At 43.9% G+C, this 132,570-nt stretch overlaps 1 protein-coding gene across 5 annotated transcripts; it reads right to left on the bottom strand.

The window, feature by feature from the left end:
• Positions 1–20,242: 20,242 nt before the first annotated feature.
• On the bottom strand, positions 20,243–122,919 carry TNRC6A (trinucleotide repeat containing adaptor 6A). 5 transcript variants are annotated; one of them, XM_028090453.2, is made up of 24 exons: positions 122,511–122,916; positions 122,077–122,124; positions 98,097–98,184; positions 89,473–89,494; positions 69,002–69,433; positions 56,770–59,352; positions 55,030–55,206; positions 53,684–53,859; positions 52,473–52,505; positions 50,838–50,918; positions 50,437–50,488; positions 46,331–46,473; positions 45,508–45,645; positions 44,962–45,090; positions 44,477–44,554; positions 44,019–44,229; positions 40,727–40,858; positions 31,286–31,444; positions 29,949–30,089; positions 28,340–28,447; positions 26,804–27,025; positions 24,453–24,523; positions 23,581–23,720; positions 20,243–23,129 (listed from the first exon to the last, which is right to left on the bottom strand). In XM_028090453.2, exons 1-24 carry the CDS (start codon positions 122,513–122,515, stop codon positions 22,754–22,756), a joined length of 5,745 nt encoding a protein of 1,914 aa, XP_027946254.2. In that variant the 5' UTR covers positions 122,516–122,916; the 3' UTR covers positions 20,243–22,753. The 5 variants fall into 5 exon arrangements, with proteins under 5 accessions (XP_027946254.2, XP_027946255.2, XP_087885166.1 ...); XM_028090454.2 differs by having other exon boundaries at positions 44,962–45,021; XM_088029040.1 differs by lacking the exon at positions 122,511–122,916 and adding an exon at positions 103,995–104,146 and having other exon boundaries at positions 122,077–122,092.
• Positions 122,920–132,570: the final 9,651 nt, after the last annotated feature.

Here is a 132,570-nt window from a genome sequence, read left to right as displayed (position 1 = left end):
GAGAATGATCTCCCCAGGCAGAGGAGCGGCTAGGCCTAGCCCTGAACCCTTGAACTTGAACTCCACGCAGGCCCGTGTGGGGAGGAGGGCATGCCCTGAGCTCCGCCCCTCCGCAGCCTCCATGGGGGGCCTTCACCTGGAGGGGGGCCCATGGCAGGGAGGGGCAGGGGAGCTGGAGCCCCGCACTGTCCTGCTTCACTCACCCACTCCTCCACGGCCCGCCTCCACGCTGGGGACAGGCGGGCTTGGGACGGGCTGGGGGGAGGGGGAGGAGGGATGCTGCCGAGGGAGGCCGGGGACAGCGGAAAAATCCCAGGAGGGCCCTTGCAGCCAGGGCCCCACCACCGCGGCCTCAGGGACAGTGCCCAAGCTTTGTTCAGCCCCTTTTCCCTGGGTGTGCTCCAGACCAAGGCAGGGCAAAAAAAAGACAAGGCATCTGGAGCCCCGGGGAGCTGTCAGGAGTGACCCAGCCACGGCCAGGGGCCCATGACACCAGGACAGGCAGGTAATGGAGGACAGCAGAAGGCTTTCATGGGGAAAAAAAAATAGGTACTAGCATGTACAAACCAGGAGACTGGAAACAAGGCTCTGATTTCCCACGTTCACAGGACATTCTGAAGATCTGGCCACACCAGGTCCACATGGTCACAGGACAGCAACTGGCCAGAGCAGAGTCATGGCCACCCTTTGTTGCCACAGACCCCCACCTCAAGCCCACCTGTCTCCCTCAGTAGCCCCAGCTGGGCCCTGGGTGCACAGGGCCCAGCACAGCATGATTCTGAAAGGCCAGTGATGGTGACTACGCACCAGGCTTCGTTCCTTCCAAGGGCTTGCTTTCCATGTCTTTGCTCACTTGGTCTTTCCAACGACCCTCTAAGACAAATTGTCTGACTATCTCCCTTTCACTGATGAGGAAGGAGAGGTAAAGGCAGTAACGGAGGAGAGTGGGAAGACAGGCAGGCAGGGACTAGGGTTCCCATCCTAAAAGGAAACTACCCTTAAAAGGAAAAAGCCCCCTATCCAGTTCTAGGCTTTCCAGAAAGGAAGGGAATGGCCTTGGGTGGCCTAACCCAAGCCCCGCGGCGCCAGCTCAACAGCCACTGGGTTATTTAAACAGAGCTTGATCCGTGGCCTAAGGCTGGCTGGCATACCTTAGGGCAGGGGTGGCCTCCGCCCTTTTGGTCCCAGAGGCTAGGTCACCCCAGAAGAAGCCCTCCCCTCTTTCCCATGTGAACAACTACCTGATATGTAGATGAACACGTGGACAAAAACGTGATTGGGTGACAGGTGCATGAAGGGTGAAGCAGATTAAACAGCTCGCCCATAACCTCCTAAAAACCCTAGACTGAGAAACTTTGATCAATAAACTTTGCTTTGCTGCCCACCACTCTTCGTCTGGTCTACCTCTTCGCTCTTCAAAGAGGACTGACCAAGAACCCCGGGCACCGAAGGAAAAGAAATACTGAAACAGCAAGCCAGTAACAGGGTGCCTGGGTGGCTCAGTCGGTTAAGCGTCTGACTCTGATTTCAGCTCGGGTCATGATCTCGGGGTCGTGAGATCGAGCCCCGGGTCAGGCTCTGCACTCAGCGTGGAATGTGCTTGAGGTTCTCTGTCTCCCTCTGCCTCTGCCCCTCCCCACCTCATTCACAAGTGAACGCACATGCTCTGTCTCAAAATAAAATATTTTTTTAAAAAGAGGCCAGTAACTTGCCTGAGGCCACCCAGCTGTGAACAGCAGGATTCGCATCTGAACCCAGAGTCCTACAGGAGCAGGGGAGAAGGGGTAGTCTGCCTTGGAAGGACGGGCATACAGAGGAGACCGCTGGGCCTGGAAGAGGGGAGCAGACAGAAGGCCAGGGAATGGCCAGCCTGCGCCTGTGGTCTGGGGCCATAGGCCACAACACCAGGAAGGCAGTGGGTGCTACAGAAGCTACATTGCTCCCCTAGCCCGGGGGGCCCAGCCCTGACCGCTTGGGCGTGCGTGAGGGGCCACAGGCATGTTTGGGGGTCACAGCACTTACAGAGGAGGCATGTGGGTGAGCCAGGCCGGCCAGGTGGACGTGCACTGGAGAGCATGTGTCCCAGCCAAAGGGGAGAGTCATGACCCAGCTCTAATGTGGGGAACCCAGGCCCAATGGGGCCACACCTTCCACTTGTTCTAGAAACATAAGTCCAAAATTTTGTATAGTCACATGACTGTTCATCTGTGCGTGCCAGGCGTGGCTCCCTGGCCACGGGCTCATCCCCTTTGACCGTTTCCCTGATTTTCTACCCTCTCTTGGGGCTGTGAAGAACAGGAGAGGACAATGGCACAACCAGCTGGGAGAAATTCCGGAAGTTTCTTACTACCCAGGTGAACACACCCCCCTACTCTGTGGCTCAGCAATTACGCTCTCAGGTGTTTATCTGGAGAAATGAAAAGAGGCGTTCCCACTTGTACACAAACCTACCCTGTGGTCTTGCTCACGACAGGCCCAGGATTCATCCATGGGCGAAGGGATGGGGAAGACCCTGCTGGTGTTCAGCAGGAACAAGCCACTGCAGGCACCACCACAGATGGACCTCAGAAGCTGAGGCAGACATGAAGGAGGAAACATACCTTATGATTCTGGAGCCGGAGCGCGGGGGTGTGGCTCCAGGGTCCCCGCACAGACCAGGTCCAGCCGCTGGCCGCCAACAAAATCTTTCCAAAGGCAGAGAAACTTTGTCCAGAGTGTGGAAAATACTTCCAGGTTTACATAAGGAACACGTGAATCAAAGGTAGGCAGTGAAGGTCAGGTCATCAGTGTCTTTGGGTCAATCATGGGTGGGGTCTTGCTGGCTCAGGGCTGTCCTTACTGCTGGAGGGGGTAGCTTCAGGTCCGACGCAGGATGCTTTCCCTGCCCAGCCTTCTGCCTGAGTTCTGAGATGAGCTGGAAAGAACTTAATCCGTTATTTTTTTTAAAAGATTTTATTTTTTTGGCAGAGAGAGAGAGAGAGCACAAGCAGGGGGAGCGGCAGAGGGAGAGGGTGATGCAGGCTGAGCCACCCAGATGCCCAAGAACTTAATCAAATTAGAAAAGTTAAGGTCAAAGTGGAGGTTGCTGAAGTCCTCTTCCAATTCCATTTCTATGAGATTCAAGAACAGGAAAGGTGGGGGCACCTGGGTGGGTGGCTCAGTCGGTTAAGCACCTGCCTTCGGCTCAGGTCATGATCCCAGGGTCCTGGGATCGAATCCCGCCCTTGTCGGACTCCCTGCTCAGCGGGGAGCCTGCTTCTCCTTCTGTCCCCCGCCCCTCCGTGCTTGCATGGTCGCTCTCCCTCTCAGATAATAAAATCTTAAAAAACAAAAACAGGAGAGAATGTACCAACAAGGAGTTGTGCAAATTCAGTCCGTGCTTCTCTGGTGGTAGAGGCTGTGGTCCTTGCCCAACTATTACTTCCCAGGAGCTAGTCCCAGCCTCCTGTCTCCACTGGAGAATGCAGTCCCAATGTTGCCAAAGTTAAGTCTGGGTTTTACGTGAACCCTCCTGATTTATAAGGTTTGGCAAGTAATTTGATATTAACAAAAAGAAGTTAAAACATTGTCATTTGTAACCCTGTGTGATACTGATGTTGTGATTTATAATAACAGATACTTGGTCTTCGTCTCCATTTCTGGCACGGAGCTCCTAAAACCCTCGGAATTTTTTGAGCAGATAAGAGAGATCAAGGTGACTTTTGTTATGTTAATGAGGTGACTTTGGGACCCACCCAAAAGGGTGGGGGCAGGACCCTGCGCCTAAAAGGGTTGGAACCTTCCGTCCCACGCACTGATCTCTGGGGACAGCGGCAACTGGAGGTTGAATAAATGGCCAGTGGCAATGATTTAATCAATCGTGGCTGTGTAATAAAGCCTCGATAAAAAACCAAAAAGGACAGGGTTTGGAGAGCTTTGGGGTTGTTGAACACTTGGGGGTTGGGGAAGAGTGGGGTCCCTGGAGAGAGAGGGTGTGGAAATTCCACCCCTCTTTCCCCCTTGCCTTGCCTATGGATCCTTACGTGATAGACAGCTAATCCAGTAAGTAAAATGTTTCTCTGAGTTCTGTGAGCCACTCTAGCAACCTCCATCTAGAGCGAGTGGGTCAGAAGCACAGGAGACGACTGGGACTTCCAAAGTGGGGGAGGGGGCAGTCTCGTGGGACCGAGCCCGGCACCTGTGAGTTCACACACTGTCTCCAAGTAGATCGGTGTCAAAACTGAGCCGAATTGTAGGACACCCGCTGATGTCACGGAATTGCGTGGTGGTGTGGGGGAAAGACCCACACGGTCGTGGGCTTGGGGTCACAATCTTAGTATCTGGAACCCAGGCTGACCTCAACTCCAGGTAGGGATTCCTCCCTGAGGTTTTCCACAGTCTTTTAGAGACACTGACACCCACCCAGACACTTACCCCTGGATAAGGCAAGCTTTTCTAGCGCACGGCCTGGGGTGGTTCCGAGGAAACCTGGTAAGTCCAGTAAAACCAAGCCCATAAGTAAACGCAAGAGTAAAACGAGACACATTTTTTGACTTAGTAACTTTGAGACCTGGAGCAAGTCTCTGTGCCTCCCAGGAGCCTTCAGCTCCCTCCCGGTGCAAAGGGATGTTCCTAATGCCCACTTCACAGGGGAATAAACGAAGATTAAACAAGATCCCCTGAGAAGCATCTCCCCTGGGACGGTGCTCAGTCCACGGTCCACGTTGGTTCCTTCCTTCCCTTCCTCACCTAACCCCGGAGTTAAACCATGAGCTGCCTGCCTTGCATTTAGTTGAGAATCTCAAAGCCTTTTTCTTTTTGATGGATCCAATGAGGAAAAATTGTACATTTTTCATTTTTTCTCCTCTCTCTCTCTCTTTTTTTTTTTTTTTTTTGTTGTTGTTGTTGTTGTTCCTCAGGTCAGGGTTCTCACAAACCTGGGTGGACTTCCATTTGCCAGTAGCTGCAGGACCATGGGGTGGGGGGCTGGCAGGGGACAGGGCAGGCAGACCCTGGTCCTCATTCCAGCTTCTCTGCTCCTAGCTGTGTGTTCTGGTATAAATGAATCAAGTGCTCTGAGCCCACATTCTCTCCTCTGAAAAATGAAGATGTCATCATAGTGCTGAGCTATTTTATCAGAAAGCCTCAATGAGATAATACCTATAATGTTCTTTGTATTTTTTTTTTTAGATTTTATTTATTTATTTGACAGAGAGAGACACGGTGAGAGAGGGAACACAAGTAGGGGGAGTGGGAGAGGGAGCAGCACGCTTCCCACCGAGCAAGGAGCCCGATGTGGGGCTCGATCCCAGGACCCTGGGACCATGACCCAAGCCGAAGGCAGACGCTTAATGACTGAGCCACCCAGGTGCCTCATCTTTGTATTTATTTTTAAGATTTATTTATTTATTTGTCAGAGAGAGAGAGAGAGAGAGAGTTCATGAGCAGTGGGGGCTGGGGAGAGCAGAGAGAGGGAGAAGCAGACTCCCCGCTGAGCGCGGAGCCCATCCTGGGACCCTGAGATCACGACCAGAGCTGAAACCAAGAGTCAGACCCTTAACCGACTGAGCCACCCCGGCGCTCCTATAATGTTCTTTATACTGCTAAGATGCTACTTTTCTCTTTTTCCTCTCATTATTTCCCGAATGTCCGGTGGAGTTTTCCAGAAGCTGCACGAAATGAGATGTCACCACGGACAGAATGCTGGAGCAGATGTGAGAATCTAGCTGTCTCCTATTAAACCAGACATTCAAGAGCTTTGTAAATATGTGGAACAATGCCACCCATCTCACTAAATCTTTCAGGAAAAGATGGTTGCTTTTCATTAAAACAAAAAAAAAGTTATTTATTTAACATGCAATGGGTTTGTTATTGTTACTTTTTAAATAATTAATGCATGTTTTAAATTGCTTCCTCATTTAAATGTCTAATTCCGTAAGTTGCTGGAGATAGAACCCCGCATAGACAGGAGCTCTTTGGGGTTCTTGTAAAAAGTCCTAGACCAGAAAGTCTGAGAACTGCTGGTAGGAATCTGTGCATGGGGGGAAACTCTTGTGAACTCTTCTCTTGAAACCCAAACCCATGCAAGGTGTGAAAAGGTGTATTCTGCGGCAAGTAAGCCCTCCTTAGAAAGCCTGTTTGTGGTGTGAGGGTCCATGTGGGAGAGATGTTTGCAACTGCAGAGACCTAGCTGGTCAGTGTGGAGTGGATCGTTAATGAATGAACAAGAACTCTACAACTTAATTGCTAAATGCTTTAACAGCGGGTCATTCACAGCAGAGAGGCTGGTATTTGAAATGTCACTTCTACACATTTGGAGATTATCAGAGTAGAACAGGGCCCTGTGGAAGCCAGCCTGACTGAAACTGCCACCAGCCCAAGCCTGGGTTCGAAGAGACAGTTGTGTGGTCAACCCATTGTCACAGGCGCCGTGAGTGCCAGAGCTGGGTGCACCCGGGTGCCTGGGCTCTGCCTTCTGTGTTTGGTTAAATTCCGGCCCTACTAACTGTGGTTTATGGCAACTTCCTCCCCCGCCCGTGCCTCTCAGGCTCTCCGCTTGTCAAATGGGGTTGTTGTTAAGGATTAAATAAGAGAATGATCCGGGGTGGGGTCTGGCCAGCAAAATCTGCCCTTCTTCCTTCTCGGACCCCACTGGCCAACCCAGTGCGGTGGGGTGCGGCCGATGGAACCAGGGCAATGCCTCCCTTGCTTAAGAGGGAGCCCCAGGCCGGGAACGTCCACTCTTTCCCACCTTCCCACTGGACAGGATGGTGACTTGGAGGCCAGCAGTCTGGGCTCTCGACAAAGCAGAGAAGCCACTGACTTGGAGCCTCCCACGCACTAAATGGGTCTGGGTTAGGACAGCCCAGCCTTTTACCCTGCAAAATGGAGGAAGCACTGGGTAAGTGCACTTTGCAGTTAGGACCCTGCTGTCTGTCTCCAGAAGGACACACCTAGTTTTGTCTCGTTACAGAAAACCTATGAGTGACACATTCTTACTCCTGTGCAAAGTCCCCAACGTTGCTTTTAGACTCCACTGAGTGAGTGACCCCTACCCTATTTACTTCTGGTCTCATCATCTGTTAAGGGAGGGAGAAGTCAGAGTACCTCCCACACAGGATAGTGGTAAGCCTCCAATGAGATAATCCATGTGAGCTGTTGAGTTTTATTGTGTAAATGCTAAAGAAGTGAGTGTTCTTATTTTAGTGACTGTTTTCGAATTTTCTGGTAGAGATTGCCTCATAAACTCCCACCTGTTGCAGTCGTTCTGAATCTTTACTTGATCGCCAAATCTAGCAGGTGTTTTGTCCAGCGGGTGATCACCGAGACATCTGGTTTCCAGTCCCAGGTCCCTCCCTGTCCCCACATAGCCACAGACCATGGGGACAGGGATTAAAATAAAGAAGGTAGACAATGGGACCCAGTGGCTGTGCCTTAGGAAATGTCACTGTGCTCACAGTACCTGTTGCCATCACTGCTAGTGTATACCTTGATACTATATAATAGGTGACTCAGGTCACCTATTATATCATTGTCTCTAATGTCCTTTACATTCTGCAACACCCATCATCATAATAAGGCCATCCCATCATGAGCAGCAGAAGGGGAGGCGTTCCGCAATATGCCATTACCTACAGAGGTCAGAAAACTATGCTTCCTTCCTCCTCCCCACCTCCCCACTGGTTATGGCCCCCTGCTTGTTTTTGTAAATAAAATTTTATTGGAACACAGCCATGCTCATTGGTTTGCATATTGTTTCTGGCAGCTTGTGTGCTACGGTGACTAGTGTTGAGTACTTGTAACAGAGACCTGCACAGCCTACACATATTTACTATCTGACCCTTTGCTGAAAACGTTTGCTGCCCTCCTGCCTACAGCATCACCTGGTGGATTAGTGTCCCCAGAGTACAAGGCACTGACAGCAAAGACTTTTGTCCCCATCTTTTCCTCTCAGAACACAGTAAAACCCTCGGGGTAGAAATGTGAGTGGAAGGGAACATAGTCCAAAGCGACTGTCTTGGAACAAAATAAGCCATTCTTGGAAGCCTCTGGTTTGACTAAGAGGCCATTACAAACATTTTATTTTGTACAAAATAAAATTTATTTTGTACAAAACCTTATTTTGAGGATTTTTTTAAAAAGATCTTACTATCTATCTATTTATTTATTTATTTATCTATTTTAGAGAGCGGAGGGGGTGGGGAGCAGAGGGGGAGGGAAAGGAAGGAGGAAAGAATCTCAAGCGGACTCCGTGCTGAGTGCAGAGCCTGAGGTGAGGCTCAACGTGGGGCTGGACACGGGGCTTGATCTCAGGACCCTGAGATCATGACCTGAGCCAAAACTGAGTTGGACACTCAACCGACTGAGACACACGGGCTCCCTTATTTTGAGGATTTTAATGTAAACATTATTCTTCTAAGGCCGCCTGGGTGGCTCAGTCGGTGAAGTGTCTGCCCTCAGCACAGGTCAGGATCTCAGCGTTCTGGGATCGAGCCCCGTGTCATCAGGCTCCCTGCTCAGCGGGGAGTCTGCTTCTCTCCCTCTGCCCCTCCCCCCTATTCGTGCACAAGCATTCTCTCAAATAAATAAAATCTTAAAAAAAAAAAAAAGCATAGGGCGCCTGGGTGGCTCAGTTGGTTAAGCGACTGCCTTCGGCTCAGGTCATGATCCTGGAGTCCCGGGATCGAGTCCCACATCGGACTTCCTGCTCGGCAGGGAGTCTGCTTCTCCCTCTGACCCTCTTCCCTCTCATGCTCTCTATCTCTCATTCTCTCTCTCTCTCAAATAAATAAATAAAATCTTTAAAAAAATAAAAAAATAAAAAAGCATAAAAGTTTTTCCACAACCATATTCTTACAGAGAAACGTAAACCATCACAGCATGAAAGACAAGGGCAAGGATGCAAGCCCAGAAAGAGCATCAGGGCTGGGGGAACTGCCTGGCTTCTAGGAGCGTCCACGGAGTCGTGTGCACACCACCAGGCATGGTAATGAAGATGGAGAGGATCTGGATGTCCTGGTGCCTCTTTTCAGTACATTTCTACATTTAAACGGCATATGCATTGGTGCTCTGTTTCCTCCCTTCAGTGTTAAAATGTCCCGAATGGATTCAGTCATGGATTCAATCATGTGGTAAGTGCAGCTCTGTGGCAGGCCACGTTCTGAGCTCCGGGGATGAAGCAGAGCTCCGGGCAGACCTGCGCTCATGGGCCCCACTGCATCATTATTCTCCCTTCGTTCTGTAGGCTCACCTTCTCCAGGGGCTCCTCCTTCCAGCCGAAAACCACACTCGAGTGTTTCAAATCCAGAAACGCAGGGAAACTTTTCTGGCCCTCTTTCTCCCTCTAGGGGCTGCTCAGTCTGTCCCTCTTTCTCTCTGTAGACCAGTTCCCTGAGAGGCTCGTCTGCACTGGCCACTTGTCTGTCCACCCCCCAGGTTCTGAGATTCCATTTTCTTTTTTTTTTTTTAAAGATTTTATTTATTTATTTGAGAGAGAGAGAATGAGAGATAGAGAGCACGAGAGGGAAGAGGGTCAGAGGGAGAAGCAGACTCCCTGCTGAGCAGGAAGCCCGATGTGGGACTCGATCCTGGGACTCCAGGAACATGACCTGAGCCGAAGGCAGTCGCCCAACCAACTGAGCCACCCAGGCGCCCTTGAGATTCCATTTTCTCCTGCCATCCCTCCACCCATGCCTCTTTTAGTTTTTGGTTCTCCCTTCTCCGGCATCTAGGCTCCTTTCTGTTTCTCAGATGATGGTGTTACCTGAACCCTCACTCTACATCCTTTGCCATTTCCACAGCATCAGCCCTTACCCCAACTGATATCTCTACTTGTGACTTCTTTCTTTTTTTTTTTTTAAAGATTTTATTTATTTATTTGAGAGAGAGAATGAGATAGATAGAGAGAGAGAGCATGAGAGGGGGGAGGGTCCGAGGGAGAAGCAGACTCCCCGCTGAGCAGGGAGCCCGATGTGGGACTCGATCCCGGGACTCCAGGATCATGACCTGAGCAGAAGGCAGTCGCTTAACCAACTGAGCCACCCAGGTGTCCTTGTGACTTCTTTCTTATACATACATATAATCTATCCATCCCTCCACCCACTCTTCCACTCATCCATCCATCCTCCATCCGTCCATCCACCCACACATCCATCCACCAGTCCATCCATCCACCTGTCCTTCCTTCCCTCCTTCCCTTCCTTCTTCCTTTCTTCCTTCCAGCTTTCCTTCCTTCCTTCCTTCTTTCCAACAAATATTTTCTGAGTACCTACTATGTGCCAGGCCGTGGGCTAGGAGCTAAGGGTACAGCGATGAGGAAATACAGTGTCCACATATAGCGTCCACCCAGCTGCCAACTAGATAGCTCCATTGGGCTGTTCGCCAGGCTCTTTGACTCATCAAGACCCAAACCAAACTCTCTGCTACCCCCTCCACCAGGAAACCCACTCTTAAACTCTAGGACCCCTGCCCAGATAGTAGCAGTTGGCGAAGTAAAAAATTCGGGGGCCGTCCTAGATTCCTCTCCTTCACTCTTCACAGAGCCAAGTCAATTTCACGGGTTCTCCCCTGCTGCATTTAGCTTCTCCGCCACCTCTACACCACAGTCCTTGTTCAGACTGCTCTAATGTCTTGCCTTAATTCCACTCCAGTTTCCCTGCTAACCTCAACTCCCATCCCAGTTCCTCCTCCACAACCATCCAGGGGGAAATGGTTAATCTCCACGGTTCAACCACATCGCCCATCCTAGATCATTTTTCTGCTCTGCCTGCTGGGCTCTGTGCCCCGGGAGGCTGAGTCCCATGGGCTGTGTCACCTGGTCTTGCTTTGCTATCCGGCATCCAGTTAAATTTGGCCAATGGGAGGCACCAGCAGGAGATCAGAGGGTGGAGGAGGGTGGCTGAGGATTTTGTGCTTCCCTTTGCCCCACACCAGCCCTGCTCCCTCACTGGCCCCCTGGGGTTTGGGGGTGGCTTCATTCCTCCAGGCCATGGCTCTGCAGGTTATTCCTGAACCCTCTTCAGCCCAGGAATAACTGCTCCCACGAGAGCCTGACTACAGGTGCTTCACCAGCCCTCGTTGGTGCTACTAATGCTGCATAAATCTCAATAAACAGTTTCTTTATGAAATTATCTTTACTTAAGTTCTTTTGAGCGTGATCTCTCTTTCATGCCAGAATCTTGACTCCCAAGGCTTCCCACTGTCAGCAGGACAAATTCCCTATGACACATTCTACTGGGATTTTATTCTCCCACATGTTTACCTTCCCTCCTCTGTTCCTGGAACTTTGGGTGCGTAAGTATACTTTTATTTTTTGACAAAAGTTCAGTAGGGTTTTCCAGGAGAGGGTCTTCCCTGGGTCTAGCTGTCTGTTGTTTCAAGCAGTAATTTAAAAAATTCTTTTTTCCTGGGGCACCTGGCTGCCTCAGTGGGTAGAATAGGTGACTCTTGATCTTGGGTCCAAGTTCGAGCCCCATGCTGGGGGTAGAGTTGATTTAAAAAAAAAATCTTGGGGTGCTTGGGTAGCTCTACTGGTTAAGTGATTTTCAGCTCAGGTGATGATCTCAGGGTCGTGAGATCGAGCCCCGAGTTGGGCTCTGCACTGAATGCAGAGTCTGCTTAAGATTCTCTGGGGCACCTGGGTGGCTCAGTCGTTCAGTGTCTGCCTTCGGCTCAAGTCAAGGTCCCAGGGTCCTGGGATCAAGCCCCGCATCAGGCTCCCTGCTCCTCGGGAAGCCTGCTTCTCCCTCTCCCACTCCCCCTGCTTCTGTTCCCTCTCTCGCTGTGTCTCTGTCAAATAAATAAATTAAAAATCTTAAAAAAAATTGATTCTCTCTCTCTGCCTCTCCCCCCTCGCGCTCTCTCTCTTTCTTGAAATAAATAAATAAAATCTTTTTAAAAAATCCTTTTTTCCTACAGGCAATGGGGAGTTGCATCATTAAATTTTCTTTGGGGTCCAAGCTACAGAAACCCAACTCAAAGGAGTTTAAGCAAAAATACTGGCTCACACAGCGGGACCATCCAAAGCTTCAGGTCCGGCAAGATCCAGTGTCTCAGATCATGTCAGCAGGACTTGATTTCTCCAGCTGTGCTTTCTTGTCTTATCTTTGTCCTCAAGCAGCCTTTTTCTTCATCATGGTCTTGAGAAGCCCCAGCTAACAGCCACTCAGTTTCAAATCCTGTAGGAAACAAAGCTTCCTCAACAGACTTGACAATCACCCTTCTAGTCCTTGGCCTGACTCTTACTGGTCCACCCTGGTCACATGCCTATTCCTGAACCAATTCCTGGGGCCACGGCAGGCAAGCTCTTTGTCCCTGAGATCTTTGGGGTGTTCCCAAGGAATTTCTAGAAGGGGGAAGGTATGCTGGACAGACAAAACCAATGCATATCTATCTACTGCCTTTGCTCAGGACTCATTAGGAGGATAGAATGAAAAACGTCTGGCTGGGACACGGCTTGTGATGGGTTCTCCCACAAATGTGTGGCCACATCCTTCCCCTCTCGGAAATCGGATGTCCTTCTGGGAGAGGATGGATGTGCCTGATAGATACAGGCCTTTATCTTCTTACTGTAACTCCTTTCCTAGCACACAACCCCCTGGGGATCCCTACGCACCTGTGAACCATTCCAGACTCTTTCTACACTAAGCACTATAGGCTTAGGATGCATGTGCAACCCACTGGTTTTATTTTCCCTCCAGTAAAAACGAGATGAAACTTAGAGGGTCTTCTGTAACGACCTTTTTCACTTACGAATGTGAGAGACCCCTTCCGTAGTGGTTGACGTAGCTTCATCTCGTTGACTTAGTGGCCCAACATTCCAGCTTCTAGATGAACAATATAGCTCATATTTGACCAGCCCTTTCTTGAAGCAAATACTGCTGGTTATTGGCAAATATCCAGTTCCCCTTTCTTCTCTAATAACAGAACACTCACATTTTCGAGCAGGGCATGACATTCAGAATAAAGATCGCAAGTCACAGCCTCCCAGGTGGGCGCCATAAACTTCTGCCTCATGGGACGTGAGCATTGGGGTCCTGCCCTCCCCGGGCCACTGTCTCTCTTCTCACTAGCTAGCACGTGACTGTGGGAGGGAGATATCGCAGTCCCTGCTGATGAAGGAAACCAAGGAGAGAGGGAGCATGGGTACCAGCCATGGACTCCTTACAGCCAGACCGCTGAGTGACAGAGAGGCCTCAGTTCTCTGTTGCCGAAGCCACTGCATTTGGGGTCTCCAGTCCAGCTGGTGGAGCACGTGGCCCTCAGCACGTGGCCTTCCAACCAGCAGCATCGGCGTCGCCTGAGCCACACCCCACATCTGAGAAATCCGACTTTGCATTTTTTTTAAAGAGGGAGAAATTTTGTTTCTAGCATGACTTTTTTTTTTAAGTCATCTCTATACCCAACATGAGGCTTGAACTCATGCCCCGGAGATCAAGAGTCCCCTGCTCCTCGGACTGAACTAGCCAGGTGACCCCAGACTCTGCATTTTAACAAAATCCCCAGGCGATCCCATGCACGTTAAAGTCTGAGAAGAAGTGCTCTGATCATTTAATGAAGGGCGTTTCCCTTGTTTGCAGGTTTCCATTCTTGCAGTGAATACTGTGCTCTAGAGATTGCATCCCTCTCTAGGTCAGATCCTCCACATGGGGTTGCTGGTCCATGGAAGACGGCCCTTTATGAAAGTTTTTTTTTTTTTTTTAAGATTTTATTTGTTTATTTGTCAGAGAGAGAGCGCGCGCATGCAGGCGCACAAGCAGGCGGAGCAGCAGGCAGAGGGAGAATCAGGACCCCGGGATCATGAGCTGAGCCGAAGGCAGACGCTTAACGGTCTGAGCCACCCAGGCGTCTTCCTTTACAAAAGTTTTTGACTGTGGTTTGCTTGGCCGTTTTTGATTTTGTCTTTTCAAAGGTTTAAGTAGGATCGCGTGGGAAAGCCTGCTTGCTAATCTCCTAGTTAGCGTCTCAAGGCTTCTTCCAGAAAAAGGGAGTCACAGTGCGCCTCCTGGTGGCCGCCTTCTCCACTTACAGGCAAGTGGGTCTTGGGTTAAAAGACCTTGCAATCCCAGACCTAAGAGCTGGAAAACCCACAGCAACGGAGGGTTATGCTCTCGTTGAGGCTGGCTGGGGGGCTTCAAGGCCACGCCCCGCCAGAACAGCTACAGCATTAGGTCACGTAAGTGTTGCTCAGTACTTTTAACACTATAATGCCAGACTGACCAAAGAGAGCCTTTTCTTTTTTTTCTTTTGTCTTTAAAAAAATATGGCGGGCGCCTGGGTGGCTCAGTTGGTTAAGCAACTGCCTTCGGCTCAGGTCATGATCCTGGAGTCCCGGAATCGAGTCCCACATCGGGCTCCCTCTGACCCTACCCCCTCTTGGGCTCTCTCTCTCTCTCTCTCACTCTCTCAAATAAATAAAATCTTTAAAAAAAATAAAAATAAAAATAAAAAAATATGGCTATGTGGAAGCATAATAGATGCATCGCAAACCATGCATTAAAAATGTCCAGCGCCGGGAGGGGGTTTCCTGGAGGGCACATTCGGTTAAGTGTCGGACTCTTGGGTTTGGGCTCACGTTGTGATCTCGGGGTCATGACCTCAGGGTCTTGGGATGGAGCCCTGCTCTGCGCTCAGCAGAGTCTGCTCGAAGATTCTCTCCCTCTGCCCCCCCAGCCTGCACGCGTGTGCTCTCTCTAATAAATAAATAAATCTTAAAAAAAAAGTCCAATGGATGAGTCTTGACATATGCGTGCACGTATGAAACCGTCACAAGATATGATCCTTTGTCCCCCAAAGCATTATACAATATGCACTCTTTTCTTCTGGCTCTTTTCACTTGACGTAATTATTTTGAGATTCATCCATATCGTGTTTATCAATAGTTTCACTGTATGGAGATAACACAATTTGTTTATCCATGTTGACAGATGTGTGGGCTCTTTTCAGTTTCAGATGAATGTAAATAAAGGGCTACGAACAGCACAAGTCTCCGAGTAGAACACCTCCTCCTTTCTCTTGAGTAACTACCTAAGCGGGAAAAGGCTGGATCACGTGGTCAGTGTATATTTAACTATTTAAGAAACTGCCAAACCATTTTTCAGACTGGTCGTGCCCTTTTACATTCTCACCGGCGGGTAACAGAGCTCCTGTGGCTCAGGGGGCTTCTCTGACCTTCTCCCCAAGACCGCTGCTCTGAAGTCGGGAGGATGTAGGTTCAAATCCCTGGGCTCCATTGCTCACCAGCCACGTGACTTGGGACCAGGCACATAAACATCTGAAAGCCTCAGTTTACTCACCTTATCTGTTGCTTGGCATTCTGGACTCAGTTGTAAAACTCCTGCCATGTGCCTCCCCCACCCTCCCCAGCAGACTGTGAACTTCCTCAGAACGGGAGCTTCTGCCCACCTGACGCCACACTCCATGATGGCGACAATGCCGTTCTTTTTTTTTTTTTTTAAGATTTTATTTTTATTTATTTGACACAGAGAGAGAGAGAGAGAGAGAGAGAGCTCACAAGCAGGGAGAGCTGCAGGCAGAGGGAGAGGGAGAAGCAGGCTCCCCACCGAGCAGGGAGCCTGACATGGGACTCGATCCCAGGACCCTGGGATCATGACCTGAGCCGAAGGCAGACGCCCAACTGACGGAACCACCCAGGTGCCCCCGACAATGGCTACTCTTGACACGGTGCTCCTCTAATCCCCGCACCGTCACCCCGGAGGTGGGCTTTATCCTCATTCCAAACTCTTGGGGCTGGATCTGGGAGACTCCGTTTCATCTCAGTTCTGTACAGATAACACCTTTATTATTATTGGGAGTGGTGGTGATGTTGCCACTGTTGTTGTTCTTCCTGTCTTTTACAGAACACTCGATAAGGACTCGGGCAGTCAGCCATCATCAAGCACATCTCCATTTCTGCAGTGAGACCTAGAACCTTTCACGCTATCAATAAGACCAGTGAAGAGCCTCCAGTCTTGCCCCAAACGGTTTGCGACAAACTTACCAAAGAACCTCTGGCTTCCAGCATTTTCTGGATTTCAGATAGACTCAGCTCATATGCCTATAGCTGAAGAAGCGGACTCAGAAATACTAGGGACCGTGGACAAGCATTCGTGCCCTGCATGGTGGCTGTGCGCTCGCCATGAACCACATGGTCGAGAAGCAGACAATCACATTCTCTGCGGAAGCTACTGCGCTCACACACTGTGAATGTTCAGCGTGGCCTTATCCACGACGGCCAAAAAGTGGAAACAGCCCAAACGGTCCGTCGACCGATGAATGGATAAACACAATGTGGTCCATCCGTACAGTGGAATACTGCTCAGCAATCGGAGGAAGGACATGCGGGCCCATGGCACAACATGGAGGAAGCTGGAAAACACGATGCTCCGTGGAACCTGTGCTCACCAGACGCAGATACACAATGTAGGCCCTAGAGGGTTTATACGAAGTGTCCAGGAGAGGCAGAGTTCTAGGGACAGAGTGGATTAGTAGTTGCCTGGGGCTGGGTGGTTGGAGAGAAAATATGTAATCAGTGCTCTAGTGAGGACTCAATGATGGAAAGGTCCTAAACTCGACTGAAGCCACGAGGGCACAAACTTTGTGACTGGTGTATACATTCTCAGTGGGTGAGTTGTATGGCAGGCGAATTGTATCTCAATAAAGCTGTTATTAACAAAGGAGAAGTAGGGGCGTCTGGCTGGCTCAGTTGGCAGAGTATGCAGCTCTTGATCTCAGGGTTGTGAGTTCGAGCCCCACGTTGGACATAGAGATTACTTAAAAATAAAAAATCTTAAAAAAAAAAAGAGAGAAGGAGGGGCACCTGGCTGGCTCAGTAGGCTAAGTGTCCGACTCTTAGTTTCAGCTCAGGTCATTATCTCAGGATTGTGGGATCGAACCCCGGGTTGGGCTCTGCACAGAGTCTGCTTGAGATGCTCTCTTTCTCCCCCCGCCCCCACTGCTTATGCTCTCTCTCTCTCAAATAAATCTTAAAAAGAAAAAAAACAAGTAAATGCTCTTGGAGTGGGAGCAGAAGTCACAACCTACTGGAGACATACGCTTGAAATAATTTCAGTTTTGCTAAGTACTGTTTTCCTAACTACTCCACATCCAGTAACTCACGAGCGGTTCTGACCCAGCTTCCACACACTCAACAGCTTTCTGAGAACGGTCTCACTCTGTGATTCATTCATCAAGGTTCTCCAGAAATTCAGAAACAATAGGATGTGTACATAGAGAGAGAAGGAGATCTATTTTAAGGTATTGGCTCACATGATTATAAAAGCTGGCAAGTCCAGAACTTGCAGGGTAGTCCAAGGGCGGGAGCACCAGGAAGATGGTGCAGTTCAAGTCCAAAGGCTGTCTGCTGCCCAATTTCCTCTTGCTCAGGGGACGGCAGCCTTTTTTGTTCTAGTCAAGCCTTCAACTGATTGGAGGACAATTTGCTCTACTCAAGTCTACTCAAAGTCTACTGATTTAAATGTCAATCTCATCCAAAAGCGCCATCATAGAAACCTCCAGAACAATACTGGGCCATGGCCCGGCCAAGCTGACACATAAAATTAACCATCCCAGATTCCGTCTTGTTTATTCTGAAACTCTACTCTCAATCTGGATTTGGAACTTCCCCTGCCTACCCTCCCTCCGCTTCTGGTTTCCGGAAACCCTGTTTCCTGCCTCTTCCAAAGCCTGGCTCCTCTGGGCAGCTTGCACTCCCCTCACCTGGCCGTGCTCACCTGGCCGTGCTCTGCCGGGGTCTGTCAGGCTCTCACTGCAAGCCCCTCTCCGGCTCGACCTCTTCCCCCACCACCATTCGCACACACCGCCCAGATGGCCGCCTTTCTAGGACAGCGGGACGGCTCAGACCCAGTTTTCTTCCCCGGGTTCCTACAACCTTCCCCCACCCCCGACACTCTGCCCGCTGAAGCTCCAGAGCAGGAGCTCGCGCTGGTCCTTGCATCGCTGGGGAAACTGCATCTCTCCCATCCCTGAATATGGACCGATTCCGTTTTCCTCAGCAAGTCTTGCAGGGAGGGGCTGCTCCCGAAGGCTGTGACCGGAGGAGGAGGAGGAGGTCCCCAGGCCCCTTGTGAGGAGCAGCCAGCCCTCACCAACGGAGCCACCACAGTTTACAGGACAGCAAGAGTCAGGAGTGCTGGAGGATGGGCGGGAAGCCAGAGGGCCCAGGGCACTGAGCTAGTGGAGGGCAGCGGGGGAGGGCAGGGCACGCAGGGCCTGTGCAGGCCGAGGGAAGCAGCTTGGGGTTTCTGCTGAGTGCAGGGGAACCACCCCCGGGGCTGAGGGTAACCTGAGAGCTTTTTAGTCGAAGGAGGTAACACTGCATCACGCACAAATACCGATTTGCCCTGGCCGTGCGTCTGGCCACGTTGGGCAGGACGTCTCTCTCTCTCTCTCCCCAACTTTCTAATTTCCCCCTTTAACTTTGACCGAATTGGATTGAATATAGAACTGAGGACATTTTTGTGTGCCTGAGTTTTTGACAGCCCCCGTTTTTGTATGGCAAGCGGCACTGATTTTCCACACGGTAAGGACATGGCCAATTTTCAACTTTGTCAAGAAATTGATTTTAAAAAGTTGGTTAAAAAACCAAGTAAGTCAGTGGAACCCTGGGTGGTCCAGTGGTGGGGTAATGTCGTAATGGAGGTCCATGAGTTGGATTCAGCCTACGGACTGCTCAGGTCCCAGGGTCACCTGAAGTTTGTCTTTTCCTGTAAGTTGGCTGGACCTCAGATGCAGCTCCCCTCACTGTCCAGAGCTGAGTCCTGCTCTACCAGCATGTTGGGGTGCTTCCCTACCTAGTGGGTCAACAGCCAGCCAGGACAGGAGCATCTCCAAGGCTTGGACGGGGCTCCGAGACTCGGGGAAGTCACTCTCTTGCCCCTTTGCTGGAGCTCAGTCTCTGCTACTCAAGCCGACCAGAACCAAGGGTTGAGCCTGCTTCTCAAAGTGGGGCTCCTGGGCCTCACCATGGCCTGTCGCTCCCACGCATCAGAGCAATGTAACTGGCTACCCGAAAACACTTATTTCTAGATGAAAACAGATACCACGGAGAATGCAACATTCCTACGTGGTGTTGTTTTAACTCTAAAATGCAGAGCTTAAAACTCTGCCCCCAATCCCAAGATGCACTTCCTCCATTCTCTACTGAACTTTAGGGGTGTGTTGGCGGGCGACCTGAGAGCCACTGCGCTAAGACTTCGTTTCCCGTTCCAGGGCCGGGCTGGGTGCTCTGAAGGCCGGGGGAGAAAGAGGAGTTTGAAGCACCGGGCATGCGGAAGACCCTTAACTTAACCACCACAGTCGTTCCCCTTTCCCATGACCTTGTGAATGCCTGCTCGGAGGAAGCCCTGCCAGGGCCCGGGGCTGGGTGTCTGGAAGGGGCCCCCAAAGCTCATTGGGGTTGCGATTCTGGCTCTGGCTCAGTGACCCCGCTGCCTGCATCTGGCACCAAAGGCTCCACAGGAATTGGTCTAAGTTTTGGAGAAGGGGGAGACCAGTGCTCCCATGCTCGGAAATGGTCTTTTAACCCAACAGCGAGCCAACTTGCTCAGTGCGACCTCCATTTGTGTGTGATCCAAACACACAATCTGCCCCCTTCACCCCCCACCCTTCTTCACGCTCTTCTCTCCGTACCCTTGAACCCAGATTTGACTCACCGCCCACCTGTCAAGAACTTCACCTCAACTGTCCCCGCTGCACCCAGTTCGACTAGTGGCACTACGGCGATTTTCGGTTCTCAAATGTCAAGGGGGGATGGGCTGTCATTCCTTCCAGTATTTACTTGGCACCTACCACGCGTCTGAGCACGTGGCCTACCCAGATGAGCAAGAGCGCAGTCACCAGCCGGTGGCCTGGCCCAGTGCCTCAAGATACTGACCGGAGGGGGGAATGACGCTCCCGTATCAAGCGACTGTGACTGGGGGTGGGACAGAGGTGCCTGCTCGTGCTGGGGACAGCACGTGCACGCGGGTGAGCCGGGCCAGGCACGCTCCCGGGGCTGCGGGAACCTCGTGGCTGCTGTGAGCTGTACGTGGGAATAATGCATGACCGGATGTGCGAAGGCGTTTAGAGCGCCTCCTACAGGCGGGCCGTGACTCGAGGGATCTGGCCAGGGGAATGTCGAGGGCAGAATAAGGGCCTGGACTAAGGCCCCAGCAGCTGAGAGAGGTTACAGTGGACTTCGGAGTCACACGGCCGCTCAGGGAATAGAGCTGTAATGATTTAAGGACTAGGCAAAAACCAAAACCACTTTTTAATTTTTTAAATCAAACACTTTATTTCCACATAACAAGCGCAAAAAACTCCCAAACACTTTAACAATACAATTAACGCAGTTATGAATTCAATTATATACTACTCAAAGCCCCAAAAGGTCAATCAGCTTAACGTTCCAAACATTTCCAAACGTGGTTTTTCAAAGCTACCTTTGGTTTTTGGAAAAACCAGTATGGAAGTCAATATACATTGAATGCATTGAACAACATTTACTTATAGGAAGGTGTCCAACATTAGCTCACACCTGGCAAGCCGGAGCAGGATTTGAAGTCATACGCTGGGATACACACACAGGTTTTGCCCCAGAGCTCCCGCGGTCAGGAGAGAGGGCCATGAAGGGGGAAGAAAAAGGCCAGTCCAGGTTGTGGCATTTCTCATTTTGTAACAGAGGTATGAGAGTTTAACACTAGAACACTGGCAAGTCATTAAGCTTCATGTTCCAAATGGTCTCTTGCTGAGGCTTGAGATGGGCACAAATGGTGGGGAAGATGAAGTCACAGGAGAGCTTTGAGCAACAAGATCCCAAAGATGCTCAGAGAGGGTAGGAAGGAGCAAGCTACAGTTTCCCATTGTCCTCACATTATTTCAGGGTGAAATTGTGGAGAAGTTCGGATAGAATGTTCAAATATTTGCTTAGATTTGTACTCGGTTGCTCTATGAGGACCCTCATATACAGCAACGCTGAAACGTTCATTGTAAAAAAGAGCGTACAAAGAAATTCACAAAAAAGAGACAATTAATGTTGAGCAGCCAAAAAGTCATGGTTTATTATATCGGGAAGGATTTCATAATTCAAACACAACCAAACTGTACATTTTACAATCACATTCTATTTGTAAACAGTTAAAAGCCACTGACTTCTTTTGCATCTTAGGACACAAACAGTTAGATCAAGGCAATGAAATGATGGCAAATTCTGCGCTGTTAAAATGTTTACCCTTGTTTGGCCCGTCTTCTTTGACTAAGCAAGCATTATAATACCATTTGTGGGCAAAAAAAGGGGGCGAGGAGAAAGTAAGTTTAAAAATGGTATAACTCGTTAAGTTTGCAACAACATTTAAAATTTTCTTTATACAACGAACAATTCTGTAAGCCCAATACCGGCTACAGTATGCATAGTTACTGATTTCGGCTTTAAGGTACAACAGTTCAACATTAACACAGTCACAGGAGAGCAGAAACAGAGAGAGCCACTTGATGGGGTTACAAAAAATTATCACCTATTGATTATTAGCAAACCATCATCACTCACTAATAAAAAGCATCTGAAAGCAGAATGTCAACTCCAGCTTTAAGCGTTTTTTTATTTTTTTTCTTTTTTTTGGCAGAGAAAATTCTTTAACAGAGCAATACGTAGTATCAGTGCTAAAAGTTGGGATTTTCGTGTTTTTTTTTTTCCTATAAGAAACTACAAGGAGATATTTTTTTATTTTTTTATTTTTAAAATTTTTTTTTTCCTAACTGGGTAACTGGTTTTCCTGAGAACCATGCTCTTGGATTTAGGACAGGAATAGAAAACAAAAGAACATGGCCAAATGCTGCTCCTTTTTCCCAGAGATAGAAAGCATCTTGTAAATCATCCTCCATTGTTTTTTATTTTTTTTTGTCTTTTAAATTTTTTTTAAATGATGGAAGAGTAAACATTTTTTTTTCTCAAAAAACAAACAAAAAAATCTGTAAACAAGAAGGTTCACCGTGGGAACCTTCAAAACAAAATGGAAAGCCTATTCAAAGTGCAGGGCCCGTCCTGGGTGGCAGGGGGGCTGCAAGTCACAGCTGTGGCCACAGTTTTTCAAACTGCAGAGCGAAATTCTTTAGTTTTAGAACATGAAAACACTGGTGCAATACTTTCATTTATAGTCCTACGTCAGCATCAGAACTCGGGTCTTTTAAACTCCACGACACCACAGTAAGGTAGGCAAACATCAAGGCATAGTAGAGAGCGCACACCTTTAAGAACATCCTTGAGTAAACATTTACACCGGAACAGCTGCCCCCCCATATTGCCGATTAGACGAGAGAACATCATTCAGTGCAAAGTTAAAAGCTCATACATTATCAGCCCAAAAAAATGGTTTTGCAAAAAAAAAAAAAAAAGAGCGAAAAAGAAAAAGAGAGAGAGAGGAAAACGGGGGGTGAGGGATGGGGAAGGAAATTGGGAAGGGAAGGAGAGACGGGGTGGGGAGGGGAAAAAAAAGAACCCAAAGGCTAAACATGATGAATATACACAAGTGAGCTCATTCTATACGGTTTAGCATGTATGGCGCTATTTGGGAGTGTAAATAGATAGATACCTTTTCACATTATAATATTGGCCTGCATGATTCAAGTATTCAAACTGATATGTTTCAGGGAAAACAAAGTGGAAAATGTGCAGAGAAGAGCTGTTCCCACAGGTGGCCCCTGGCTGCAGGCGGCGAGCCCAACTTAGTGCTCCTTTCTTTACGCTTCTTGAGGTCACAGTTCGTGAGTCTACATTGACACGTTACATGGACTCTCCACCCCCACCCAGGTGGTCAACAGAAAGAAAAGCGTTAATGGGGGATGGGCTGCTAATTCCCCGGGGGTCGCTGCTGCTGGGAGGACCCCACAGGCTTGTGGAATAATGTGGGGTCCCCCAGAGTGAAGTGCCGTGAAGGTCTCCACAGTGAGTTCCCGACAGCCCAGCACCATTCCAGTGATTGAGATCGGTCCGGCTGGAGAACGAGTGGGAACAGTCGAGGGAGCCCAGCCGGCTCTGGCTGGACCCGAGAGACTGCCAGCCGGGAGAAGGGGTCAGAGACTGACTTTGTGCAAAGAAACGGCTGATCTCCTCTTCACTGGCAAACTCAGCAAGAATAGTAGTGTTCCCCAATACACACCTGGAGGGAAGAGACAGAGGGGATGCGGTGAAGACTCGGGGCGTCTCAAGGGTCTGATTCGAAGTGAGGGGAGCACTCAGCCTCTGCTCAAAAGGTGAGGGGAGGAGGGGCGGAGGGGGGTGGTGGCGCCAGGCCTGGCCCAGGGCTCTTCAGGGCCCACGGCAAAACCTGACCCACTCGTGTGGTTGTGGTATCTAGACAGATCAAGGCTTTTTTTGTCTCCTATAAGTGATTTAAGAGATTTGTCTAGGGCCATTTTGAGGGGTGATGCTTCCCCTTAGGCGTACTGACCTTGGAACCCAAGACAGAGCGAGGCTGCCGCCTTACGAAGCACTCTTACTGCAGGGCCCCACATGCTGGCCCGGAGATGACACACAGTGTCATCAGCTGTTTCCACACACAAGGGAACTCAAACTCTTCCAATCATGAGGGCACCAGACAGCCAACTTACATGTGCAGAGACTTTTGTGCCTTCACTACCTCTTCTTTTGAACTGTAACGGACCAAAGCATTTCCATGTGGGAGGTTCAGGTGGAATGTTATCAGTGGGCCATGCTGCATGCACAGAGTACGCAGAGTTGAGCCATCGATCTAGGAGACAGAGTGTGGGGAGCCGCCAATTAGATGATCCGTCACGAGGACCATCCAGGGAGGTTGTCCCAGGCTGGGACTCTGCTCCTCTCTTTCCTGCCCGAGGTTCTGTGCTCCTGCTGACACTCTTCACTGGAACTCACTGCTGTGCCCCCCTCCCCACCTCCACTGGTCCCAGAGCCATACCTCTGTGGCCTCTAGATTCCTGGACACTCCCCAGATCCCCACTTCCTTAGTTAGCCATGCCCCTGCTGTGGCTTCATGTCTTCTCTCTTCCCTGCCCTGAGGACAGGATTCATCAAGGCACTGCTCCCTGGGAGAGGAGGGGGTGGGCTCTTAACATCCAGCCTCCAGAGGAGGGGTGGTCCAGGGCCTAAGGAGATGTTCTCATCTACGAGGGCAGGCCAGGGTTTCTCGACTGCAGTACAAGGACCACCTGCATGAAAGTACAGACCCCGATTCTAGCCCGGACCTACTCCTACTCCAGCAGCATCTCTGGAGCGAGACTGAGGATCAATTTTGGTCCGCTCCGTGCACATTTTGTAGTGTAAACAAACTGGGGCAGACCACAGCCTGCCTGAGCCATCCAAAGATCATCCTCTGTTACTTCCTCGGCCTGGTCTACTCAGTAGCCTGTGGGAGGCCTGGGTAGGACCTCCTCTCAAGCCTGGAACCCTCTGTTCCCGTGCTACCTGGCCTGTGCCTATTGGCCAGGATGCCTGATATTCTTACCTGAGGTGTAAGGTTCTTTAGAACAAGCCAATTTGTTATTCTCCCTGAGCTGCTCTCACCCCAGCTGGAACCTAAGGACAAAGAAGGGCAAGTCAGTTTTCCACAGCTGGGGCCCGAATGACACTGAGGACAAACACATTCCAGTCAAGTGATGGCTGCTTGGGAGGAGCACCTGGGCCCCTGGCACCCTGCCCTGCCCGCCCAGCCGCCTGCACTTCTACTGCGGCAATTTCCCCGTGGCTCTGGGGGCCGCTCACACCAGCTCTGACCAGGCCTTACTTCCCCAGGCCAGGTGGCTCTGCCTCTGGGGAGAGTGAGCTCAGACAGCCCCCAGCTCATCACACAGCAGGCAAGGGAGCACAAAGGGCCGTATCCCTTTGCCATCCTTTGGTTTATAAAGCTAAAACGATCTCAAAATAGAACTTCTGGGGAAAGGCCTCGGTTGTGATGATCTAAGGTATGGTCTGATGACTATGCAGGCATATGTCACAGGGTGTCAATCTCTAAGGGGATTTAAAAACCTTCAATCAGTGTCCCTCAATAGACAAATGAATAAGGAAAATGTGGCATAAATACACAATGGAGTATTACTCAGGCACAAACAAGGATGAGATCTCGCCTCATGTGACAACATGGATGGCCCTAGAAGGTATTATGCTAACTGAAATACGTCCGAGAAAGGCAAATACCACACGATCTCACTTGTATGTGGAACTTAAAAAAACAAACAAACAAACAAACAAAGCTGGATCAGACCTATAAATACAGAGAGCAAACTGAAGGTTCCTGGGGCAAGGGTGGTGGGGGTTGGGGTGGGTAAAATGGGAGGGGGAGAGGGAGGTCCAGGCTTCCAGTTAGGGAATGAAGAAGATACAGGAAAAGGTTCAGCATGGGGAATACAGTCGATGGTACTGGAATAGTGTGTGGGGACAGATGGTAGCTACACTTGAGGTGAGCACAGCGTCACGTAGAGACCTGCTGAATCACTGAGTCGTACGTCTGAAACTACCGCATGCTGTGTGTCCACTGGACTTCAATCGGAAAGAGTGAGCTTGCAATCGCCCAGATGTTTCTGTGTCTGGCTGGCTCCCGAGGAGCTCCCAGACTGACCTTCCTGCTCAGCCCCAGGGCGCCCGAGCTCCCAGCAGCATGACTTTTGGATCCAGTCGTTCCTGAGTGTCTGAGGTACCTCAGCAACACGTCGGCGTGCCTGAGGAAGACTGCGCTGTGACATGGCGCCTGCCTACTCATCTCTCCCTGCACTGGCTCACCCCAACCCCAAGTCTCTGGCAACTCCCACAGGACTGCTAGCGCTTTCCTGGCCTGCTTGCCTTGGCATACGTGTCCTCTCTGCTTTGCCTGGTCAACCCTTACTCGGTTCCACCAGCCCCCCTGAGTGCGGGGCCCCGGGCACCGTATCCTCTCCCGTCACCGTGCCACCACCGGCCATGCAGCTGGTGCCCAGAAGCGCCTGCGGCCCGAAAGAACCGCTCACACAGGACACCGACTACATTCATGTGCATTCAGTAGCTGTATCCTTTCATGGAATCAAAACTCCACTCCCCGTCCCTTAGAACTTTTTCCCAAAGGAAACACTGGCAAGCTTTCTTTCAGCCAATCACCTATCTAAAGCTCGGACATCGCTATGAAGTTTTTACTATTTTCAGCCTAGAGATGAGAAGGTCTGCTACAGTTCTGGGATGGAGGAGAATGAAGACCAAGACTGTGTTTACTGGTACAACTGGTAGACAGCTAGTTCAATCTGTGTGTGTGAGTGTCAGGGTGGGGACACAATGCCAGTCCGAATGCAGTGCGAGTCATGTGCAGGAAGAGCAGGAAGGGGACGCCGGGGGGCGGTTTTCCTGGGACTGCTGGCCCCGCATGGTTAACTCCCAGTACCTCCTTCCACTCTCACATGTCCCTGCTGAAATCATACACGGTCAGGCCCAGCTGCCACCCAAACAGGCCCAGCCGGGCTGCTCCCCCTTCCCCAGCCTCTCTGCCCAGCACGCTGCGACCCTGCGTGCCTGCCACGAGCAGGACGTGAGCAGATGTTCTCAGGCTCCGGGGAACTTCTGAAAGAGACGTGACGTCCATTCTGTTAACCTGACCACTGACTAGTGTGGCTTTGGCCACGTGTTCTTAAGTAAACCAGGTACATTTTCAAGTAAAATTTAAGACTCACAAAGACCTAAAAATTGCGGAAGATGGCAATGTGCGGGGAGTCGCACGTCTAAGTTTGAATCCTACTTTATAGCGGGTAACGCACAGGTCTCTGTTAGACTCAACTGTGCATTCCTGTTCAGCAAAGAAACAGCAAGAAACCATCCCGAGCATCATGTTCGTCTCACCTGGGGTGTACCTGGCGTCAGAATTCCCCCATCCTCCACCTACACGAAGGGGAGAGTTATCCCACGTAGACAAGGGTGGCTTCTGACCAGTCAGTCCCGGAGGTGGGCGGGACGGAGCAGTGATGTTTTTAGGTGGTAAAGGGACCTTCCACAGCTCATGAGCCAGAGAGGTGTTTGTAACTGAACCAGGAGACCATGTCAATTTGGAATCACTATTTCTGGCTACTCACAGGGAAAAAACACAGCGGGGGGGTGGGGGGGAGATAATGCTTTTAGCAAAGAGAAAATTTAAATAACGACAGCACCCAATTCTCCCCCCAAAAGAAGCTCTATTAAAAGTCCCCAACTCAAACTGCCAAAAAAACCCCACAAAAGCCAAAAGGAAGCTGCTCCCTTGACTCAAAACACTCAAACCATTGGTCTATTAAAAATTTCAAGACTTATGAAATTCTTAGCCCAGTGTACAAAACTATACTGCAACCAAAATCAAAACAAAACAAAAAACACTGCTTTCAACCGCTCTAAAACAGCAACTGGGAACTCCTTACCTTTATGACCATAACTGAGTCACTTGAGAGCGTCACATAGGTCATTAAATACATTTTAGAACTCTGATTTACACATGGGAAAAAGGACCACAAAAGTGGCCCCAACTCAGGGAGAGTCCTCACAGCCGACGTCCACCGGGCACCTCTCCGTGCCGAGCAGCACTTGGTGCAGACTAGCTCTAGTCCTGACACACAGCCTACCGAGGTCAGGGAGGTTAACAACTTGCCTATGGGTCCTGTGCACAGCCAAGATTCAACCCCAGGCCTGTGTAGCTTTAAAAAAAAAGAGGAGGAGGAGAAGAAAGCTCACTTCCTGATGTGTGCTGCCTCATGGCCATGGGGGTGTGCAACTCGTTCAACATAATCCTACAAAACCACAAGGGGGCAGAAGTGGATGGAAAATTCTGTAACTTCTGTCACTGTTCACTATGTTTCTACTTGATTCATAAAGTGAACATCCTTTAAGTCAGCGAGACTCGAAGTGTGGTGGGAAGCTTGGTCACCACACGGGCTCTCACTGGTCTCTGACAGAACAAGCACAGAAATGCAGAGCGAGCGTCCAAAAGCAGACAGCAACCAGACATGGCCCCGGCTCTCAAGTATGATTGCTTTTCCAGCAATTCCAAGGTCACGTTTGCTATACGTTACAGAAATATCAGTCTGCCAAGGATTGGAAATTACAAAAATAAAAGCTGCCTCATTTGAGAATTGCTTCGAATGAAACTGCATTTAACGAATTGGCTCTCAGACGAGAGAGCGAGAGCGGCTCAGGGAAAGGGGACTGTTTTAGAAATGACTGCTGGGTCCAGTCAATCTCAGAAAGGGACAAATAGTGCTACAAGTCTCTTCTCAGGTTCCAAAATATACTCTCCTACCTCCCCGAGAAGACTTCAGGTAAAGAGCAGACTGCCCCACAGCAGCCCCAGCCCCAGGTGCTGAGTACCCCGCTCCTCTGACAGGGCATCGGCAAGCCCAGGATAAGGCCCACCTGAAGTGCTTTGTGCTGTACTGCTGAGGGGAACGTTGTAGTTGGAGGCACGAATGGATGACCAGGCACTAGTTGAAGGCAGCGTGGTGTTCAAGGATGAGGATGACCCTATGTAGGGGAAGAGCCCGGTTAGTTATCCCCAGAGCAAGGGGCATGGCGCTTGAAGAATGAGCAGAAGCTTCCGGTGAGGGAAACGGATGCTGGGGTCCCAGGACGGTGCCCATGACTGCACCTTCCTTCCTGCCTTCACGACAGCACGCCCAGGGGGCTGGCTCACTGTTCTGACTGTGGCTCAGCGAGGTAGCTTCCCTCCTCTGCCTGACACTGAGACCACACTGGCTCTGCGTCCCACTTTGGGCTCCAGAAGACGGGCTAGGTCCTCCTGCCCCCAAACCCCTGACTGAACTCCAGCGACTTCTCACCAGACCACCCCCTCCCCCCGGGGCACCCTGGCACCAGCAGGCCCTCACCCTCCATCATGCCCCACAGCAGCCTCCCAAACCTAGGCTTTCCCCCTATGTTCGAAACCCCCTCGACTACTAGGCCCCGCTCCAGCCTGGACTGTCGTCTGGATCTGTAATAACTCCAACCTAGCCTCCCACTCCATCCCTTCTGCTCGCCACTGTCAGACTACCTGCCTTCAATGGCAAGACTTCCACTCAAAACCTTCAATGGTTCATGTCTTCTAACATCAATCTAAACTCCTCTCCTGACTAACAATCTTCCACAAAGAAAACTGTTTCTGCAAGCTGCCAGATTCTTCTATTAACTACATACAAGGCCATGAGGCTCTCCCCTTGGCTCTGTCCCTGTTCTGCTGGGACAGCGATAGGTACTTTAACTATTTCTATACAGTGGTCTGTTCAGCCATTTTAGAATGAGGATTCTTTCCTTACCATTGTGATACGGCAAACACCTCTTAACAAAATCATATACTTAACGTAAAATGCAGTTTTATGTGTCATAAACTGTTTAGAGGAATAGGAGGATGTAGGTTTCGAACGGAAACAAAGGATTTTCTCTCACTCCCTTCGCCTTCCTTCAGGTGCATGCAGAGAATACTTTAAATGACTGCGGTGAGGGAAAACTATACAGTAGGTGGTAGGATGACTGTGTTTGATAACCCATTAAAAAGTGCATCTGAACTGGAGGGACCCTTCAATTGGTCTTAATTTACACTTTTGGAGAGACAAAGAAAGCTAAATTGCTTCCTCACACAAAAGTTCCTTAATAAGAATGTATAAATGAATGATAATATAACATCTTTTATATGAAACACCCATTTCTTAATCACAACACTGAAACTTGTTATAAAGTAGGTAACAACCTTTCAGTTGCTACTGTAATTCATGGAAAGCAAATTTTGTTGGTCCTTTGTGTTAGGTGAATGTATATGTTTACTATATCAAATTATAATAAATCCTCATCATTTTTAAAGTGGCAAAGAACCACCTATGGGAAAATTGAGAATTCACTTTTTATTTTCATGACTCCCTCGGATGTCAGATGCTGTGATGGACTGAAAGTATCACATCCTCTGTGAACCATCCTTAAACTTTAGCGTCATCCGGCATCATTCAGAAATTCTGTCTTGTACCCGCCTACGTACCACTGTTCCTGTCCCTGAGGTGGTCAACTTCCCGCACAGTATTAATTGAAAGATTGTTTATGACACTGCCAGGAGTGACGTAAGGGTCAGTTTCAGGGTCAATGTTTGGATAACCTTTCCATGGTTCACCAGGGCGAAATTCTGGAAATGAAAACTTAAAATTAGTTCAGGCTTAATCATCACTTAGAGATCCATTATTAAAAAAGCAAAACTTGTATTCCTAAAGCCTATGCAATTATCAAATATTTTCCAGTTAATGCCAGCACTCTGAGAGACTGATTCAGTACTACTATTAGTGTAGCATAAGCTGCTGTTTATGAATAACTTGCGTATTTCTGCAACTGGAATCATTTCTCGGGGTTTATATATTTTTTAAACAGTAACATTTTACTTTTTGAATTTATTTTATTTTTAAAAGATTTTATTTATTTGACAGAGAGAGAGAGAGAGAGCAAGCACATGAGGATGAGCAGGAGGAAAAGCAAGGGGAGAGGGAGAAGCAGACTCCCCACCGAGCAGAGAGCCCGATGCGGGGCTTGATCCCAGGACCCCGAGATCATGACCTGAGCCGAAGGCAGATGCTCAAGCGACTGAGCCACCCAGGCACCCCAAAAGCAGAATCTTTAAAATAATAATAATAAGGGCACCTAGGTGGCTCAGTCGGTTGAGTGCCTGCCTTCGGCTCAGGTTATGATCTTGGATATCAGGGTCCTGGGCTCAAACCCTACATTGTGCTTCCTGCTCGGCAGGGAGTCAGCTTCTCTCTCTCCGTCTTTCCCCCTGCTTGTGCTCTCTCTCTCACACTCTCTCAAATAAATAAAATCTTAAAAAAAAAAAAAAAAAAAGATTTTATTTTTAAGCTCTATACCCAATGTGAGGCTCAAACTTATAACCCCGAGATCAAGAGTTGTGTGCTCTACCGGCTGAGCCAGCCAGGCGCCCCTAACGGTAACATTTTAAATGCTTTATTAAATCACAAGCCATAGCAAAGCAAACAGAAAAAAAAGCTGTAAGTCCATTCCTGGTAATGCTTCAGTCCAGACCCCTGGTGCTGATGAAGAGGAACCCGGAACAAAGGTTTTATTTTATTCCTCATGCCGGCCGGCGGGACTCCTTCCCCCTTCACTGCCTGGAGCATAAAGGCACTGGTAACAGGCCAGACTGGCTCCTCTGCCTGAGCCCTGATGCTCAGCTTTCCGTGCGTCCTGTGTGCATCCTTCCCACCCGTGGCAGAGCTCAGGCCGGCCCGCCCGAACGGGCCTATATCACTAGCACATCTAGCGGTAATGACAAGTAAGGGAAGCAGAGTCTCGTGAAAGAAGCGGTCAGCACTTTACCTGGTGGCCAGTTAACACTGCTAGAGCCGTTAGGCGATTTGGCACGTGGCCAGCCATCTCCTATTGAACCTGGAGGGCTGGCTGGAGAAGTACTGCTGTTCATAAAGTCATAGGGAACAAATGGAGACTCTTCCAGCCTGAAACCACTTGAAATAGCACCTAAAGAGAGAAAAAATGATAGTGAATGTGAGGCAAAATACATGAGTGAATTTATTTCTTGTAGTTTTTCAAATATCACCAGGATACCCTGTATGAGATCTGTGGGTTCCAAACTGCATTCTGTAGACAGTGTGAAAAGTCAAGGAGGAAAGCAAGCTCCGAACTCTTCCAGACGTCAATCACTTTTAACTCTCTTATGTCCTGAGATCTAAACATTATCATAGTGAATTTTATTTCAAGGAGGATAAGAAGGATCATAATCATCAATAAGTGACCAGAGTATGGGTCCCAGTTTATTTCCAAATCATTAAAACACCCGTATTTTGCGTGTGTTGTTGGTGAATGAGGAGCACCAGGGGGAAGAAATACAACGGTAAAGAAAGAATTGTGGTGGAAAACATTCTAAGTGGCAGAGAGGTGTACCCGAGAATCCAGGAACTGGCTCTCACCCCTGTATATAATGAAAACAAGTATCCTTTTCGATGAGGAGGTTTACATTTCTACCTATACACACTCCCTTACGATTATACACAGCATCAGTAAAGATACCTGTTACCCAAATGAGTGTGAAATCCCACAAAAAGACAACTTATTTTTGCTTAGAAATGGTCATTTGTTTTCCAGCGATTTATTCTCCACACTCATCTTTGAGCACATCTTAAAATGACTAATGCTTGACACACGCAGCAAGCACACCCCTCCCTCAGTGGACCAGCTCCGGCAGCCACGCTAAGTGCTGGCCCCGGGGAGGCGGGCGGACGCTGGGGCAGGTCCTCCCCACAGCCCGGGGAGTGGGCCGAGCACAGATAGGGCAACGGGAGGGGTGGGGGGGGGCCGCGCTGGCGTGAAGAAAGGGTCCAGGGAGGAGATGCCAGGCAGTGGGCACAGCCTGCACAAAGACCCGAGGACAAAAGCAGCTTGGCCTGTGTGAGGAACGGAAAGGCTGTTTTTTCGAAAACCAGGCAGCGGGAGAGTGAAGAACATGAGGGCGTTGCAGAGATGACCCGGTAGGTCCTGAGGTGAGGAGTGCCTGCTCCCGCTGCCCTTGGCCCTGCCTGTCCCCTGAAGGCATCAGATTTTGCAACACCCTCATGCGGGGCTTTGCAGGACACAGCAAGGGCTGTAAGGAGAGAAGTTAGACAACCTGATCCATCTGAGGTCCCTGCTGCTGGCGTGTGGAGAACGGAAGCAGGGGAGCCAAGACCGTGAGGTGGCTGCTGAGGTGGTGAGGTGCTACGGATGCTCGGACTGTGCATTTTGGAAGGAGAATGGGCACTATTCACAGATGGACTGATGTGGAAGTCGGAGAAAGGAAGAAATCGAGAACATCTTTTTTTTTAAAGATTTTTTATTTATTTGACAGAGAGAGAGAGACAGCGAGAGAGGGAACACAAACAGGGGGAGTGAGAGAGGGAGGAGCAGGCTTCCTGCCCAGCAGGGAGCCCGATGCGGGATTCGATCCCAGGACCCTGAGATCATGACCTGAGCCGAAGGCAGTCGCTTAACCAACTGAGCCACCCCAGGTGCCCCTTGAGAACATCTCTTACACCCAGATAGGCAGCACAGGATGGCTGGATAAACCAAATGCGGCATCATCCAACACAACTGTAAAAGGAACGAGCGCTAATGCATATTTCAACACAGATGACCCTTGAAAACATTACGCCCCCAAAAGGCCAGTCACAAAGGACCAGATAATACATGCTTCCAGCGACGCGAGCAGTCCAGTGAGGCAAAGCCACCGAAAACAGACTTGTGTTTCTGCATGGCTGGGAGGGAAGGGAAGTCCGGGAGGTGCGGGGAGCAACTCCTCAGGGACTCTTCTGGGACCAGGGAAACGTTCGACTCCCACGACTCAGAGTATACCAAAATCCACCGAATGGAACACTTTATCAAGAGAATTGTATTATATTTAAATTATATGTATTATAAGTAAATAAACTTACGAGAGAGAGAGACAGAGAGGATCTCTCTCAAGCTTCTAGCTTCAATAACCCGATAGAAGGAGGCACACCTGTTAGCTGAGGAGGAGCAAGGGTTGAGGAGGAAAACCAAACACCCGCCCATTCGTGCCAGCTCTGAGGCAGGTCTGAGGAAAAGCCCTGGTCACAGATGCTGTGAGCTCCCGGAGAAACACAGCAGAGCCCTGAATGTTGCTTTAGCCTCGTTTACTCAGTGACCAACGTTCCCCTGGAAGCAGTCACAACACCCAAGCTTCTGTATCAGTGACTCGGGGGCAGAGACGGCCTGATGAGACCTCAAGGCACCATCCCTGGTGGGCGCTAACCCATCCGTGACTAGGGCCTAGTTAGTCCACCAATTCCAACCGCTCTCTTCTCTGACTTCCCTATCTAGTTACTTTTATCTGAATGAACTGTGTATCTTTTCTGTAAAGTGAATTAAAACCACTTGGGAGCTCAGTGGTATGAATAAAGTAGCAGTTGCAAGCAATACAGTAAGCGAACAGAGATGCCACATTTTAAGTGATTAATTCTACTCTAAGAATCTGAGCTGATAAAAGTATTCCTCCCTTTCAGTACAAAAAATCCATTTCTACTTATTAAAACTTCATTTTATTAAAAAGGAAAATAGGCTTGACCCAGAGGCAGCTATGATCCAATCATATTCTATTAACCGCTACATGGGAGAAGGTGCAGAAAATGGAAGGTATGTTTGTCCAGGTGGCAGGTGCAGCTGGATGCAAGCAGGCTGGATTCGCATGGACACACGCTGTTCTTAGAGGCAGGCGTGGGGGTAGCCAACAGTGGAGGCAGCAACAATAAGGAAGCCCCCACCGACGGGCCACTTAAGTGTCTTACCCTGTCCTGGTGCGTCAGTGCGTCACAGGTGTTGCCTCATTCATCCTCGAACACCACAGGAGGTACTATATTATATTCCCATTTAGCAGATAAAGGTTAAATTACTTGACCGTAGCTAATAAGCAACACAGCAAGCTCTCAAATCCAGGGTCTGTATTAATCTGCCATTTTGTCACCCGAGTCAACTACCATTCCCACTTTTTTTTTTTTTTTTTAAGATTTTATTTATTTATCAGAGAGAAAGAGAGAGAGCGAGCAAGCACAAGCAGGGGGTGGAGCAGAGGGAGAGGCAGGCAGGCTCCCCAGTGAGCAGGGAGCCCAATGCGGGACTTGATCCCAGGGGCCTGGGATCATGATCTGAGCCAAAGGCAGACGCCCAACCAACTGAACCACCCAGGTGTCCCTACAATTCCCACTCTTAAGAAAAAATCCAGGGGCGCCTGGGTGGCTCAGTCGTTAAGCATCTGCCTTCAGCTCGGGTCATGATCCCGGGGTCCTGGGATCGAGCCCCACATCAGGCTCCCTGCTCCACAGAAAACCTGCTTCTCCCTCTCCCGCTCCCCCTGCTTGTGTTCCCTCCCTCACTGTGTCTCTCTCTGTCAAAAAAAAAAAAAAAAAGAAAAAAAAGAAAAATTCCAAATGTGATGTGCCACCGAGTGGCAAATTCAACTTAGAATTCAGGTCTGTTTGATTTAGGGTCCAATGTTCTTTCTACCACATGTCAATTTCACCTTCAATTTCCGATAATCATCAGTCCAATGTTTACAAACCAGCAAACTGACCTTTAAGCCAAGTTTAGTCAAATAAAGTTTCAGGATAAAATCCAACAGAAAGGAATGAATGTCACAAAAATGTCCTTTTGGTATTAATCAGAGGAACAGATGTCGCTTAAGCTTGAAAGTAGAGAGGCTCTTTCTGGCTCCCCTCCCATTATCTTAAATCACTAAGTCCTATCAATTCTGCTTCCTACAGTTGTTTTGTTTTGTTTTTTGGCACAACTGTAAAGATTTCTAAATTATTTTGTTTTCGGTCCCTTGTATGCAGCCAAGATTTGGATTCTGCTTTATGATTCAATGTGAATTTCTTTTTTTAAATAAATTAGTTCGGCCCATGTATATTTATCAATTTGGCGTATATTTGGTCCCAGTTTCTCATTATTTTATATGATGCCTTTTATTTCTTTGTAGATTCTTTAAAAACTCTTTGAAAACGTGGTATCTATCTTTTCTGAAAATGTGGAGGGCTTCTATTTTTGTTTTAGTGGGTGTCTTTTTAACTTGTTTAATCTTGTCTTCAAAAAATTTTTACTGAAATATAGCTGACATAGAACACTGTATTAGTTTCAAGTGTACAACATGATGATTCGGTATCTGTATATACTGTGAAATGAAGGCACAGTTCTTGATGGCAGAGCACTGCTACACTGGGTCAGGCTACAGCCGTCCCCCTCCACTCCCCAGGTGGCCACACTGCAGCCAGAATAATCTCCAAACACACATCATGCCACTTCCGGCCTAACACACTGCAACAGTGAGCCCTCCAGGACAGAGGGGCTAGCACTCTAAGTCTTCATATATAAGGCCTCCACACCACCCCTGGGGTCCCCTCCCATCACCTCTGCTTGGTTAACTCCTGTTATCTTTCGTATCTCAGCTTAAGAGATCACAGGCCTTCCGGAATCCATGCCCTCAACCCGAAGACTGAAATATTCTTCTATATATGCGCCCCCTCCCCAGAACACTGTGCTGGGTGCTGGCTTACAAGGGAAAAGGTTTTATAAACTGCCTTCTAGTCACAGGATCTTAGGACCAAAAAGCATGGCAAATAACAGTCCAAGCCTTCTGTGACGCACAATTTCCTGGTCAGATGTCCTTGCCTCCATTCCACCTTACTTTCCTTAACAAATCTGGCTTTTCTTACTCTGGAGGGTGCACAGTAAAGGGCTAGCACAGTAGGCCTGGCATACATACTGTGAAGCGCTTCAGGCCTGGCCCTCAACCACTCCTGGGTTTCTCTCTAAGCCCGCAAACATCCCACAGGTATAAGAGCACCTTTGCAGACCCTGGGCCTCAGCCAGGCCAGACAGTTTACGGCAACATGACTTCTGGTGAACACCTGTTTTTGTTTGCTTGAGGCCTGGGTCATACTGTGTTTATGTCTGACCTCTGAGAGGTCTGCAGGGGCTTGGAGATCGAGTCATGCAGGTGTCTGATGCCTATGTGACTGCCCCCGGTAAAAACCCTGGACACCAAGGCTTGGGGGAGCTTCTCTGGCTGGCAATACTTTGTATGTGGTTTCATACATCGTTTCTGGAGAAATTAGGTCTGTGAAACTCCACTGGGAGAGGACAATAGGAAACTTCTCCTGGACTGTGCCCTATGTGCCTTTTTCCACTGCTGATTTTCATCTGATTCTTTTGCTGTAATAAACCATAACCATGAGTATTACAGCTTTTCTGAGTTCTGTCAATTCTTCTGGCAAATCACTGAACTTGAAAGTGGTCTTGGGAACCTCTGACACAGAAGGTCTCCTGCATTTGCCCTTTCTTCTCTGCTCCACAATTAACTTACTAGCTCTCTAAGCTTCACTAAATGGTGATAAAAAGAGAACCCACCTAAGACTGTGCTGCAAGTGGTCAGTGCCAGCCCGAGGCCTTCCCCGTAGTCCTCTCCCCTCCCTGGGCTCAGCTTAGGTCTGATGTGAGCCTGAAGAGCACTATCACACTGCCCCTCCTGACAATGACCTCTACACTGCTCCACGCTGGAGGACAACAGATCCTCTTCTCTACAACAGGGAAATGCAAATGCCAACAAGGCCGCTTGGGGTTTATAAAGAAGTGAAGGAGGCTGGCTACAGGCAAAATCCCATGGTCCTTCCCCAAATAGAAGCATGACTATAGGCAAATATTTCTCTGGTTAGGGACTATAAGAAAATCTCTCTCCACCAGTGCAGGGGAGGGAATGGGTGTGAGGGGAGTGAGAAGAGAAATGAAACAAAACAAACCACACTCCCCAGTAAGTGCAGAGGCAAATGGCAAATGACACCACCACTGAGTTGAGTAGAGAAGACAACGGGGAGGGGCAACGAGCCACAAGCACACGGGCCGCAGCTGCTCCGCTCTGGGTGCTTACTGCTTCGGAGCTCGGTGCTGCTAGACCTCCGCATTTCCAAGGAGATGCCAGAAGTCTGAATCTGTACATGAAAGTTCCTCAATGTTTACATAGATGTTGGTTCAGAAAGATGACTTTCAAAATAGTGAGGGTCTAACAAAACATCAGTCTGTGGGCTGGCAGCTTTGGGAGCTCTCCTGAATACAGCTAAATGTGAATTTTATTTTTGTAAGGGAAACTATGCTAAAGTATAAGGGACAGGATGATCAACATTTCTCTCTCTCTTTTTAATGTAAGGAAAAGGGAAAACAAAGCCAACAAATAAAAAGAATGTGCCTGAGAAGATTCTAAGTCTCTGCCAGGAGAGAGAGAGAATAAGAGAAGGAGGAGCTACTGATCAAGGAGCATTTCTGGGAGGAAGTGAGAGTATGAGCAGCAAGCAAGCAAGCACAAGCAGGGGGAAGGACAGTGGGAGAGAGGATCTCATGCAGACCCCACGCTGAGTGCAAAGACTGACGTGGGGCCTAATCCCACGACCCTGAGATCATGACCTGAGCCGAAAATCAGGAGTTGGACACTTAAACTGAGTCACCCAGGTGTCCCAGAAAAATAATTTTAAAAAACAAAGAGAGGGGCACCTGGGTGCAGTCATTAAGCGTCTGCCTTCAGCTCAGGTCATGATCCCGGGGTCCTGGGATCGAGCCCCGCGTCGGGCTCCGCAGGAAGCCTGCTTCGCCCTCTCCCACTCCCCGTGCTTGTGTTCCCTCTCTCGCTGTGTCTCTGTCAAATAAGTAAATAAAATCTTTAAAAACAAACAAAAAAACCAAAGAGAAAAAACGACTAAGTTTCTTTCGTTTTTTTATTTATATTTATTTATTTGGCAGAGAGAGCGAGCGAGCGAGCATGCGCGCACAAGCAGTGGGGAGCAGCAGAGGGAGAGGGAGAAGCAGGCTCCCAGGCTGAGCAGGGAGCTGGATGCGGGACTCGATCCCAGAACCCCGGGATCATGACCTGAGCTGAAGGCAGACACTTAACCGACTTGAGCCGCCCAGGCGCCCAAGAATGACTAAGTTTCAAGTGTCAAATTAAGTACATGAAGAATAGTAGAGGGGGAAAAAAAAGAATGGGAGGGATCTAGACTGAAATAAAAAAAAAGTATTGACCTCTTCCTTCCTATTCTGAAGAGAAGAACATTCCTAGAATATTCATTGGATTGCTATGTATATAAGAATAAAGACATTTAATGTCTAAGCTAATTACTAAAAACAATTTACTGCTCACACTACAGATCTGTGCAAAAGAAAACAGTGTATGCAATAAAACGCAGTGAAAAAATGATCGATATTAAGTTTAAAAAAGACTTTTTTAAGTGGGGATGGGGATGTTATCTGACTTCAAAACCTACGCTGCCCGAGAACCCCTTGTGTATGACACACATCATCTGCCAGGACGCCAAACACCAGAGAACGTATGAGGGACGGTCCACCTGCCACAGCAGTGCAAGGAAGGGAAGAGGTAGGTCATTTTTACAAAGAAACTGAGGCTCAGATAAGCAAGGCAGACACAGAAACATCCATTTTAACTCAAGCAGACAGAAAACCACATGGTAGAAGCATTTTCTTAGCTCTCCACATCTGACCTCTCCAGACACTCTTTCACCACTAGCAGCTCCGGGATGCGGTCCTTCTTCTTTTCCAGGCTCTGTCCCTCTGGGCAACCTCACCTATGTCCATGACCTCAACATTCTGATGAATACCAAACCTTATTCTACGCTCAGCTTTTTCTTCTGAGTGCTGGCCTCTATTCCTAATGTCTTACTGGTCTTTTCCATGTTGTGCCATCCCCAAAATACTTCACTCAACAAGCCTAAAACCAATTCAGTATCTGTCCCGCCACACCTGCTTTGATTCCCCTATTTCTACCACCATTACCTGCACTCCCGAGCTCGCACACTCCCCGCCCCGAGAATGCTCACAGTGCCACAGTGTGCTCAATGGAGTGACCACGTGAGCGCAGGTACATCACGAATGATGTGTTCACCCAAAGAGTTAGATTACTTACCCAGCCCTCCTGTCCTTAATCCTAAGACTCTTTCTGATGCACTCCCTCCATGTCCACTGCCTTCTGTCCCACACTGCTTTGAGTCTTTTGTGCCTCTGGATAACCACCACTTTCAAATTTTAAATGATTTATGGCATAAAGTTGTCTGCGATTTGCTCCACACCTACTATGGTAGCTTTGCCTTCCTCCTCCTTCCTCTTTGCCCCTTCACCTCCGTGACAGGCCCACACAACAGAACCCACCAGGCTGTCCTGTTTTTGAACTTTTCAAATGCTATATACTCTTTTGTTATTCTTTCTCTACTTCTTTGTGTGGTAAAGGCTTCCACACCCACCACACCCACAGTTCCTCATTTCCTGACTCAATCTTCCAATGCACTGCGCATTATCATACTACTTGTACCATTATATGGATTCACATTTATAGCACCTATCACAGCATACCTAAAGCTGTTCACATGCTTATTTTTGCGACCAAAAGATGAGTTCCTTCAGGGTATTGTTCCTGGCTTACATATGCTCGACTGTGTGCATGCATGCCCATATGTATCTGTGTATTCCAGGTGGCCCAGCACAGTCCTTGGAAAGCAAGACGATATTCCACTAACATCTGCTAGATGAACTGATAATATTAAATAAGATGAAAAGGTTTCTAAAAAAATTAACGTATGAGAAAACAATAATATTGAACCTACATGATTTATACACAGCAACAAAATGTATGAAGAAAATGTGCCATTATACAAAAAACTGGCAGAAATCAAATTATGCTTGGAGTTTTTAATGCCCTCCCCATCATACTAAATTGAGTAAATGTTAAGCAGAACATCAGAACAATAAAATCAACTGCAAAAACCTAAATGACCATCAAAGGGGGAATAATTTTTAAAATACAAATGTATATTCAATCTCTACTTTGTGCAGTAGTGTAATAAAGGTTAATTTTGCTTTTTCATTTTAACTAAGATTTAATAACTAATAAAGCATTTTTTAATAATGAGGAAAGGTTCTAAGGATTTGGCTATGAAAAGACATTTAAAATAAAATAAAGGCCTAGGGGCGCCAGGGTGGCTCAGTCGGTTAAGGATCCGACTCATGATTTCAGAGTCATGAGATTGAGCCGGGCTCTGCACGGGGTGTGGAGCCTGCTTAAAATTCTCTCTCCTGCCCCTCCCCACCACGCCCTCCAAAACCAAATGAATAAATAATAAATAAAATAAAACAAAGGCCTAAATTTAGTATTCTACAGGGTTTTTTTTTTTTAAGTGCAATATACAAGAATGTATTTCCTACCATGTTTGCTGGAGTTTTGATCCAAAGATGTGTTCACAGAAATGCTGTCCACTGTAGTCCACTTCCTTAGTCTTGACTGTGGCTCTTTAATACTGTTCATATCCATATTTACATTCAAGTTAGAGTTCAAGCCTAAAAATAAAACAATACTTTAACAGAAAAACCAGTTTATAAACTATAGTTGTCTGCGATTTGCTCCACACCTACTATTATAGCTTTGCTTTCTTCCTCCTTCCTTCTGATACCACAACTTCCATCTTCTAGAAAAGTACATGTAACTAATGTGTTTTCAATCCTGTGAATGTTCCTTAATAAATACCACCCTGCATATGTGGCACAGCCAAATGATTACAGACAAAGGCAAGGCAGGCAGAACAGACACTCTGGGCCCCTGGCCAAGGCTGTGCAGAAATAACATCAAGAGAGAGCCATGGCTACATTATCAGAAAGAGCAACAAATAGAAATCCTAAACAACTATTCTAATATTCAGTAACCCAATGTTTTCAAACCATAAAACTGTTAAAACCATAATTGCATCAACTGTGGTAAACTATTTCTCCTTATAATTTTGATTATTTTTAAATTCCTTGGTAAGAGACAATTTTAAAGTTTATCTCCAATAAAACAGATCTTTTTTATTTAAAAAAAATACTTATTTATGTATTAGAGCAAGAGAGTGTGTGCATGGGGGAGGGCGGGTAGGTGGGGCGGGGGGGTGGGGGACAGGGGGAGAGGGAGAGAATCTCAAGCAGGCTCCATGCCTAGCGTGGAGACCGACACAGGGCCCAATCTCACAGCCCTGAGATCATGACCTGAGCCAAAACCAAGAGTCAGACACTCAACCAACTGAGCCAACCAGGTGCCCCTAAAATAGATCTCTTTAGCTTTCCCCCAAGAGCACCACGCATGAAGAAATATTAATAATCACTTTCAGTTGCTATCTTTTGCTTGTAAACAACAGTTTTCAACTGGCTGGCCAGACAAAAAACACTGTCATTTTAAAGTAAAAATGTCTTGGGCGCCTGGGTGGCTCAGTTGTTGGGCGTCTGCCTTTGGCTCAGGTCGTGATCCCAGGGTCCTGGGATCGAGTCCCGCATCAGGCTCCCTGCTCTGCGGGGAGCCTGCTTCTCCCTCTCCCACTCCCCCTGCTTGTGCTCCTGCTGTTGCTATCTCTCTGTCAAATAAATAAATAAAATCTTAAAAAAAAAAAAGGTAAAAATACCTTCCTCTAACAATTATACTTAACGGTGAGAAGACTCTCAAGGCACAATTTCCTTGAACTTTGCTGATGACACACATCAAATTCAGATATTCTCTTGGAACAAGGATGGAAATTTCCATCTTAGATATTCTGGTCAGAAAACTGACCGCTAAGCCAGGATAATCATCTGAGATGCTTGTTTAAAAAAAAAAAAGAGTTCAGTGGGAACCAGAATTTTTGTTTAACACACAGTCAGGTGGTTCTTGTTCTAAAATTTCAAAGCAAATGGTTTTAAATACTCGGGTTTCATGACAGTCCATGTGATATCAGGTCAGTCAAACTTAAAAACTTTAACAATGTGAATTCTCTAATATCATCCCCATTTTTGGGGAGAACAATTACATTTGCTGCTCTCTGCACTCCTCAACTAGACCCAAGACCTGGCAAATTTTTTTTCTGCGAACCTGGGAAGGTTCAGACAGTAACTATCTCAGGCTCTGTGGGCCACAAAGTCTCAGTGTCTCTATGCAACTCTGTTGTAGCAAAAAAGCTCCACAGAATAATACATTAACAAAAAAGCATGCCTGTGTACCAATAAAACTTTATTTACAAAACCAGGCAGCTGGCCAAATTTGGTCAACAGGCTCTAGTTTGCCAATGCCTGATTTAGACAACCATATGCGTTTGTGTGGGTTTGGCAGACTTCTTAACCAGGACGAAGTAGTTTTTTTTTTTTTGTAAGATAGATAGATATTGATTGATTTAGAGAGCAGGCACGTATGCATGCACATGTGAACACACGTAGGGAGGGTTGGGAAAGGGAGGGGGCAAGAATCCCAAGCAGACTCCGTGCTGAGCACAGAGCCTGACATGGGGCTCAATCTCACCACCCTGAGATCATGACCTGAGCCAAAACCAAGAGCTGGACTGAGCCACCCAGGTACCCCTGGAAGAAGTATCTCTTGCTATAAAGCCAGTCAGAACAGGAAATCCCATTAGTCAGAAACTTATCTCCTCACTGGCCTAATTTATATGTCTAGTATGCAAAAGGCAAGAGTCACTTCCCTTCACTGGTAAGATCACAATGTCTCAGTGTACTTGAGTATTCTTTCACCACTCTATTGTCTCTGGGATCATCAGGTCACCAACAAGTGGCTTCTAAGGTACTCACCTGCGGTGGTAACTGACAAGGGAACGCCTTCTAGAAACACAGAGAGACTGCTAACAATCCCAAGGACTCCAAGTGCAACCTATGTCCTAGCTGAGAGTCCACAGCAATACCAGGGAGAGCCAAATCATGTACAGTCCAGCCAGAGTGAAGCAAGAGCAGGCCCCAGGCCCTGCCCACAGCCCAGAACACGCGACCTAACTAACCATCTTAGACCCAGTTGAGCCAGTAACCAACCAAGCTGATTTACAAGAAAATACCATTAAGAGAAAAGACAGAAAGAAAAAGCAAAATGAAGAGGGTGTGAACAATCAAGGCTCAAAAGAGAATCAAAGGCACAAAGAGAAAAGAGACCCAAAGAAGGAGAAAACATCCAGCCCTGAAATTTCCAGAAGGAATAAAAGCCTGGGGACAGAACGAATAAAGGGAAGAGGGAGCAACTGCAGGGGCAACCAAGGCAATCCTTCTCTCGCTTCAATTTTCTACACTCAAACCAAGACCATCCCTAAGTATGTAGGCGAGAATCACAATTCCAGGTTCCGAAAGCACAGAAGTGACTGTTCCCAGCTGCTCCTGCAGAGCAGTGTGGCTCAGGGTGTCTCTGGCACGTGGTTTCTGATAACCCTCCCCCTTCTACCCGACGATGAAGCTACCTGGGGCTTAAGAGCAACTTCACCTTTATTCTAACCCACTGTGAAAGAGTTTTAGAAACAGCGTCATTTTCTTGCATGGAGAGAGGCCTTCCCCTAAGCAAGAAGATGGGCTGAACCTGCAGGAGGCAAGGCAGCTCTCGGGAGAGGAACGGGTCCTGGGGCCAGCGTGGTTTTCCCGAGGCGACGGAACTGTGCCGCTCCGGGAGAAGACCCAGCAAGCCTGTGGCCCCTGAGCATCAGCTGAATGCTCAGGGCAACGAGAAACCCACCTATTGGGAAGTTGCTGAAAGCATTTATTGGTGATGGCCCTTTTTGCAGCTCAGGTGTAGTGTGGGGCATGACGTTCTCGAGGAAAGATTTCATGGCTGGCTGATGGAGCGGCTGCTGCTGAGATGGCGGGGTCTGCTGCTTCACCAACAGGCTGGGATCGAGTTGCCGGGACTGCTGCATCATTTGCTGTTGCACGCTAAGAGGTCGACCCTGGAAACAGTGAGATGATTGGGAAACCTGGAGGACAGCAAGGCTTCCCAGACAGCCACATATTCCCCCTCACCGCCGAATTCACCCCCTCCTCCTCAGCAGGAAGGCGCACGGTCACCGTATACCAGTTAATACGACTTCTGGGCAAACAGGAGACTTAACAAACCACGTATTTCATTCTATTTTAATAAAGGCATCTCGCGTTACAATTCCACTGCACTGAGTTCCGGTTAAGGATGTCATCTACCTGCTGGTCTTGCTGCTGCCGGTTCCCAGAAGGCACGCTTCTCTGACTTTGGGCCCTTTGCTGCTGCGCTAACAATCGCTGGAGGGAAGAGGGCGAAAAGGCTGTCAGTGTCGCGGCGTCAGAGCTGCGCGCTTCAGGTGACTGCAGCGGACGCACGCACCCACCGCGCAACCTCATCTGGCATCCCCTCTTCCTGGGCCTCCCTGGCCTCAAGCCCTTGTCCAATTCGGTCTCTCGTTCAATCTAAACTTGCACTTCATCAGGGACATTTTCCCCGATCACCCTCCCCCCGCCCTCCCCAACCCGGCTAGGGGTGCTTTGGGGGTGCTCGCAGAGCATCCTGCCATTCGAGCTCACCATCTGTCCTCACCCACAGACCGTAAGCTCCCTGGGGGTGACTGCACCGGCTTTGTTTGCTGCGACACTTCCTGCACACCGTAGGCACTCAATACACATACAGTGACTAAGGCTGTTACTCTACTTACCTGTAACTGGGAGATCTGAGAAAGCTGGTTTAGTTGGGATAGCTGGTTCAGCATGGCTACCTGTTGAGGGCCAAAGAGCGGATTCAGGCCACCGTTGTTTGGTGCATACTTCAGCAATGAAACTGGAACCTTAGGATCACAACGGCAAGTTAATAATGTTGATCAAATAACTCAAAACTAACTAAATGTACAGTGTATTCTGAACTGTCAATAGAGCAATTAAATCTTTGGACTAGTACTTGGAAGGCTGGTTATGTTCTTCCTCTGCTTTATTGTTCATGTATACTTTCCGGGGTTAACTGAAAGATGACGGGGTGAATCTTAAACCAGCCCATTTACTTTGCTACTGTCCTCCTCCCCTTAAGATGTTTTACGGAAGGTAATTTAACTTGGACTCATTTTCTTCACCCTACCCACATCCTTCCGTAAGGACAGCTGATCCTGAATTAGCTGCATCTCAAAGACACAAGGATGAGCAATTAGCCACCTCATTCAAATACCACATTTTTCCAGGTCAAGAGAAGAGAGCAGGGCGGGGGTGATTACCTGAGGGGAGAGTAATGGAGGAGGCACTTGAGCACGGAGATTAGGCTGAGATGAACTAAGAGGTTGTGCTGGAGGCTGCTGCATGCCCCGGGGTTGTGCTGCTGTGTTTCCAACACCAAACATACTGGGATTGCCATTCTACAAAACCAAGAAACAGCGACAGAATACCAGTGGGATTCTTTAGGGGTAGACATCGTAATACCACACTGTTTTATTGATTTAAACACGGCAACTACATGTAAGAGAGATTTCATTACTTATACAAATCATTCAACAGAGAGCCTAAAATACACACGTGGACTTACCTGTCTAACAGAATTCAAGTTTTGCATACCCAGCCCTGCTATGGAGCCAAGGGCCTGGTTAGGTAGTGCACTATTTGAAGGGGGAAGCTTCATGCTTTGACTGGACATAAACTGCATGTTTTGGGATTCATCTGCTACAATGCCATCCTGAGTGGACAGACAGAAAGATGTGCAACACCAGCCAAGCAAACAAGCAGAAGGGAGAAATCATTGCAGGAACAGAAGAGAAGTCACGTGACATTGCAGCACCAACAGGAAACGGGTAGAAAACAGAAGAGATTAGTGTTAATTCTAGAGTACATAAAAAGAACCAGACACATTTTGCGGGATTAAGAAGAAAATACAAATGCAATCCCTACGCTAAACTGAAACATAAAGAGGAGAATGAACTACAAATCCAGTAATAGCACCGGATTACAGTACCTTATATTAAATGCCCTAGACAACTAATGAGAAAATTATGCTATTAAGTGTACTGGTTTATCAGCCACAGGGGTAAAACAAAACAAATGACTTACCTTATCAAAGTAAGGGCTGCGCTCCATGGAAGACTCTTTGGAAATCTGAGGCCGAGAACCAGGGCCTTTCCCGACCGTTCGATTGTAATCACCAATATTTAGGCTATGTTTATCTATCTCCATTCGTTTGTCCTGTAACATTCCTAAGAAATGCAGGACACTATGTTATCATGTAGGAAGACAATCTCACTGGCTTCAGATAAATTTATAGCAGAAAGCAAAATATTCACTCCCCCTAGATGACTTCTGCCTTGACAAGAACAGGTGAAAAATGCATTCAATAAATCTTGCATTCCTCAGAAGTAAAGTTGGGTTTAGCAGATCCTGTTACTTTACTAAAACAATTAACTTGAAAACAGACCAGTAATAAAATGGTTAAGACTTCTTTGGTCATCTTTAATCTGCTTAACATAATAATAAAAACAGTTCCCAGTTACAAATAACAAAAACAGCCAAGACAAATCACCATCAGATAGATGCACACTATGTGCCAGGCACTGTTCAAAATGTGTGTTCGAATTTAATGCTGGTAATGCTACTATTATCACCTCCATCTGGCAGATGAGGAAACTGCAGACCAGACCGGTTCACATTTTCCCCTCTCTCGGGTCTTCCTCTGTCCATTACTCTCATTTTGATTTCTCTGCAACTTTAAACTCAATTTCTTGTCTACCGAACTTATTATTCCTATATATTTCTTATCTCTAATAACGGCCACTTATTGATTGCTTTAATGTCTCTCAGCTCCAAATTCACCCTTTTTGACTGCTCAGTGAAAGCACATGTGGACTCTTTACATTTTTCTTTTGCCACCTGGCACCAAGGCTTTGTCAGTAGAGGGCGCTGGAGGGCTGCTGCAGGAGGAAGCTCAATGTGCTCACTTGGCAGCTTCTCCACTACCCCACTCTGGCTGTGCAGAGTGCTCAGCAACACCCCCTGGCCAGGTCTCCCAGCATTCCCACATACCTCCAAACGGTGAGACACCTCTCTATGAACAGCTTTTCCCAGCACCCTAGAGGGCAGATTTCCAGCAAGTTCCACCAGGACAGCAACACAGCAACTTCTGCCATTCAGTGAGCCATGGAAGAGGCAGAGTGTTGTCCTCACAGGAATAGACCCATATTTTGGATATGAATTTGCTTTTCCTGCCTGTAAAGCTTCTGCCATCCATGGTCTCGCAGAAGGCCTTATTCTCACAGCAACTGTGTGTGAGCCAGGAACTCACTCCACAGCAAAAGGAGAACAGTAATGGGATCATGCCCATGGGATCAACTGGTCCGACCACATACATCATCACCCAAAAGTAGCTAGCCAAACTAATAGGTAGAACTGGTTATAAAGCAAGTCAGGGGACAACATCCTTAAAGGATGGGCACTTGGGTGGCACAGTTGGTTAGGCGTCCGACTCTTGGTTTTGGCTCAGGTCATGATCTCAGGTTTGTGAGATCGAGCCCCATGTTGGGTTCTGTGCTCATGTGGAGTCTGCTTTTGAGTTTTTCTCTCCCCTCATCCCTCCCTCCTGCTGTGCGCTCTCTCAAATAAACAAATCTTAAAAAAAGAGGGGGGTGGGCTAGGCTTCTGTCTCACAGGACACAGTGTCTCCCACATCACCAGAATAAAGAGGTCTAGGAATCAAATGGTGGGAGTTGGAGTGGCTTCTCTCACCATCATACCTCATAAGCCACTCAGAGAATTCTAGCTTCCTGGTCTGGCAACTCTGCAAGTTTGGAGATCTTAATCCTCAAGAGAGAAAATGCTTCTACCAGGACACACATCAGGCTGCTGAACTGTAAGATGCACACTGCACCTTGTCATTTTGCCTTCTTTTGTGCCACTGAACCACAAGGCAAAAAGGGGCTTGTCTACTGGCTGGAGTGATTGATTCTCATCCCAAGGGGACATGGGTTTTCTATTACAAAATGAAGGCCACGAGGACTCTGGAACCCAGGGGGATTCCTCCGGGGGCCGGAGGGGGGGCTCCTTAGTATTTCCAGGCCCACTAGTAAAGGTTAATGAAAAACTACAGCAATCAAGAAAAGGCAGATGAATAAAGGGCTCAGACCCTCTGGGAACAGAGGTTTGGGTCACTCCACCAGCAGAGGAACCCAGGATGCTGAGGTGTGGCTGAGAGTAGGGCACTAAGAATGGGTGCTGCAAGAAAGAAGCCATGGACACCAAGCACAGCTTGTGATCACGACAGAAATGAGGGCAGGACTCGCTCGGCATGCTTTCTAAGGCTCGTTACAGAAGCGTGGTTGTCTGTATAGGCTGACCACTTTCTTCCTTCTCTTTCCCATTTTTATTTTATTCACAAGCTGTTGAAAGTTAACTTTACGACTTAGTCTTTCGGTCTCAATTGTGACGGACTTTGAGCAGTAATAATATAGCCAATGATAAGTGCAATGACTGTTGGGACCATATCTGTCTCCTCAGTTTGGTGAGAGGGCAGACCTCCTCACTTGTAGGAAAGAAAGCTGTACCTCGCTAAGAAAAGAGATGGAGTCGCTTTGCCACTACAGTGGAACAAAAGTGCAGGCAGAAGATGGACAATCAGAGGGTGGCGTGAACTGTACCAATCATCGACCCACTGCCTCTCAGCTCTCACTGCCCTGAAAAAAAAACGGATCTGGATGCTTTACATATTTTTCCCTTTGCCAGCTGATGGTAGAGGGTGCAGGAGACACAGCCAGAAGACAGACAGTGTCTCCCAGGTGTGGGTGCTCTCTCCTGCAGCACAGGCAGCTGCCCCAGCCGCAGGTCCTGGCCGGGCTCACGGCTCCCCCCAGTAGCCGCTCTGGAGGTTTTGTACCAGAGCTCAAGTGAGACACCACCCCAGAAGGCGGATCTCCTGCGGTTCCATGCAGTGGCACCACAGTGACATGTCTGCCATGCGATGAGCAGAGGGCCAGGTCCAGGAGTCTGGATCTCAGCCCTGGCTCAGATGCCCTCCTCCATGGGCACACTAGCTCTGTCCTAAGGTTAGTGACTTCTCCTTACCTCTGCTACCCTATATTCTTTTGTGGTCTCTTTACCTCTTACTAGCCAAACCTTTATTATGCTAATAATTCTTTATATTTCTATCAATAAACCTTCCTGTTCAAATCACTGTGTAGTTCGCTCTCCTGCCTGGACTCAGACTAAAAGAATAACACTAACACCTACTAAAGCGTCCAGGCAAGAAAGCTGGAAATCTCTCCCTCTGCCCCTCCCCCTGCTCCTTCTAATAAATAAATAAAATCTTAAAAAAAAAGAAAAGAAAAAGCTGGAAATCAGCTTTTACCACGCCCACTCCCCTACCTCTATAATGAATTGGTACAGACTGGTTATCAACTTTCGTTGATTCTAATTCCCTCATCTCCACTGAATTAAGAATCTTCCCACTACTATCTTAGTTTAGAGCTCTGAAATCCTCACTGGCTACTGCAACAAATCTCGAACTGCTTTTGGTATGTTTAGTATCTTTTTGTCAGTCTTCTGCCACCAATCTTTTCTGTCCTAGGATCTTTTCAACCTGTAGCCATATTTTTTAAAAAAACATAAATCCCAATGTCATTCTCCTGCTTAAAATTACTTAATCCCGTACTTTCAGAATGAAGTTCAACCCCCCCCAAAGCTCCTCATGATTCAGCACCTGCCTCGTTTTCCAGCACCTTCCCCTAGTCAAAGCTTCTCTCCTCACCACACTCCCACCACCACAACCAATTTACATTTCTTCTCCTACTGCATGCAACGTCTTCCATTTCTCCAGCACGGTTCAAGCTGTCTCTGTCATATGATCTGGGCCTTCGCACCTACTACTGTTTCCGAAATTACTAAGACTCTTATCACCCAACCTGAATAACTCCTCCTTGACAGGACTAGATCCGAGGTAATCAAAGACTAAAATCACCATGACCTTAGATCTGCACAGTGATTTGTACTTCGAAGGCAGTCCACTCATACACCACCACACTCTAGTGTATGCTGAGAGCACAGGAATGCTGTGATAGGAACCCAGATCTCCCCTCTCCTGGTCCAGGTCAGTGCTCACTTAGAACCAACACGTCACAGATACATTTGTCCATCCATGAGGAATACGAACCCCAACTGATTTAACTTTTCCTTACCTCCGGAAAGATCCATCTTATTGCTCTGTACATTTTCTTCTGGTGAGTCTCTCTGAAGTAAGAAAACACAGTGTGTTAGCAGTCCTTAATTTATCAATGAAAATAAATTAAAAATGAAAAATTTTACTTTATTTCATTATTTGTCAAAAATCAAGTGGACTGCAAAACTCTTTTCACTGCCTAACAAGAAAAAGTTTTAAAAATAAGATACATGATCAATGTTTTTAGCTAAAACTATAAAAATAAAGAAGGCTTTGTGGCCAATTTTACTCTAACCTCCAGCATATTCATAAGGATTGAAAGATAATAATAATTTGTTAAGAAAATAAAAAACTGAACTTAGGGTAAATTTACAGACGACCATTAAAAGGGGAGGGGGCTGCTAGGAAGAATACACTTACCGAAAAACTGATATTTGAAAACTGTTTAACAAATGGATTTATCCATGCTTCTTCTTGTTTGTTTCCACCTTTCATGGTTCCCTTTGCAAAACAAAAGAGTAGAAAGCTACCATGGCCGCCTCTATTGATCTGGGCACAGTGATGGATTAATAATAAAACTTCAAGGCAATCCCCACTCTCATTTTTAGCCAATTAATTTCTCCTCCAACCAACTCTTAGCAGAGTTGTTAACAATTACAAATCAACTTATTTGATTTTCAGCTTCCTTTGCTCCAGTCCTCTGGTATAGCTGTAACGTACAGAGAAATCTCTAAAGGCAAGCAGTCAGAAGGAAAAGACGGAAGCAAAGGGCGGAGAACTGCTCATCACAGTCTCCAGTTTACAACTGGACTGTGTTCTAAGAGCTTAATTATAATCTGGATTTGTGGGGTTCTGACACCACACTAAAGTAAAAGCGGTTGTTAGGTTCCACAGGTTAGCCCAAAGAAACCAACATGACCCAGAATTTAATTATGCTATGTGCACTGTACTGAGAAAGCACCACGTTTCCAAATGAAAAGCTATTTTAAAATTTTAATTCGTGTTGCCGAGAACACAGTACCCCAGCGGCAGCTGAGGCTGGGGGTCCTCCAACTCCCCGCCTTGGTGCTGGCTGCCATGGCTGGCTGGGCATGGGCAGTAGAGAAACGACTTTGAGACACTCTTTGAGGGAATATGGTCCACGACGACGAGCCTGGCTGACAGGGAGGCTGGACACCGCAGGGACCAAGGTCTCCTGTGAATACGAAGACCACGGGGCCAGCCATTCTCGGTCTGTCGCCTTAATTCCCCTTTCCCGTTGCTACCGCCTGTTCCTTCTGACCGTGGGACAGAACACAGCTTCACACTGCCCGCTCCCACCCCCCAAAGTGCAGGTCTCTGAAGCAAGCACCTAACCCTTGCCAAGGTTTCTGAAGTCCTCCTTGATTCCTCTGGCCCCCACCCCGCCCCATGCCTATATGGCTGCCAAGGCCTTCTGTCCCTTCTATTCTGAAATGCCTCTCTGATCAGTCCCTTGCACTACATATCCACTCTGGCTTCCCAATTCAGGCCCTCACTTCTCACCAGAAGCTTCCTGACTGGGATCCCCCAACTCTGGTCTCTCCTCTGTGCCAATTATCTTTCATAGGATCACCGGTTAGCTTTCTTTAAAGAAAGTAACTTAAAAAACCCAACTCAAGTTGCGTTCTATGAAATTTCATTGGCTCCATATTTTATACAGAATAAAGTTCAAATTATCTTTGGCATGGTATTGAAAAGACTCTACTACCTGCCATTAATTTAACTATTGAGCCAGATCTCTTGTTACCTCTTTCCAGAAATTCTACACTTTAGTATATCAGACTACTATTTTCCCTGGCACATCCCACCCGCAGGCATCTTCCAAACTCAAGTGGCTACTCCTCAGTGCTCTCCTACAGCCCCACACTAGACTCCAAGCTCCTCGAGGGTACAGCTCATTTCCTAGTGTTTTTGAACCCCCAGCACCAAGCACAGTACCTGGCACACAGCAGAAGCTAAATAAATGTTTGCAGTCGCTTTCTAAAAGATTTTTACTAGCAGAAACAAAGGAGAAAGAGTAAAAAGGCTACACACCCTTTCCCTTCTCCTTTTTTTGCCACTCAGACCCTGTAAGGAAAGACAAAGTCACAAAACAGCATGGTCCAGTGGGAAGAACACAGGGTTTGGAATCAGAAGACCTAAACTTAAGTCCTTGCTCTGTCACTTACTAGTTATGCATCTTTGGGCAAGTCACCGCTTTTTCCGGTCTCAATTTCCTCATCGGTATTCTACCTCAGAAGGTCATGAGGACCAAATGGCTTATGTAAAATATGGGAAAGCACTTCATAAGCTATATGGAGAGGCAATAGGCAAATTCAGCCAAATGAAACATCTTTTTAAATGAAAATGGTAGGTCCTAGACTGAGAACCCAAGGATTAAAACGGGGGGATCCTGGTGGGCAGCTAGTGGAACTCCTGGATATTTGACCTCTAAGGTCTGGGGACAGGGGTGGGGGGTGGGGTGGAGATGGACTGGTTCTCAAATAGGGTGAGAGGGGAGAACCACCTAGGGGTCTGGGCACATATTTTGAAAATGGTCCCCAAGAGAATCTGACACCAGCATCCAATACCACCTCTTAAGAACCAGTGGTCTGCGTCAGTGCTTCTCAGCTCTGGCTCTACATCAGACACATTTGGGGTCCAATTTCCAAAACTATATAGTAGGCCTGGGGTACAGGAAGCTGTACTTGCAACAGATGCCATAGGATTCTGATGTACCAACAGGTTTGCGAATAAGATTTGTCCACATACAAGAAAGAGAAAAATCAAACTCTGCTCATTCCTAGGGATTTTTGTCATAGGACCTTTCGGGGCGGGGAGGCGGGGAAGGGCTACAGATGGGGGATGAAAAAGAAAGATGGTGATTCTGGGTGGAAGGGGAGGTCGGGGACTGCAGGTGAGGTGGAATGGGAGATGAACTGGCAGTGGGATGGAAAGCGTCAACAAGGAGATTTGCCCTTCTCTTCACCCCCACCACTGCAGGCACCACCCCGGGGTGACGGGTGTCCCAGCCAGCACTGGTGGAGGGGGAGGAGGAGAGAAATCCCAAGCTGTAGCAGTGGGGACAAAGAAGTTCCTGCGGTCTTATGGTTGTCTAGGTGGCCGCCCATACAAGAGGCTATAGCTAAGTTGGGGACTGCCTGGACTGTACTGACTGCCACAAATGGGCAGGAAGAACATTAATTTTCTGAGGGTGAACTATCTTTGGAATAAAGTTTCAAGGGCTTTGCCCTTGAAATGTTTACCTTCGATGACATTTTCTTTGTATATGGTGGCCAATTTAAAGATGAGTTAAGCTCTTGAGATGAATTACTATTCCACATTCCAATCTCTACATCCTCTTCCTCTTCCCAGCCGGTGGGGCGACTTCCAGGCAACGGCATATCATCACCACACCAGCCATCTTGCATAGATTTTGGCCCTGATCGTGGATTTGTGATATAAAGAGAAACATGCTTTAATCAAACAATTCTTTCTGGAAGATGAGCACTCATTAAGGGGGCCAGGTGGGGGTGGGACCCTAAGAAAACCCCTATTTCCCTTCCCAAATCTGCATGGTAGAAATGTATGTTTTATACTGAGTTGAAGGTTCCACTAAGCAAGATTTTTTTTTTTTTTTTTTTTAAGTAATCTCTGCACCCAACATGGGCCCTGAACCCACAACCCTGAGATCAAGAGTCGCTTGCTCTACCAACTGAGCTGGCCAGGCACGCCTAAGCAAGAAATTTTTTTAAATTAAAAATTTCAGAGGTGCCTGGGTGGCTCGGTGAGGTAAGTGTCCGACTCTTGATATCAGCTCAGGTCTTGATCTCAGGTCATGAGTTCAAGCCCTGCATTGGGCTCCACACTGGGTGTGAAGCCTACTTAAAAAAAAAAAAAAAAATCAATGAAACATTTCCCATGCTTTTTACAAACAGAAGTCTCCTAACATGGAACAATGGTGGCCTTCTTATTCATACTCATTTAATAATCTGCACAGCAACACACAGGGCAAAGAGGAATGAGGAAATTTCAAAGAATTCATTTTGATATATATTTTCAAAGAGGATGGCCACAAAGTACTGCAAGTCATAAGCAGAGAGTATCTCAACTCTAGACTCAGCCTTTGGAATAGGATCCTATGGGGTACCCCACACACAACTTATGGGATAGTGACAATGTTCACCCAAATGCTGAATCAGGTCCCTCCTGAACTTTGTTCATTTTCTGTATAATATTCAGGGAGTAATCTGGAACCTGAGCCAGACAGTTTGGATATGTGTCCACACGATTATATATCCAGTCTCTCATGCTAGGTAACATGAAAGTTGCTTGAATACGTAATCTTATTTGGTAAAATAATAACTTAGATTTGGTGAAGTACAGGCAAATCCCTATTAGTTAACACAATTCTAAGTAAAGACAAGAAAATTCAGAAAGCTAAAAGAACAAACCAAGTTACAAATTCAAAGAGGCAAATAGTGAAATCATCTAGTATGATGAGACACGGATACACTTATCAATGATATAAGCATTATCCAATTATTTAATTATAGACAATGAGAGACCACCACTGCGACAAAATAGCTACCAGGAATTATCAGTAACTTACCAGATTTGCTTAATGCTTGAGGACCAACAGAGCTGGAGCCCCACGTGGATGTGTTGGATGCCGTAGCAATGGGCTCCCCCCAGCTGGGACCACTGTCTATGGGTTTACCCCATGCTGAAGTACCATTATCCACAGTTGTGGCTGGAGTAGAAGGCTCCCCCCAGGGCTCACCCCAGCCTTTAGAAAGTGTGGGAAAAGAAGTCATCAGCACATGGTAGGGTGGTGCGGTGGAATAGGGGCAATAAGGAATACTTAGGGAACCAAAGATGAAGACCTTCACATTCACAGATCGAATAATGATGCTGCGATGGGCAAAAACAATGGCATCTGTTTTATGCAAAGAAGACAAATCATTTCCCATTATCATAATTTAACTACACGGTGTGAATTTTTTCCCCCACCTCTTCTTTCATAATTGCCCTCTGGGTGTAGAGCAGATTGTTTTGAATGACCTTAATTATAGCAAGTCATCCTCCTTTGAAGAATTTAATTCCTGGAAAAGTCAAGTCATTCTAAGCCAAACCTACTGATTCCAAGCAGGTAATCAAGCTGGGTAACGGTATGTGTATATAATTTTTACCATAAGTGCAACCTTTCAACATCACCGTTCTGGGGCAAAATAAAATAAAATAATAAAATAAATAAAATAAAATAAAATAAAATAAAATAAAATAAAATAATAAAATAAAATAAAATAAAATAAAATAAAATAAAAAATAAAATAAAATAAAATAAAATATAAAAATAAAATAAAATAAATAAAATAATAAAATAAAATAAAATAAAATAATAAAATAAAATATAAAATAAAATAAAATAAAATAAAATAAAATAACTACAAGACTAAAAATACCTAGGCATCCTATTTTTATACATGCTGGACAATGCTTCTTAAAAATTCTGAGGTATCAGGTTGTCCAAAGCAAAGCCATAAACATTGTTCAAAAGAACCAAAACAGCCTTTCCCTTAGATACGTAACCTGTTTCTTGTAAGAATTGAATCTAAATTAATAAACTATACTTGAGGGAAAAAAACTGGATGCTGAAAGGTTCGCTCATGAACACTCCTAACGCTACTTCTGAAGGGACTGATTATTACTCAATAAAACGTCCATTAACAAAGACAATGCGTTCCAATGACACTTAATGAAAATGTCATTGTCAAGATCATCTGCAGATAGGAATTAGCTCCTTGTTATGAGAGTGGGAATATGTCAGAAAGGTACTACCAAATGTTTTAAGTACACAAACATACACGCTGTATAACTTAACAGACTTGGATTTCATGCCTACTTAAATAAATCCCTTCTAAGGCCAAATATAGCACCTGGTATTTAAAGAGTATTATGCTTGGATGCTTGTTTTATTTCTGGGGACACTGTAATCAAATAACAAAACCAAAAAGTAACAGCCTGACTCAGAAGAACTGAGAAGTGTAGGGAATTCCTACTTGACATCAGTTTCCCAACTCTGCCTTCTGAAGTCTTCCTAGCAGAGAACAGAGCATGTGAGACCCGCAACCAATGCGGCTATAGGCAGAGCTCTGTTCCCTGATGTTAAACGCCCTATTATTTTCTTCCCTAGAAGCTCCTCCTGGATCAGAGGGGAAAAGCCCTTTGTGTGCCATATCCAAATACTCTGTTAAACAAATCTTACAGCAGCACCAGTACACTGAAGCGAGGCTAACAACACTGTGAAGTATCTTGTAACACTGTCGGACTCCGTTAAATGAAAACTTACCGGAGCCACTGCCCGCCTCTTTGTTTGAGATGGCACTTGCAGATGGTAGCAACTGGTGTACCTGTGCTTGCTGGTCTGAACGGCTGCTGCCATTTGGGACGTTTTTGTTCCACATGTTCACATTTTTGTAGTTGTATTTGCTCGGATCTCCCCAAGCTGAAGTTCCGTCATCAATCTCCATTTTGCGACGTATGGATTCTGGGGATGGTTCCTCCCAGCCTGTGGGCTCTTCTTCTTTTGCTGGGGCTGGTATAGGTCCTCCCAGCCAGCCTGTACCAGGGGGTTTGCCTGTAGCTGGTGGGATTCCCCAAGACCCGACAATGTCTTGTTGCTTGTTCCAGTCTGGAGAGCTGACTGGCTTTGACGAATCTCCCCAACCTAGAGACTGATTAGACTTTGGAGGATCTCCCCATCCCTGGGAAGGATTAGGTTTAGAAGATTCATCCCATCCTGATGAATTATTTGGATTTATGTTATTTCCCCAAGTAAAGGAACTAGTTTTACCAAGTTCATTCCAACCAGAAACGGACCTGTCACTGTCACTACCTCCTGAGCTAGATTTCTTATTAGCCTCACCCCAATGGTTACTCCTTGCAGTTTCCCCCCAGTTATCACCGGCAGAAACGGACCACCCTTGGTTTGATTTTTGTCCATCACCCCATCCCTGTTTGCTCTTTTGCGAATCATTCCACGCGGACTTCTCTTCTTTGCTGTTCCCCCACTGATTGCTCTTGACCATTCCTGTAGCAGCAGAGTCATCTTCCCATCCCCCCTGGCAGCTTGAGCCTTTGGAATCTCCCCACCTCAGAGCAGGTTTGGGATCTCCCCACCCCGATACAGATGAGGTATCATTACTAGTAGGGCTAGTCTTATCTATACATGCCCCTGAGTTAAAAGTCTGTGTTGCAGAGCTTCCCCAGGCCTCTGTCCCATTGTCAGTCTTTCTTTCCCCTCTAGGTGATGTTTCTGTATCCCAGGCAGTATTCTGCTTAATAGGAGTCTGTCCCCAACCAGAGTTGGAGAGGACACGTGGATCCAAGTCAGTTCTGTTTACGATGCTTTGGAGTAATGTGTGCTGATCAATTTTTCTCCTGTCTCTACTCTGATTTTCCCCAGTTGCTTTCTCCTCGAGGCGTCCAGTGCTTTCTGTACTACCTTCACTCTCCACTGTACCTCCTGTTTTGGCCCACACACTGTTCTGCTCATTTGTCTGAGATGCGGCAGAACCTTGATCCTCTTCCTCAGTAGACTTCCATCCGTTTGTAAACTTCTTACCATTGCCATTTGCACTATCATTGGAATGCTGATTGCTAGGCAGTTTGTTCCACTCCACGCTGGGTATATTAGTGCCAGTGTTTTGTGCAGGAGTTCCCCATCCTCGTCGACTTCCTCCAGAATTTGCGCCATTTCCACTTCCCCAGGATGCACTCTGGGAATTCGCTGCCCCAGACTCCCACACGCCTCCTCCTTTATTTGTGTTCACTTGAAAGTTAGTGCCCATAGGCCCATTTATGCCAGGCTGCATTAGAGTTGCATTCACAGTGTCACCATTAGCTTGGCCGTTAGGGCTCGAACATTTGTCTCCAGAGTAATTAGAACCATAGGCACCCCACGTAGTACCATAAGAGCCTCCACTTTTTGGCTCTCCATTGCTAAGGTGAGAAAGGGAAGTGCCATTCATAACCGACGGAGCCTGTATCTGAGGATGATTCATTGTGCTCACACGCCAGGCCCCTGTATTACTAGGCAGTTCATTATTCTGTACTGAACCGGAGTTTGGTAAACTAGAGGTCATAAAGTTAGTAGTGTTATTTGGTCCAGTCATCTCAGTGGTAATATTCTGAGGTTGACCACTGAATGAAACCTTCTGTGTACCACTTACTTCAGATTCACAAGTTTCCTGAAGGCTTCCCCAGGTACCATGGGTGGAAGAACCACCCACTTTAGAGTTAATACTCTGATTGTTAGGCATCTGGCCTAAGGTACTGCACTGAATATTGATGCCAGAACTACCGCTCCCTACAGGCCCTTTGAGGGCGAGTCCGTTGTTGTCTAATACTGGCCAGGCACCATGGTTGCTAGCTGAATTCAAAGTGCTTGGATTTAACCCTCCATTTGATGAAGAACTTACAGTGCCCCAAGCATTCATTCTATTGTTGCTACTTTCTGATTTGCTTTCAGGAGCATCCACAGAGACCTGACATGTGCTTATTATGGCTCCATGGGAAAAACCCCATGGCCCAGTACTACTTCCATGGCCCACATTATTGCTGCTGCTACCAACCACAAACTTGTTTTGGGAACCAAGTCCAGTGCTATTCCGAAGGCCATCTTTTTCACCACCGGTGCTTCCTGAAGCCATGATAGCGATGTTTCTCTCTGATTCAGAACTGGAGGCAGAATCAGCATCCATACATTCTGAAGCCAACTCTGGATCACTGCCAGGGACTGAGGGCCATGCTTCTTTTTCAGGGGAGTCGTTTACAACAGCATTCTTACAATTTGTGCTAGAGTCACTCGGAGAAGACACAGGTCCCCGCTGCGAATTTTCATAATGGGATCCTGAAGTATTGTGGTTTATATCTAGAATAAAGGAGAAGTACAAAAACTTATGAAGTGTTTGAAAAGGCAATAAATGTTATAAACGTATGTGGTTCCTCAACATTAACTTGGCAGTATGGTTACAAGGGCACTGGTTATATCCCAGCCACCAACTTTTCTTATCCAATTAGTAATTCCACTCAGGCAGGGTATTTTGCTGCTTTGTTCACTGATGCTATCCTATGAGCCTAGGGCAATACCTGGAACATAAGAGCTCCTCTCAGTAGATAACTGCTGAATGAACAAACTGGTATTTATCAGCAAGTAAAAGAATTTTGGTGTGAAGAAGAACTAGGTGGTAGTAATGTATTGGGATAATGAAGCAACCCAAGCCTAGAGGCCTGACATGGGACAGAAGGGGCTGGGAAGGAGATATGTGAGGACAAGTGAACAGGACGAACTTGACTACATGTATTAGAAACATACCAGAAATCCTTTCCCGTCTTCCCTTTCTCAGGGGAGCTTTTTCACGCAACTCTTTGGGTATTAGAACAAGTTTATAAAAACTACAAAGCCTTTTCCATTTTATTTCCATTTCATTAGTGTTTTTATTCAACCTGAAATATTGCACACAAGTATTTTTAGTTGCATTCTCCTTCACAGCCATGTATTATAAGAGATCAGAGAATTATGACAATTAAAAAATCAAGTGCTGACATTAAACACCATTAATGACCAATCACAGAATCCTATAATCTTGGACTCACCGCTATATATTATCATCTAGTTGTTTTCCTGCAGGTAGGAGGCAGGCAGTTCTCATGCTTCTAATACTTCCCCAGATTCATTCCTGTCATTCGATTTAAGGATCTGGTAGTTAAAAGTTCCTCAGAGATATTAACCTGCATAAGATGTCTGCATTTAGACTGTCTTTAGGGGGTGGCTTATATTGTAGTTCTTGATAAGAGTAGTACTCAGAATCCTATGTGGTGCTTTTAAGTAACACACACATTCAAGTCCCATCCCAGACCTAATGAACCAACTGCCAGGGATCGCAGGCCTAGAAAACAAATGTAACTCACTACTGGTATATTGCTAATATGGAAAATCAGGTTCATCTCGCATCATTTTCTCGCAAAGCACAATTGTCAAGCAGCAAAACACTATGAGCTAGAAAGAATAGCAGAAAAAAGGACTATAGAGAGACCAAAAGTGTATATATAATTCACCAAATACATGAATCTTAAAGTTCCATAAGAGACTCTGATCTCCACTCCCTGTTTGGGAATCATTGTTTTAAGCTGCCAAACGAAGTGTGTCATCTTTCAGTGCCCATGAGAAGGTTTTTCTCACGAAACACAGGATACCGAATAGTCTGTCTCACGGGGTCAAAACAAACAAATACACCAGCACCTGCACCACCAGCAACATCATTCAGCACAGATCATGGATCACATGTTTTCTATGGATTTTTGTCACTGACTCCTTGGAACAATCCTAGAGCACAGATGTACTACCTTCACTTTGTAGATGGGGAAATCGAGGCCCAGAGGTTAAGTTATAGCAAATCACATGAAGAAGGCAGGATTCAGCATTGGATAATAAAGCAAGGTGACTGAGAACATGGCTGGTACTCTCACAGACACCAAGATTCATGTCTGGTCTCTATGCAGCAGTTGTATGCCCAAATCTGCAAGACAGGGCTACAAACAGTACCTCTTTACCCAGCTGTTAACTATACTATCCTTTGTGAAGTATTTAGCTCAGTGCCAGCTTCAAAGAAGGGCTCTGCAAGCAAGGGGCAGTTTGGTACAGTGATTAATAGCCCAACTGTGCAGCCAGACTGCTTGCGTTTCAAAGCCACTCCGCCATTTCCTTGTGTGATCACAGGCAAGATCCTCAATCTGTCTGTACCTTAGTTTCCTCATCTATAAAGGCGGAGCAATAATAGCACCTGGCTGAAACAGTCGCTGGAAAACTAAGTGGTTAATAATTAAAAATGCTTTGAACCATATCTGATTCAAATTAGGTACTTAATAAATGAGGGCTGCTATTATCACTAATTAATACATACTGACGACTCTGCTGATTATTTCAGTCCTGTCTCCAAAGCACATTTTCCACTCCACCGTGTCTATCTCATGGAGAACAAAATTAGAAATCATACAACTTGCTTACATTAAGTCTCTACTTAAAGATCTCAAACAGAACACTAATTCCTGGATTATTCCCCCACAGATGCCTCTCCCCCCACAACCCAAAAAAATCCTTTCTTTATGGTTTTCTTCATCTAAGTTTCCTAAAACCTTACTGTGCATGGCAAATCCCAAACACCACCAAGCCCCAAATTCATCCACTTTTCTCCAGATCTAACAGTCAAGCCACCATCACCATTATCATCACCTCAAAGATGTGAGTAAAAGTACCTGTTGCCACAATTTTTTTCTCACACATGCCAGTGTTTCTTGCCACTTCCACCCAGCAGGAGTAAGAAAGCAAGATTGGGAACATCAGACAAAACGACCTAGGCTGAACACAAAACCCGGAATTTAACAGCGCAACAGCAGAAGCATTCTCATACCGACAGGGAAAAGGCAGGGTCCTTGTCCTCAACACTAATACTCAGCCTTCTGCTGGAAGTACTGACCGATGAAAGGGGACCCAGAAAAAAGGGAAGGATAGTGGAAAAGAAACACAACAGATTAACATGTAAAAAGCAGTAGTTTTCCTATATACCAGAAGTAGTCGACGAGAAAATGTGACCGAGAAAAGATCCCAACAGCCACAAAAACTATAAAGCAACTTGGAATAAAGCTAACAGAAATATGTAAAGTCATATATAATTAAGTTTTATTGCAGGCCACAGAAGACAACTTGATTAAGTACAGAAACTTGTTCCTGGATAGGAAGAAAGAATAATATTCTTTCTTAAAGTATAATTCAATTACAAGAAATCGCTAACAAGAGTCTGCAACTTGGTTAAAGTGATTTAAAAATTCACATAAAACATGACAGAATGAGAAAGAGAATCTCAGTAGCGGGATGGGGGGCAGGGGGCGCCGCAGGGTCACGCGACAGCTAACGAGCGCCACACCAGCTGAGCAGCTAAGCTTCAGCTGAACGGCACCAGGAAGCCAGGGACAGACCCAAGTGTTTGTCAAATGTTAGTATTTTAAATCAGGAGAAAAGGAATATTTGGTACTTTAAAAAGATTTCTTAAAATCAGACAATCAAAAATAATTTCGTCTGATTAATGTGTTAAAAGATGAAACCATGAAGTTACCAGTGAATGAGATTATTTTATACATAAAAGCAAAGACACCACAAGAGAAATGACACAGATTTGACTACTTACCCAAAATGTGAAGTCATTTTATGTCAGAATACATCAAAAGCAAGCAAGGAAACAAACAAAAAAACCCCCCAGCAAATAGCAGGATCCATTTTGCAAACCAAACTCTACCACCTTTAATGTTAGTAAAAATTTCTCTCAGAATCTGGTCATGACCTGGTTTGGATGGGGGCGGGGCATGGTCTAAATTTGTCTTTTGCTATATATCCTTACGTATTTTCAGAAAATGAGAGACACCATCAGCATTTACTAGCTAAAATTTCATTTTATAAAAAAAATTTTTTTAATTTCATTTTTAATCTAAAAACTACTTGCTACTTTCAAAAAACCCCAAATTAAAAGGCTATATCAAAAACTGCATTCACCAAGGATCTTTTGGTTATGAAAAACGTGTAGCTCAGACAGAAGTGGGGAGATCCCAGTCTAACTAAAGCTTTGAAAAAAAGACTCCTCAGCAATCTCAACTAAAATGTTTCACAGAGACTGAGACTCTTTCAGATTGGGGAGAGGTGAAAATTTTAGTGTTTCCTTTACAGACAGGAAGCCAAAACCCATCATCACAAATGATCCAGAGGATAAACACAGAGGAACATAATTAACAATCCTGTTAGGTTTTTCCAGGGAACAGTGAGAAACAGTAAGACTGTGAGGCCCCAAGCTGGTGGGAGGAAAGGGGGCAGCTGAGTTTTACTGAGCATGGTGCAAAATACAAATTTTCACACACTGCACTGATGTAGGCAAATGAAGATTTGGAAGATTATGCCTTACTAAAGAACACTGGAAATCCAAAATAATACCATCAGCTCCTATTCTCACACAAAATTACCTTATGAGAACTGGGGGCAACTCGAGCACCACACCTCCGAAAGAATAGTGCATCTCATAGCACCTATTCCCAAAGATCAAAGGGGATTATGTGGAGGCAGAGCAAAGACTGGCGATGATTCAAGTGATTTGTAAAAAAACAATAATCTGCTCAGGAAGAATTTAGGTCCAGAAAAAATAATTTATTTTTCTTATTAAATATACAGCATGTAACAAACAAAATAGTTAAACATGTGCCTTCTGCCTTAAAGACTTTTCATTCTCACCAGAAGGGCAAAGTCTTCAGAAGTAAATGTACTCTGGTTTTAGAGTATTTCTGGGAAGTATGACATAGTATCACTTGGGAATATGAGAGAACCTGGCAGGCACCATTTCAAACAGCACTCAGTGACAAAGGTCAAAATGTTTCTTTCAGTATTCTGGCCTCTAGTCCAGGGGCTGGCAAACTTTTTCTGTAAAGGCCCAATTAGTGAATACTTTCAGTTTTGCCAGCCAGAGTGGTGTCTGCGGCAACCACTCTGCCACTGCGGCCACGGCCACTCGGAGACAACATGTAAATGAGTGGGCATGGCAGCCTTCCAATAAAACCAGACCGAAATGGGCTGCAAGCCACCCTCTGTTCTAAAGACGACAAAAGCAATACTCCCAACCAAATGCAAGGCATGGATCAGGACTGGTCTCTGGTCTGAGAGATGAGGTGAGGGTGGTGGGGAGACAGCCATAAAAGACAATCTAGGGGCTGCCCCTCCAGACCGGATGGCGAGGCCCTCCACGGGGTCAGGTCCATTGTGACGGCCGTGCACACAAGAGAGGAGAGCGGAAAGGTGTTTTGGAGTTGGAATCGGCAGGACATGGGAAACCAGTGGCCTATGAGACACGGAGATGGCCAAACATGATTTTAAGATTTCTAGGTGGGTGGTGACTGGATGTGCCAACCTTCTGAGCAAGAGAACTCAGCAAATGACACTGGTATGCGGCAAGACAAGGAGTTCAATTTTGGATGTGTGGAGTTTGAGGGGCCCGGCATCAGCTGAAGACATCCGGAAGGCATGAATCTAACACTCAGAGATCTGAAGCAAAGTCATGGGAGGGAATAAAATCTGAAAACTGGTCGAAGAAGAGAGCAAGAATGAAAGAGCTTTAAGGAAGAGGAAGTGATCAACAATAAAAAAAAAATGTGTCTATTAAGATGAAAGTGGAAAAGGCTGTTTTTACCACAGCTCCAACTGAAAATCAGTAAGCCTGGATTTGACATTCAGAAAACCAATGGCCTTAGTAAGAGCTATTTTAGTCAAGTGGGAAGGAGCCAGACTACAGAGGACTGAAGTCATGTATTAGACTGCAAACATAGACTATTCTGTAAGAAGGGGGAGGAGAGAAAGTCTGTAACGTCCTCAAGAGACTGGGGGTTCAATTTTTTTAATGATACAAATGTAACTAAGGGGGAAGAGGTCCAAGTAGAGAGAAAGCAGCAGAAGTTCCAGGACAAGAAGGATGGAGGGCATCAGTGAAAAGACAGTGAAGAGCAGAGGCACATGGGCAGTATTTTCATCGTTACATGTCTCTGGGAACTTTAACATTTCTTTTCATTAAAACGGCCCCATTTCCTGGTCGCTCACCAATATAGCTCAAATGTCGAGGTTCTTTAAAAAGAAAAATTCAAACGTACTAAAGGCTATGAAGAGTGATACAGACAACACCCACATACTCCTCCCCTTACTACACTAACTTCTAAAGAAAACTCCTGTGTACTACCCCTTCTCTGACCACATTCCCGTCCTTCCCCAGTGGGTCACTGAATGGTAACCACTCAAAATCTGAACTCATCCCTAAGCAATATGAAAGCTTTGTATTTTATACAAATGGTATCATACTAGAAACAAACAATGACATTCTTGGGACAACCAGTGGAAACGTGAACACAAACTACCTATTACAGGATTTGCTGAATGTGTCTCCCCTTTTGCCTAAGGTGGATCGTGGTATCATGGTTGTATAGGAGACTATCCTTACTCTTAGGGAATTTCCTGTGGAAGTATTAAAGGTGAAGTATAATGAATGTGCATATGTATGTACATACGATGGGGAAGGTGCACACGTCCGGTCGACAAGGAAGATGAAGGAAGGAGGAGTGGGAAGGAGGTATGCATGTGAAAACATTAACTGCTGGATCTGGGTGCAGGGGACATGGGTATTTGCTTCTCTACTCTTTTAGCTTTACGGTACATGTCAGTTGAATGATAAAATGTGGGTTGGGCCACTCTGGACCATAAGTACAATTGCCACCAGCCCTGTTAGGTGTATGAGTCCCTCCCTCCCAGATCCTGTATTACATGAAGCCCTGTAAGTCCCCCCAGCTTGAAGAGTTATTTGGGCAGTAGCAGAGCCCAACATCCTAAGGCTCTAAGAAATCAACTGCCCAGGAGAAGTCTTGATGTTGACTGAAAGCATCACCAAGTGTCTGAGGTCTAGCCACAAACCAGCAGCTGAGCCCGCAGCGCTGTGTGGTTTGACCAGAGTAGGGCTCTAAAGGTGTGTAAAGGTATTCGGGTGGGGTACAAAGTCAGTGTCTTTACCCCTGTTCCCATCACTCTTTTTCATCTTCTACTTCACTTACCTGCTAGCCTGCGAAGGTGCTTAGCTTAGGACCTCAGATTGATTTATAAAGTACCTACTCCCACCTAAGGACTATCCCTGCTCTCTGACTGCATGGAATGAACAAGAACTGAATTATGTGAGGACAAGGAAGGTGTATCCAGCACTGCATCCCTCACTTTTATCACGAAAACTTAAGTAAATATCTGTGTATGTATTTATTGTATGTATTGACCTACCCATCAAACCTATTCCATTAACTGTATTTGCTCAGGAAACAGAAAAGTGAAACACAAATACAAAAACAAAAGCAGTTAAGATTATGTTTGCACAGTTCTGAACTACCTGTGATTCACAACACACAACTTTTGTGTTTCCGGACTATCACTGATGCTGTTTATAATGTGCACGACATTGCTCTTCACTGATCTCTAATCTGTAAGGTGAAGACTGAATGTTAACATAGTGTGTGTGCTGTAGCGAACACCCCATCAGGGTTAGTCACCGGGTCGGTATGATCCTTAGCATTGTAAATAACCTCAGAGGCCAGGGCAGACCTAACAGTCTAAGAAGCCCTCCCTAGTTCAGATACCCGACGGCCTCTTATGTGGCTCAGGTTGCTACTCCTCGTAGCACCTACACAGATATTTTAATGTAAATTAAAATGACATATGCTGGTAAGTGGGGATTCACAAATGCTTTTTAAAAAAGACAAAAGCACAAATCAGGTTTTCTTGCAGAGTGCTCTGCCTTCATCATCCACATCAATTCCAGACCTCAGCCAGAGACTGCTGCACCCTCCTGGCTTCTATCCCCACCTCCACATGAACGCAGTGCCCCCTCGTAAAGTCCTCTGCGAAACAAGAGAATTGTCCTTCTCAGCCTTTGTTGAAGACTTCTGCCTATGCTCACATAGGTCTTCCTTTCATTTGAATGCGTATCTGTAATACTTTTGGGATTCTGACCCATACCCGTTTGTGAGAAACCTTACACTCCTACTGTTTCCATTTCAAAAACAGCTTTGTTCTTTCATCTTCCAAATTTTGAAAATGGTACCCAACATACCATTTTCTAAATTTAAGCCCACTTCCTTGTTCATTTTGTTAAGTGTGATACCACCATTGTTTAGCTTGTTATAGGTACTCAAGCATTCGCTGTGCGAGTAACCTCTCCTCAGGCTTTGATCACATTTTTAAAAAACATACTGATGACCAACTGTATCTGCTTTCAATCTCATTTCTCAGATGAACGTCAAGCCAAATTAACTGCTTGGTGTTACATGTCATATGTCTAAATCAGACTCTTCCTGAAAAGTATGGGTCCTTCTGTAAAAGTTTGAGGGAAGAAATTCATTCAGTACCCAAATATCAGGTGCTAAGCTATGCGCTTAAACCCATCGCATAATTTAATACTCAAAAGACGATGGACTCTGAAAAACAAACTGAGGGTTCTAGAGGGGAGGGGGTGGGGGGATGGGTTAGCCTGGTGATGGGTATTAAGGAGGCCACGTTCTGCGTGGAGCACTGGGTGTTATGCACAAACAATGAATCATGGAACACTACATCAAGAACTAATGATGTAATGTATGGTGATTAACATAACAATAAAAATTAAAAAAAAAAATTTAATACTCAAAGCAACCATATAGGTTGGGCACTAATGTCCATACTTTACAGCTTAGGAGAGGATTGAGGTAAGTTAAGTGATTTGGCCAAGCCCACATAAGGCAGTAAGTGGCTATGGGGGTAGTACTAACTCAGGGTCATAGTCTAAGTTTGTATCCTTTCCAATAATAATGTGCTGCTCTAATTACCCATGCTGGAAAAATCACATTTGTGTCCTCTCCGTCCTTACCTACCACATCCAGTGTGCTGCCAAAGTACAGCAAGGCTGTTACAAGCACAGCTTTGGAGTCAGGCGGATCTTGATCAACGCCAGCTCTGCTGCTTAGCTGCTGTGCAGTACCATAACAGAATGGACAGAGGAGTTCCTGATACAGAGGAGAGAGCACAGAGATAGAGCGTAACTCCTGCTGGGACGGTGAGCAATGGCTGCTCAGATGAGACGCAGACCCATGGAGCAATGAAGCAATTAAGTTGTGACCAAGATCACAAACGCTGGTGTGTGTGAAGCTAGGATTTAAACACCTAGTCCATTTGGCTCTAGAGACTTTGTTCTTAACCAGTATATGCAAGTGTTTTCATGCGTGGGAACCTTGATTCTCCTCAATTCTCTATCTGGCTTGTAGTAAATGCTTCGAAACAGTTTGAGAAAGAACAGACAAAAAAACCGTCAGAGCCTTTCAGAACATACTGAAACAAACTGGCCTTTGAGAAAACCGTAATCACATACATTTTCTGCCTCCCCATCATTACGGAGCTCAGAAAGGCCCTTCTGTGGCCATCACTGAATGCACGTGCTGTCTGAATACCATTTCCACCTGCGGCAGTCTTTCTTGGGCACAGGGTAACCGAGCGATCATGGGGCAAATGATTGAAAGTCTTGGTGCCTCAGTTTCCTCTACTGAAAAGTGAGGATAAGAATAACTTAGGCCTCACAGGGCTGTTGAGGATTCATTGCAATGATATGTACCACCGCTTAGGACATATGCTTATGGGGGGGGTGGGTGGGGTGTGCTCAATTTTAGCTGTAGTCTTATCGATTTAAGCTATAAGCTGCTTATAAAAATGGGTAGAACCTGGAGAGAAGGTGATTAAAACAATCATTTAAAAAGTAGGATGGGCAGTCAGCTTACAGGGCACCTTTTAGGATTCCCCATTTGTAACTCCCTGCACGGAACTCTTATTTTGCAACGCAGATACTGACGGACAGACAGATCCCCGACAAGCCATGAATGTGTCACCCTGCTGCACTGCTAATGAGGACGGTTGGAGTCTGGTAAGAAAGGCCTTCTCTCACCTGACTGGTTTTTGCTGTTCTGCACCTCTCCGTTATTTTGTGGCTGTTGATTTGTTAAAGCACTGCTTTCTGACTGGCTGCTTAACACTTTAACAGCAGATCCCAGGTTTGCTGCTATGACAGGAAAATGCTGACCCCGCTTTAGAAGCTGTTTGTGTTCCTGGTGGCGAAATCGTGGTGGCACTTCTCGAGGATACCGAGGCAAGGCCTGTGCTGGCTGCGGCGGCTGCTGTGGCGGCTGTGGCTGTGGCGGCTGTGGCTGCGGCTGCTGTGGCTGCGGCTGCTGTGGCGGCTGTGGCTGCGGCTGTGGCTGCTGCGGATTGTTGGCTGTGGCTCGCTTGGCATTATTATTAGTGCTGGTTGCTGTGGAAGTGCCGTTATTAGAGTTGGCAGGCTGAGGCTGGCTTACACTGGGCTTTATCTGTTCTGGCACTAATCCCAACAAAAGAAAAGGGGTGGAAAAGATTAGCCAGTAAAGTGTACCTCCACAGTAAGCCATCTAAGTAAAAAGGCACTAAGAAAAACAACCCTAAAGGAACAGAAAGTTCAAGAGTGCGAGGATACCCTCATTCACAGGCTCAGATTGTCTCGGGAGAGTCCAATTTTACTTCGGCAACGACCCCTCCAACAAGGGCACGGATGCCAGTGGCATCCCCTGGCCTGGGTGGCACCTCCTGCTCACCAGCTCTGGCCCGTGTTATTCTAATCAGAGAACAAGCACTGGTTCTACAACTATGGAACTCACAACAGCTCAAAGAGCAAAAGTGGCGAATCAAGTTTTGGTCATCCTAAAAGAATCCTCAATTGCCTGGAAACTATTCTTAATCTGCCTCATTTTTAATGTGTTTGGTCTCTATTCTTCATCTTTGAAACGTAACACAAGAACAGATAGAAAGAGTAGAAAACAATCTGTTTCTTTACAAAAAAGCAAAGTTAGCAGCATTTTTTGTTGTTAAAATGTAACGTCTGGATCAAACAGGACAAACTCAGAAAGCAGGAGTCAACACAAATATTACAGAGCGAAATCTATGAAACTAATCAAAGCTGGAGAAATAACCTAGATACCCTGTCTTAAGCAAATCTGAAAGAGCCATTTGTCTACTTATGAACAATGTGAAGTTATAAAGTGGATTTCTAGACTCTTAAAAGAGATTAAATAAATAAACTGATAGAAATCCCTTAAACTGGTGAAGATATACCCAATCTCTGAAACTACAGAGAGGCAGCATGGTGTATGAACTTTTGGTGCCGGATGGACCCAGGTTTTAATCCCAGTGCTGCCTTTACTAAGCTTTGTGTCTTTGGGCAAGGTGTGTATACCTGACTGAGCCTATGGTCTCCTCTGTAGGATGGGGATAAAACCTATACCTTGCAGGGCTACCCTAAAGCTAAGTATGTTACCACTTACAGAGCACCAAATACAAGGCTATACAAATAGTGGGTATTTTTTAATGATTGGCACAATACCACCTTACACTTTTGTTAACAGTTGAACGTTTCTGTGAGTTTGATGCATCTTTACAGATGCCACTGTCAGATAAATAAGTGCAATGTCTCCATGTGACCAGTGAGGACACTCGGAGAAAGCACTGCTCAAGGGTTGAGAGCTCCAGGCCTGAAATTTGAATAGCCCACCCCAGAACTGGGTTATCTCTGCGTCCTTCTCCTTGCCTGCACAGTACAGGCAGGCCTGGTCTAGTACCCAGTACACTGTAAAAACTAAGTAAACAGAAGCTCTTCCGTGAACCAAATAAAGGCAATATTTGTCCAATGCCTACAATGTGCATGATGCTGAAGCAAAGAGGTCACCAGTATGGTTTCCAGTAAGCCACCCGAACCCCATGTCACCTCTCCTCTCCCCCCAGCCCCTCGCCCCCAGGGTCTCCTTCATTTAGCAGTCTGGCCTCACTATGGCCTTCTCTCTGAGCCACTGGTGGACTCAGCCTAGATCACTCATGCTAATATATTTTTTATACGTGATCTAGCCTTTTTCAAATATGACTGATTTTTCTGAAGTAATACAAGCAAACTGTCATTCAGAAGGACCTGCACTGAAAACTCACAAGCATTCTATCTGTGGCTTGGAGTCTTTTCATTCCTCCTGAAGGCAACTGAAAAGCCTCACATTAAGAATTTGAGTCAAGTACATTCTAGGTCTAATTACTTTATGTATGAAACTTTTGTCTCCCAGACAATTTAATGCTTCCAGAAAGTACCAATAATGTATATTCCTTTGTCACAAGGAAAGTAAGGTACTAGAATATTCTAAAGTACCTCTGAAACAAACAAAAAGATAAAGTACATGTAACTATGAAATCAAGGAGAACACAAAAACTCGAACTCAGCCTTTATGTGTTTAGTACCAGGCTCAGCTTGGTATTTTGCAACTGAATGTAACCTTGTAACACTTATAATACTATCCAGTACTAAAATACAGGCTTGCCTGCCACTTTATTACTAACAGGAAAAGATTTTAACAATTTAAAACCCAAACAAGATATTTATATGAGATGCAACAGGAACATGCTCTTTAATACATTCAAGGAACTAGAAGATAACCTACAGGCAAACACTGTGAAGGGCCTACACGAAGAATGTACAAGAACCTCAACACTCCATTAAAAATGACCACGAATTCAGAAGCAGGATTTACGTCTGTCATGTAGCAGCCCCATCCCTACCTCAAATTCAGAGAGCTGCTGTACTTATCGATGAAGTGTCACGGGGAAAGTAAGGCTGAGATAGGGCCTCATTTCTAGGGCCAGAAAATTTCACCAAAACCAGTAAAAACATTAAGACAATGTAACTATTGATTATAAAACTGAACTAAATAATCTGAAGTGAAATCTCAGATGTAAACATGAAACATACTAGAAGAATAAAGGAGAAGTTAACAGTGTGTGTATGTAGGTAGGGAGGTAAGGATGGGGTTGCTGGGTAACAGATATAATTACTGAGTAATTTTGGCTATTGTGTATGTGCAGTTAAAATTTACGTTAATTATGTCAGTAAATATCCAAACCACCGGAAAGAGGGAAAAAAATGAGAAACAAGAAAACCTGATCCATTCAACAGATACAGAAAAGGCAATAAAAGAATTATTCCAGAACTGAAGTTAATAAGAAATACAGAAGAAGATGCGCAGCATAGGGCCCCAAAGATCTGTAATCAAAATAAATATGAATGAGTTAAATTCACTTGTTAATAAAGGGTCTTTAGTTTGTTAAGAAAATAAAAACTTAAGGAATACTTTGCAAAAATCAGTCCTGAAATAAAACAATACAGGAAGTTGGGGGGGGGAGTACAAAGACAGATATAGGACCAAAAATGCTAACAAAATTTAAATAAAAGCAACATTAATGTCAGGTTTAAAAATTTCAATCAGAAAAGCATCATAAAGAATGAGATATCTCATACTGATAAAAGAAACCAACTAAAGAGATATAAACAGCTAAGAATCCTATGTACTGAACTTTAGTATCAAATGTAAATCAAATGGAGACAGAAAAACTGAAGGAAAAAAAAGCAAAACCACCTACCTTAAAAACAGGTAACACCTTTTTTGACAAATACCCATGGAATAGTCATAGAAAGTACGTATGTGTACACACACACACACACACACACACACACACACACACAACCATACAGCACTATAGAAAACATCACTAAATTACAAAAAGTACAAATAATACAGATGATATTTCTGAATTACAATGCAATCACATTAGAAACAACAAAACCAGCAAATAAAAATGCCTTAAGTATTGAGCTGAAGAAGAAATACCAGAACTGCAGGGTTATCAAGAAAGTCCCAGTGAAAACAATACACATAATAAGTTTTAAGATATGACTAAACCAGCAGTAAGGGAAAAATTCCTAGTCTTAATTATTTTCAACAAACAAGAATGAATATAAAGCATCTTACTCAAGTTAAAAAAATGAACTAAAGGAAGCAGAAGAAGGAATCAGTGAAGATAAAAGTAGCAATCAATGACTTTAGAGGTAAACTAATAACTCCAAGGCATGACTTTATGAAAAAAATTAACTAGTTAACCTAATTTTTAAAAAACAAAAATGGAAAAAAATGAGATGATTTTTTAAAATTAAGATATTTCTTTAGGTTCAACTCTATAAATAGTGTGAAAAGATGGAGGAAGGATTTAACACTGGCCCCAAAAGAGGCAAGAAAATAAAGATTAATTAGCATAGAAGAAATGGAGGAATTGATGAAATCACCCATCAGGATCAGACAGTTTGATCAATATTGCCATACGTTTTTTTTTTTACTAGCATACTTTTAAGAAACATGGAACTCTAAGTCTAATGCTATTTAAACTGTTGAGCACAGCAGAAGATGGAACACCAACACTGTTACAAGTAAGTCTGACAAAATTTTAGTAATCCCAAACAATGGAGAGAAAAAAGAAGAAATACAAGTAGTTCCAGGGATTAAAAAAAAAAAAAAAAAGACATAACTCCAAATGTAGAGATTCTGGAAATACAAGAAAATACTATGTATAACCTATACCTGTAAAACAGAAAACCAGCTAAATGGAACAGTGTTCCATAACATGGCTTGGCAAATCTTTCCTGTAAAGGGCCAGATAGTAAGCATTTTAGGCTTTACAGGCCATCCAGTCTCTCTTGCAACTACTCAGCTCTGCTGTTGTAGCACAAAAACCAGCCACAGACAACACATAAATGAATGGATGTGGCTCTGTTCCAGCAAAACCTGATATACAAAAATAGGCAATGGGCCAAATTTGCAAGCTATAGTTGTTCAGCGTCTGCTCTATAAAATATAATTTACCAAGATCAGCTTATAGAGGAGAAGATCCTATAATAACAGCAGAAGACACTGAAAAACTCCAAGATTTACCTCTCTAAAAAGCACGAGGCCCAGATGACTTTATAGGGAATGTGCATATAAAATCTTCAAGAAACGTTATATCAATCTATATAAACTGTTCCAGAACAAAGAAGTGCAGGTTCAAAAGACTGACTAGATTCAAATCCTGGCTCTGCATCTTAATAGATGCAAAACCGTGGGCCAGGTACTTAACAACCCTGTACCTCTGTTCTCTTATCTGTAAAACAGGGATAAGTATGAATACCTCTACCATGTAGGGTTGTTGTGAGGTTTTAACAAGATAATGGATGTAAAGAACTGAAGAATAGTACCAGGCACCTCAATAAATGTTAGTGACGACTATTTACCACCTAGGTTAAAAAAAAAAGGGGGTAAGGATGACCCTCAGGTTTCTGGCCTGGAAGGTGGGTAGTCAGTGGTACCATTTACCAAAACATGAAACAGAAGACAAAAACTGAGTTTGGGAAATGCATGAGAGAGAGTTTAGTTTTTCATGTGTTAGGTTGGTTGTTACTCCAGGACAGCAATTCTCAAAGATTTTGGTCTCAAGACCCCTTTGCATTTTTAAAAGTTACTGAGGGGCACCTGGGTGGCTCAGATGGTTAAGCGTCTGCCTTCAGCTCAGGTCATGATCCCAGGGTCACGGAATCGAGCCCCACATCGGGCTCCTGGCTCAGCGAGGAGCCTGCTTCTCCCTCTGCCTCTCTCCCTGCTCATGCTTTCTCTCTCTGTATCTCTGTGTCTCAAATGAATAAATAAAATCTTAAAAAATAAAGTTATTGAAAACACCAAAAATCATCTATGTGGGTTACAATTATATTTACCATATTTGACATTTAAACAGGGAAATTTTAAAAAATATTAATTCATTAAAAAATAAACTCTTACATGAATGAATATATATTTTCTGAAATAACTATTTTCCAAAACAAAAAGCCAGTTGAAAAGCATACACTGTTTTACATTCTTCCGAATTTCCTTAATATGTGGCTTAACAGAAAAGCAGGTAGTCTCACATCTGCTTCTGCATCCAATTTGTTGTAACATCCACATTATGGAACCTCTACAAAACACTATGTACTCATGAGAAAAAAAGTGAATAAGACAAAGTCTTCCTATCATTATGAAAATAGTTCGACCTTGTGGATCTCATGACAGTTTCAGGCAGCCTCTCAGAAATCTTCAGATAAACTCTGAAAACCACTGATATAGGATAGCCATGTGTAGAATGCAACTGAATATATGGTTCTAAAGCTCAGTAAAAATATGAACTAAAAATATAAATTTAGGATTCATCATACAGGTGGAAAAAAATCATGAGAGTAGAATGAGAAGAAATGGCAAGACCTAAAGGTTGGGTTCCCACAGCAGACAGAAGAGAAGTAAAGGCAAGATAAGTCAGGACTGCTAGAGAGGTAGGAGAGAACGGGTCATTTACTTTAGAAAATGGTCTATTTACTCAAGCAGGGATTTCTTCCTCAGATTCTCCCTATCCCCAGATTATCTCCTTGATAGAATTCAAATGCATCCTTATCATCTATGTCCCTGCTGTGATTTTGGCCCTCCATCAATTTACTCTTGCAAAAACCTCCTGATTGGTCTTCCTTGGCTTACATCTTGACACCCCCCCAATTTTCACCCTCTCCCCCAAATCTCTCATCTCTCTGCCCAAGTTATCTATATCACTAAAGTAACTTCAGAAATCATCTAAAGTCCTTGGCCTGGCCAGATTCATATCCTGTTACGTCCACACACGTTTCCTTCTCTCTCACACCAAGTGTGTACAACAGTCCAAAAGGTACCATTCTTTTTCATGATGTTCTTTGTGTCTAAAATGACTTGATGCATTTCTTGGAAATCTGTGTCCACCTTTCCCAGGAAACAACTAATCGCCACCCACCCCCACCTTATGTTCTGCTAATCTTAAAAGCATTTTATGACAAGCAATTTACCCTCCTCTATTCCCAAAAAACTCTTAATGCATCCCTTTCACTGCACGTGCTTACTTTAAGTGCTGGCTTTTCCTTCCCTTTATCACTGGCATTCCCAGCACCAAATACAGCAAATGGTCAAGAACTGCTAGCTGAATGAACCACTGAAGAACTACCAGCATATAAGATGAGTGAACCCACAGAACAGTACCGAATGACATTGCACGTTAACATTTAAGAGGTGAAATAATTGAGAACCAGTAAAGAAGAAAGAGAATGATAAAGAGAAGCAGAAAGAGTAAGGAAGATGATGGTAGCTGGTTAGTATGTTGCTGATAACTCAGTGGTTACAGATCTCTGCTCAAAAAACAAACAAACAAACAAACAAAAACCCCAAAGCCGGCACCCAGAGAACAAGTTAATATGACTGTTAATCTGGGAAGATACCCTTATCAGCCATAACATCATATTGTCCTTAACACCAGAAAAGTATTTTGAAGGAATTTCATTCAGTCAGTACAAAACACACATAGGCACTACAATTTTTTTATGTTACATTTTTTTGCCATACTGTGACCCAACTGGTCTTTCGCACGGTTTAAAGCAGATGGGCAAAATATGAATAGGCCCAGAAATAAACAATTAAAAAAAATTTTTTTAGAATGGAGAAATTACTCATGCAAAGAATTTAAACCAACATTTTCCTAAATCATGATCCAGATCAAGATTTCCCACTTTGCAAAACAATAAAAGAACCAATACTACAATTAAATTATTAATTTTTGCTTTCATGTATTTGATATTTCTTATGTATAAATATTCTATCATTCTGTAAACCTGAAGCTATTCGAAAAAACAGTCTGTTAATTGGGGGGGAACCCCACAGCAACCGTCTTACGTTCAGGTAAAAAAAAAAAACCAAGATCAGATAAGAGACAATTTAATATCCCAAATCCTAAATATACCAAGTTCTCAATTTGTAAAAATATTTTATTATTGTTATTAATAATTAAAATATTAATATTTACTTCTTTTAAGCTTTAAAATAACATTTAAAATGCCATTTATATAAATTTATTTCAGAAAAGAGTAAATGAGTGAACTTCCCTACTGGCTATCTACAAGTTTAATAGAAACAACAGTCTAAATATAAAGCAGCATCAACATCCTGAATTACCACCACTTAATACCTCAAGCCCTTCCCTTTTTTTTGTATCTTTCCACCAAAGTCTATAACTTAGCTTTGTGTAAGAGTTTTCATATTGGCTACATTGTAAATCTTCTAGAAATACTGGCTTAAGTAACAGCATAGTATACAAAAATGTCATTTTAAGACATGATTTCATTTTAACAGAATGAAACATTAAATTGCTCTCCAAAAAATAAAAACCATATACAGATTTGTGTTTGAATTCTTAAAAGAATTGAAATAGTTGAAATTAAAAGTTTAAAATAACACTTAATACACATCTATGGAATACACGGTGCTTTTTAAGACTGCTTTAGGTAAACTTTAAATTTACCTAAAGTAACTATTTCTAATCTCAAAATTTATCATTATACAGGAAAAACAAAACCATCATGTTAAGCTCTTTGAAGGCAAATTGTGAGTACCCATGAAAGCTCCTAGTTGGAAAATGTTATTCTCACATAAAAGCAAAAGTACAGGATTTTCCTAAGAATTTCTTATTTTTTTAAGAGAAAATTTCCTACCTTCTCAAATATCAGTAGGTGTAATCAACAAGATAAAAATGTACTAAAGCAACTTAGTAACAAGCCAGTGTTTCCAGAAAATAAAAGGCAACATTTCTAGCTGTCAATAATTAGGTTAAACTCCAAATGCTTGATACTTAGGAAAATCCTTACCATTGCTCAAATGGTATTTTAAAAAATAAAAGTCATCTATAAACATTCTTTAAAATCTTCATCACAGAGAATGATTTTATGCTCTTACAAGCCACAAAATAACTTCTGGGAAAAAAGGTAACATGCTACCAAGTAGTATATTTAAATTGTAACTGCATTATCAAGCAACACCACATATAAGATTTGTCTTTCTTCCCTACAGTTAATGTTTCCAATAAGTAATCAATCATCTTGTTAAGCCTAAACTCTCAAACCAATCATTCTAGCTGCCTGCAGTTTTCACTAGTCTTCACCTGACAGAATCTGCCTCAGGATCAGAGTCAGCGCAAACAAGCACAGGTGCAATCAGTTCTCCAGCTTTCCTGATGAACGGCAGTAGCAATGTCACATCGGGACACAGCTTCAAAAAGCACACACCTGATGAAAACTTCAAGCAGATGAGAAAATTCTCTATACCAACAAATTCCAAAGAAGGGGGGTTTCCAACTTCTGTTGCCTTCCAACTCCACTGCTTTCCACAGAAAATGGAGGAAAGGTACAGTGTCACTTTACTGCTACGGAGGTACTGGTCGCCAGCTTCCCCTGTATTTGAGGCCCAGTAACTCAAATTCCATTGCCTTGTATTTTAAGAGGGACAGGAGGGGAAACAAGAAGCCAGCTGGTTAAACAATGCGAAGTGCGTTCTGTTCGATTAAAATTGAGCCTATAAATCAAATTTATTTACAACTTGGCCAAACGCTGTATTACTATAAAAATCCTCTTCTTATTCATTAATAAGTATCCTGGATGATTTATAATTCCCCTGTATGATACACATTCCCTGTCCTATACTAACTTCAGTTCGTTCTGGAATGCTGAAGGGCACAGAGGGGGCAAGTCTGGCTTTTAAGTTGATACACACAGAGGTAATGCTAGAATTTTCATTGTGGACAAACGGCTGCAGTTTTAAGTGCCACTAGTCAGCCTGGAAAATACCTAAATGCTTGTCAATCCATTAACTTCTGCTAATCCTTAGCAAGTAGGTTGAACTAAATGGCTATTTTGACAACTTGAAAAATACAACTTACAACTTAAAAACTAATATGAAATATAACACACCATATTTATACTTTACACAGGTACAAAAAAATCTTAATATTTCGGTTAAAAAGTTCCTAAAGTAAGGAAAAATATCATGCAACAAGATATCATAAACAATTGATTCAAAATTAAATACTGAATTTAAAGTAAGTATTACACTGAATTCATTTAATTTTAATTCGCTTCACAAATCATCCAGAAACAGCAAGCATACCTTTTCCTGGGTCTTAGAGAAGCACCTACCTCCAATCCCTCCGGGAACTCAATCTTCCTACTCAAACATCTCCCACCTCAAATTACTAACACAAAGAGAAAACATAGCTGATTTGCCTCGATACAATCCTCTACTCTTCAGCAAAATGCCTGAGCAATCTGTTCTAAAGTACAGACCTTTTCTAACAGCTGGCGGATATCCACACAATATTCACAGCATGGTATTTCCAAGATCTGTAGTTAACCTATCCATCAAATCTTGTCCAAATATGTGAGATTCACAACAGTGGGATGATAAAAGATACAGTTTTCAGGAAGAGAGGCACATGCTTTAAAAGAAAAAAAGACTGCCCTGCAGTCTCTTTCATAACTTACAATTCTAGAAGTGATCCTTAAATTTGTTTAATTATAACTGCTATGGGATACTTGTTAAAAAAAAGATTCTTTAGCCTCACAGATTTACTAAGACAGAATCTGTATTTCTTAAAACAAGGGTCACACGTGGTTCTCATGTCTAAGTAAATTTGGAAAACTGTTCTGGCAGATACTGCAGCTACATCTAGAGAGCTTCTGACTTCCATTTGTGACTCAAAAAAAAAAAAAAAAAGATTAACACCTAACAATTCAACTAGAAGTCAGTAACAGGAGCAACAACCAAAGTCCCCAAAACACTGAAATTTGAAAAAAAAAATTAAGGACCACAAAGGTTATGCAATAAAGGAAATGTCCTAAATCACTGAAGATAACAAATTTATTTAGGAAATACAGGATGGTTAGTTGATTTTTTTTTTTTATTAGAAAAAAAAATAAAGTTCAGGGGGCGCCTGGGTGGCTCAGTTGGTTAAGCATCCGACTTTTGATTTCGGCTCAGGTCATGATCTTAGGGTCATGAGATCAAGCCCATATCAGACCCCAAGCTGCCCATGGAGCCTGCTTAGGATTCTCCGCACCCCCCCACTTGCATGCTCTCTCTTAAAAAAATGAAATAAAGTTCAGATAAATCAAACAGTTAATAATGCTATAAAATGCTGGCATTTTTAAAAGCTTTTAGAAAACACAGGCAAGGGGCGCCTGGGTGGCTCAGCCATTGGGTGTCTGCCTTTGGCTCAGGTCATGATCCCGGGGTCCTGGGATCGAGCCCCGCATCAGGCTCCTGCTTGGCAGGGGGCCTGCTTCTCCCTCTCCTGCTCCCCCTGCTTGTGTTCCCTCTCTAGGTGTGTCTCTCTCTGTCAAATAAATAAAGAAAATCTTAAAAAAAAAAAAAAACAAAGAAAACACGGGCAAAATTTTTTTCTAAATCTGGGTAAACGGTAGGTTTTCTCAGCATAAGTCAGTCAAGTAATTAATAAAAAATTGTTAAGTTTGACCAAATAAAATTATGCAGTATAGTTTATTTTTGCAAGGGTGTGTGTGTGTGTGTGTTTATTCCAAATGAAAAGGCAAACTGGAAAAATATTTGCCCTTTAGAACAAGTTAAAGGGACTCTCTCTCCCCTCCCACTGCCTACCCCAACATTCCCTAACAGAAGGAAAAGAGGTACTGCTTTGGGGTAAGGCCCCTAAAGCTAACACAAGGAAACATTCCACAGAATCACTAGAGTTTAGGGCCAGAGTTTAAGCTAAAAATATAAAGGTTATTTAATTTTGCTTTTCTTCTTCTGAAATATATATTTGCATCCTCTGCCTATATATTGCCTTGCAGGGTCTACTATTGAGCAAAATTTAGATATTTCTGCCTGGTATCTCATCCTCAGAACAACTTCAAACATATGATATAGTCCATAATGCTGGAAATATTTGCATCAAATATATGAGACAGAATGCTAATAAGTGTATTATACAAAGAGCTCGTGTAAACTGGTAACAAAAGCTCTAAGGTCCAGGAGGTAAATGGGCTAAGAACAAGAATGGGCAATTCATAAAATGAAAAAAGCACAAGTAATTAAACATATGATATTCCCTTTTACTAATAAAAACAAATATAAATCAAAGCAATGAAGTACCAATTTGGGCCTGCCGAATTTATAAAGATATATCCCATTCTCGTGTCGCAAGACCTATTCCTTGCACCATGGCAGAGACGCCGCACTGTGACTCACCCATGCTGGGCTGGACTCTAATGAGAGGGAAAACCAAATCATCATCTGGGTGAGGAGGAACTCTGAAGTGACTGGGGACACTGCTGGTATGCCCAGTCAAGAGGCTGAAAGGTTGCTAGGATACTGCGCAACCATAGGGGTGGGAATTAAAATTCACTAAGTATCAGCTGGATGCCAGGCACTATATCTGATATCGCTCTAGCCTCAGGATTCTGTAATTTTGAAATATTATTTCCATTTTACAGACGAGGCAATTAAGGCTTAGAAGAAGGCTGCCCATGATCAAACATCTAGTAAATGGCAGAGCTGAAATTTAAAACTAATTAGACCCCTAAACCAGTGTTCCTCCTAGTACAAATTAAGTTTCCCCTTACTTACAAGAGCAAAATCAAACTAACCAAAAATAGGAAAGTCACTAATTATAGCTTAGTCACTTTGAAAGCTGCAAATCAAAAATTTCTATAATAAGATGTCTATACTCAGCATTTACTAGCCTCCGGTCCTGTGATTTATGTTCTATATTATTTCATTCCCACATCATGTAGCCTGGATTACCTCCTTTCCACAGAGTCAAACTGAGGCATGGAGGTTAAGGAACTTGCCCAAGGTCAGAAAAACAAGAACCATAAAGACAATATTCAAATCCAATGCTATCTCACTCAGAAGCCTGGACTTTTAACACCATGTGGTATTTATGCTAGAATTCCATGATTATCATCTTCAGTAGAAGATTCAATACTTTTTGCTTCAGGCCAAATGCTGTCTTTGCAGCCAGTTTTATCAAGCGCATTTCCACTGAGGCTATAACAGAGCGAGCGCTCTCACTCGGTACACGTTCTGAAGCACAGCTACTGCTCTTACTAGAACTGAAGAACATAAAAGTGCAAATTAGGACATATACTGTGTTATTTCCTAGTCTGGAGCTTTCTCTTACCTGGTTATAGCTGATAAAGCTATTCTTGCTAATCTCTCCTGACTTCTCCAAAATTTAAACCAGAAGACTCCTGATTTGTAGTTTTTTTTTAAAGGTGTGTTTGTTCCTCCATAGTTTTATCTTTTTAAAGATTTTATTTATTTATTTGAGAGAGAGTGAGCCAGAGGAGAGCATGAGCAGGGTGGAGGGGCAGAGGGAGAGAGAGAAGCAGACTCCCTATGGAGCAGGGAGCCGGACATGGGGATCAATGCCAGAGCTCCGGGATCACGACCGGAGCTGAAGGCAGACGCTTAACTGACTGAGCCACCCAGGCGTCCCTGATTTGTTTTCTTTGAAACTGAAGACCTGACTGTTGTCAAGGCAGAATCTCAGGGCTTAGGACACAACCTTAGGATACTCCCACAAGCATCCAACAACTATGGGATCATTGGTCCCTGAATCTACTTTCCAACAACAGTTTGCTTTGTTGACTTCACTGATCTCTGCTTTTCTCCTATTTCCCTGTCTTTGCCCCACCCCAGGCTCATCACAAACATCTGAAGTTACAAAATCTTTCATGTTATTTAATAATCTGTTGGTATTTATAAGCAAACACACCTACATCTGCTAGAAATAAAATGGCCCTTATCTTACAAGCACAAAGGGGTCCTCAGCATCCTTCACTACCTCACTGAGTATATAAATTTAGATTTATATATAAATCTATACAAATCACTTTCCTTTCTCAATATAAGTAAAGGAAAAATGGTGACTTTGATATACCTAAACCTCTACCATTTCCCTTGGAAGCAGAGGCCATTTCCCCCCCTCCTGTTAGTGCAGAGCTACAAAGAGTTACAAAGCTCAAAGACATCTTCCATAGGAAGAAAGACGTTTGCCATTAGTAAATTCTTCACCAGCAAGAAACTCTGCTTCTCCTTGCCTTCACAATTTCTCGTAAAGTGAACGTACTTCGACAGCACATTTGGAATCAGAACCTGGTCTGCCCAATATTACTTAATACCTGCCTATAACACAGAAGTCATGTTTCTACTATTATGGAGAAAAACACTGCATGGAAGCCCCAATTCTAATAGAACTTCCTTACCTGTGTGACAGAAACGGTCATAGGTGTGCCGAGGGCAGGAGTGCCTGCCAGCGTTAGCTGGGGGCAGCCCCTTCTGTTTCCCTAACAGTCCCACAAATATCAATTTTCCATGTAAGCCACTATGTGAAAAGGTCAGGCAACACACTTCAAGTCACAGCTATTTAGGCCTCAGTTTCTCCTCTGAAAGATCTGTGTAGTATAGGAATTCTTTGCCAAGCCACCGAAGTTCCTGAATTTCATTATCAGAGGACTGCAACTGAGAGACTTAAGGCCTTATGAATACACTGAGACCACAGGTAAATATATTTACCTCTACTAAACTAAAACAAAGATCAGAACAGAAGCACAGTTGGGACAAGGAGTTGGTTTTGTTCATGCACAACAGTGACCACAACAGTACACGAAACAGGGTCGGCACACAATAAATATTTCACAAATGTTAAGCGAAAAAAAAAACAATGACATTTTATGGATCCTAACTTCGGAAGAACGGATTAACAGACAATTATTTTTCATTTATCTTTGTTTCCCAAGATGACCTCATGAGATTGCACAACACAGCTGATATTGGCAGTGACAATGAAAACGGAAAGAGTGCTTACTTATTAATGAGAAGGGAGCAAATTAAACACTTTCTTCCTTTGACTCAAACAGTCATCTCAATCATATTGCCACAGTTAAACTGTGTCCTATGCCTTTATGAGCTTTCTCGGTCAATAAGCATACTGAAAAGAAGAGACCTGTCTGTTGCCCAGCTCCTCAGAAGGTACTTCGTCTCTCCTTCTGAAGAATGCATGAAATGGAGGTGATGTGGGTTTTTTGGTGGGTTTTTTGTCAAAGTCTCTTTACATCTCTCCAAAAGAGGCAGAACAAGGCATTTCAAACTTAATTAGAAGTCAGGTTTTGTCCCAAAAAGGGACTGGTTTTCACTGTGTAGAGGTCTAACACAGGGAGGAAGCTTTTAGAAAATCAGCTTCTTGCTTGGTCCTCAAAACTCTTATGCTTTTTCATCAACAAAGATGAAGTACACAGTTTCAGAGCTTTCTCTAATAATTCCTGAAAAGCCAACCACTTTACACACTGCAGTTGTCAGATGCTCCCTGATTCACAAAATTATGTTGGTGATACAATTTTTTATTTATTTCTTTGTGCTCGGGGAAATATCATAAAACCTGTTAAAAGATCTTTCTGGGAATATTTTTAAAACATGCATTGTCTTAGCTCATTCACTGAATGTTATTAAAGCACTGGCGCAGCCTTCCTACTTTGTTTTCCGTGTAAATACAGGACTGTTTTCAAAGAGAAAGCAGCAGCAGAGCTCACTAGAGTTAGTCATCAAATCCTGGCTCAGACACTCACCGGCTGCATAACCAAAATGCAAGTCACTTTTCTTAGCCTCAATCTGACTTCTAAATGTGCTATGATCTACTTTCATAGGGCTGCTGAAGGGATTAAATGCAGATTTATATTGTTCTAGTACACACTGATGAAGCCCTGCTCCCATATTAGTTTTTAAATATCCTACTTCATGAAGCCTCAGACTTCCCAGCCTACTGCCTTGGCCCCCCCCTCTAAGTCCCAAACATTTCCCAAAATTCAATAGCTAAAAGATTACTCTTAGCATATGAAGGTTTTAGGACTCTGCTCCAGTATGTGTTCTGAATCACTGGTAACCATTCATTATTAGTGATTAAATATTTAGAATATTCCCCTTGATTAAATGAAGTAAATATAAAGCAGTGCCTGACACATAGTAGGTGCTCAAAGTTAGTTACCATGATGTCTCCAATATGATTGGACATGCCGTTGACTTAATAGCTCTTGAATATTTTGATCACTCCCCAGGAGCAATGGAGCTAAACAATAAAATCATGTTTGACTTAAAAAAAGAAATGTGGGGCACCTGGGTGGCACAGTCAGTTGGGTGTCCAACTCTTGATTTCAGCTCAGGTCACGATCTCAGGGTCATGGGATCGAGCCCTGTGTCTGGCTCCACGTTCAGCACAGAGTCTGCTTGGGATTCTCTCTCCCTCTCCCTCCTCCCACTGGTTCTCGTTCTCTCTCGCTCGCTCTCTCTCTCAAATAAATAAATCTTTGAAAAAAATTGTGAGGCTAGACCTAAGAATTAAAATAAAGAAGAACTGAGCAAGAATAATGGGTTCCAAATGTGGAAAGGAACAAAAATGTGTTTTAAATGTTGATTCAATTTTCATTAAGAGTTTTTAATTAGTCCAGAAAGAGAATAGCAGCAACAAACTATGCTTCCCTATGGGATCACCAGAAAACCAAAAAAAAGTCTTTATCCACTATTCTCCATTCCTGCTTCCATTCCAGCCTCCTCTCATCTCTCTTCAGAGCTCTGCAGTTTGTTATTGTTTGGAATATTAACTTGCTTATAAAATCACCTGAAGAAAGCACCGGCATGAGACAGAGGACGAGGGGGGTTGTGAGAGGGTGGGTGAGAGAGAGAGAGGTGTTAGCTGTCAAAATTAACAGCGCTATTCTTTTGCAAGGAATGTATCATGAGCATGCTTCCAAAACAAGCCAGTGTCAGAGCTGTGTTTTTGAAAAATTACTTTTCTTAATCAAGTTCCCAAAGGCATTCTGAAGAGGGAATATTAACTCCTTCCCTGCCTTTACATTATGTAGGCCACAGGGCATCTTAAAATGTTTCCATCTATTCCTATACCTCACCATAAATTTTTCAGCATTTCACTCCCCTGCTGTTTCAAGGAGATACTCATACATATTTTTAAAAGACATTTCACATATTCAAACATTCAAATATGCATGCTCCTTACGGTTTTTCAAAGTTCAAGTACAAGGTAAGAATAAAACTTTCAAGAATTTCATTATGTCTCACATTATGTTGGTCCACATTTTCATTAGATGAGTTATGAATCCGTTGCACCAAGAAATAAACACTGACGGGTCTTCATGTAAGAAAGCTGGTCAAGAATTTAATTTATGATACTTTACAAAAACCCCATTTTTATACAAACTGTCTTACCACTGGGTGGAAGCAACATTAGTGTTATTTAACCAGAAATGGCAGTAGCCTTAGAAGGAACAGCTCATTAAGGCAGAATTCATAGAGGGTGCTGCAGCCTAACTAGTCACGCTCAGTCTGAACACTAAGATCAGGACTCCTGACAATCACAAAGACTCTAATAAAATTAAAAAAATTCAGTTCCTCAGTCACAGCAGCCCCATTTCCTTCAAGTACTTGATAGCCAGAAGTTATTAGACCCGGGCCTGATACAGACTTTACTATAGAAGGACAAAAAATGATGCAGATCGTAAAAACTGCAAGAGAAACTGCAATTCTCAATTACACAGAGTCTCCTGATTTGTAAATGTTGGCAATCGGAAACATAAAGAATAACAAAAACACTGCGTGGAGACCCAAAGGAGACTGAGGAGGCAAGACAACTAGATGCATTTTTGTACCTGGCGCTGGATTTTAGAAATAAGTTAATGGGAGACAGAGGGAAATCTCAATAAAGTCTGCAGTTCCATTAATACCAGTATCAGTTTCTTAGTTTTGACAAAGGTGCCACAGAAATGCAAGATGTCAATCATGGGAAAACGGACTGAGGTGTATGTGGGAAAACCCTCTACTACCTTTTCAACTTTTCTGTAAGTCATAAATCATTCTGAAACCAGACATTTAGTAAACAGTAACAACTGTGTGTGCCAAACCTGTCCCACAAGTCTCCAGTTTGTAATCTCTAATCATCATGAACCCCAAATCACAAATACCATATAGATATTATACACGACACAAAAAATAAATAATACATTTTCATAAATCAGAATAATGTGACCAATCACGGAGCTGCCATCAAAAGAGGGATGGAGTAAAATAGCTGGCAAAACAACATAATACATTTTGAAGCGACTTTCATACACTTAGCCTAACATACTCAGAACTGTGGAAAGTCTAAAATCAAGAAGATTCAAATATATTCATATTTTATGTATGGATGTAAAAGGATGATTTTACATTTGGAAACAATATAAACAGTAGGCATTCAAAGATCATGCTGGAGAAACAAATACCCATGGGCCAGTCAAAACTCTAAGATGGACTATAATTCAAGTAGCCCAAATTTAAGATTCATCATAACATCCTGAGAAATCAGGAAGAGAGAAACAATGGCCATTGGAGCAAGCCATTAGAAGATGAGCTCTGTGAGGTCTGGAAACACTGAAAGGCCTCCTTGGCTGAGGAGTTGGATCAAAAAGAAAAATAAACAGGAATGAACATGAAAGAGATGAGAATGCTCTGAAAAGTATAAAGGAGTGAGGGGCAACAGGCTGGTTAGATCATGAGAGGTCAGGTTAAAGAGGGCCTTGAAAGCCAAGCAGGAGTTTGGTCTTGAAGCAGAGCAAAGGGACAACTTAACATCCCTATAGAGGGGAGTGGTGTGCAGAAAGTGGAGCTTGAAGAAGTTGAATTTGGTCATGTTCCTACTAAATTAATTTGGCAATGTTCCCCCCTACATCATTCCACACCCCTGTAACTTTCTTACACGTCCAGATTCAAAGCCACAATGTCACCTTCAATTCCCCCCTCTGATCTCACCAGTTGCAATCCTGTGAATTCTAGACCTCACACATCTTCCATCCATCTCCTACCCCTGCTGCCAAGACCTCAGTTCAAATCATTTTTACCCTCTCTACTCCCCCTCTTCCCTCTCTGGTACTGCCTCTGTTGGTGACGCTAGACATTACTGACAAAGAAACTCTCCTAAAGCACAGCTTATGACTGTGACCTTTGCTGGCTCTCCACTCTTTTTTTTAAGACTCAAATTGACAGTTTACTTATTTTGATTCCAGTAGAGTTAACATACAGTGTTATATGAGTTTCAGGTGTATAATATAGTGATTCACCAATTCCATGTATCACCCAGGCTGGCTCCCCTCTAATGAGCATGAAGCCCTACGATTTCCCCCTACCTCCAGGCCTATATTCTGTCCCTTCCCCCCAAAACTCCCACACTTATTCTCTGAATATTCCCTTTTCTTGTCCACCTGCTTCCTCTGCCCAGAGAGTGCCTTTCTTCTCTTCGCTCCATCTTTCAGCCAACACTTTCCATGCACAGTGACTGACAGCTTTTAAGAAAGAACAAAAACAAACAATGTCACTCTTCTGCTTAAACCCTTCAGTGGCTCCTGTCTACAAAACAGAAGTCCAAGTTCCTTAGTACACAGAGCATATAAGGCCTCCTCTGACCTAACCCCCACCTATCTCTTCAGAAAAACCCTTCTACCCTATCCACTTATTGCTGGATATTTAATGCTCTAGGAATATCTACTGCAAATATCACCAAATTATTTCTTGTCTTTGTACCTTCAATCACGCTGATTGATCCCTCTGCCATTTCATCCTTTCTTGGATTGGCTGTTTCATCTTTTACGATTCATAACCTCAAGGAGATTTTCCTTAACCCCCTGTGTCAAATAAGCTACTCATTACTCCTCTGTGCTCCAGGACAACATGGCATTTCTACCTGAAGCAAATCACATACTATGCTGTGTTTAGGTGTGTCCTTCTATTGCCACTCTCTCTGATAAAATATAAGCTAAGACTGTTCTTGTTCACTCTCACATACTTGCACCTAGCAAATGTTCCCTTAACAAATGCTGACCTCAAATAAAAATAGGCATTACTGAGCTCTATATCTCAAACAAATGCCGAGATCATACTTCTGATTCAGCTACACGTAAAAATTCAGAATCTTCAAGCCTAACAAGTTCAGCATCTGAGAGCCCTACACCTTTCATTACCAGGCGGTGAACTCCTGGGAGGGTGAAGAATTCCTATTCAGAATCTGAGAGGAATGATGTTCCTGTTTCTTTAGCAGCTGGAAAGCTCCTGCTTGATGTGTACTGGGAGCTGTTCAGCCTGGCAAAATGACCATCAGGTTAGCAATCTACTATTCTCAGTAATTAAATATAGAGTGGGTTATCACAGTCTGCCTCCAGGAAGGAGTGGGGAACAAGTGAATACAGAGACCAAGGAATAAAGCAAGGGATGAGGTGAGAGTCCCAGAGATAACCCCAGACAAGAAGACTTTTTTACATGGAAGACTGAAGGGAAGGTACATGTGCTCAAAGACTCAAATCAAGGGAGTATATCAGGAAATGGTGCCCATCCTAGGAGACAGCTGTAAGGTAGATATATTTTAAAAGTGGTAATATAGGAAACCATTAACCCCAAGGGATGACTCCAAGGTAATGTCACTGAAGAAGTCTGTCCCCACCCCTCTGTTCTTTCATGCTCCTTGCTCTCCCCCAATCCTGGAGGTGAATAAAATGCATATCAACAACCTTGCTTTCATGAAAAAAAAAAAAAAGGATAAAAATAGCTTTAAACAACGTACCTTTGATTTTTTGTTCAGTGGCCTAAAATAAAAACAAACAAACAAAAAACAATGTAAATATGAAACTGAAAGAAATGGATTGTTAATGATAAAATGTTCATATTTTACTATTATATAAGACATACACACTTTTATTAAATAAGGAATTTGTCATTTAGGTGAACTGCATAGGAAAAGATATGCAAAGAAAGCATGCTTTTCCCACAGATGTGCCCCATTGTCCCTGATACAATGTTTATTAATAAAGTTTGAAATGTTTCTTTAGATACAAAGCAGAAGAGACATCATTGTATGACAGTAAATTATAAAAAAAAATGGTACTGTACTTTTCTCATTATTTAGTTTTTAAAAGAATTTTCTATAACTGTCACCTTTAACATGTGATGGATCTACTCAGTTTTGCATAAGTTTAAAATGGCTTCAAAAATTCTTATTTCAAATGATAAAAAAAATGAATTAAGTTTTCTGGAAGAAAAGCTGAATATAACCATTTTGCCAAATCAGTAATAAATTTCACTCCTGGAGGTTAGGCTGCTCTTTCAGTTAAACACAGTTAACTTTTAAGTATTTTTGAGGGGGGAAAAAATTTCACACACACCTGTCACTTCTGACACATCTGATAATTCATTAAAATTACTGTGTTCAGAAGCTAAACTGACACCAACCCTGCTTTGCCATGCCTGCCCCGTTGTCCACTGTCTCTGACCTAACAAGGAACAGGGCTGCCTCAAGGTACCTCACTCAAACTTCAAGGGCCCCAAAAAGAAGGAACAGATTACAGACAGAGGCCACAAGCAAAAATCAACTTTTTAGTTAAGACCAATTACATGGGAGTCCTAAAAATAAAAGATACAAGGATAGGCAGGAAAAACTGAATAATTCATAGCCAAATAACCAGGAATTGTTCCTAAATAAAGATAAAGGTTTCCTTAAGTGCTATGGGACACAATAATTTTGGTTAGTCATATTAAATTACTGTTATTAAAAATAGCATTTTTTGAATTAGATCATTATAGAATTAGACGGTAAAGGACTACATGGCAATTATCCTAATCCTGAAGCCATGCCTAACAATCTTTCCCTGGAGAGCCAGTGAGTCAGTCTAGGCAGTGAGCTCCTTTACCAAGTTTTAGAGCACTACTGTTATGCTAAATAATGGAGGCCCATCTTTCACTTCATATGGATCAAAAACTAAAAAAAAAACAAAAAACTGATGGAAGGACAATGGCAAGACCAGTAAACTAGCTGGAACACTTAATTTACTTCTGGAGAAGTTGGTTTTAAAATCTGATGGTAGAAAAAACAGTCTTATTAGAGAGAACTTGGTATATGAATACTTTATGAGAAGTACCATGGCAAACAAAATACATAATTTTCTGAAGCTAAAACATTATAGCACAAAAATTGTTTTACATGCTGAAAATCTTTTTTAAAAACTCTCCTAGTCTCTTCCAGTTTACTTCAAAAGGAAACTAACTTACAATACACAGAAGCCATGATCACATTAACCCCAAGATAAACCGTGTTGCTCTTGCAGGCCTTAACATAAAGGCCAGAAAAACAACTCCAAAACAAGTCCACATTGCTTCAGAACAACAGTCAACCTCATTCGGTATTCTGTCATCTACAGAGAATGGAATCAAGAAAACATCCAAAGGTGTCAGCCCATCAGAATACTGACTCATATACTGAAGGAATGTGAGTAACAGAACCCAAGAGCTCCTAACAGATTAAGAGGAAACAGAACTCAGCAAGTGCCACTTCTTTAAAATAAGTCTTTGTGGGTTGGTCCAGGGACTTAGCATATTACTCAAACTGTTCAAAAGATAATTTTCCAAACGGGATCAGTGATTTTAAGAGTATCTGTCTCAAAAAAAAAAAAAAAAAAAAAAGAAAGAGAAAAAGAAAAAGAAAAACAAAGAGTATCTGTCTACACTGTTCAAAATGGCAGCCATGTCCACATGTGGCTACTGATCCCTGAGGTAAACTGAGTCCAACCTGCTACGTGTAAAATACCAGATTTTTACTTTTTATACTTAAAAATGGTATAATAGGGGCGCCTGGGTGGCTCAGTTGGTTAAGCGACTGCCTTCGGCTCAGGTCATGATCCTGGAGTCCCGGGATCGAGTCCCACATCGGGCTCCCTGCTTAGCTGGGAGTCTGCTTCTCCCTCTGACCCTCCCCCCTCTTGTGCTCTCTCTCTCTCATTCTCTCTCTCTCAAATAATAATAAAATAAAATCTTTAAAAAAAAATGGTATAATATCTCATTAATAATATTTGATACTGATTACATGTTAGAATATTTTGGATATATGTGGTTATATAAAATATGTTAAAACTAACTTCAAATTTCTTTTTTACTTTTACATGACCTTGTCATTTAAACCCTCTGGGTCTCATGGGGCACCTAGGTGGCTCAGTCAGTTAAGCGGCTGCCTTCGGCTCAGGTCATGATCCCAGGGTCCTGGGATTGAGTCCCGCATCAGGCTCCCTGCTGAGCAGGGAGCCTGCTTCTCCCTCTGCCTGCCTCTCTGCCTATTAGTGCTTCTCTCTGTCAAATAAATAAATAAAAAATCTTAAAAAAAAAAAAAAACAACCCTCTGGGTCTCAGTTTCCTAATTCCTCAAGAGGGGGGTTGGGGGGGGGACTGTACTGCTTACCTTTCAGGGCTATTATGAGGCTCAAGTACAACACAGAAAGACTTTTTACAACATTATTCAAATGTGAGGTATCACTGTAGAATCTCTTGTACAACAGAATTAAAGGATTCTGTCAACTCTAGAAGCAAAATTATTTCCATATTGAATACTTTTTTCTTAAAACAAAAACAAAAACAGGGGCACCTGGCTGGCACAGTCAGTGGAGCATGCAACTCTTAATCTCGGGGTCATGGGTCTGAGCCCCACGTCGGGCATAGAGCCTACTTAAAAAAAACCCTGAGCTGTGATTCCACAAGCAATTACTACAATTGCCTCAGTTCTTATAAGGAAGGTATCAGACAACTGGCAGACACACAGCATGCCACGCTGTTTCTGTCAGGCTCTGCACCACTTGTCCCAACCCCTGACCCCTAAGCTCCCTAAGCATACTTGAGTGGCTAAGAGCTCAGTGTCTGAAGCCAGACTCTGAATTCTGGCTCTACCACTTAACACTTGATGTGACCTTGGTTAAAATTAGTTCACTTCTCTAATGCTCAGTTTCCTCATCTGTAAGACTGGAACAAAAACACCTACCCCAGAGCAGTTGTGAGCCTAGAAGTATCTAAATCATGAAGAGTTGGGGGGGGGCGGGGGGCAGGCACATGCTTAAGGACCCTGCCTGGCACGCAGGAAGCATGCAAGAGCTGGTGCCCTGGCTCAGTCCTTTCACCCTGGGAAATGGCCCAACTCAAACACACTCCAGGTTCCCAAGTCCTTTTTTTTTTTTTTAAAGATTTTATTTATTTATTTGAGAACGAAAGAATGAGAGACAGAGAGCACAAGAGGGAAGAGGGTCAGAGGGAGAAGCAGACTCCCCGCTGAGCGGGGAGCCCGATACGGGACTCAATCCCGGGACTCCAGGACCATGACCTGAGCCCAAGGCAGTCGCCCAACCAACTGAGCCACCCAGGCGCCCCCAAGTCTCTTTTTTTTTCTTTTCCTAATCATCTACCGTATCTTCACAGTGCCAGGTATCCGAAACTAACATCAGGAATAAAGAATTGATGGCTAAATTCGCCTATTTTGAATGAGATAATTAGGGGTCAGAAAGCTTTTTAAGACTTAGCAAGCAGCATTCAGCCTAGACCTCAGGTCGGCTGCATACAGAGTTTGTTTTTATTTTTTTAAAAAAAAAAAAAAAAGGAACCGAGACCAGTGGAGACCAGTGAGCTGAAATCGGGGGCAGGACTGTAAGCCAACACTTGGCTGCCCTAGAGGGCTGCAGTGCTCCAGGCCTGATGATGTTACCACCCTGGCTCCTTGCACCGCTGAACAGGATCCGTAGCCTCAGACCAACACGGCCTTCGGGAGACATGATGATTGATACTAAAATTTCTGAAAAGGGGAACAAAAGTTCGAAGTTTTCTATAATGTAAGTCTTGCTTAAACCCAAACTGAGTACATTTAAATCCACAAAGCCTATAACAATCCCCTCAGCTCCTAACACAGTAACAAAAATAGTAATGAACGCTGGCTTTAAAACATTCTCAACACTAAAAGATCCCAGTTTGTATTGTTGCTTCCCTCTGGCCCCTCAACCATTATATGCTTTCTAGGAACAATTACATGCTTAAAGTAAAGGTTATACTAAATTATCCCTCTATAATTAACCTATTTCTCAACCTCCTTTTCCCTTCACTACATTTCTCTCAAGATTCCTTCTAGAATTCTTCTAAAAACAGAACCTGAAGATAAATCCATGGTAACAAGCTCCTGCTACCATTGTTGCCCTTTTTAAAGTGCAGAAGCTACATTCCCATATACTGTATCAAGTTATTTCCTAAGTCTTGGAATTACAAGAGATAAGTAAACAGCCCTGACTCTTAGATATGAAATAGAAAGCTTTTCAAAAAACAAAACTAAAAATAAAGTCATCCAGTCACTGATCTCATTGTGAGAGATGTACCGAGGCTGAAATATGATGAAAAGCGTGTCATTTTCACGTACAATTTCTTCAAAGAGGAATTTAGATACTTAAAATTTATATTTAAATAGACAAAATAAAAAACTATCATAGTAAAAACATTATCATCTACAGAAGCTGTGTTACCTGGCTTTTATTTAAAATAGAAAATAATCTGTGATCTGAATTTGAATTCCTTAAAAATACTACAGTGGCCACTGGGGACCAAGTTTCTGTACACACGGAATAAAGACTTGTTAAATGCTTTACAGAAATTACCTCGATATATTATTTGTGGCTTTAAAGTTCACCTTTAGGTTGTGAAAAATAAAGCAAAAAGTATAAAGGATAGAAGGGCACCCGGCTGGCTGTCAGTGGAGCACGCGACTCTGAATCTCGGGGTTGTGAGTTTGAGCCCTAGATGCAGGGTAGAGATTACTCAAAAATAAAATCTTAAGGGGCGCCTGGGTGGCTCAGTCGTTAAGCGTCTGCCTTCAGCTCAGGTCATGATCCCAGGGTCCTGGGATGGAGCCCCGCATCGCATCGGGCTTCCTGCTCAGCAGGGAGCCTGCTTCTCCCTCTCCCACTCCTCCTGCTGTGTTCCCTCTCTCGCTCTCTCTCTCTGTCAAATAAATAAAAATAAAATCTTAAAAAAAAAAAAGGACAAAGGACAACACCATGGCAACCTAATTTTGGAAAAGTGTCAGCTGGGGGTCTAAGGAGCTTCCCATCCTATTCCTAGTTCTGTTACCCTGACAAAACCATAGTTGGCCACTTTAACTCATTTTAATGCTTGACCTCTATCTTTAAAAAAAATTTTTCTTAATGAATAGATCAGAACAGTTATCTGAAGTCTTTTTCAGAAATAAAAATATATAGGTTTTTAACATGTGCATACATTACATAAAACAGGCAGACTGTTTTACTGTAGTGAATTTATGTTCCAACATTCATATAAATGGGCCTGCCTGTCTTATGTAGATGTCTGCCACCTACCTGCATACACCTGCTGGCTCCTTCTACAGACAAAAAAACAAGCTTGAGGAAACTTGTCTTAAAACTCTTGTGACTCACAATCTTTCATATGGGCTGTAAGCGTGCCAACTTGGGATTCTTTTTTGTTTTGTTTTTTTAATAGCTATTTGGTAACAGCCTATAGAAATACCAGCTGTCCTCGCTTCACCAATGTGTGTTATTCAAATTCTGTTGTAAACTGATTATTTGGAATTTGAAGAACAGTCTTATTTACAGTGGCAGTCTCCCCTACTATGCTTAACATTTATTAGAAATATTAAACTTTTCCTTTATATTGTGTTCAGTGGCCAGGGCGCCTGGGTGGCTCAGTCAATTAAGCATCTGCCTTCGGCTCAGGTCATGGTCTCAGGGTCCTGGGATGGAGTCCCCCATCAGGCTCCCTGCTCAGCGGGGAGTCTGCTTCTCCCTCTGTCCCCCCCACCCACTTGTGCTCTCTCTCTCTCTCTTAAATAAATAAAATCTTAAAAATATATATACATTGTTTTCGGTGGCTAGATATTACTGTGTCCACAGGATACACAAGCAATACCCTACCAATGCTGAAGATCTGGCAAAGGAAGAAAACACTCCCCATCATCGCTAAGGCTCGGTGATGATTCCAGTAGAATGTGGTTAGGGTGAGAGCCTGGAACGGGGTGAGGCAGGGATGGGGCGGGAAAGAGTGTGAAAAGCTGTCATTTCAGATCTGGTGAGAGGCCAAATGACACAAAAGTCATCATTCACATGTTAAAGACACTGACTTGGTGAGTCAGAGATTTAGTTATGAAAGAATATAAAGATGAACCTTAGCAATTAGAGCCATTCTAATTTGTTACAACCTTAAAAAATTTACTCACATCACACATTTTAAAATTGTAAATTTTAAAGAAATCATTCCAGTGACCTCCTCCCTTTCTCAGAATTTTCTCACTAAATAGGGTAAATCCTAAATAAACATGCTTTATTATATAGTTAGTACCTTAGGTTTCTTCTCTAGCCATTTCACAGACATCCTAACTTACCAGCTACATTCGGAATACCTCAGAAGCAGGAATCAACAGGGGCTAATACAACACTCAGATGCTTGCCAAACTACCAATTCTACATAAAGTACATCTAAGCATCTTCTTCAACAAGTCTCCGGAGTTTCTCAGAAGCTCTCTTCACTCAGTAAATGGCCTTCACAGCACAGACCAAGCGTCTCAAAAGCTTCCCCCAAACTTAACTCACAGAGGATACGTTTTCCACAACAAATCCTCAGCTAAAGACTGATCACATTGCAAAGACCAACCTGTATCAACAGGCCTCTGACAGGTCTATGGCATTTTTAATGCCAAAACTCTATACTAGAAACTGATTCTAAACCATGACTATGACAATTACAGACGCATCCCTCCCGGTCACTCCTGAGAGCAAGCAAAAGGCCAAATGCTAAGGCCACCTATCACCTCCTCACTCTCCATCGTCCAATGCTCTATGCTCTAACCCCCCCCCCACCCCAGTACTGGCTGATCACGCTGTCAACTCAGCACTCCAGAACGGAAATTCTCTCTCCCCCTTTCTATTCCCTAACCTGGTTAACTGCTCCCGAGATATACTCCCATCACTCAATCTGGAACCGGAGCATCAATCGAAGTCACTCTCCCTTCATATCCTTCCAACAAACTCTGTGGGTTCTTTCCACAGTCCCTCCACCAGCATCTGAGCCTCTAATTTCTACCTCCTCCAATCCAAGCCCACAGTTTGCTCAGGTAAACATTCTCAAGCACAAACTTTGACATCAGTCTACTGAAATGCCTTCAGTGTTTTCCCCAACACTTAGCAGCTGAAACCCGGGTAAGAGCCCACAGCTGACACCACCTTCTGCAGGCTCATCCTCTGACACCTCTGCCCTTGGCGTCCCACCCCCACCAATCAAAACCCATACTTCTGTAAGGCCGTGGGCCCTCACCACCGCTGAGTTTACTCTGCTTGGAATCCCTTTCTATTCCACTCCTTGTTCACTTGGCTAATTTCTACCCTAAGAAAATTTTCCCTTCTGTCGGCCCCATTCCAGGCTGAGTGAAGCGGTTCTCTGTGTTTCAACAGCTCCTTACCTACCACAGATTTGGTTGCTGTGTTTTTCCCTATTAAATAATATGAAGAGAAGTGTGCGGCTGTAACACCGTACCGGGCACAAAAGAGGTATAGGTCAGAAATTAGAACTGTCACTGAATACAGAAGTGGAACAGTAATTTCACGTGACCTTTTAGAACATTTTCAAGGTCCTTGAAACCTTGATACAGCAGGAGATGAGTGCCCAGCTGTCATCAGGATTCATATTAATTTGTAAAAAATCTTTATACTTATGAACATAATCTTTTCTTTTTCTATAATTTGTATTCTTTTGGTTCCAGTTTCTGACAACATATGGGTTAGAGATCTTCTGCAGCAAATGATGTCCTAGGGTTATTTTCAAATATCTTACTGTAAACAGCAAATTCCTGAAATCAGCCCAGGTACTAAACAAAAAGTGAAAATGAAACTGACACTTTATTTCCTATTACATGCATTATGTGTATTACATTATCTCATTTTATTAAACTCTCATCTTACAAAACGTAAGGAGACTAAGGCTCAGAGAGGCTAAACAAAGCTGAAGGACACACCGCGCAGCACGCCAAGTGGGAGAGCCAGATTTCAATGCAGCTACAAATTCGATGCTCTTCTCACGTACAGAGAGATGCATATATCATGAAAACCTAGGAACAGCTAATTGAAAGATAAAGACCTATAAAAAGCACTTACCTTTGAAAAAAAACTATTGGCAAGATTAAATAACTATGCATTAAATTGTACACACTTGGCAAGTTACTACATATGTATAATCAAAAACATTAAATATTAAAATGAATCTCCACTGAAATTAAAACATTCGATCAAATGCTTTAAAAAATCCAATAAGAGTAGTTTTCCTTTTAAATCTATTCAGACCGTTTAATATAGATAGTTGATACATATATACTACCTTCTTTTGAGCAGCTTCCTTCTTTTTCTTGTCGTCTTTTTTCTTTTTCTTTTCTTCCATCAACTGTTCTTCTTCTTGCACTAAATCCCTGAACCACACAGTTGCAATTAACTTTCCCAAAATGTATTAAGAGATAAAAATAATGTTGCATACAGATTCATTTTCACTCTTATTAGAAGACATGGAAATTACTCTTTTTATTATCATTCATTGAAATAAACCCCAGCTTGCAACCTCCATCTAACTCTGGAGCTACTATTTAGTACTCTGTTTTAGTAAGTCACAAGTAGCAGAGCTTTGATCTTCATGTCAAAGAAGACAACCTAAAATTAGCAAATTTTACTCTGGGAAACAAGCTACTCCCTCTGATTCTAGAACGTAAACACCATGTGAACCAGAGTTACCTTGCTTCTGGCCCCAATTATCAATTAGTAGCTAGTAGCAATGCCTCAGACCTCCCCACAATCCCCTCCCTGCCCAGGTATGTGGGGGTATCGTTGGCTTTCCTTGCTCTAAAAAGCTTTATTAACTATTTTTTAAACATAAGTTATTCATAAAAAAATCATGTAGTTCAGCTTTACAATAATTTCATATCCCATAAACATTCCAAACTATTCTGGGAATCAATAACACACTCATTATAGAAGTTTGTTTCAATTCTTAAAATCACAAATGCTGAAAGCTGTCGACAGAACCCCTGGTTCAGGATTTCAAAATGATAGAGAGACTGGGTAAATGGGTCCACTTCTTCCTTTCCACTCCACCTTATTGAAATGATAGGAAACAAGGTAATGTATCTCTTCTGAGCTGAGGCATACAGACAAAAGCAAAGAAAGCTACAGCGCAAGAATAAACAGGAGACAAGTCCTGTATGGATGCATGTGCCATCCTCCCGTGGAGTTCTAAAGAGGTTCCAACAGAGCTAAGGAGAGCAGAAACAGGCGTGGAGCAAAAAGACTGCCCAAGGATAGAAAGGCCAAAACTACTCAACCCCTCCTACCCACCTCCCACCCCTTGACGACATGGCCATGCACAGCAGCTACACTTGATCCAGCCTAAAACTGAAGAAACACTCTCTAAAGAAACAAAACCTAGGCAGGAGGCAGGCAGGGCTCCTGCAAGGGGTATGGTGCCCCAGATCAAAGTCTTCTTTATTGGAAACGACCACCACTCTCCTCCATCACACCCTACAGTGAAGCCTGCCAATCACCACACTTCTCAGACACAGAGCTCAGTACCAGCCATTCTGGTCAAGGCAGGCGCCACTAAGGAATGTGGAAAATTGGAGGAAAAGTTAAGAGGAGACTTACTCCAGTTACCTACATTAGTAACCCTAGATTCTAGAACCTAAACCTTCATCCATAATATCAACAGACAACCAAAAATCAGATACTTGAAGAAAATCAACAAAGAGAAAATACCTAACTCTGCCCTGAGGAAGGGAGGAAGCTTCCCAGAGGGAACATTATCAATAACAGACAGACAAGGCAAGGTTCAAGGAACATGAACTAGACATTTGGGGAACTGCAAATAATTTATCAAGGCTGAAATGCAGATGGCAGTGGGGATGCAGAAGAGAAAATGAGAAAGACAAGCAAATACAGAGGAAACTGCAAGGGCTGCCACAAGGGGAACACACTCAACTTAAGCTGGCTTGTTGACGGAGGAACTGAAGAGAAGCCACAGGTAGGCAGGCAGCGAAAAAAGAGTGACATCTTGGATGACTGCTGGTGATCCAGCAAGGTTGAGTATGTGACTGCTAAAATCAGTCAGAAGTTGAAAAGAGAGAACTGTTGCTATATTCCCTTGTCATTTTGTTCCCAGTAGAACTGCCATGTGGCTAACGGAGTAGCAAAACAGACTCACGCCAACCACAACCATGACTCATTCTCGCCTCTTCTGTGTGAAGGAGGCAAGGAGAGTGAGCAAGTGAGCTCACACTGTAATCCTGGGTAAGCCAGGGACCGACCTAGCCACAGCATATGATTAAAAGTAAAATCATTAAACAAATGAACTTACATCACTGTCATGTCATCCATCAAAAGCAGATTACTAGCTCTAATTACTTAACCTTCTACAGCCTCAGTGTCCTCCTTAAAATTGGAGATTAATTTCTGTACTTCTACTTCATAACATTTTTGTAAGGATTAAATGGAGAGCACTTTCTTAACACAGTGTCTCTAGTGAGCACTCAAATGCCTAGTTATGAACTCCACTCACCAGTTCTCAGCGGCACCCAGGACTGTCTTTACTTCTGTCAAGATTTTATGGGCACTTATGATGCAAAAACATCAGAATCTTCAGCATTTGTTCTCTGTGTCCTCCCGTGAATTAGACACAGGTCCTTGTCCAATCTTGTTTTCTGTCACTATAATTCTAGCCTATGGCTGCTCCCTTACGATTTACCTGGAATTTTTTCTCTCTTCTCAAATTTCATTTTGAAGGCTTTTTGATGAGGTTAGCAAGTGTTTTCCTGGCCCAAAATGGTGGCTTTAGTAGTTAAGAGATGTAGCACGTTAGCTCTCAAGGAACTATTACAGTATCAGCTGATACTGTAAGCACAGGGGAGAGTTCTGTTCTTCAGCACTGTCACTACAGCCAACTGACCACACCTGATCCACATCTCCTCCTTCAGAAAGTCCAGGGGAAATACATATAAATATAAATATACCACCTGTGCCCAAACACCTGTGCTCAAACACTTCGGCTTTCAGATTTAAATGCTAGTAGATTTACTTAAGACATCTGACTCCCTCATTTACATATCTATCAAAAGGAGCAAGGGTTGGATCTGATAGGTCAAAGTGGTCATCATATTTGACATATGCTCCACAAAGACAACATTCCGGTCAGCAATCATTCACTCCTTGAAGGTTAGTGGCAGGGTACCCCAAATCTGCAAGTCCTAGACCTAGGAATGAGAACAAGCCTCAGAGTGATTAAAATGTCAGTGACTAAGGGTGTATGGGTGGCTCAGTCAGTTAAGCGCTGGACTCTTGAGTTCAGCTCAGGTCATGATCTCAGGGTTGTGAAATCAAGCCCTGCACCGGGTTCTGTGCTGACCGTAGAGTGTGCTTAAGATTCTCTCTGCCCCTCCCCGCCCCCGCCCCTCTCTCTCCCTCTATAAATAAATAATTTAAGTAAATGTGAGTAACTATGTTGGGCACTTTATGTATATTTTCCCACTTCATTATTATTTTTTAAAAAATGATACATGTTACCCTTTTATTGATGAAAAGACTGAAGCGCAGCAAAGTGAAATGAATTGTCCAAGGTCATATAGCTAGTACAGGGTAGAGACAAGATTCAAATCAAGGCTCTCAATGTCCTGGTCTTTCCTCTACAGTATGAAACCTCCCACAGTAAAGTACTAGCTCCTTTTAGGAGCCACAGAGAATAAATCCTTTTGCCTTAGACAGATTAACTGCCAGATCTTCTTACTTACAATATATCTTTTCCCCAGGCTGTGTGCCTCCCCAATCCTTTCCTTATTTCCTTCCACCTTGTACAAGAACACTTATAACAGAATGTACTGCAGGAAAGACAAAGTATTACAGTTCCCAGAACCATGTGATCAGGAGCAAGAACAGGGGAAAAAAAAAAAATCAAAGACAAAGACTGAACAGCCACTGGTCTCAAGAGGGGACAAGGCACTGGTGATCTTTAAGAGAACAACTGCAGGGGCGCCTGGGTGGCTCAGTCATTAAACGTCTGCCTTCAGCTCAGGTCATGATCCCAGGGTCCTGGGATCGAGCCCCACGTTGGGCTTCCTGCTCTGCGGGGAAGCCTGCTTCTCCCTCTCTCGCTCCCCCTGCTTGTGTTTCTGCTCTTGCTGTCTCTATCAAATAAATAAAATATTAAAAAAAACACAACTGCAGCATTTATTTTGTGAATGTCTGTGGGAGGGCGATGTGGGAGAAACAACTAGATGCAACTAGTGAATGGCTGTAAGGTCCCACATCTGAGGAGTTCAATAACTTAAAGAGAGAGAAATAGGAAGGTAGCTAGAATGGTACCAGAAACGAGCAAAAAAAAATGTCCTTGAGGAAAAACTCATGGAAATGCCAAGTGCATGACAGAGTACACAGTACGCTATCATCTGTGTAAAAAGCAAGAGAGAGCATATGCACTCCCCTTTCCCTGTATGTGTACAAAATGACTGTGAAAGAACACCTAAGAAACAAACAGCGACTGTGGGGAGGAGGGAGGAACTGGGCAGGTGGGGGATGGGAGGAAGTCTCTCACTGTACAAACCTTTTCATATATTTTAATTTCTGATTCATCTGTGAATGACAGCATTAAACAAATTAAATATTAGGGTGGCTCAGTAGGTTAAGCGTCTGCCTTCAGCTCAGGTCATGATCTCAGGGTCCTGGGATTGAGCCCCGCATCGGGCTCCCCGCTGGGTGGGTAGTCTGCTTCTCCCTCTCCCTCTCCTCGCCCCACCCCCGACTTGTGCTCTCTCTCTCTCTCAAATAAGTAAAATCTTTTAAAAACTTAATTATTAAAAAATATCCAACCATTAATATTAAATGAGTAAATTTTAGTATTTAAAAAGTAAAAGACTGTTCTCGCTCGGTTTCTGGTTTGCTGGGAGATTCGGTCACGGGTGCACGCTATACTTTGTTAGATTTCTTTCTTGTATCTATTGAAATGGTTATATGATTTTCATCTTTTGATGGCTAGTATGATTAATTGTATTGATCGATTTTCTAGTAGTGAACCAAGCTTGCATTTGTTAGTATAAACCAAATTCTAAATACTATTTTTGGGGCGCCTGGGTGGCTCAGTCTGTTAAGCGACTGCCTTCAGCTCAGGTCATGATCCCAGGGTCCTGGGATCGAGTCCCACATCGGGTTCCCTGCTCAGCAAGGAGTCTGCTTCTCCCTCTGCCACTGCCCCCCCCTTGTGCGCTCTCTCTCTCTCTCTCTCTCTCTGTCAAATAAATAAATAAAATCTTTAAATAAATACTATTTTTTTAAAAACACATTGCTAGTTTTTCTTTTCGATAAATGCAAATTAAAAGATGAAACTCTAATGTTATACCTTTTTTCTTTTTTTTTTGTTTTAGTAATTTTATTGATAAAATGTTCAAGAGTAGTAATATCCAGTGCTGGCAAGAATGAGAGTTAAGAGGTTCTCTTACATTGCCAGTGGAAAACTACTACAATCTTCTGGGAAGTAATGTGGTAAGAATTTTAACAACTGAAGTTATATACATTCTAGCCAGCCACCCCATTCTGCAGAACGTATCTGATGGTAATAAACCCCTAGAATGCAAGGCCATGTGCACATCAAAGTTCACTGCAAGGTTCACAAAGGCTGAAAAGCAGAAAAACAGAATGTCCCTCAATAAAGAAATGGCTTTTCTATGGTATAGCATAGCATGTTGTACTGAAAAGGAGTTGATCTGTTTATTAAATCAAAGGAAATTTTTTAAAATTTTTTTAAAGATTTTATTATTTTTTTAAGTTACCACTACACTCAGCGTGGGGCTCAAACCCCAAACCCCAAGATCAAGAGTCACATGCTCCACCAACTGGGTCAGCCAGGTGCCCCAGGAATGTTCCATTTTTAAAATAAGATAAGCAAGTTGCAGAAATGTGAACATGTTATCCCGTACTTTATTCAAGCTGTATGTGTATGTGAACAACTTTATACAAATTTAGAGAAAGACACGAGGAAACACCCTCCTGAACTAGGAATATCAGAGTAACCTCACAACTGGACCAAGTATTTAAAGAAATTATTACGTTTTTTAAAAAGTGCATCTCAGCTCTGGCTGGCTCAGTCAGAAGAGCATCTGACTCTTGATCTCAGGGTAGGGAGTTCGAGTCCCACGTTGGGTGTAGAGATTATTTAATAAATAAACTTAAAAATATATATATATCGGGGCACCTGGGTGGCTCAGTTGTTAAGCATCTGCCTTCGGCTCAGGTCATGGCCCCAGGGTCCTGGGATCGAGCCCCGCGTCGGGCTCCCTGCTCAGCGGGAGGCCTGCTTCTCCCTCTCTCACTCCCTCTGCTTGTGTTCCCTCTCTCGCTGTGTCTCTGTCAAATAAATAAATAAAATCTTTTATATATATATATATATGTATCTCAATTTGAAATGTTGTGTTACGTGTACATTTTTGTAAATTAGTACCAAAGTAATGTTTAAAACACCATAATGTCCAGAATTTCCTTTCACTATCCAGGCCCCACCCCACTGCTCAAAAAAAACAGAAAAGAGAAAAATGCAAACTGGGTAATGGGTGCATGTATCTTCCTGATTCTGTTCTCTTCTAATCTGTGTATGTCTGAAATTTTCCATAATAAAAGAAAAAATTACAAGCCTCCACACAAATGATTAAAGGCAACAAGAAGGGAGATTAGAGACAAAGGAAGAAGCAGAAAGAGTGTCAGAACCAAGAGTCCCGGGAGCAGGAAGAGGTGGGTAAGGCGAGTGCCCGTGATGGCAGCAGGGCACAGTTGGGGTCTAGAACGTCCTTCCTTGTCCTGCTTTTCCTGATGCTTGATGGGTCAGTTTTTTCTACATCGCCAACATGACTACCATCGTAAGTGATCACTTCCAAAGGGTACTCTTAGAAACTGCTGTTGAAGTATGGACTAATAAAGCCCACTGGTGAAGAATTTGGAAGTATCTCATATCAGATTTTCAAATGTCACTACGTTATGACCCATCAATTCCAATCAAAACCCATAAAAAAAGAAATTGTAAAGAAACAGATACTGCAAAATAGCCTAACAGCCAGTCAGTAGAGAAAAGTTAACAAACCATAATGTACTCATACCATGGAATCCTACACAGTAGTTTAAGAAATGGAAGGGGTGGGGGGCACTGGGGGACTCAGGTCATTAAGTGTCTGCCTTCGGCTCAGGTCATGGTCCCAGGGTCCTGGGATCGAGCCCCGCGTCAGGCTCCCTGCTCCGCGGGAAGCCTGCTTCTCCCTCTCCCACTCCCCCTGTTTGTGTTCCCTCTCTCACTGTCTCTCTCTCTCTGTCAAATAAGTAAAATCTTAAAAAAGAGAGAGAGAGAGAAAGAAATGGAAGGAGGTTTGTAGATTTCCATGGTGTGCAAAAGAGTTGACACAGCAGGTCTGCGACTGTGATCCTTAGAAAGGCTGGCCGTTGGCTGGTGTCAAGGAAGCTGGATTTCAGAGAGGTTCCCACCATTCCCTAACTGATAAGAGTAAACTGTACAAGCAATACAGTTTATGCTGAAAACCTTTCCTTTTGGGAATCTGGAATTTTGGTACGTGTTAGACAGAGGATGCAAACGTGACTGGCCCCTATCAGAAACCTTGGGCACTGAATTTCTAATGAGCTTTCCTGGTAGACATTTCACACATGTTGTCATAATTCAATGCTAGACAAATTAAGCATGTCCTGTGTGACATGACAAGGAGAGAACTCTTGGCAACTTGCACCTAGTTTCCTCTGGAATTTGTCCAATGTGCCTTTTCCCTTTGCTGATACTTTTGATGTAATAAATCATGGCCATGAGTGTAATTGTGTGCTGAATCCCAGGGAATCATCAAACCTGAGGGTGGTCTTGGGGACCACCTGACAAATATGGCTTTACAGATAAATATCTCTAGGACACACTGCTGAGTCAAAAGAAGGTCAATATTCAGATCAATTTATCATTTGTTAGAAAAACAAGAGGAAAATCCCATTAAAAAGTACACATTTTCCACAGTACAGCAGGGAAGCAGACCCTCAAGGTACCTGGATGAGCTGACTCTGAATCCAAAATTATTTCGTGATAACCTATGCAATGTTTAGTCAATAAACCAATAAAACTGTGCTTAGGAATTCCTATAAGCCAAGCAGTCTCTGTGGACTGGGAGAACCTAAGCAGAAAACATGATTTTAAACAATAATTTTGTAGAAACAACTGGACACACCTGAAAGAAGGAAACAAGCAGTCTTTTGATAGAGGCTGTAAGCAAGTTTAGGAAAATAAGACATGCACATGAGCTGTTACAGCTATGGAAGGCTTCAAGGAGCAGTTAAGAAGTTGATCCTGAAGGATCTTGAAGAAGACTCTTCTAGAGACAGAGAGGTGGGCCTTTTCAGGCCAGGGAGCACAGAAGGGCACAGACACCAGCAAAGCAGGGAGACTTGTCAGCATGGTGATTTCAGGGAGCAGGACGGACAGGGAAAGAAAAAGGAAGGAAAAGCTGGGTAAAAGTAGGACATAAATTGCTAAACAGGGTGAGAAGGCCGCTGTAATTATTCGAGTAAATGTGCAATACCGAGCCACAATGGCAGACTGAACTGGAAATGAAAAGCAAAGAATAACACCAAGGTAATCATGAGAAGCTGGAATGGTTGACAGTATTAAGAACGACAGGAGAGCTAGGTTAATGACAACTCCAGATTTTAGAAAGCAAACATTTAGAAATGGAGGCTCTGCTGTTAAAACTGATCATACGGTAATGGGACGAGAGGTTAGATCTTGTTTTATGAAACAGAAGACCCGGGGCAGCGTTCCAGAGGGCCCAACTAGCCTATCAGTCAGCAAGTTGCCATAAGGCTGCTCGTCACCAAGCAGAAGCCAGCTCTAGGTGACAAGCTGGTTATGAAAATACCTTTCACATCTTCTGCCAAAAATGCTCTTCTCCCACTTTTCCCCTTACACTCTATTCTATTTTCTCCCAGCCTTCCTGCTTCCTCTTTTCTAGCTGCTTGCCAACCCTCCCTTCCCTTTTTGTCCTTCTTGCCCTCCTACACGTAAGCTAATCACCAAAGCCAGTCTAGCACCCCACAGTACAAAGCCACCGGGAACCGTCAAAACTATGATCTCGCCACATGGTAGAGATGGAAACCCAGCTGCAGCAAAAATAGGCAAGAATGAAATCAGAGGTTTGCAGTTTTCAAAACCCTTGGCAGTGATATGAAGAAAACAGAATAAAAATGAAGTTTTACAAATAAAGATGACTAATACTTATTTGTAGGTAGAAAAGGGGTCAGGGAATAAAAGTACTGGAGAAGTGGCGGCAGAGAGGGTGGCACAAGAGAGGCTAGTTTCCAGTCACAGCTAGTTTAATCTCCACAAATGCTGAAGGAGTTCAATAAAAGTGACGCGTCCATAAAATGGAATACTGTGCAACTATATAACAGAGAAGACCTCCACGTTCTGGTAGGAAAGGATCTGGAAGGCGTGCAGTTAACTGGAAGAAAGCTAAGGTGCAGTACACTGTGTTTTGTGTTAAGAGGAAGGAAGAGATAAAAATATATATCCCCATGTGTTCGTATTTGTATGAAGAAATTCTGGAAACACACACATAAATAATAATACCTATTCATGGCAGGAATATGGGGAGCAAAAGGACCAGAGAAAGGATGGCAACAATACTGTGTATTTCTAGATACTATGTGATTTTGAACCATAAAGCACAGACTGAAAGCTTAGCTTTGGAGGCACGGGTGGTAGTGAAGAGTCAGCAAACCTTCCCTTTAAGAAAAAAGGGGAAAATAGGAAAATAGGACAGAGACAGCAATGTCTTATCTGATGATACAGTCTGGATCTCTTCAAAAAGTAAGAGGTTGGGCATAAAGGGGGCTTCCACCGGCCCCATAATCTGAGCAACAAAATAAGGCAAATAAAGGATTACAACCCACTGAATAGAATAAAGTAAGAATCCATGAGTCCTTACTGATATTAACAAATGGATGGGTCGATGAACGAACAGGATAAAGGGAAAGACCCTGAGGCAGAACATCAACTAATATAGAAAGAATGACAACCCTGGAAAGTCACTATTTGGCGAGCCACTGACTCAGGCAAGAATCCTGATGAAAAACAAGGTATTTTACACAGTCTCAAAGTTCTCCCAACAATAATTATTAACTACAAAAGCACAAATCTGAACTTTATGGTTACAAACCTGACATATAGCACCTTAAGCAAGTAATTGCAGTTACCATCACTGGTAATGAGATAAATGAACACCACACACCTCCTGACAGGACGCACTAGCTAACACACAACATCAGTTCTGGACTACTCCTGCCACAAATGCATAACCCGAACCTGATCAAGAGGAAACATCACACAAATATGGACTGAGAGACATCCTATGGAATAACTAGCCTGGACTCTTCAAAAAGTATCAAGGTCTTCAAAAACAAAGAAACTTCCATGCAGGTGACTAAACGAACATGAAAACTAAATGCAACCTGTATTCCTGGGTTGAATCTCTGAGAAAAAAACAATTTTTTGATTTGCTCTAAAAGGCATTATTGAAACAACTAGCAAAATTTGAGTAAGGTCTACAGCTTTGCTATTAAGACTGAACCAATATTACTTTCCCCATTTTGATAATGGTACTGTAGTTACTAAGAAAATGTCTTTGGGGTGCCTGGGTGGCTCAATCGCTTAAGCATCTGACTTCAGGCCAGGTCTTGATCTCAGGGTTGTGAGTTCAAGCCCTGTGTTGGCAACCTACTTAATAAAAAGTCTTTGATTTTAGGAAGTGACTATTTAAAAGTTTTTAGGGCCACAGGAACATCATGCCTTCATGTCACTCTAAAAGGGTTCAGGAAAAAACAGTATGTATGTAACAAGAGAGAATGATAAGGCAAATGAGGTTAAATGTTAGCATTTGAGGAATACAGGTGAAGGCTATTCAGGAATTCTTTGCTCTATTCTTGCAGAATTTCTCTAAATCTGAAATTATTTTAAAATAATAAGCTTAGGGGGAGCCTGGGTGGCTCAGTCATTAAGTGTCTGCCTTCGGCTCAGGTCATGATCCCGGGGTCCTGGGATCAAGCCCCGCATCGGGCTCCCTGCTCAGCGGGAAGTCCGCTTCTCTCTCTCCCACTCCCCCGCTTGTGTTCCCCTCTCTTACTGTGTCTCTCTCTGTCAAATAAATAAATAAAATCTTTAAAAATAAATAAATAAATAAAATAAGAAACTTAGGTGGAGGACAATTAGGTGAGATTAGAAACAGGAAAACAGATACCCTCCACAATGACAGAAGCACTCTACAGTTTGCAAGCGCTCTGAGAGATTATCCATTGGAACCTACAATGCTGACATACAGAACTGATGTTCTTCCTATTTGACACTTAGAAACCAAGGATCAGAAAGTCGAAGTGACCTGTACAGTAGGTACAAGGTAGTGGTAAGGCTGACCCAAAACCTAGTTTGCTAAACTACCCTCCTAAACTCTAATCTTCTGGGCGCCTGGGTGGCTCAGTCGTTAAGTGTCTGCCTTCGGCTCAGGTCATGATCCCAGGGTCCTGGGATCGAGTCCCACATTGGGCTCCCTGCTCTGCAGGAAGCCTGCTTCTCCCTCTCCCACTCCCCCTGCTTGTGTTCCCTCTCTCGCTGTCTCTCTCTGTCAAATAAATAAAATCTTAAAAAAATAAAATAAACTCTAACCTTCTTTTGAGGCTTAAGTTAATTACTAGTTCCTTCTTGATTCTTTCCAACTCCCACAAACCTCACCCTTGACCTCTCATTAAACAATGCTCATTTTCTAATTATTTCAGATGTTAATCTCACTCTTCCAAATAGGACTAATTGCTGCTCTGAGGGCAAAAACCAGTTCTACTTGTATTGTACTCCCCAGCATTGGGCACTGCAATTAAATTCAGGCTTCCTTGCTTTTACTAATGCTCTAACCCTATCACCAACCACCAAAGAAGCATTTTTTTCACTCTTACTTCTACCCACATTCTGCTTAAGGACCATCCGACTTAAGGGCTTCAGTCTCCAATACCTACTTGTGTAAGCACTTTCTTTCTTTTCTCTTAAGCCTCCATCTCCTCATTTATGAGAAGTCTCAAACTGTACCTCCTCCCAAGGGCTGTTGTGAAAATTAAATTAGGTAATGCAGAGAAAGCACTTAAAAGACGCACAGTATGTTGTACACTCATTGTTAGCTACAAGACTTAGGTACAAAACACTGCACTAAAGCTAAGGTTAGGACACAAAGGTTCCAACTGAAGGGAGAACCTACAGTAGAAAACAGAACTGATGCAGCTCTTCGAGCGGCTGTCATCAAGAAGACAAAAGGTAACAAGTGCTGGTGAGGACACGGAAGAAAGGAACCCTGTGTGCACTGCTGGGAATGTACAATGGTGAACCCACTATGGAAAACAGTTTGCAGGTTCCTTGAAAAGTTAAAAATACAACTACCAATGACCCACTAAGCCCACTTCTGGGTATATATCCAAAGGAAATAATACCAACGTATCAAAAAGGTATCTGCCCTCCCATGTTTACTGCAGCATGATTCCCAATAGCCAAGATATGGAAACAGCCCAAGTGTCCATCAGTGAATGATGTAGATGTGGTGCACGCGTGTCTTGTGTTATGTGTCTCTACACACGATGAAATATTATTTAGCCACAAGAAAGAAGGAAATTCTACCATTTGCGATAACCTGGATGGGCCTTTAGGGCACTTTGCTAAGTGAAATAAGTCAGAGAAAGACAAATACTGTATATCACTTATACATGGAATCTAAAAAAAGTTGAACTTGCAGAAATAAAGCAGTACAGTGGTTACCAGGGGCTAGAGAATGGGGGAATTGGGGAGATGGCAAAGTATACAAACTTGCAACTAGAAGAGGAATAAGTTCTACAAATCTAATGAACAGAATAGTGATTATAGCCAACAATACTATATTATATACTTCAAGTTGCTCAAAGACTAGCTTTCAAATGTTCTCGCCAAAAAGGAATGCTAATTACATGACATGACAGACGTGTTAGCTAACACTATGGTGGTAATCATACCACAATACATAAACGTATCGTATCAGCACACTCTACACCTTCAACTTACACAGTTAGAGTCCAGTATCTTAAAAAAACAAAAACAAAAACAGCACACAAGGGCAATGCACTAACCACTGGGGGGGGGGGGGAATGAGTCATCAATCATATCCTTATAAAGCCAGAAAAAATTAAAAAGCAAAAATGAAAACAGAACTCAATACATAAAAACAAGTATTAAAGCACAACGAAGAATGAGGTAGATGCCAGAACAATTCAAGACCCCAGATTCCAAACCAGACCAAGTACCAGGTACCAAAAGAAGACAAAGATATCAAAACTCCAACACCAGTAACCCTTATGAATACAGACACAAAAATCTTCAACAGAAGACTAAGAAACTGAACCAGCAACATACAAAAAGGACTAAGCACCATGCTCAAGTGAGATTTACCCCTGGAATTCAAGGTTGGTTTGGCATATGAAAATCAATGTAATACAACATATTAACAGAACAAAGGACAGAAACTACAGGATGATCTCACTAGATACAGAAAAAGCATTTGATAAAATCCACCTTTAAAAAAAAAGATTTATTTATTTATTTATTTGACACAGAGACAGCACAAGCAGGAGGAGCAGCAGAGGGAGCGGGAGAAGCAGACTCCCTGCTGAGCAGGGAGCCCGATGCAGGGCTCGATCCCAGGATCATGACCTATGCCCAAGGCAGACGCTTAATGACTGAGCCACCCAGGTGCCCCAAAATCCACCCTTTCATGACAAGATAAAAACACTCAAAATAGAAATAGAAGGAAACTTCCTTAGCCTGATAAAGACCATCAACAAAAAGCCCACAGCTCACAACACACATAATGGTTAAAACTGAATGCTTTTCCTCCAAGATGAGAATTGAGACAAGAATGTCTGCTCTTGCCATTTCTAGTCAACACTGTACTGTAGGTTCCATTCAGAAACACTGGGCAAGAAAAATACACATATACTGTAGGTTCCATTCAAAAAACCGGGTAAGAAAAATACACAAAAGGCACGGAGATCAGAAAGGAAGTTATAAAACCATCTCTGTTCACTGATGTTGTAGAGAGAGAGTCCTAAAGAATACACACACACACACACACACACACACACTGACTACTAGAAATATTAAGTTTAGCACAGCTGCAGGATACAGATCAACATACAATAATCAATTGATTGGGGCACCTGGGTGGCTCAGTCAGTTAAGCATCCAACTCTCGATTTCAGTCCAGGTCATGATCTCAGGGTCGTGAGATCAAGCCAAGCACCAGGCTCCATGCTGGCTGTGGAGTCTGCTTAGGATTCTCTCTCCCTCTGCCATCCTCCCCACCTCCGCTGCTTGGCGTGTGTGAGTGCACACACACTCTCTCTTAAAAAAAAAAAAAAAAAAAAAACTGGGCGCCTGGGTGGCTCAGTTGGTTAAGCGACTGCCTTCGCCTCAGGTCATGATCCTGGAGTCCCGGGATTGAGTCCCGCATCGGGCTCCCTGCTCAGCAGGGAGTCTGCTTCTCCCTCTGACCCTCTTCCCTCTCATGCTATCTCATTCTCTCTCTCAAATAAATAAAATCTTTAAAAAAAAAAAAAACTGTCTGATGTACTACAACATGGATGAACCCGGAGGACATTATGCTAAGGGAAATAAGCTAGTCACAAAAGGACAAATATCACATGATTCCACTCACATGAGGCACCTAGAACCGTCAAATTCACAGAGACAGTATTGTGCTTGCCAGGAGCTGAGGGGACCGAAGAATGGGGAGTTACTGTTTAAATGGTGCAGAGTTTCAATTTTGCAAGATGAAAAGAGTTGTGGAGACGGATGGCGGTGACAGCTGCACAACACTGTGAAAATGTAGTTAAAGTCACTGCAATGCACAATCAAAATTGGTTAAGATGGTAAACTGGATATACCAAAATTTTAAACTTTTGTGCTTCAAGGCACAACATCAAGAAAAAAGGCAACCCATAGAATGGGAGAAAATATTTGTAAATCGTGTATCCAATAAAGGACTTGTATCTAGGGCGCCTGGGTGGCTCAGTTGGTTAAGCGACTGCCTTTGGCTCAGGTCATGATCCTGGAGTCCCGGGATGGAGTCCCGGGATGGAGTCCCGGGATCGAGTCCCGCATCAGGCTCCCTGCTCAGCGGGGAGTCTGCTTCTCCCTCTGACCCTCCCTCCTCTCATGTGCTCTCTCTCATTCTCTCCCTCTCAAATAAATAAATAAAATCTTTAAAAAAAAAAAAAAGGACTTGTATCTAGAACATATAAAGAACCCTTATAGTAGGGCACTGGCTGGCTAGTTTGTAGGGCATGAGACTTTTTTTTTTTTTTAAGATTTTATTTATTTATTCATGAGAGACAGAGGGAGAGAGAGAGGGAGAGGGAGAGAGAGAGAGAGAGAGAGAGGGAGAGGGAGAGGGAGAGGGAGAGGGAGAGGGAGAGGGAGAGGGAGGGAGGGAGGGAGAGAGAGAAGCAGGCTCCCAAGGAGCAGGGAGCCCGATGCGGGACTCGATCCCAGGATCCCGGGATCATGACCTGAGCCGAAGGCAGACGCTTAACCAACTGAGCCACCCAGGCACCCAGGCATGAGACTCTTGATCTCGCTTGATCTCAGGGTTGTAAATTCAAGTCCCATGTTGGGTGTAGAGATTAAAGATTTTTTTTTTTTAATTCGTTTGAGAGAGAAAGAGAGAGCAAGAGCGCAGGGAGGGAGGGTCATTGGGAGAGGGCAAAGCAGGCTCCTCGCTGAGCAGGGAGCCCAACATGGGGCTCAATCCCAGGACCCTGAGATCATGACCTGAGCTGAACACAGACATTTAACTGACTGAGCCACTCAGGCGTCCCTTGAGATTTCTTCAAATAAAATCTTAAAAAAAAAAAAGAATCCTTGTAACTCAACAACAGAAAATTGACCAAATTTTACAATGGACACAGGATCTGAATAGACATTTCCCCAAATCAGACACACAAGTGGCCAATAAACATGCAAAAAGATGCTCACATTATCAGTTATTAGGGAAATGCAAATCAAAACCACAATGAGATACCACTTCACACCAAGATGATGACAATAAAAACAAACAGTAACAAGTGTTGGTGAGGAGAAACCAGAGCCCTCATACATCACTGGTGGGAGAGTAAAATGGCTCAGATACTTTGAAAACAGTCTGGCAGTTCCTCACAAAGTTAAACACAATTACCATATGCCCCAGCAATTCCACTTCTAGGTATGTGGCCAAGAGAATTGAAAGCATATGTTCACAGCACCGTTTTTCATAATAGCCCTAAAGTAAAAACCCTAATAATGCCCATCAACTGATGAATGGATAAAGAAAATGTGGTATATTGGGGCGCCTGGCTGGCTCCATCAGAGAAGCATGGGACTCTTGATCTCGGGGTTGTGAGTTCAAGCCCCACACTGAGTGTATAAATAAACAAGGAAAAGCTTTAAAAAAAAACCTGGTGTGGGGTGCCTGGGTGGCTCAGTTGGTTAAGCATCTACCTTCAGCTCAGGTCGTGATCCCAGGGTCCTGAGATCAAGTCCCTTATCAGGCTCCCTGCTCAGCAGGAAGCCTACTTCTCCCTCTCGCTCTCACCACTCCCCCTGCTTATACTCTCCTGCTTTGCCACTCCCCCCTGCTTGTGCTCTCTTGCTTTCTCAAATAAATAAAATATTTTTTTTAAATGTGGTATAGGGGTGCCTGGGTGGCTCAGATGGTTAAGAGTCTGCCTTCGGCTCAGGTCATGATCCCAGGGTCCTGGGATCGAGCCCCGCGTCGGGCTCCCTGCTCAGCTGGGAGCCTGCTTCTCCCTCTGCCTCTGCCATTCCCTCTGCTTGTGCTCTCTGGCTCTCTCTGTCAAATAAATAAATAAAATCTTTAGAAAAAAAAATTTTGAGGGAGATGGGGGTGCCCAGGTGGCTCAGTCAGTTGAGCATAAGACTCTTGATCTCAGGGTCGTGAGGTCAAGCCCTGTGTTGGGGTCCATGCTGGGTGTGGAATCTACTTAAAAAAAAAAAAAAAGAGGGAGAAACTAAGACATTCAGAGGAAGAGTTGAGGATAGGGCAAGTGTAGAAGGGACAAAACTAAAGAGATAGATAAGCTGAGCACAGCAAGAGTTTGGGCTTAACTTCCAGTTAGTCACTGGGGAGCTAGCCAAGGTTTCGAAGAAATATCAAGGGACAAGCTCAGAACTGTGGCTTGAGGTTGATTAAGTTGCAGCAGTGTAGGGATGTCTGGGTGGCTCAGCCAGTTAAGCGTCTGCCTTCAGCTCAGGTCATGATCCCAGCGTCCTGGGACTGAGCCCCGCATCGGGCTCCCTGCTCAGCGGGGAGTCTGCTTCTCTCTCCCTCTGCCCCTCCCCCCTGCTCATGCTCTCTCTCTCTCTCTCTCTCTCTAATAAAATCTTAAAAAAAAAAAAAAGTTGCAGCAGTGTAGAGGATGCACATGATGCCCTTTCCTATCTTCACATGAAAGAGTCTCACATACACATGTGCCTCACATCACCTAGAGCTTCACAAGAATACTAAGCAAAACCTCTCTCTCTGACATCCTCTGTATGGTCAATTATCAAACAGTGAAGTAATGCCTAAAAACACATTTAAAAGCAGTGCATATGTGAGCACCACACAGTACTATTTCCTTGTGTTTTAGAGGGATACTTCAAAAGAATAAGAAAAGACCAAAGTCAACAAAACACAGATGTCAAAATTATAAAAATATTCAATTATCACTTCAGCAAGCTGCTCAGTAAATGCTAGCTGACTCAAAACCCCTAGTAAGAACAGCAAACAAGTGACTCGGTTTAATCTTGTTGGTTATTATACCAAATCCAATCAATCGCTGTTTGCAGAAAATATCTTGTAAGGTTCAAAGTATAAAATTCCTTAACCGGGTTTCAATCTGTCGTGCACATTCCATCTGAAGTGGGAAGTCGGCTGAGTCATCAGCATACAACATACTGCTGCAGATTCAAAATGCTCTTCCCTAGTTACAAGAGTAGAAAGGCTAGGATTTCTGCTTCATAGCCAACTCACACGCCCAGAGTATGCAAATCATTTTTAAAATAAGACCACCTTCATAGGAAATTTAAACTATATTTATTTCCATGGGTCTTTTTTTTTTCTTTAAGAAAGAAACTACGCCTTTGTCGAACATTACTTTCTCTCTTTCAATCTTAAAATCTCCCTTTTTGTTGCTACTATTCAGCTCCTCTGATATCCTCCCTGTAACAAGTTGTTTCTTACTCGTTGGGGAGCCATGACCCTTTGAAACCAGATAAATGCTAAGGACCATCTTTTTTTTTTAAAGCACACATTCAATTTTTCAAACTGCTTCATACCATCTGTATCCCTGTGTGGAATCCAGGATGAAAATCTCTGTTCAGTGGGGCATCCTTTCAGGATGCAGATCAGAAGCCCAAGCCCTATGTTTCATTTTCTTACCCAGGTTGTCAGTTTATCAGTGGTGAAAACTGAAAACAAGCAATTTTTATGTCTAACAATTAGGGAGCTACCTTCAGAATGACCCTTCAAAAAAGTGCAATCGTTACAAGCGATCAGTTTAAACACGAAGACCTGTAATTACTGTTACCTCAACTATTTAAAATTATATCTGTTTGACCTAATTGTTGGCATGTCTGAAAATGAAAGAAACAGAGTGAGCATGAAGGTAAAAGTAAAGTACTGGGTCCACTTTCAGCTAATTTGCTTAAAAATAGTGGGGGAAGGAGCCTGATGTGATGTCCTGAGAGCACATCACCTATGCACTATTCCTGCCAAAAAGGTTTCACTGAATCTAAACCTACAGAAACCATCAGAAAAATCCAAACTGAGGCCCGCAAAAACTAGTCGGGACCATTCCAAGATGTAACGTCATGAAAGGGGAAGAAAAGGGTAAGGAGCTGCTCCTGAGGTAGGGAAATACAGACAACTAAAAGCAATCCTGGGTGAGGGAATGAAGGGGGAAAAAACCCAACATGTTTAAAAAGATATTACTGGGATGGTTGGGAAAATCTGAATATGGACAGAAAGGCATTGTGACAAAGTTAAACTTACCCGTGCGTGATAATGTGATTGTTATATAGAATGCCCTTGTTCTCAGGAGACGGGTGTTGTCTTACTTAGGGATGAATTGGCATGATAAAACGATATGGCAAAATATTATAATTGGTAAACCTAGGGAGAGATACAGGTGTTCACCACCTTATTCTTGCTATTTTGCTGAAGGTCAGAATGATTTTTTAAAAATTTTAAATGGGAGGACATTTTCTTGACTTTGAGTGAGAGACTGTCATAAGTCTGAGCAGAAAACATACAGCACATTCTATTTTAGTCTCTTCAATCATGGGAAATGCTTCTGAGGTTGACAGAAAACAGAACTGTAAGGGACTTTAATTTATACTTGCAGACTTACTTCAGATGCCAAAAACACAAGAGGTTACAGAGTGGTACTCAGACTTTTTAATGATGTTCATATTTAAATTTTCCAGAGGGTTGTTATGCATTTTTAAATTAAGCTTACAGTTTGTGATTCATTTATTCTATCAATTGACTTACCACATAGCTGCCAAATTAAGCTAGAAAGAAACCTACCGATATGAATTTGTGGGCCTACAAGCCGTTATCACAGGAAGGCAACAGAAAAGCTTAACAAAATTGGAAGATATATATATATATTTCTTTTTTCAAATAAAGGTTGATGAATCCCAAGAGTAGGGTCCACCTTAAGTAGAGAGACCTAATGCTCTGGTTTATTCCTGTTGTCCCTGGTCTTTTCTTATTTAGCACCTGTCCCAGGCAAAAGTGCCTCAGACAACAATGTCCCAGTTTAGATGCTGCATTATGTGGCATTACAGCATCTTTAACAATTTTTCTTAAATGATGGTGTTCTAAGAGTTGGTCTGGGGGGAAAATCAGCTAACATGAAGTGCGTAACATTTTTGTTAGACAATTTACCCTACGTTATAGTAATAAATTAATTACTAAAATGGAACAAAATACATTGAGATAAATGTTCTTACATTTTCAGAAAGAAAGGAGAAACCAAAGTTGTTTTTCTATTGTGCGTATAAAATATTGCACATTTTTAAGACCTCAGTAGTTAGAGTCAAAAGGCCCACTGGAATCCCAACTCTGTCACTTGAGAGAACATTGACTAAGTTACTGGATCTGTCTTAACCATAGCTTTCTCATTTGTAAAATGGAAGAGATCAGAATACTGGTCAGTCTCTCTCTAAACACTGAATGATTCTATGGCTCTGGCCCCCAAAATAATTTTTTAAAATTATATCAGTTGCCTTAGATTTTTCTTACAACTAGAAAATGTAACTTACCATCTTCTCTCACCAAACTCCTATTTCTGTTCTGACCTCTCTTCTGTTCAGAGGCTGGGTCAATCTCCCATTCACCCAAGATGGTGTTTAGCCCCTTCTCACAACTAATCCCAGCTTAGTTAGCTGCCAAATCCCAGATTCCACTTCCTCAGTATCTCCCACTCTCAGCTCTTTTGTCCCACCACTGTAATTCAGGTCTTCAACAACACCTGCCTTATTCTATCATATCACACTACCCTACCCAACAGCATGTAATAAATAGCTCCATACTACCGAAAAGATCTATGCCAGAAGTCCCCAACTTAATAGTCAAGAACCTCTGCGTCTGCCCCTGCTCTTCGGCGCCAATCCAACCAAACCACCCACTGCTATTTCAAAACTCCCCGTACTTCCTGGATTTTGTGCCATTAGTTCTGTTGTTTTTACACTGCCCTTTTCTCTGCCTTTCAAAATTGACTTCATACTTTAAAAGTTCAGTTCTAGAGGCGGCTGGGTGGCTCAGTCGGTTAAGCGTCTGCCTTCGGCTCAGGTCATGATCCCAGGTCCTGGGATCGAGCCCCGCATCAGGCTCCCTGCTCAGTGGGGAACCTGCTTCTCCCTCTCCCTCTGCGCCCCCTAATGCTTGTGCGCTGTCTCAAATAAATAAATATTTTAAAAAATAATAATAAAGTTCAGTTCCAATGGTGACCACCCCCATCTAGACATTACAGTTCCCTCATTTGAATGCCCATGATACTGACATAAAGTGACAATTTTAATGGCCAACAGTGAATTAAGAAATATAGTTTACCCCAGGTAGTAAACTAAATTTCTCTTGTGCCGATTTTGTTTAACTGGCACCGGCTACCTGGCACACTGTCTTGAAGATTTGCCACTGGGGCACCTGGGTGGCTGAGTTGGTCAAGCGTCTGCCTTCGGCTCAGGTCATGATCTCAGAATCCTGGGATCGAGTCCCGCATCAGGCTCCCTGCTCAGCGGGGAATCTGCTTCTCCCTCTTCTCCTCCCTCTGCTTCATGCCCACTCGTGCTCTCTCTCACTTACTTTCTCTCTCTCAAATAAATAAAATCTTAAAAAAAAAAAAAATTTGCCACTTAGCAGAGAGAAAGGAGAATGGCAACACAACACTGACATTCAGAAGCTAGAGGGTTCAAACTAGGGGCCCACACAATAGGATTTGGACTTCCATGGTATTAAAGATGTAAAAATTAATTTAACATTTAAATATTTAACATTAAAAGTTCATACGTTTGGTTATCTTCAGGGAATATGAAGATCTAGAATGACAGTTCTCAACCCGGGGTGATTTTGCCCCCCAGAAAACATTTAGCAATATCTAAAGACATTTCTGAATGTCACGACTGGGCGGGGAGTGCTACAAGCAGATGCTGCTGACCATCCCACAAGGCACAGGGCAGACCTCACAATAATAAACTCTCTGGTCCAAAACGTCAACAGAGCCCAGGTTAAGAAACTCTGATCTAGCAGTACTGAATGTACCTGTGGGTTCTGCCTCCTCAAAGATATTTTCAAATTTTTCAAGATGAAGAACCATGGCTCTAGTAAGAGACGATACACTATGATCCGAAGCCTGACAGCTCCTCCCATACCAGTGATGTGGCTTCCTGAAAGTTACTTAACCTCTTTGTGCCTCAAAGTCATCATGTGTAAAACAGGAATAATAGTACCTACCTCACACAGTGATCCAGGGATCGGATGAGTCCATGCAAGTCTTCAGAAGAATGCGCCAGGCAGACAGTAAGCATTCAGTACATTTAGCTACTTCTGCTCTTCCCCTCCCAAGTGCCTAGCCTTGCATTTGGAACACAGAAGATGCTCAAGAAATATTTGCTAAAGGAATACAGAATAATGCCTTGATTTCCCGGGGAAAGCATAAATGCTTCAAGACATACACACTCTCCTTATTTGGAAAAAAGGAAGCAGAGAGCTAGAGACGGAGTAGAAGGAAAGCATTTGCCCACCTAATCACACCTCTCCCTTTTTGGAACCTTTTAACCTTTAGGCAACAATACCCTCTCACAGTCTTGATGTGCTGCCTTGTAACCTCCTAGTAATTATTCTTCCTTTTCATGCCTGATGACCTACTGTAGAGTCATCCTCAAATATGGAATGACATGGTAACTTAACCTCTACACCGTCTACCTTGTATTAGTTATTTATGGACATATGACAGTCTTCCTACCAGATTGTACATGCTCTCTGTGGCCAGAGATGACATTTAACTCCTTTTTATACAACCCAAGGGGGCTCACACACCTTAGGAACTGACTGGCCCAAACCTCTCGTTTTATAGATTACACACAAAGCAGCTAAGTGATTTGCCAAAAGTCAAGGTCATATTGTAAGTGGCAGGGCTGGGATTCAAACTCTGATACATAACCCATATAGAGACTCTTAAGTTCTCTACAACTATAATAGATAATGAAAATTATACCTGCGGTAGAGGCAATTTTTAATTAAGCCCCAGAAAACCTCCATAGAAATTATACTGATATAGTTACCTGACAAAACAAAAATGGGAGGAGAAACAGACTCCAAGCTCCTTTCTGCTACTGAAAATTCAACCTGTTTTCTTTAATGGTCTCATATCTTAACAATTTTTTTTAAACTTTTGACAACAAAACTTATTAAATGTCCAAAGAACAGTTGTTTAATCAGTGATGTCAGGCTTAATTTCCTTGAACCAGTCCCTAAAATTATAAGAAATGATAATTATAAGAAAATCTCTTATTCGGTAAGCCAATGATGTCCATCCTTCACCCACTGAAAAGATTTTTAACTATCACCTTAACAGATTAATATCTATAAAACTCAAAGACCAGCAATTTGGGATGATTTTATATGGTGAAAAATATTCATATGATTTGAACTGTTATTTAACCTCACCATAAACCTAAAACTTACAATCGTCAAGGACAAACTACATTAAGACCTGAAATAGGAGAGATTTTATTTTATCCTGTCCATGTGAAAAAGAAAGCAGCTCACTGATAAGGTTCATCTAGAAGTTTCTCTGAGTCTCCCGATACGATTCAAAAGAAAACGGCCAATAAAGAAAAGACCATAAGAAAATGAATTTGAAAAAGAGTTAAATACGGTGCAACACTCTGATGCTCTAAGCAATTACAGCTCACTAAAGCTAAACGTTTCCATAAAGGCAACGTTTAAAAACCAAAAAACTCCCTTTGTGGTGATGATTTAAGTTACCAGTGCAAAAACACTCAGGCCCAGTAGAAACGATAACCACTTATTGGGAACAGATTTTTTAATTATTTTACCAGTTGATAAAAAAGAGCACACACCGAACATAGACACAAATGTAGTTTCAAAAGAAAACAAAACGCAGTTTATGCTCAGTAAAGTTCAAGGGCAAAATCGTTCCCAGTGCAACAGAATCTGCCTGACTACAATGTGCTGGGGAGGGAAAATGCGAACATAGTATCTTCTTATAAAGGCAACAATTTGAGTTACAAAGTAATAACGGGGAAGCCAAAACAGTTTGACAGCCCGCCATAAGGGCCGCCTCAATCATGAGTCACACAATGCCTGCAACCATTTACAATAGTAATTAATGCACAAGTCCCCTAATTAAATTCTAAAAGGGTGAGAATGCTTTAACTAAGTTTACAAGAATTGCTTTTCGCTCTTTTTTCTTCCCCCAAAGAAAAGAACACACGCGTAATTACGCATCTCCCCGCAATCCCTCCATCCAATATTCCCTCCGGCCTCTTCTCCCCAATGTCTATTCCCTGCGAGCGAAAAGAAAATGACACGGGGGAACTTCTAAACCCAGAAAGGGCGAACCAGAGTGGAAATACACGATTAATGGGGCGACAGACGGAAGCTCGCCCATCTTACCTGCTAAGATTCCTTTCTACGTCTTTGGTAGCTTTAGCTTCCAATTCTCTGCAAGAGAAAAGAGAGAGAGAAGGAAAGATGCGCATGAAAACGGAGCTGCTGCGGCAGAGGCTCGCGCCGAGGCGGATGGGGGGGGGGAGGGGAGCCCGGGGGTGCTCACAAAGCTGCGGGGCTGCAGCCCGGACTGCGGGCAGGCGGCGCGGGCGAGCCGCAGCCCCCGGCCCGGCCCCAGCGGCGCAGCGCTGCCCCTCCGGGCCTCCCGCCCGGCCTCCGCAGCGGCGCCCCCGCACCCCCCCCCCCGCTGGGGCCCGAGGTCTCGGGGACGCCCGCCGCCGCTGCTGCCGCCGCTGCTGCCGCCGCCGCCCGCGGTCGCGGGGCCCTGCGGCAGCGCCCCAGGCTCCTCCCGCCCGGATGGAGGCCCCCGCCCCACTCACCTCATGTGTGTAAAGTGCACGAGCAAGTGGGGCGCGGCGAGTGAGGCTCGCGAGCCTCAAACCCTCCGCAGCGCCGCGGGGAGAGGCCCGAGCCGCTGCACCAGCGCCATTTTCTACACCGACCCGCTGCTGCCGCCGCCGCCGCCGCCGCCGCCGCCGCCACCGCCGCCGCCGCAGGCCCCAGACCGGAAGTGAATGCCCTGTTCGGCAACCCCTTCCGGGGGCGCCGCGGCCACCGGCCTCAAGATGGAGGCCGTAGCAACTAACCCAGCAGCCGGGGTAGGCCCTTGACAACCGCCCGGCTGCGGCTCGCGGCTAGCGGCCAGACCTCCCTGAGCGGGGTGGGTCACCGCCTCCGAGGCGCCCCGCACAGCGGCTGGGGGGCCCGCCGAGCCCGGGCCCAGCCTCTGTCGCCTCGTCCGGCTGCGGTCCGACTGGAGTCCCGCCCCTCCTCCTCCTCCTTCTTTGCTGCGACACAAGTTTCCTTCCCTGCCGCCCGGCCCCTCCCCCACCGAAACACACCAAAAAAAAAAAAAAAAAAAAAGCTAAACCGCAAATTCTACCCCTGCCGCAGCAAGATGAGCTCGCGCGGCTTTTGAAATCCGCCACTTGTAATTATTTTTGACCTTGGGCCAGTTATTTAACCTCTCTGCTCCTCTGCTTCCTCCTCAGGTAAAGAATGCATACCTGAGGCGGACTATGAGGCTTAAAAGCGATTTTTATCCACCGAATTTTGCAGACTGTTTGACTCAGCAATTCCACTGGCACGAATTTCTGTTCCGAAAACAATCCTGGGTATCTACAAATATTTCACCGTCAACATGTTAAGTCACGGCAATGATGATGGTGAAAAATTGTAAACGGCCAAAATGTTCAACACTGAGGTGGGTTTAAAAACAACTACTGGCGTGCGTTACGGTACTGCAAAAATGATGGGAAGAGTAACGGCGTGGGGGAAAGTGGTTACAATAGAGTAAGTGAAAAAGCGGGTTCCAAACTCGCTCCCACGGTAGGAAACGTAGATACAATACGATATATATGTGTAGTAAAGTAAAAATATCTACCTAAGTGTCCAGGGAGATTCATACATACCTACAAGCAGATACAGCAATGTACTTACATGTAGATACAATAAGATACATGTGTTCCTGTGTCTATGTGGATCTTCTTTCCGTCCTCTCAAAACGCTTTTTTTTTTTTTCTAATCAAAAGATGATCCCTCCTTTCTGTGCTTAAAATCCATTCCTTCTCGGAAACCTCACTCGAAGGATCATCCCATTTTCCTCTTTCTAAACTAGGTCTTTCTTTCCCCTGGCTTTTTTAAAACATGCCCAAATTTCTCCCATTAAAAAAACAAAACCTCCTTTCACTGCCCCGTTTTTATCCTCTCTGAGGGAGATGTGTAATAAATGAGTTAATGAATAAATGAATGATTGCACAGAAAGTCCTAAAGGATATGCACCAAAATGTTCAGGGATGGTATTATGAGGATTTTAATTTTTTTAATGTATCTGGCTTTTTTGTTTTGTTTCATTTTTATACAATGAGCATGTTAAAACACACACACAATTAAGAAAACCAAGTTTATAGGGGCGCCTGGCTGGTTCAGTGGTGGAGAATATGACTCTTGATCTTGGGGTTGTAACTTTGAACCCCACATTGGGTGTAAAGATTACTTAAAAAATAAAATTTGTTTTTTTAAGAGAGAGGGCCAGAGGGAGGAGGGAGGGACAGAGGGAGAGAGAAAATCTTAGGCAGGGTCCAAGCCCAGCACTGAGCCCAAGGCAGGGCTTGATCTCAGGATCCTGAGATCATGACCTGAGCGGAAATCTAGAATCCAACGCTTAACCCACTGAACCACCCAGGCGCCCCAAAAATAAAATCTTAAAAAGAAAAAAAAAATCAGGTGGGGCGCCTGATTTTTCTTTTATGGTTCTTTCTACTTAAAATGTTAAAAATTATATTACATCACTTCTTTAGGAGTTAAAAAATATGAACATGTATGTATAGCACAGTATGCTTTCATACCAGGTTTATGAATAATTTTCCATGACAGCGTAACACAATGAAAACTATCAACATTTACAGAGCTGTTAAGATTAGCTGATTTTTTTTTTTTTTAATTAGACTTCCTTAGGCTTGAATAACCCATTGGTTGTCAATTGGGACATTTAGCAATGTCTGGTTTTGGGTTGTCACAACTGGAAACTACTAGTATCTACTGGGTAGAGGGCAGGGGTTCTGCTAAACATCCTACAATGCAAAGGACAGCCCCACAACACAAGAGTATCTGAACCAAAATGCCATTAGCACCTAAGATTGAGAAACCCTAGAGCTAATTCCCAGCCCCAGGGAAGCTGAGAAAGTAGCATTTCTTGAAGATCTTTCCAGAGTGATTTGACATGACCCTTCCAGGGCTGCATTATGAAGTCATGCTAATCACTTTTTAATGAGCTCTTATGCATAGAGGTAGATCAAAGAAGAATGACCTTGTAAGGCCAGCAGGGATTCCTTATCAGTAAACTTCTAAGGAATGTTGTCTTCTTATTATCATTTCTCATTACTAAATAAGTAGTCTCTCTTTCTATGAATATTTCGCATTATCGTACATATGCTAGTAACTTCCACTTTAAAAAAAAATACTTAACACAATGAGCACTGAATAACGTATAGAATTGTTGAATCATTACATTGTACACCTGAAACTAATATAACACTGTATATTAACTGTACTGGAAAATTAAAATTTAAAAAGAAAACATACAAAGCAGGGTAAAGGGATGGGTGAAATGGGTGAAGGGGATTAAGAGTATGCATATCATGGGGCGCCTGGGTGGCTCAGTTGTTCGGCTCGGGTCATGGTCCCGGGGCCCTGGAATCGAGCCCCGCATCGGGCTCCCTGCTCCACGGGAAGCCTGCTTCTCCCTCTCCCACTCCCCCTGCTTGTGTTCCCTCTCTCGCTGTGTCTCTCTCTGTCAAATAAACGAATAAAGTCTTAAAAAAAAAGAGTACACGTATCGTATCATGATGAGCCCTGAGTAAAGTACAGAATTGTTGAATCATTATATTATACGCCTGATACTAATATAGCACTGTATGTTCATTATACTTTATTTTTAAAAAGATACGTGTTCAAATGATTTTCTAAAAATGCTCCTTGCTCCTCACATGGAGAAATGGGTTATTTCTTTGAATGGATTTGCTGACCATTCTGGAATTCATGTAGACAGTTGTTTTAAAACAATAAAGACGGTAGAGTAAAATAAATAAATAAATGAAAACAACAACAAACTCAGTTGATGCCTCCTCACTCCTCCACAGCTCCGTTTTCCTGCTCTCCTTCTCAGCAAAGCTTCTTGGAAAAGTATTATACACCAGCTACTTCCAGTTGCTCACCTCCTGTCCCAAGCCATTTTCACCTGACATTGCTATTCCTCCCCCCAAGTTGCTCTTATCAATGTCACAAATGACCTTGAATCTGTCAAACTCAATGGCAATATTTCTCACCTGGTCTTAGTTCTTAGCTGTATTTCCACAACCAGCCACTCCTACCTTCTTTTGAGAGTCTCGTCTCTTGGCTCTCTTGGCAGCACATTCTCCCCGAATTTCTTTTTACCTCTCTATCCATTCCTTCTTTTTTCGTATCCTTTGCCCACATTTCCTGATTAATACCAAATAAATGTCGGGACCCCCAAGGCTCTGTTCCAGACTTTTCACCCTCTCTCTCCACTTTCTCCTTGGGATGGGTGATCTCATACATTCTCTCTTTTTTTTTTTTTTAAGATTTTATTTATTTATTTGAGAGAGAGAGAATGAGAGATAGAGAGCACGAGAGGGAAGAGGGTCCGAGGGAGAAGCAGACTCCCTGCCGAGCGGGGAGCCCGATGCGGGACTCGATCCCAGGACTCCAGGATCATGACCTGAGCCGAAGGCAGTCGCTTAACCAACTGAGCCACCCAGGCGCCCTCTCATACATTCTCTTGTGTCTAAACACTGTTTAAATGCGGATGATTTTCAAATTCCTAGCTTTAGCCCATATCTCACGTGTATACCGCAGAATGCCAAAATAACAGATCACCCATGCAACGAATATTTATTGAGCACCCACTGTATGCTAGCTACTGTGTTAGGGCCTGGTTCTCTGCCATATGTGAGGGACTACTTTGGTGGAGTAAGTCTAACGGGGCAGAGAGATTTTTTTTTAAAGCAAACTATGAAGTGTATACTTACAAACGATGACAAGTGCACAGAAGGAATGTTGTTCTAAGCAAGTGTAAAACAAAGGAGCATAACATAGAGTATGTGGTCAAAGAAGGTTTCTTTGAAAATGTCAAGCTTCTGAGACCAGAAGGGTGAGGGGCAGCCAACCAGGACCCAGGGAACAGGAGAGGAAAGTTCTCAGGCTGGAAATTTACATTTGGGCATCCTCCTTGTGGATGAAAACAGGCTTTGCATTGTATTTGGCTTTAAATCCACTGGAGCCACCATTTTTATTTTACTCGCATAATCAGTTCGGAACAAAACCAGAAACAAGGTCTTGTATATAGAGTAATGGGTTTCATTACCACTGCTCATTGAAGTAAGCAAATGCCATTTCCTATGATAAGCATATTCCCTAGATTCAATGAATATTAGAATATTTTGCATGGCTCATTATTGAAGTTTACAGTTTGAGAATTTGGATATAACATGAAATGCCTTTCCAACGATAACATTTTTTAAATTTTATTTTATTATGTTATGTTAATCGCCATACATTACATTAGTTTTTGATGTGGTGTTCCATGATTCATTGTTTGCATATAACACCCAGTGCTCCGTTCAGTACGTGCCCTCTTTAATACCCATCACTGGGGGGCGCCTGGGTGGCTCAGTCGTTAAGCATCTGCCTTCGGCTCAGGTCATGATCCCGGGGTCCTGGGATCGAGCCCCGCATTGGGCTCCCTGCTCCACGGGAAGCCTGCTTCTCCCTCTCCCACTCCCCCTGCTTGTGTTCCCTCTATCGCTGTGTCTCTCTCTCTGTCAAATAAATAAATAAAAATCTTTAAAATAAAACAAAAAATACCCATCACCGGGCTAACCCATCCCCCCACCCCCTCCCCTCTAGAACCCTCAGTTTGTTTCTCAGAGTCCATAGTCTCTCATGGTTCATCTCCCCCTCCGATTTCGCCCCCTTCATTTTTCCCTTCCTACTACCTTCTTTTTTTGTTTGTTTAACATCCAACGATAACTTTTTATGAAATAACCTGTAACTATCTCAGAAAACTTCTTGCTTCTTCTTAGTGAGCATAATAAGAAACAGAGGCTATACAAATTTAAACTTAAGTTAGACCTTTTCTCCATTCGTCTTTCTTTGGGTTCTTGTTTCTTTGGTTTCTGAGGTTACCAGAACATAAGTGTTCTCTAACCCTCTCTTCTTTATCTCACTGGGAAGAGTAAATGACTACCTTGACTTGGGAAATTATGTGCTTGAAAGAAAATGATTTTTTTTCTCCCAAGTCTTTACCATATGTCATCATGATATATCTATGTATTTTTTAGGCAAAGCTCACTCAAAATATTTTTAAATTTAGAAAATTTTCCACAATAATGTATAGATGGGAGTTGAAGACATGAACATGAATTAGATTTCCTGGAGAGAGTATTTATTTTCTTAAAATTTATTTGGCACTTAATATATGCCAGGCATGCATTGTTCTAAGTGCTTTACAAATATTAACTAAACATTCATTGTTTTCCTCACATGGCTTCATGAGGTAGGAATGTGATCCCCATTTTACAGATGAGGATAATTAACTTGCCCAAAGTCACACAAATTGTGGTAGTAAAACCAAGCAATTTGACTCCTGAGCCCATGTTACTAACCACTACATTGTAGACTGGTTTATCTCAACCATAGTAAACTCTGCAGGACCTTTTGATAACAAATATTTTATTTATTTTTATTTTTTTAAGATTTTATTTATTTGACAGAGAGAGACACAGCGAGAGAGGGAACATAAGCAGGGGGAGTGGGAGAGGGAGAAGCAGGTGTCCTGCAGAGTGGGGAGCCCGATGCGGGGCTCGATCCCAGGACCCTGGGATCATGACCTGAGCCAAAGGCAGACACCCAACAACTGAGCCACCCAGGCGCCCCTTATTTTTTATTTTTTTAAAAGATTTTATTTATTTGAGAGAGAGTGAGAGACAGAGTGCATGAAAGGGGTAGGGTCAGAGGGAGAAGCAGACTCCCCACTAAGCGGGGAGCCTGATGCGGGACTCGATCCTAGGACTCCAGGATCGTGACCTGAGCCGAAGGCAGTGGCTTAACCAACTGAGCCACCCAGGCGCCCCAATAACAAATATTTTATAACACTACCCCTTACTATGCCAAAATCATCATAGATAATATAATCTACCTAACACATAATTTCAAAACGTGTATATAATGACTTATCTCTGATTTAAAAGAGAAATAAGAGAAAAGCAAGTATAAAATGAAATATCCTTCACTAGGTAAATGCTTGGGAATGGTCTCCACTGGAAGCTTCAGTAAAGCAGGCAGATGCCAGCAGCTATGTGCAGAATCCCTGCTACAAATGCAGACTGACACGGTGGTGTCACATTGATTACTCACACACTAAGAACGGTAGTGATGTTGGAGGCAAAATTTTTCTGGAATACAGAACAACTTTCAAGTTCTGAACAACTAGGCAATAGTTCTCCTTCAACTGACGTGGCAATTGCATTAATGTTAGGGTCTATTAAAACTGAAAACATAAGGAGTTAGGTCCTCGGATAATTATAAACACACCTTTCACCTGTGTGAGTGTCCAGCAAGAGAGGGTTTTCCATTTTGTGGGACTCTCCAGCACCCATAGCTCCTATGCACTGAATCTTAGCACACCCTCCACCACTTTGTGACAACTAAAACCACTTTTAATGGTTTTTCCCAAACCCCTTGAGGAATGGAGGTGAGGTATTATTTTATTGAGAACCACTGCTATGGAATGAGAATAGTCTTGAGGAAGTTTCATACTCCAGGGAAGAAACCAATGAGAGAGGAGGAAAAACAGGGTAAGTATAGCATAATGGGGTCAAGTGATGCCTCCCAGACATCTCAGACTGACATGTCAAAGCTGAGCCTCCTTCATCCTGCTCTGCTCCCTTCCTCCACCACACACAAACGTATCCCCAAGGGTAATAGCACTATTAGTAATAACATTATTAGTCACTGAGCTGCCCAGCCAGAAACCTAAGAGTCAGTTTTGACTTTTCCCTCCCCCTCACCCAATGCATCAAATTATTTTGTCTCTAAACTTCTCTCTTACATTTCCCTTCCTTTGTTTCTCCACTGCCACCTCCCTAAAAACTCCACAGATTCTCCCCTTTCTCCCTCTTTTATTTTTTGGTTGTGGTATAGTTTTTGTAAAATAAAATGCACCTGTGTGAACTGAAAAATTCAATAAGTTTTGGCAAATAAATACATACATGTAACCACTACCACAGTTAATATATAGAACGCGTCAATCACCCCAGAATATTCCCTTGGGCTCCTTTTCAGTCGCTCATCTGCTACCCGCAACACATCCATACGCCTGACACCAGCAAACTGTGCTTCTGACTTATGTCCCCATAAATGAGTATTGTTGGTTCTAGAACTCACGTAAATGGAGTCATACAATGTATCTACCCTTTGTGCCTGGCTTCTCTCGCTCAATGTCTATGAGAGATATTGATGTTGAAAGTATCAGAAATGTGTTTCTTTTTATTATTGAGAAGTATTCCATTGAGTGAATGTACCACAGCTTGTTCACCATCTTCTGTTGATTGACATTTGGGTTATTTCCAGTTTGGGGTTATTATGAATAAAGCTGCTAAAAACTTTCTTGTACGCATCTTTTTTTGTGGACATTTGGCATATGTTTTTATTTCTCTTGGATAAATAGCTAGGAACACAATTACTGAATCACAGGATAAGTGTATATGAGAGTCTAACTCTAGGAGAAACTCTAGAATGTTTCTAAAGTTGTTACACTAGGTTACCCTTCCAAACCCGGGAAGAGTTCTGTTGCTCGCATTCTTGGCCAGGACTGCACGTGTTCACTTTCACCTCTTGAAATCGTTCTCCAGGGGTGCCTGGGTGGCTCAGTCGTTAAGCGTCTGCCTTCGGCTCAGGTCATGATCCCAGGGTCCTGGGATCGAGTCCCACATGGGGCTCCCTGCTCAGCGGGAAGCCTGCTTCTCCCTCTCCCGCTCCCCCTGCTTGTGTTCCCTCTCTCGCTGTGTCTGTCTCTGTCAAATAAATAAAATCTTTAAAAAAAAAGAAGGAAAGAAAGAAATCGTTCTCCACATAGCATCCTTCATGATTTTTTCTTAAAATGAAAACTTAATCATCTGACTCTCCAGCTTAAAATAATTCAAAGACTTTCCAAGGCTCTTGATTCAAAGCCTAACATCTTTAATACGGTCTGCGGTGCCTCCTCAGTGGTATCTCTGGTCATTCCCCCTGCTCTTAAGTCCAGGTAATCCAAGGGACCTTCTTTCACTTTCTAAAAGGTGCGCAGCTCCTTGACCCAGCCCGCTGCCAACATCCACTCATTCTCCAACCCCTGTGTAACACACCTGGGAAGGACTTTCTGACCACCACCTGTTAGGCGTCCCAGTTACATATTCTGAAGGCATTCTCTACTTCTTTAAAGCACGAGCACATTTGCGATGTAGTATTTCCGTCATTATTTGTTTAATCTTTGATTCTCTGGATTCTTTGTAAGCTCCAGGAGCGCAAGGACCATGCCTGCCTTGTTCTCACTGTATCTTTAGCATCTATCACAATGCCTACTACATATTAGGCTCTTAATAATAATAAGTGAAGGAGTGGTTCTTCCATGCATTGCTCCCCTCCCTCTAACTAAACATCCACAATACCACCAAAATGGTCTTTCACTAAGTAAATCTGGTCAGGTATTGCTGCTGCTTGAAATTCCTGACTAGCTCTCTATATTCTGTAGGATACTATCTGAACCCCCTTGCCTAGCATAAAAGGCCTTTCAAGAATTCTTACTAATCAAGCCTGCCCAATTTCTTAGAATTCTTATTTTGTGTTCCAGTGATACTGAATCATCCCTACTCTCTCATGTTTTTCAATGCCTCTATGACTTGAACAGGTTATTTCTTCTGAGAGGAACACCTTCCTTATTACGTCCACCTAACAAACTCCTGCTTCAAAGCCTGGTTCAAATGTTTTGACTAGCCTTCCCTGGGATTCTCTGGACCTCATAAAGATGTAGATGGGATTCAAGTACCAGTACTAACATAGACATCGCTGACTCTTGTCCCCTCCTATTCAGGTGGAAACTCAGTCCTCTGGAGAGAACCCCGTGAGCCTTTATGGCTGGAATTTCACATGTTCTCATGAGATAACTCATTTTATCCAAGCACTGCTGGCATGGAAGGCCCCAGAGAGTGGGGACCTGTCTGTTGGGTTCAGCATTGTATTTCCCAAGACCTACAGCAGTGCCTAGGAAGTATTAAACACTGAATTAATACTTGTTGAATGATGAAGAATGAATGCCTTTGTTCCAAGCAGTTCATAATCTGTGTCAAGGAGCATCATTGTTCTCCCAGGTACTTGCTTGTTACCGTCTTCACTGCCAGCAAGAACTAGATTCATCTAAACATCTGCTTGGCTTCTTAGATCTTCTGGGGTTTGCTTTATCTTGTTGATGCAAACAACATTCTTTCTATAATGCACTTGTTTTCCATCAGATCGACCAAGTGCCTTCACTGTTTGAGAGGAAAGTGGGTGCTTCTGCCCCTTACTAAGTCCCTCAGACATTCACTGTTAAAATAATCAGTTATTGTGGTGCCTGACTGGCTCAGTTGGTAGAGCATATGACCTTTGATCTCGGGGCTGTAAATTCGAGCCCCATGTTGGATGTAGAGATTACTTAAAAATAAAATCTTTCAAAAAAAAATCAGTTGTGGGCGCCTGGGTGGCTCAGTTGGTTAAGCGGCTGCCTTCGGCTCAGGTCATGATCCTGGAGTCCAGGGATCGAGTCCCGCATCGGGCTCCCTGCTC

This window comes from Eumetopias jubatus, unplaced genomic scaffold (assembly GCF_037043125.1).
Source record: "Eumetopias jubatus isolate StellerSeaLion01/CBP00866 unplaced genomic scaffold, mEumJub1_p1.0 scaffold_12, whole genome shotgun sequence".
Lineage (NCBI taxonomy): Eukaryota > Metazoa > Chordata > Mammalia > Carnivora > Otariidae > Eumetopias > Eumetopias jubatus.
The sequence above is the reverse complement of the archived record's forward strand: the minus strand, read 5'-3'. Positions and strand labels throughout refer to the sequence as shown.

What these genes read in the sequence shown, in the direction of transcription:
- TNRC6A (XM_028090453.2), bottom strand. An exon ending in CAAAGAAAATGTCATCGAAG is followed by an intron (nt 52,506 to 53,683) that starts GTAAACATTTCA and finishes CTTTCCTTACAG; the next exon opens with GGTCTGAGTGGCAAAAAAAG. An exon ending in CAGTGTTAACTGGCCACCAG is followed by an intron (nt 30,090 to 31,285) that starts GTAAAGTGCTGA and finishes TTTCATTTCCAG; the next exon opens with AATTTCGCCCTGGTGAACCA.